Source organism: Phoenix dactylifera, chromosome 2 (assembly GCF_051530095.1).
Source record: "Phoenix dactylifera cultivar Ajwa chromosome 2, Ajwa_hap1_PhDact_Kaust_v1.1, whole genome shotgun sequence".
In the NCBI taxonomy this organism is placed as follows: domain Eukaryota; kingdom Viridiplantae; phylum Streptophyta; class Magnoliopsida; order Arecales; family Arecaceae; genus Phoenix; species Phoenix dactylifera.
This window is the reverse complement of record NC_143191.1, coordinates 11,004,762-11,109,217: the sequence shown is the minus strand read 5'-3', so window position 1 is coordinate 11,109,217 and position 104,456 is coordinate 11,004,762. Positions and strand designations below refer to the sequence as shown.

At 36.4% G+C, this 104,456-nt stretch overlaps 4 protein-coding genes across 15 annotated transcripts; 2 read left to right on the top strand and 2 right to left on the bottom strand.

Moving 5' to 3' along the window:
* The first annotated feature begins 1,281 nt into the window (after positions 1-1,281).
* Positions 1,282-6,406, top strand: LOC103706596 (amino acid transporter AVT6A). Its single transcript, XM_008790746.5, has 6 exons — positions 1,282-1,544; positions 2,268-2,726; positions 3,697-3,849; positions 3,980-4,183; positions 4,362-4,827; positions 5,932-6,406. Exons 2-6 carry the CDS (start codon positions 2,300-2,302, stop codon positions 6,071-6,073), a joined length of 1,392 nt encoding a protein of 463 aa, XP_008788968.3. The 5' UTR covers positions 1,282-1,544; positions 2,268-2,299; the 3' UTR covers positions 6,074-6,406.
* A 1,999-nt stretch (positions 6,407-8,405) lies between these two features.
* Positions 8,406-24,598, top strand: LOC103706595 (SMAD/FHA domain-containing protein). 6 transcript variants are annotated; one of them, XR_016399117.1, is made up of 14 exons: positions 8,406-8,941; positions 11,681-11,766; positions 14,090-14,161; positions 15,361-15,416; positions 16,199-16,247; positions 16,587-16,736; positions 16,999-17,094; positions 19,136-19,249; positions 19,345-19,475; positions 21,723-21,964; positions 22,956-23,735; positions 23,889-23,954; positions 24,030-24,438; positions 24,520-24,598. XR_016399117.1 is itself a non-coding variant. In XM_039132167.3 (13 exons), exons 1-12 carry the CDS (start codon positions 8,598-8,600, stop codon positions 23,936-23,938), a joined length of 2,178 nt encoding a protein of 725 aa, XP_038988095.2. In that variant the 5' UTR covers positions 8,410-8,597; the 3' UTR covers positions 23,939-23,954; positions 24,030-24,598. The 6 variants fall into 6 exon arrangements, 3 of the variants coding, with proteins under 3 accessions (XP_038988095.2, XP_038988097.2, XP_088571423.1); XR_016399115.1 differs by having other exon boundaries at positions 8,410-8,941; positions 14,082-14,161; XR_016399116.1 differs by having other exon boundaries at positions 8,414-8,941; positions 14,082-14,161; positions 23,889-23,944.
* A 685-nt stretch (positions 24,599-25,283) lies between these two features.
* On the bottom strand, positions 25,284-43,743 carry LOC103706594 (DNA-directed RNA polymerase 1B, mitochondrial). Of its 4 annotated transcripts, XR_015975070.2 has the most exons (20): positions 42,615-43,702; positions 41,476-41,688; positions 41,235-41,368; positions 41,082-41,148; positions 40,915-40,973; positions 40,296-40,413; positions 38,968-39,081; positions 38,678-38,809; positions 38,156-38,572; positions 36,376-36,426; positions 34,724-34,794; positions 31,487-31,571; positions 30,312-30,464; positions 30,100-30,174; positions 29,907-29,972; positions 28,878-28,967; positions 28,737-28,784; positions 28,475-28,589; positions 28,277-28,380; positions 25,284-26,139 (listed from the first exon to the last, which is right to left on the bottom strand). XR_015975070.2 is itself a non-coding variant. In XM_008790743.6 (19 exons), the coding sequence occupies exons 1-19, from the start codon at positions 43,566-43,568 to the stop codon at positions 26,029-26,031; spliced, it is 3,111 nt and encodes a 1,036-aa protein (XP_008788965.3). In that variant the 5' UTR covers positions 43,569-43,711; the 3' UTR covers positions 25,284-26,028. The 4 variants fall into 4 exon arrangements, 1 of the variants encoding a protein (XP_008788965.3); XR_015975072.2 differs by lacking the exon at positions 29,907-29,972 and having other exon boundaries at positions 30,278-30,464; positions 42,615-43,743; XM_008790743.6 differs by lacking the exon at positions 29,907-29,972 and having other exon boundaries at positions 42,615-43,711.
* Positions 43,744-44,642: 899 nt separating this feature from the next.
* Positions 44,643-94,419, bottom strand: LOC103706593 (DNA topoisomerase, type IA, core). Of its 4 annotated transcripts, none has more exons than XM_008790742.6 (22): positions 94,235-94,419; positions 94,005-94,131; positions 92,562-93,574; positions 90,024-90,672; positions 85,386-85,472; positions 81,370-81,416; positions 75,412-75,521; positions 73,933-74,033; positions 67,520-67,612; positions 64,040-64,123; positions 63,713-63,796; positions 62,822-62,890; positions 61,097-61,156; positions 59,923-59,994; positions 56,879-56,986; positions 56,685-56,761; positions 55,340-55,423; positions 50,160-50,271; positions 49,933-50,022; positions 47,900-47,965; positions 47,691-47,786; positions 44,643-45,413 (listed from the first exon to the last, which is right to left on the bottom strand). In XM_008790742.6, exons 2-22 carry the CDS (start codon positions 94,086-94,088, stop codon positions 45,294-45,296), a joined length of 3,306 nt encoding a protein of 1,101 aa, XP_008788964.3. In that variant the 5' UTR covers positions 94,089-94,131; positions 94,235-94,419; the 3' UTR covers positions 44,643-45,293. The 4 variants fall into 4 exon arrangements, with proteins under 4 accessions (XP_008788964.3, XP_017698131.3, XP_089784861.1 ...); XM_017842642.4 differs by having other exon boundaries at positions 92,576-93,574; XM_089928735.1 differs by lacking the exons at positions 92,562-93,574; positions 94,005-94,131; positions 94,235-94,419 and adding an exon at positions 90,914-91,178.
* Positions 94,420-104,456: the final 10,037 nt, after the last annotated feature.

Below are 104,456 nucleotides of genomic sequence, written 5' to 3'. Positions count from 1 at the left end.
AATATTATGTTATATTACCAAATATTAATTTACTCTAATAATTTAATATTAATGCTATATTAACATAATATTATTTTATATTACAATAATATTATACTATATCGTATATTTATGTATTAATTTATGTTATATTTTATTATGTTCTGTTGTATAATACTATGCAATGTCCTTTATGGTAATTTTGTCGTACAAAAATACTTTCTCAGTTTGTTTACCAAACACAAAACAAAGTACCACAGCACTTTACGAATGTAGTTACCAAATTGCAAATAGCTTTTTATAACAGCTCTACTTCAGACAGCTCTACTTCCAACAGCTCTACTGCCAACAGCTCCCCCAAACAGGGCCTAAGTATTATCAATTTATAATTAACGACGCTTTAGTGCCCATGCTTGCTAAAGCGTCAATCTATTGCTAAAACCTTATTATCGAATAAGGCGGATGTGCACCTTAACTGCTAGGCTTAACCGCACAAGATGTGCATTGATAGGTTGCGTTGCAACCGTCGCCCATTGAAAGACTTTTAAATGACCTTATGATGCATTTAGTGAAGGCCAAGGCCATACGAGGAGCTGCTATTAGTCGGTTGTATTATCCAACAATAGTTGAATCAAACGCCTATCAAATACCATAATTGGTTATTAATCTAACCATATTCAATTAATATCGAACCATATTCAATTAATAATATAGTAAACAAATTTAAAAAATAAGCAGCATAAAATTTTGCAAGCAATACAAATGTTGAATAAAAACTCATCACTACTACTTCCCATGTTGCTAATTCCGATGTCGGTCATAGCCAGATTGTTATTTATGCAATCTTACATGAATAATGCTATGATGCATCATTTATTAGGTAAAAATTTTCTAAATTTTCGACAGAACTTCATAAAATCAAGTAATGCCACAATAGTGCGACGTCCAGGTGAGTTTTTTTGGTGCAATCAATCGATATTTTTTTTTACTTTTCATTAGAAGCTAACCCATGGTTTTTTTTTTTTTTTTTTTTTTTTGTGGATGAGAAGCCAACCAATGTTTTTGCCGCAAGCATTTTCCCGCGACGGATTTGTATATTCGTGGGGATAATTTGTTATTTGCTTTAAATCCGACCCTACCGAAGAGTCCACTGTTTTTTTTTTGGCATTTTCTTTTTTTTGTTAATATTTGTCTTGCTTCCGTTTTTACTTAACGTTATCAATAATTATTGCTAACCAAAAAAAAAAAACCCTGTCAATTACCAGTTGTCTCCTTATGATTGGAGGAATCTAAAGCCAGACTGCCAGATTCTGACCCCTTTCTCCCTCTCTACCTCCCTCTCTACCTCCCTCTTCTTTCTAACTCCCGCCCAGAGTTGAAAGGGAGGAAGAAAAAAGCTTCCTTCTTTCCTACCTCCGACGATCAAAAACCCCATTTCAATCGAGCTTATCGATCGCCTCCTTCGAACAGAGCTCGATCCCGGCGTGAAAATCTTATCTTTCCCCTCCCGAGAGTGATAGAAGTACCGAAAATCAGCGTTCCAGGTCAAATCCAAGATAAGAACGGTAGGAAACTTGAACGATACGTTAGATAATCCCTAAGGTCTTTATAGATCGGAGAAGAGGAAGGAAGGCTCTTGTTATCTTCTTCTTCTTCTTCTCTCTTGTTTCTTTCTCAATTAAGATTTTTATTCTGTTGTTTAGCCACGGTGATCGATCCAAAGTTACTTCGGCTTCGGATATTTTAAGATTTGTGGATTTGGCAGAGCAAAGTGTTTGTTTTTTGGGCGATTTTTGTTTTTACGTGAGGTTTTATTCAGCTGATCTTCCCATAATAATCTTTGATATTGATACCCATATCTTAAATTAAGCTTGAGATTCGGCTATTGGGCTTCGATTTCAAGCCACACGCTTATGAAGCTCGGATTGCGACTCTTTGATAGGTCAAAATTCTCGAGCTTTCAGCTCAAAAATGTCTTGAACTCTTTTTTTGATTCTATCCTGGTAAAGATCTTGATGTTTGGATTAGATCTTAGTTCCAAAAAAGCCATTTTTCTTTGCGTTTTTGTTAATATTCCGTGGTTACAAGAATTAAACTTTTTAATAGTTCAAAATTCTCGAGCTTTTGGCTCAAGAATATATTGAAATCTTTTTGATCTTATCCTGATAAGGTTCTTTTATGTTTGGATTTAGATCTTAGTTCCAAAAAGTGATGTTTCTGTGCGTTTTTGATAATATTCCTTGGTCACTAGAATCTAACTAAAGTTTGATTCATATCCTCAAATTTAGAACTGCAAAATTGCAACTTGTGGTGAACAAAGATGACCATTGGAGGCCTTTCCCCGGTTGAGAATAAGGGGAGACGAAGTAACAAAGAGATTCTTGATGAGAATGCTCCCCTGCTACCAACCAAACGCGAGGAAGATGGAGGTTTTGATGAGTTTAACGGAGCTTCTTTTTCTGGGGCTGTGTTTAACCTATCGACGACCATTGTGGGAGCTGGAATCATGGCTCTCCCAGCCACCATGAAAGTCGTAGGGCTGGTGCCAGGAATTGCCATGATCATATTCTTTGCTTTCCTAACTGAGGCCTCAATTGAGATGTTGATCAGGTTCAGCCGGGCCAGGAAAACAGCATCCTATGCGGGAGTTATGGGGGATGCATTTGGAAAAGTTGGGAAGGTGCTGCTTCAGATCTGTGTGACCATAAATAATGTGGGTGTGTTGATCGTCTACATGATAATCATTGGTATGACATTCTATGAAAACATTCTCTCTTCCTGTTCTGTCCTGAATATAATTTTGTTGGTTGTTTTTTTTTTATTGCATTGTATAAATTCATGCTGAGATGCTCTATGTTAGTTTTTTTTTTTCTTTTCGGAAATACTTTGCATATTATCGTTTGATATATTCAGATCTTGAAGAAGCCTATGAAAAAAAACAATTTACTTATCCTGAATTGAGGTAGTGAAAGCAATGTTCATGATTTGGATAATGTTGTTGCTATGACGGATGAAAAAATGTCTATTTATTTCACAGTCTCATCAGAAAATTCAGAATTCTGTATACCTTTGATAACTTACTTACATTTTGTAAGTTTCCTTGCCGATGTAACCTGCCTGCAGTCCCATGACCAGTAGATGAATTCAAATATCACATTTTGTAAGTTTCCTTGCTAACATAGCTTGCCTGCAGTCCCATGACCCGTAGACGAATTCAAATATCACATTTTGTAAGTTTCCTTGCTAACATAGCTTGCCTGCAGTCCCATGACCAGTAGACGAATGAGTCATACATGGATATTATGTTATTGTGTGTTAGTACCTTTTTGTGTCATAGGAAATTTGGTTCTTGTTAAATCCCTTCAAGTCTCAATTATCTTTGAGAAGCTACATTATCTTCTCAAACAACATGCTGGCTATTTAGAATGATCATGATACTTCTCGGAATTAGCTGCTATTCTGATATTGTCTTGAAACACTTAAACATATCTTGCGCCAAGTGAAATAATCCTTTTACATAACTTGCTACAAGCAATGCTTAGTGCATTAAGCATGCAACTTCTTCCTTCACTGGTTGCATTGCTTAAGAGAGCAAGAGGATATATTTCTCGAATTGCATCATATTGTTGAATATGGCTTTTGCTTGATACAGCCAATTCAGTTTATAGCATTCAATGATTCTAACATGAAGGATCATATTTTCTTTTTTTCTCTAAGGTGACGTGCTTTCTGGAACATCTTCCAGTGGGGTTCACCATTATGGTGTTTTGGAAGGATGGTTTGGGGAGCACTGGTGGAATGGTCGGTTTTTTCTTCTTCTGGTCACTACTTTAGCAATTTTTGCTCCATTGGCATGTTTCAAGCATATAGGTGAGTGTGACTTGACTACTTAAATCATTGCATGCTATCTTTTGAATCAATTAATCTCTCCAAAGAAGTTAACTATTTGAAATCCCTGTTTGTTATACTGATATTAAGAATTCTGCTGCCTTTCCTGCAGATTCATTAAGACTCACATCTGCTTTATCAGTTGCACTAGCAGTAGTTTTTGTTGTAATTACTGCTGGGATAGCTATTGTAAAATTGCTGAGTGGAAGCATTTCAGTGCCCAAGTTGTTTCCAAGTATACCTAATTTGGCGTCTGTTTGGAACCTTTTCACAGTAGTCCCTGTTCTTGTAACTGCGTATATCTGCCATTACAATGGTATGATCACTCTAAGTATTATATTTGCTACTTTTTCATGACAGATTTGGTACAATGTCTATATTTTGTAAGAATAAGTTTGCCTGCTTAAAGAAAAGTTAGGTTGGTCCAAAGATGTTCCAGAAGTAATGGATACTATATCTGATCAGTTAAAGTGAAAATTTTTGTAATTCTGCAGTTCACACTATAAACAATGAACTTGATGACTCCTCCCAGATCAAGCCCATTGTGTGGACCTCGCTGGTGCTCTGCTCTACTGTCTACATCGCTACAAGCTTCTTTAGTTTCCTCCTCTTTGGTGAATCTATTCTTGATGATGTGCTTGCCAACTTTGACTCCAACCTTGGTATCCCATACAGCTCTCTGCTCAATGATGCTGTCCGCGTGAGCTACGCTGTCCACCTCATGCTTGTGTACCCTATCATCTTCCACGCACTGCGGCTCAACTTGGATGGCCTCCTCTTTCCTTCAGCAAGATCGTTTTCTTCTGACAATCGGAGGTTTGCGCTAATTACAGTGGGGCTTCTCTCAGTCATTTTCCTGGCTGCAAATTTTATTCCCAGCATCTGGGATGCCTTTCAATTCACTGGTGCAACAGCTGCTGTTTGCATTGGATTTATTTTCCCTGCTGCCATTACCCTTAGGTGAGTTCTCATATATAATCATGGCCATATTATTTTTCATGGCATGATCTGGTGATGTAAAACTAGCTATGATTCCATTGAAATAAATGTGATTCTAGCTCTTTTGCTTAAGTTAAAAAAATTAAACATACGAAGGACAGGGAAGTAATAAACTTCTGAAAATCAGTGTTTTAAATCCTAGCAGGATGAGGGCTGCCCCGGCTGTCCCATTAACAGGACCAGGATTCATAAACCCATACACGCTGGAAAGCGGAAGAAAGATGAAAGAAAGAAAGGATGGTAAGGAGAAGAAGAAAAGGCAAAAAAAAAGAAAGGAAGGAAAGAAAAAAGAAAGTAAAGAAAGAAGAAGAGAAATGAAAGGAAGTGAGAAGACAAAGAAAGTAAGGAAGGATGAAAATAAGGAAGAAAAGAAAGAAAGAAGAAGAAAGACAAAAGAATGAAGAAGAAAAGGAAAGAAATGGATGAAAGAAGGAGAAAAAAGGAAAGAAACAAAAAAAGGAAATGAAAGAAAAAAGCGAGAGAGATGCAGGGTACCTACCGAGATGCTCTACCAGGATGGCTGCCGGGATAGGGTAGGACAGTGTGGTCTCCCGAGCCCTGGAGAAACCAGGACACCCACTCTCATGGGATTCAAAAACTTGCTGAAAACTATATTGACACCATGTATTGCTATATATGAATTAATCACTGTTACTACTCATGATTATTTGGGTTAGGAGCTGATGGATAATTTTCAGAACATCTGTTTAGACTTAGGAGTTCTGGATTTATACTATTAACTAATAGTGGTTTATTTCTGGATCTCTACAAGTTCTGTGTTGCTTTATCGATCCATCTATAATCTTGTATCTTTCAAGTTTGATGTGTATACACCAACACCATAACCACAAAATGCACATATGTGTGCATTCATATGTGTTCACTTATAGACCTTTTAAGCATGTTCTGCACCTTATCTTGAGATGTTAAACATTCACAGTGCATGAACACATTCACTGTTTTGCACTCCGAGCCTCTGATGCTTGGGAGATTAGTTTCTTTCCATTGTTTAGCTACTAACTGGGCTCCCAAATTTTACTTGTGATATTTTTTGTCTTATTTCAGGGATCCTCATGGCATAGCAACCAAGTGGGATAAGATCTTATCTGTTTTCATGATCATCCTTGCTGTGCTGTCAAATGCGATAGCTGTATATAGTGATGCCTGCTCTCTTTTCAAGAAGGACAAATCCTTGACTCGATCTTAAGTTCTGTGATCCTTGGTACGTGGAAGTAATGTGCATATGTAGGTTGGTAACATTGGTTATTTGGGCACCAACATATGTGGGCATGGTCTAAGTTTGTTTAGTTCAATAATAGAGGGCATCTCAATATATAAGTTGAGCTACATGCTATGAATGGTATGCAAACGATGTATTGTAAGGCTTGTTACAAAGGGTGAAGTTGGAGTTGGAGAATTGTAAACTATTGGATAAATTGTAACTTGATCGACCTTTGTACTTGGTTATGTACTGGTTGACTGTGTAAACTCCTATTTGTATGCATTATAAAATATATGACTCAAATTATTTGTTCAATAATTAATTGAGATATGAGTTACTATTAGAAAGTCTTATATGTTCCATTTCATTGTTCTGTGCTTGACAGTGTTTTAATGTTAGGGACATGGAGGCAGATAATATGAAACCTAATATGAGCTTCCTACCATTTTACAGAGAAATGTTAATCTGTTGAGAAAATTCTCTACTGATCTGTTTGCTAATCTGTCATACAGCCATTACTTTCCATTTTGCTGGTAGTTGTAAAAGGTTTCATTTCACTAATTGGTGAAGCATTGATAAATAGGCTGGTTTGCCAACGCTTAGAGATGGACTAGTTTTGAAGCTTCTGTGTAGCATGTAATGTATTTCAGAAGGTTTGCCACTTTCTGGATTTTTTTTTTCATGCATTTATTTCTATCACTGTAATAGGAAATGCTTTTAGCCATATAAGAAGGGGGATGAGAAGAGATGAGCTAGTTGGAATTTGGGAAATGTGTGTTAACAAGATTGCTTGTGTCTATTGTGGGTCTTTACTGTTGTAACTGAAGTTGCTGAGAAATTGGAGCAATTGAGCTAGAACTACTGCAATTCAAGTTGCATCAACTCTAGTTTTATTCACCTTTTGGAGCTGAAGAACTTGTATTTTTGCGAGTGCAGCAAAACAAACGCCATGGAAGGGATCGTTGTCGTAAGTAGGAATGCATGCTGTCCAACTTGCAGAATCAAACATACCTTAAGCCCGCTCTCTAGTTTTCCAACCTCTTTCTTAATTTATGCTTCGACAACAATAATACCAGGACTGGATTGCCATGAAATAATAACAGCAAACAAAAGCTCTTTAAAGTTTGTTACCCTTTTAAGAAGTCAAAGAAGATGTTTTGAAGACAATGTTTAGGAGAATGACCCTGAGTTCCATTAGGTTTCAGTTAAGAAAGCTTGGAGAAAAGAAAAAAAAAAAACTAACTGTTTTCCCATCCTAGATGCATCACATAATGTGTTGTGTGATGCATCAAAGATGTAATATGGACAAGCAAATTGTCTTCCAAGATATAATATGGATAATCAAATTGTCTCAGGCTATATGTCCTGTTATAATTAAGATTGAAATTTCTTCAAAATGATAAAATTTATAATATAGATAAAATATTTATGCTCCCTCAAAATTTTTCACGGGTCAGAACTCAGAAGGGAGTTTGGTCTTAGTTGAAAATTTGGTTTTTCTTTCATAAATGAGATTATGCTAATTAGTCATGAGCGTTTGTTTATATATAGGATGAAATGGGGCTCCCTGCCACAGTGGATGGCTTCTTTTTGGAAGCCATTAGCAAAGTTTTTTCTCCCCTCCATAAACCACAACAACATCATTCTCATTATAATCCCAATTATTTGTCATGTATATAGTATACCCCTTACTTGTCACCGAGAGGAGTTGCATGCAATCTGGATAACAATTTATGATGCTGTCACTCTTTTTTAACTTGGCTAATCATATATCTATTGATTTTTACAATTGATAATTTAAAATTTAAGAAACTAATGTATTAAGGCAGTATTTGGTTGCTAGTTAAAGAACAGATAACTTAAAAGTTAAATCTAATTAACTATCCAAATGCCATAAAAAAAATGGTGGATACGTTTATTAGGACAACAGCTCAAAAAAGTGTGTAACTCAATGCAACTAAGCCTTAATCCCAAATTTGTTGGATTAGTTACCCGAATCCTTTTTGTTAGGAATGTATGTTTAGTTTAACATCGCTTATTCGCCGAAAATTTTTTAAGTATTTATATAAGACGAAGAAACCTAAAAAATGTTTTTCGATTAGCTATTTTGAATAAGATTTTGAATTATTATAAATAGTATCCGAGCGGGTTTAATCCATAATCCATCTAAACTATAGGACATCGTAATATTTGTAATTAAATTTAAATAAATTTGAATTTTTAATCGATGAGGATGCCGTAACTCAGTACGTGGGCACCAGAGTGCACGTATTGAGATGGTGATTAGCTATTGCTTATTCGGCTAATAGGGCACAACAAGAGGGCGTATTATCAGCTTTTACCGATCCCGAGTCTGATTTCTTGGTCCCAACTCAATCACACGACGTAGGGTTCCACCGACTCACAGGAGCTCGAGAAAACAAGAACATCGTCACGGAAAAAGGCCATCCGCTCCCTCGCCGCGCTACTTCTCCCCTCTCTCGCTCCTTCCTCCCGATTCTCCGAAACCATGAAGGTCCCCATGGGTCCTCCCCCTCCTCGAAACCCTAACCCTAACCCTAATCCTGCCCCTGAACCCCCGATTGCAGATCAAACCCTTGGCGACGACACGCAGACCAGTGCCCAGGATGGAGCTCGCGCGGAGGAGACCAGTGCGCCGGCCGCGGATTCAGTCCCGGAGGAACCCGAAAAACCTACCGTTAGCCCGGATGATAACCCCGAATCTAATTCCTCGGGATCCCAACCCGGGAAATTGGCAGTTCCTTACTCGATTCCTCCGTGGAGCGAGCCCCCCGGCTACCCTTTCTTCCTCGAGGTCCTCAAGGACGGCACCATCATCGAACAATTCGACGTGTAAGATTCTTTAAATCCATCAATCGATATTTCTTGAATTTTCTATTGTTTTATGTGTAGGAAGTGCTCCATAGGATTCTCCTTGCTTTCCTTCTCAGAGACAAAAAGAAATCTTTTTCTTTGTTACTGTTTCTTTTTTGCTTTCCTTTTCTGGTAATGAAAGTTTTCTATGAGTTTCGAGCAAGAATTCTCTCCCTTGTGAAGGACATTGTCATTATTTACATAAGATGATGATTACCGCTAAGATTAGGTCAAAACAGTGCAGTATATAGCACAATTACGTTTTTGTTAGTTTTGCACAGGACTCGTGACACTGGATTATGAACTTCGAGTTTGCCAACTAGTGAAATAGGAGGAAGTGGAAGCGGTTTTGTAAGGAAATTGGAAAAATAAATGGTTTATGATCCCTAGGTTCTTGCTATGGACTTGGATGTATATCTTTCAGATTATTGACTGCTTTGATCACGTCCCTCTTACTAAGCGAGCGAAGAAACTGTTGAGGGCTTTTCAACATGCTTTGGTGTTTCTAATGTACAAATCATTACCAAGCTATCAGAAGAGCAGTAGCTTCAGTTTTGATTTACTAGTTGAGATAAAATGGTGCATCTCTTTGTAAAGAGAAATGTAAATTAGTGCTTCTCTTCAAGGTTCTGTCTCACAATGCTTTGAGTTGCCATGTACACAAGCTTTTCTGTTTGATCCATTGCTATAACTGGTAGGAGACAAGCCACCCTCTATGTCATGCAGGATAAAGGTGGCCATGGAGTGGTATGATGAGAAAAAGATAAGGGTAAGAATTGTCAGACAAGTGGCTGCTGCTTGCCATATGCTTTGCTCAGTCTTGAAAAGGGGAATGCAATTCATATGACACAGATTATCTGATTACATTGAAATGAAGAACTAAGAACAACAAACTTGAAGAAAATGCCCCAGTTAACTCTATGCTGTAGTGTGTATATATATATGGATGTCTAAATAGTTGTCATAGTGAATGAAGCACAGAGAAGCCAAGAAACTACCAACCACATGAATAACAGAAACACTATTAGTTGCACAATTGTTGATGCATGTTGGACAACCCAAAAGTTGATATCAGGAAGAGAAATCCCATTTCATCAGTGGTACTAGACTTCACTTGAGCCCCTCTAGCTCATCTAAGCATGATTGGTGGTAAGGCAAGATTCAGAGGTAGATCCCTAATGTATGTTTGCGGGAAAATCAAAACCTTCATTGATTCTAGAGTCCTTGTACCGATATAAAGAGACCTCAAGTCTTTCTGAAAATAAAAATGCTGAGGGAGAATATGGCCTGAATTTGACCATGACTCAAAAATGACATATTCTTATACAATCTGAACATGCTATGAGGTGGCCTGTGAACGAACAAGAAAGAGCATGATTAATCTAACAAAATGTATCTACAGGAATTATTATCAAGGGGCCAAAATCAAAATTGAGAAATGCAATGTATGAGAGAAGCTTGGTTCTGCCTACGTATGGGCAGCCTTGGATATGACATCTTATGGAGTCATGTTCTCCATAGAAGGTAAAGTGGATACATTACTTTTTATTGGGGCAAAGGTATCTTAGTAGATCCTACTCTAGCCAATAAGGTATGAGTGAGAATATATGTTTAATTTTGGAAGGCGGCTATTAACTTGTAATATAGTTTCTAGCTAATTCAGACCTTCCCAAAAGGTAGCAAGAGCTGATACAAGGGATCATTTTGATGCTTATATAGCTGTATTCATTTGGAGAACAGATACCATGACATACTTTATAACTATGGCTGGTACAAGTAGGTGAAATGACCACAGCACAAGTGGTGGATTTCATTGATGATGACAATAGGGCTAGGAATTAAATCAGGTTAAGGAGTGTAGTGGAAGAGTGGTGGTGAAGAGGGATACTCTATTCAAAAGATCTTGAACTGCAGGAGCTATGAATGCTGGTGGGGATTAGAAAAGAAAAAGTAAGATATGAAGATGATGGTGGAGGAGAGGCTAGTGCAAATGAAGATGAAGGAACAAGCAATATGATGGAGGATAAAAATGGTAATGAAGATAAAATGAAATTTAAAATAAAAGTAGGATTCTAGGAACCAAAAGCAAAACAAGGCAGAAAATATATTGCTACATTTGCTATTTATGGAAAAGTACTGTAGATTATGTTTTTTAATTAGATAAAAGAGTAAGAAAATACGTTACTCCGTACCTATACCAGACCCCGAACCTTAGACCCCGTACTGGTGCCATACTAGCACTGTGTCGGTACGGTATGCCCTGGAACCATGCCGATAACAAATTACTTCAATAAGAGAATATCGAGAAATTTTTGACCCCCTAAAACTTCCTAATTTATGGACATCTTTTGATACAAGTTCTTTCAACATGCCTTTCCAAGTGCTGGTTTGTGGTGGCTGCTATTGATGTGAGTCCATGGATTTGCTGGACTTATTGTTTCAATGCTGCATACTACATGACATATTTATGTTGAAAAAAGAAATTGCAGATGTCTTGTATATACTTGCTAGTTGCTACTGATATCAGTCACTGTACCTGTTTCCGTTGTTGTTAAAAATGAGTTGAGGAGTTCTATGTGATAATATTGTCGACGTGCACTTTGGTGGAAAAATCTAATATTGATAATCTCCTGTGTTGTTAGTAGTTAAATGGAATGCACAGGCTGCTTCATTTGAAGTGCAATAGTTGATTTCTGTTGACAAATGATATTGGTGCAGGTCTTCCAAAGGGGCCTACATGTTTGGACGCGTAGATCTTTGTGATTTTGTGCTGGAACATCCAACTATTTCTCGATTCCATGCAGGTATATGATGTTTCTAGATCATCATGCTTTTATCAAACTTTCTGGCATTCTTATTTTCAGTTTTATTTCTGATGTTGAAATAGGGATGGTCTGGTTATTCTCATCATTTAGCAGGACATGTATCATTCTGAACCCATTTATTTGGGAACGGGCATGTCAGTCAATTGTCCTGGGAAATGGACTGTTGTTTACATTTTTTAATGAATCTTGCCTGGCTCTGGCTTATATTTTTTTTAAATATCCTGTCAGATTGAAAAACCTGTTGGTCAGTCATTAGAGCAGTTACATTTTGATATTATATATAAATAAATAATAGATGTACGTTAGTTATTTATAGAAGCTTATTGATGTAGAACAGTCCTGAGTATGATTAGTGAAGTGGACTTGAATTAGTTATAGTTTACAATGTATCGATAAAGAATTCGAGATGGCATGTCTTGTTGTCTCCATATTTGATCTTGATGATCTTATTCCAGATGTTTATGAAATTACATGTACCCAAGCTCAATGGTGTCATGTCCTTATTGGAAGTTATAGGTGTAGCTTTGGGAAGACTTATTTAGTTTCCTTTGTTTATCTTGGTGGGTTAGTTAATTAGTAGAACTCCAGCTATAGAATATCTTCTTTATGGTTCACCATGTGTTCAAGGTTTTAGTCTTAGAGATTATAAAATAAGTGTGATAGGCAGATTTCTGCTAGATGTGCATGTTATATAGTTTTGTTTCTATAGCACTATTCTCATCTTTTCTAGTTCTTCTTCAATCATTATTTAGAATGAAATTAGAATCCTTCTAAAAAAATATCAGGATCCCATTTTGTGTTGAACTTAATATTTAAGAAGGAAGGAAAAGAAAGGATTATGCATAATTTATCACAACAGATTTACCGACTTTCATAATATCAATTTTTTTTTAAAAGTCTGCATGAACTTTATATAAAATTTAACTACTAATCACTTACGAGAATCCTAAATATGAACTGTAGATATCTAGGAAAGACTCCTATAACTATTAAAACTTCGATAGATTAAAAATCAGCATAGAAAGTTACATAAGTTTTATGGGTTATGACCATTTTTTGACCACTAAAATAGTTGAATTTGATTATAAAAAAGGCAGACTTTGATATATTAAAACAATGTCTCTAGTACTGGATTGGATGTTCAGATGCAAAGGTTCATAGTTCTGTCCTTTTTGGTCTCAATTGCTAGTGAACTTGGTTGAAACCATGATTGTCAATTTTTAGTTACTGCTAAGATAACATTTCATATCTCTAATGGAAGAACTGATCTTCATATAGCTTCATTTTGGTGATTGTAGTGATGTTTAGCAATAATAAATCAACAAAGTGCTCAGTATAAGATCTTATAATTTGATAGTTGTCCCTTCTAATTGCCTTTGGTATTTTTTTCGGTAGATTAGCTAAAATACTCAGAAGGTAAGTCTGCTATGAGTTAATCAATAGTGCATGATTCTTAGAATCCTTAAAACTATACTTATAAATTCGGGAGAACATTTTGTAGAACTTGTCATTTCTGTTGCATATGTACATGCCTAATAGTCTAATTGGAAATACTATTCTATTTCCTCTTAGGTCATATTTGGTTGGGAATGTCTCATTTGGGTTCCTCTATTTTTGATCAGGGTTTGTAGCTTATATGAATGTTGGAGCCAACTCTTGTCATATTTTTCTCTCTTTTGACTTATCTATTCTACCATGCAATGTGGACTCTCTTGACGTGCACGTGCGTGAGGCATGTCTGTTCATCTGAGTTTCCCCACCCTGCCTTTTTCCATATCGCACATTTGTTCATGTTTCCCCACGTTTCCCCACGTGACATGCATTCATTCACTTGCTTAGAGCATGTGGCTGTCAATTACAAAGTTAAAGTTTCAAGTCCCTGCTCTAGCATGCATTGCATGTGCCACACTCGAGTAATTGATTATGAAAAAGTCTTAGTGCTAGTCCTCTCTCTCTCTCTCTCTCGCACTCGCTCCTCCCTCCCCCTTCCTCTCCCTCTCTATGGCTTAGGGCTCTTATGCGCACTATGTTCAAACTTAGGCATCATTCTTGATTGTAAGCCTTATGAGTATAGATTCTACTTAAAAATCAGAAATGCATTGATGAAGTTATTGTCGATCAATATTAGCTCAGCCCCTTGTAAGGGCATTCATTGAAGTCCTACCTCTGGTAAACATCACAACCTCCTGTTTGCTCTATTTCACAATAATGAATCTAATTCATGTGGTATAAGCATTCTATTTTATTTCTGTAGCTCTTATTACATGACTGATTTTGTCCTGATGACCTGACAGTTCTGCAGTTTAAAAAAGATGGTGAAGCTTTTCTTTATGATCTTGGTAGCACGCATGGCACCTTCATCAACAAAATGCAGGTACCAGTTCATTTGCATGAACAAAAGCTATTATCATAATGGAATGGCATGATTTATTTAAAGTATCACCACAAGAAGAATGTACATTTTACTAGAAAAGTTAATACTCCTGAAACTGTGGCATCACCCAAGTTATTGATTACCGGTGAGGCAACTATTTCATGGTGAAGACTTGCTTGTTTAGTCATCAATTATAAAAATTGACATGCTTCATTTTTCGGAAGAATTGGGAATAAGGCAAAATCTCATGGCTAGATTCTTGGCCAATATGATACTAAAACTTTTCATTGATGCTTTTAATCCCTAGTTGGCAATCAGAGTCCTTATAGATTACTGGTGTTCACATTCTTGAAGCAGGATTAGATTAATAACTTAAAGGCATGCCTTTTCTGGTTGATGTTCTGATACAGATTTAGGTGAAAGAAGAAATCTTATAAAAAATCAACAGGTGTAATTGGAGATGGAGGAAACTGAACAAATACCTCTTATAGGTCAGGTCTAGGAATCATAGAGCTTGGATCACTTTATGGCCTGCTTTCCAGTTTCATAAAACAAAAGAAAAAATGCATTCTGAGGATGATGCAGTTTAGATTTGAGTGAGTTTCAATTTGGTGTTTTCTTTCTTTTCTCTTTATTTTTTTTTTTTTTTGGGGGGGGGGGGGGGGTGGGGGGGTGCGGGGAGGCCATTTTTCTAGTGGGCTTTTGAATCATACTTGTGTAGGAATATCATTTGTAGATTCTCCTCTGGGTGTAGGTTGGTTTAGGAATATTATTAGGATTGCCATTTCTGCAAATTTTGATGGTCTTTGATGTGGTGTCCTATGGGATTATAAAATGTGCTATTTTACGGAAGTGTTTGATTGTTTCTTTTGGTCTTCTAGTTGATCAAGGAGTCCTATTTGATAGAGTCATATGGCATATTGAGCTATAAAACGAGAGGTGATGGTTCTTGCAAAAATAAAGTAATTGAAGACAAGAGACAGATCACATATAATGTCATGAAACAGACATGCATTAAGCTAAAAAGGAAAAATTTGGGTACTGTTAACTTGCACAAAAGGCAATCTACAGCACCGTCTGAGTCTACTGGTGATATGTTATGCCATTAATATTAGTTATATATAAGATACTTCTACTTGTACGGTTACTTGTCCAATCATTTTCACTCACTGTGCTTATTGGATTTCATTTTGTTTTAGGTAAAGAAGAACATATATAAAGCAGTCCATGTTGGTGATGTAATTCGATTTGGCCTGTAAGTAGACTTATTAATGACTGTTATAATGTTCTTTTGCTATGTTAATTGTTCCCCCATTAAATGTAATGTTTATATTTGATGTAGTCTTGCCATTTTAGAAATTTAAACGAACAGAATTAGGCTTTTTGGTTACTGTTGCTCTTTTGTTTCTGGATACCTATTTTCCTTTTTCTCTTGAATGTGTGCTACAATTCTTTTTTGTTTTTTAAAGTAACCATTGAATGGTTTAATGTTCATGATGGAGGTGGTGCGTATGCATTCTGTTAACTGGATAGGATTCGTCAGACATGAGTTATGACATCTCTATGATCAATTGTTCTCTGCTTTTCTAAGATTCTGCTCATAATCAATTTGGGTGTACTATCTAAAAAAGATTAACTAGGCTGATAACTGCACAAGGCTGTACTTTGACAGGATTGTGCATTAGCATTTATGGGGTCCTATAGATAGCTTCAGTTGATCCCAGATGATGTTTCTTTTTCCTAGTACTAGTTCAGTGTCTTTTGATAAGTTTGTTATGGTGTTAGTATACTGTGATTATATTGTGGATGTTGGTATTATTATGGGAAGTTCTATTGAGAAAGGAATTTTTTTTTTTTTTGACTTGCAGTCAGAAATTGAAGTTAGTCTTGCTCAACTTTTAAATTGTCTAGGATGGATTTAATTGATAGCCTGTTATCTTGATCTAAAATTCTTACATTTAATGCTTCAAATTGCTTGTTGTGAATGTTTTTATCTTCAAAGTTGTTATTGATATTCTTCTCTATTGTTTTCAACAGCTCCACACGGTTATATATCTTCCAAGGACCTTCTGAATTAATGCCAGCGGTAAGAGTGGGAAAACACTTCAGTTTGTTTGTAAAATTCATTAGGTGCAATTGGTGACCATAGTGCCTGCTTTGCTTTCTATAATTACAATTCCTATTGATGATGTCAATGATTAAAGCAGCTTATGTCAATTTTTTCCGTGAAAGATAATCTTTGGCTATATTTAGTTGCCTTGAGTGCTGTAATATTCTCAGCTGCCAAAACTCAATATTGTATTAATGCATTATGGCAAGCATATTTGGCACTTAATCCTGGGTGATTGAATTATCTTTTCTTTCAAACAGTTGGTGCTGATATAATACTGCTAAAGCTCATACATTGCTGGTTAACATGTAATAGGAAGGTGATTTGGATAAAATACGAAGTGCTAAGATTCAAGAAGAGATGCTTGATCGTGAAGCTTCGCTTTTACGTGCAAGGGTTGAAGCTTCTCTTGCAGATGGCATTTCATGGGGAATGGCTGAGGATGCAATCGAAGAAGCTGCGGAGGTGTGAGTTGTTCTATTTGCTTTCACTGTATTATTGCTATTGTTCATGTATAGTGCAGTAGTGTATACCATGAGTTGCTGATTGTCATTTTCCCTTGTTCTTTTTTGTCATGCCTTCTTTTAAAAAGTGGTGTTTTATATTTCTGAACTATTTACTACTATTTTAATCTCCATTTTTCATCACATCTGAAATACATCACTGGCTGGAGTATGTTATATTCTGAACAATGTTATGATCAACTGAATGTGTGGTCGTCTTCTAGAATGGTTCAGATGAAGTAACATGGCAAACATACAAAGGGCAGCTTACTGAGAGGCAAGAAAAGACTCGTGGAAAAATCATAAAAAGATTGGAAAAGGCAAGTACAAATTCTTTTGTCATCCAACACTATTCCTTGACTGTTTCTTTCATCTAGAGATTGCCTTGAGCTGCATTTATTTTTCTCTAATGCATACATATCTCTCCACTAAAGCTAACATTATCTGGATTCTTCACTCAATGTTGATATGATAAGATTGAATTTTAATATTTCTTTAGTGGGTAACACTTGAAATTTCTTTTGCTGGGCATCATTAGTTTAAAGGTTTTCTCTGTAGTCCCCTCCTCAGATGGGAAAAATACCAGGTTGTTTTTGTTGCTGTAGGATAAAACTGAGGTGATTTCTTCCCCGAAATATGTATATCACTCTTCATATGCACTATGATCATGCTGATTTGAGTTATTTTTCACATTGAATCCACATGCAATTTGTAATTATCAATGATTTAAGTACCATACTGTATTGGTCTGTACCAGCCATACCGTACTGGACTGATGGACTGGTACTTGGGACACCCTTTGTAGTGGTATGAAAGAAAATGATAAGGATAATGGTGCTGGCTTCTATGTCAGCACCAACTGCCATACAGTGTGGATATGATACAGTATGGCATGTACTGCTACCACATGGACTAGTACTCGATTGGTATGGGTACTGGTACCAAGATTCTAAACCTTGGATTCAATTCAGTAAGAGCCATTTGAGGGATCTGTTTGTTTTTTCATATCAAAATCCATATTTCCTGAATGATTTTCTGTTTATATAAATCAGCCAAAAAGCTCATGGATCATGGTTTCTCTTGAATTCTTTAGCAAATTCACTAGGTCATGCTTATGTCACTTATAGAGGTCGGTATTCCCCATATTTTCTTTGAAACTCAAAACACTTTAGAAGAGAAGAAAACATTATTTTAGCTAATTTAATTTGGACAGGATGAGTCTGCTCAAGTATAACCTACTTAAACTATCTTAGTTTGCTTGTTAAAGCTGGAAAACATTTATTGCTTTTTTAGGTTACCTCCATTACTTAAATATATAAAATATGAGTAAGGTAGATTTAAATTGAAAAATAAGTAATCATCAAATCCATTACCAATTAACAAATTAAGCTGATGACTATCAGTTTTGGGGGCTTATGAGAAACTGGGAAGCAGTTACATGATAGGACATGAGGGTCCCGAAGGTGATCCACCTTGTTGTAACTATGCAGGAACCACCACCACCACTACTTGCATTTACTACTGCTACTACTATTAACTAAGATTACTGCTGCTACTGCTGCCAGTAATAACGAATGAAGAATGTGGACTTTACCCAGAAGGTAACCTCTTCAGTGATTATTATGCAGATGTCTGATGTACGTTCCAGCTAGATCATATGGTCAACTATGAAGACTTTTTACATTTTCTTTTCTCAGTGGACATCCCTTTAATAGACTTGTTTTATCTGATGATCAAACCTTCATAATATTGTACATGATAAACATTGGCAAATGGCAATCCAATCCAACTTCTTGTTCCTTCTTCTTAGTTCTGGATATCAATTATAAGCACCTTCATCAAATCACGGGATAAGGTTTCTTTAATTTAGTCCTATTCTCTCATTTTTGCTCACCCCATTATTTTTTTAGCTGATTATAGTCCAGTGGCCCTTTCCAACCCATCTGCATATTTTTGCAAGACTTATCTTGGATGCTTATGCGATATACTTTCAATGACAATCAGTTCGAGACCTTAATGCAACCAAAGGGCTTAGTAAGCTTAAAATGAAGTTGAAATATAGATTGTTATGGAATGAAAAATGAAGTTGCAATATAGATTATGTTATTCTAAACAATATGTTTTCCAAAGTGAATAATAATTAACGATTCTCTTGAGCAATGTGTGTGCAATATTATTAGTTTCTTGAATTAGTTACTGTATTTGTTCTGTATTTTATTGTTTGCATCTGCACATATTTGATATTTCTTAGACATCATAAGCATACCTTTGGTTTCAACATTTGGAGTGACATTAAATCAACCATCTTGTTTTTTTTTTCATTGCTCAAATCCATTTTTTACAATCATTTTCGTGGTACAGGTTACAAACATGAGGAAAGAGATAGATGCTATTCGCGCAAAAGACATTGCTCAGGGAGGCCTAACTCAAGGTCAACAAACACAGATTGCTCGAAATGAACAGAGAATATCACAGGTCATTAATATCTTTGGAATGTCAAAACCATTTCTGTCACTTCACTAAAATAGGTTTTCTCAAATTATGAAGACGACTAACTGTTATATGTTCAGATTATGGAGGAGTTGGAGAGCTTGGAAGAGACTTTGAATGAGAGCATTCAAGAAAGTATTGGTGCACGTGCTGGAAAGGTAGTCCGTGACAGGAAGAAAGGAAATGTTGAGGATGAAGATGACAAGTTGAGGTAATTAATGATGATCTGTATCCTATTTCTATTATGGAACATTGATGGATTATCAATATATATGAGTTTATTCATGCCTTTCAATTAGTATCACACTCATATTTTCTTTATGTATATTTCTCTCATGAGTCGAATTGTTTGGAAAGATACGTGGAGAATGACATGAAATTTTTCATGTTGATGGGAAGTTCTCTTGGTAGAAAAGGTTATTTCATTAAATTGCAACCGGAGATTTAATGTGCTTTTGTTTCTAATTGATATGTGCAACACTTAATCGTGGAGGTTGACTTTTAGTATCATCTGATACATTTTTAATGAGAAACAATTTAGTGTGGTTATCCATATACCCATGCTATATGAATGGGGGTTCAGAAAATGGGTTCAACGTCCAATTATGAAACCCTTGGAAGAAGAGGATGATTCGAAATATAGCTGCTACGCCAAAACTGGGCGCAAAGAACCAACTAGATTGACCCAGTGGATAAATCAGGAATACAGAAACAAAAACAACAATTGGAGCAGAGAATGCGATTGTTCCTTCTATTTTAGTTTAGTATAGTTTTCATTTCCTCATTAGTACTTGTTTATAGACTGGCCGGTTGGTTGGTCCAAAAGTATTACCACATGTTCACAAGAAAGATGAAGACGACAACTTTTTTTGAGGCAGCCTTATGCAAGGGACCGTATATGGGCTTTATTTAGTTTTTTTTTTTTTTGGATTAAAAGTAGGCATAAACAAAGTTATAAAAGGCTTCTTGTTTTCTAATGCAGCTAAGAAGTTTTCTTGGGTAAAAACTCTCTTGTAAACTTTAGTGATATATCTAGGCAGATGGTAAAATTTACTGGTTATTTGAATGCATATTGGTAAATTTTCTCTCTTTCATATTTGGCAGGAGTCCTAATTGGACACTAATTTGCATAGTTATTATGTTGATTGGATAGAATAAAAGAGGGAAAAATGGTTACAAAGTTTAAGAGTGAAGAAAAAATTGTTAGAAGTTTATAAATGCTGGATCTGGTCCCTAAATTGATGCTTTAATCAGCGTTCAGTTGTCAGCCTTAGCTAATTAATGCTGAGGTAAAGATACTGGATGTCCAGTGATGGAGCCTGTAATTATTCTGCTGTTCTGGTTGCATTTTTTACTTTCTTCCTTCCTTTTTCTAAAGAATTTCACGATAAGCATTATATATGGTTTTTTTTTTTGATTAAATTTTCTTCATACTAAGCATGCAAAACACATGCACAGTTAACCAAAGCAACAGATAAGGATGATATCTGTGTTTTGCCCGTGTGTTTAAAATGTTTTATAAGAATTAAACTATTTTTCTCTTAATTTGAATGGTATTTTATTTCTTATCATATCACTAATTGAAGGTCTGTCTTTATCATATGTTTTAATTAGTTATAAACAAAGATGCCTCCTACTCAATTACTTGGCTGTTACATTTAATATAAATTGCTATGTACAAGTAATCTTAAAAACAAGGGCTTGTAAGATGCTTAGGTCATACCTGCACTAATTATCATAGCTCTACTCATGAAGTCCTTTCTGACTTTGTTTGGCTTTATAAATTCTGCCACTATACATTCCTATTGGAGATCATGGCCTTTGTTAACATAAGTATTTTGAATTTTCTATTATTGATGGCAACTGCACTTTGGTTCCCTCAAGTCCTTTTTGTATCTTCTGTGCAAACATATTCCCCTCAAACCGGTGCTCATCTTTAATGGAACCATATCATTGCAATGAGTTTGACATCATTTTCAGGCTCTTCTTGTTCATGCTTGCACATCTATAATGACGAACCCCTTATAGGCAAGCTGCAAGCTTGCTCGGAGCGCACATATGTGGAAAGACTCAGATCAGATTTCTTCATGCTTTTAAGCTCATAATCTCATGGCAAAAAAAGATTACTATGTTTTAATATAAGCAGAAAAGCTATAGATAAATATCTAATAGGATATAAAAAAAGGGTCTTGATGTTGAATCTGTCTAATTTATATAAACAAGCAGGAAGATGTTAGTTTGTGCTTTGGAATGCTATTTTTTTAGAGACCTTAGTAAAGCTATGCAAGGACCCACTGATGTCAGGTTCATAGACCAATGGTTTGAAAGAGCTCTGTAATTTCGTTGTTGTTTCAATCTAGTTAGATATTTGATTTTAATAATCATAACCTGCTGGAAAGGACTGGTCAAAGGCATGTTACACTGTATTTACTTATTAAAGCATCTTTGCATCATGCAGTGATGATGATGAGTTCTATGACCGGACAAAGAAGAAGCCTTCTGCTCGAAAATCTGGCGAAGAGAAGTCAGTTGAAACAGCCGATACTCTTCTCGACAAAAAGGAAGCCATTATTAATGAAATGGAGAAGATGAAAGAATTGCTTGCAAAAGAGAGAGAGAAACTGGAGCCAAACAATGAGAACAATACAGAAGCTGCAGATGACCTTGACACATACATGAGTGGGTTGTCATCTCAACTAGGTGAGGATCTTCACATGCATTTGTCAAAATTTTCTTTTTCAGTTGTAATTTAAGGGATGTATTGGTTTTTACTTCAAGCTATGCTGTTATTCCTATCTATTTTCGATTGTTGATTCTGTATTATGCTTGGTGGTTTATCGAGCTGTCATAATTTTTTCATGTTGTTATTACGGTAATTTTTTTTGTTTAAAAGTTATGTGCACCATTTGTAATGTGGTTATCAATCTGTCAAAAATTTTCATGTTATTACTATAGTTTTTGTTTGAAGTCATTTGCACAATTGATAATGTGATTATGGCATATTGAAATTCTTGATGACAAGTCACTTTAGGCAAATTCTACTGGTTATGTTTCTAGATTTTTGTCTATTATTCAAATATATATGCATAATTAAATGGTTTGTATAAGTATACATCTATAGACAGAAGCTTGCGTGACTTGAAATACATCCACAAATGTTTTATTTATTTGTGTGCAGAGTGAGGAAAGTTTGGAGGAATTGTTTTTTTCTTCTTGTTTTTGTGAGGGGGGTGTCTGTCAGTGTTGGAGCAGGCATGAATGCCCACATAGAATTTCTATGCAGGCTTCATGGTCTTCTATCTTTGGTAGCTTTTGATGAATCGCACCCACCTGCTTGTGTCATCTTTGGTTTCTCTTGATCAATTGCACCCACCTGTTGGCATTCTTGCATCCCAGAAATTTTGATGACATTCATGTGATATCTTCTTAGAGTTTTTTGGTAGAATTTGTTTTTCTACTTGCATTGCCATTTTCTAAATCTAACTGTTTTTCTTGCATGCAAGTGCTAGAGCGAAATATTGACTGTTTTAGTGTTTGCATGTTTGACTTGTCAATTTTGGTAGCATCTTTCTGCATAAATGCAAGTTTCAAGTGTGCAAGTACAATATTGAGGACTTCACTTGGTGATGGCACGTAGATCTGCATAAATGTATTTAACTGTTAACAATTTTTTTTTGTCCTTGTGTGCTAGTGCGTGACAAAGTCATACAAATGCAGAAGGAACTGTCTGATCTTCAAACCGAGTTGGACAAGATAATGTATTTGCTGAGAATTGCTGATCCAATGGGAGAAGCTGCTCGGAAAAGAGATGTGAAAGCACAAGTACCCGAGTCCAAACCAAGTACTAACATCCTGAAACAACCTTCGTCTGCACAAAAGCAGGTCATTGTGCCTAAAAAGCCTTCAACAGGTTCCCAGCCTGAGGAAACTTCCCATTCCACACAAGCTGTGCAGCATGCTGAAGAAGGTAAAGATGCTTGCAAAGAGGAAAGTAATGGAGCACCTGCATTCGCCTCCATGAAACCTCAGTGGCTTGGTGCCAAAAGGGACATGGAACCAGAGGAGAACAAGATAGTGGAAGCTCCTTTAGATGAGTCAGACAATTTTATTGATTACAAAGACAGGAAAAAGGCTCTTGCCTCAGTTGATGATGGTCAGGAGATTGAACGTGCAGCTCCTGGTCTTATTATAAGGAAACGCAAGCCCATTGATGAGCCTGGAGTCACCGTTGATAAAGCTCCTAAAGTGGATGGATTGCCGTCATCTGACACATCGGCTGCTGATGCTGTGGCTCTGCTGCTGAAGCACAAACGGGGGTACTTTGCTATAGATGATGGACATCAAAACCATCAATCGGAAAGTGAAGGTCAAGCGGGGAAGGAGGTGTCGCAGCCCAAACGGGTGCTTGGACCTTCAAGACCTACATTTCTTGACAGCAGTCCAGATTATGAATCATGGATGCCTCCGGAAGGTAATACAGAATATTTATGAACAAAGTTATTATAACGGGAAATGTACTGCACCCCCCCCCCCCCCCCCCCCCCCCCCCCCCCCCCCACCTTTTCTTTCCTCTGTGTGTGTGTGTGTGTGTGTGTCTCCTTCTGATGACATTGAATTTCTGCAGGACAAACTGGTGATGGACGCACCTCATTGAATGACCGCTTGGGTTATTGATGAATGGTATTTCAATGTAAGCGCAGCTTGAACTACTCCACTTTATTAAATTCTAATCCCCTGATAATTGCCCATGTTCCTTGTGATACAGGCAATGAAGATCTTTGCAATGTTTCCTCTTAACGTTGGAATTGTTATTGAAGAAACGAGCATCCCGATGAAAGCAGCTTTGGATAGCGGATCAGCTTTTGGATGATGCCATGAAAGTGAGCCTTGACTGCAAATATGGCCTTCAAAGATCTGGCCCGCTGATGCTATTATGTATAATATGGTGCAAGCTCTCCCTATACCCTATGGTTAGGGTCAATGCCTCATTAAATTTAGCATTAATCTGTTTGGCGGATGGATGACTCATAATCTCTGCCAGATTTTGGCTTAAAGATTATGTTCCTGCAGCAAGTACGAAATCAACGATCTGTCGGCAAAGTTAATGCTGATTGAGAGTGTACGTGAACCCGTAAATTGTAATTAGAATTGTAAATTGACCTTTTCTTGGCCCTGTGGGCTTTGAATGCGGGCCCAGGTTTACTTCATACTAGTGCTAACGATTGTGGATCAGTAGATGTTCAGGGCCCTTGTAGGGCTGAATATCCGCATTTGTTTCCACTTTAGTAGAGGAATATGGATGAGAATATTAATTGAGTGCTAAAATTTCTACTCTGTATGTGTTTAATCAGATGTGGATACAAATTAGATAGTGATATTAGGGATGTTAATATGGATATATCCTTGATAGCTAAACTGATCCCATCGTATGGAAGTTACGTTAAATTAAATATTATATTAGTATTGTCACTCATTATTTTAGAGTTCACAAGAGTAATATAAGACTAATAAAAATTGCAAACAAGATCCTGGATATATTTTTGGAAAGATGTGAATGCATATAAAATTTGCATCCGAAGTTGGATAGCTTCTGGCATGGAAGTAAGTCGGGACTTAAAGGTGGACTGAGAGGTTCAAGGAATGGACGCTACTATCTGGGTCATCTACAACGTTGGCTCTTTTAAGTGGGATAAACATTTTGTATATGATGCAGGAAAACAGAACGTCTTGTACCTTGGTTTATCACTCTGTTACCAACCTGCTGCCGTTGCCCGTCAACATTGAAGTACCCGTATGACTGATGCATGAGAGAGTCCTCTTTGTTTGCTTGAAAACTTGGCAACTTTGACTGATAAGATACTGATGGCCCCGTAAGCAATATCATTTTTTTAAAAAAATTTATTCTCTCTTTTGTTGAGTAATCACTACCTTCTGTTATTAATGTCAGGAGCATGCACCCACACATCCATTTTTTAGCCGCTTGATTTGGACAAAGAAAACCATCTTACAATCACCACCATTTGGATACTGAACCATCTTATAATCATTCTTTGGGATGGCAATCTTGCAATGATGGGAATAATCAATCATGTGAATACACAAAATATAGGAGGTATGAATCAACCTCATCCTACAAGAAAACCCTGTTAGTTCTCAAGTTTCTATCATTTCTATCCTAACCTCATCCTTCGTGATCATTACAAAACTTTTATGATAAGAGGTTTGATTTAGACCAGATATGTGAAAATCAGGGACTGTGCGCTAAGCTATGTGCACAAACTTGCATGTTGCCTTCACCTTATACTTCACCATCCTGCTATTCTGAAATTTTTGCTCCGATTTGCATTCCACAAAACTGGCAATGAAATGTGATCATTTCAGCCACTATGCTTCATATACTTTGTTCAACCACTGTGGATGAACAACGCGCTATTTTCCTCCCCTGAACTTTGCTCTGAACTACATAGCATAAAGCCAGCCTCCACCATCTGCTTGTGAAAACTAGCAATTCAAGCTAATGGCGAAAAGCTTGTCAGGGAAGATCTGTGGGGTCGGGTCCGACGAGTTCTGTAACACATTTTCCTGACATATTTACATTGGCAATCTGGTACTCTGATATGACACTTCAAGGAGCTCACGGAAATTCCACCTTTCATGTTGCCATGCCCAAGTCGAAGGAATGACTACCATGCTGCTGATACTGATATTGATACATAAATGCCGAATGATGAGAAACAAAATCCGGAGGTGGACTTTGTGCTGGGTTAATTGAAAAAATATGTTGATTCCAGAACATCTTTCAAATCAAAATCTCCCCGCTCTGGCAATGGTCGGAAACTTAGTGAAGGGAAAGATTGCTGAAAGCTCTCTAGCAACTGCACAACAGAAAGAGACACATCAGAGGTATGCAGGCATGTGCTTGGTAAGAACTGTTAAAACAATCATGTAAATAGGCAACTGAACCTCAGTAAATCCATTTTCTCTTGGTCATTTACATGTAAATATTTTTGAGAGAAAAGATTGGAAAATTATTCATTTAAAGGTTGTACTGCTAAAAAATTTTCTATAGGTAGCATCAGTCATGAGGAAATGTGAATAAATAAGGCAGTAGAGTATGAAAAACCTCTAGTCCAAGGGACATCGAGCTTGCACTTCAGCATCAAATGCAGTACAGCTCAATTTTGAGACATGCTAGGAGCATGACACATGTTCCAATTAACATACAAATGAACAAGTCCCAGGAACCATGCAGTCCAACTATATTGCATTCATATCAAGTGAAAGATTTTTTTCCCACTTAACATTGGACCAGCCACACTGTACCAGCTCTTAGAAGTTCACATTGTTATATGGAAATTTTCATTTTTGAAAGTTATGATGCAAAGAAATTGGGCTATTTCTTTCTCACTTTTTGAGGGGTGTATGTGTAGATTAGGCATGCTGGGTGGAGGGATTGGGATGGGAGGTGGGCGGAGGAGGGAGGGGTTGTAAATGTAATATAACACTTTAAATAAGACTGCAAGTGGGAATGGTTACTAGATCTAAATATGTAGGACGCTGGATTAGCTGATTATATTTGGATAGTACTTTTTAAATTTGAGAAAATCATCTGTTCGAGCTTGTTGACTTCTATTTAGTTCTTAATTCTTTGAGTCGCATGGGCTTAAAAGCAAACCTTAGATGTAGAGCTATCTTAGTACTTGTATGCATGAAGCCTTAAGAGTTGGTGCTGGTTTTTAAAGTTGCAAAGTAGAGGCACTTAATTCTAAGGCTCCATCTATAGTTGTTTCTAAGCTTGATAAACTAAAAAATAGATCTTTTTTAGGAAAAATAAATTAGGTACTAAAGTGAAAATGATATTATTTATTTATTTGATAGGGGTATGGAAGCATGAAGAGAAAATGATTGGTTTATTATAATATTAAGGGTTTGAGAGAGACAGGTAGGACTTCCCCATTCTCAGAGTTCTAGCTGTAATTTAGATGGATCACAAAAGAAGATGTTGAATGGTAAATATTACAGGGGTAAGAAGGGCTTGAACCAAAGCAAGGATAGGCTAGTCTATGAAATCCTGGAAAAAATTTGGACATTCAGTTGATAGTGTATGTGTTTGCTGTCGAGAGGAAATGGTGAAAGAAGGTTTTGCATAGATATATTATCTTCAAATTGTCAGATTTTTTTTTCCTTGATTGTTGCTTGCAATTAGGGACCATGGGTGAGAAATTTTGGTAGAGATGGACTATTCTGTGCTGTCTTTATGAGGAACCTTCTTAAGCAGCAGATTCAGGCAAAAGGAGTAGCATTGGTTCATCCTAGATAACTACAGTAGATGATGGAATCAGTAATCAGACATTTCACACATCAAAGGTCAAAGGTCTTCTTCCTCTCGTGTCCTAACTATCCTACCCAAATGTTTCCACTCCCAAAGCGAGAAACTCACTACAGAAGTTAGTGCTCTTTCTGTTGCACAGAGGATGTAACCATGGAAAATCTTCTACTTTGTTCAGCTTCATCAGATTTAAGGATGCATTTTCAAGATGTGGCTCAATTATAATTCCTCCTGAATGTCTTGTGACTTTAGGCTTGGACTTTCCCCTCTTGTATTTTGAAGGTGGTTTCTGATTGGAGTCCTGGGCTCGGTCATTATCATAGGTGGTGTGGAAGAACAAGATGGTCTCTAGAAATTTTACATGGATTCGGATTGTACTTGGGGCAGAAATGTTGCCTGTTTTGGTATTTGGACATGCAAGGATGTTCTTAATTTTTGCTAAAGAATTTTGTACTTTGTTTCTTGTCCCTGTATTAGGAGTTTCCTTTTATTAACTTTGCTTCATTGTTTTGTATTTTACCTACCTCATTCTTCTATTGAGAGGGTAAGTGTTGATTTACTCTCTTCAATATAATATAATTTGATGCTTCTTGTAGTAAACACATGAAAGGGAAAAAAGCAACTGCAAGTCTCCTAGATAGAAATAATATTGATCTTAAGTAAGTTCCTGAAAGATACTTTACATTTTCTAGTATTGGTATCTCATAGAGTTCCACAAACTTTTCTCGGAGTATTCTGTTCATCTCGTCAACATCACAAGCATGTGTCCAATATGAATCATGGACTCCTGCAATTGGGAGAAAAAAGTGGCTTGAGACAAAAATAACACTCATTTCGGTTAACACGACTCGAGAATATAATATCAGCAGAAAACAGGCTACCTGCAAAATTCAATCCTGCTCTTTTGCAGGCAACTGCGCTCATCATCATATGGGACCCATCAAGGGAGTGTACAAAGTTTGGAGGAAAAGCTGTCCTTTGCCTCTTTACCATGATCTACATATTAAACAGATAGGATGCAGGTTTTAAAAAATTTAAGCTGATGTCAGATTAACACTTCGGAATAAGGCATAGGTGCCAAAATAAGATCTCTACAAGTGGATTGGTAAGAAAAAGGAAGCTTCATAAAGAGCAGTGGCCTACCTTGTCAGTTTCCCGTTGTAAGCTTAAAACTTGAAGAGAAGTTTTAATCTTCACAGAAGAGAGAGAGAGAGAGATGTCAGTTTCTTGTTTATGCAAAATCTGACACATGAATTAAGGGCAATCGAAATAATTAGCGCTTACAATGTGCCTCCCTAATTTGCGATATGGTTGAACAACTGGCAGTCCAAGTGGTGTCGTCCATCTCACAGCATGATTTTCTGAAGCAATCACCTGTTAAACTCAGTTTTAGTTTTGTTATGGTTACAAAAGTCAAGCTAAACATTCAACAAGAAAGTTTGTCTGAGCAAAACACTTGGAAAAGAAGCGTAGCTTGATAGAAAACAATACAGTATGGGCTGATGTTCTTTGCATAGGTTACATAAAACTTTTTTCAAATGGAAAATATTACAGTCTAGATGTTATAAAAGAACAATGATTAGAAACATTCAGTTTTAAGCAAAAACATATAGAATTCGTAAGGATACATAGTTACACATACGAAAAATAGGCACAATGATGAGTACATGAATAAAGGCTGACATCTTTCACCAGGCATTGATGGAGACAAAGGAGACAGTAAGGGAAGGTCTGGCACTTCCTGGAGGATCAGAAATATGATGACGATGGGAATGGAGGAGAAACTATAGGTGGCTGGCAGTGGAAACAATTAGGGGGAGTTGAACTGGACAACAGGGTGAAGGAAAGAATTAGAGGGAGTTGAACTGGACAACAGGGTGGGTGGTGGGTGGAGGGACAGTGAGAGAATTACTTGGCTGTGATTATTCTAAGCCACTAGCTCTTGTGATTCCATCATTATTTGGTGGTAGGTTGCACCGAAACAATTTAGCCAAAATCATGTTGCTTGTTTTGTTGCAGTATGCCAAATGCCAAATATAGTCAATCAAACAATTGGAAATTGCACCCAATCCAGTTACATAATTAATAGGCCTGATGTGATTTTCAAAGGTGAGTGGTTTTTGAAAGTGACAATAGTGCATGGTGAACTATGGTCAACCATGGATTAACAGTCTTTAACTGCATGTGGTCAGTTACTCTAAAACTAAACATGGTCAATTTCAACTTCTAGTAAGCAACTTCCAAGCTTTTAACTGCAATTGCTCCTGAAAATGGGAGATGAGATAATTGTAAGTGAACTACAGAACCACTTACTTAGACCCAAACACCTAGAAATGGACTACTAGCATGACTGTAGCTTCACGGTCAATATTCCTGCAACTGAACTCATATCTACATTAGATCTCCATCTGGAAGTTCTCCACCCCCAACTATCAGGGTTGGCTTTATGGAAAATATACTCATATAATATCTATCTCATACAAATCAAGTCGACAAAAAGACAAACCTTTGCACAGTCCCCAAGCCAGCTCATGATACTACGCGCAGCTTGAAACATCTCTCCTAGAGCAGTCAAAGTAGTCTGCACATCAACAGAACAAGAAGATTATTTCCCAATAACATATGAAAAAACTGCCAGTGCCAGATATTCCATGCAATACTTATAATAATATAAGTTACTCAACAAGCACTCAGAGATAGCACTGTCCCATTCATTACTTTAGCTGCATAACAAGATGCTCTGAATAACTCCAAATCGTCTGTAATAGCACCCCGTTCTTTCAACCTTCTTTTTATTTGCTCACGAGCACCAACATAAGTAACACCATACACAGATGTCATTACAGTCTGCTTGACCAACTTCCTGTCCACCTAGAATTGATTGAAGACAAACAATTAGCAAAGAACATTGCCATTTACTTTTCATATACTTATCCAATAGAAAAGAGTAATCAAGGAAATGTTTTTAAAAATTTCTTATCAATCTTCTCTATATAAAAAAATATTTACTGTCACATAGTTCTATTTTAGGATCAGCAACTAAACTGTATCGACATGAGGAGAAACCGGCATGTACTAATTATCCTATAAAGTATACAACTAGGAAAAATTACCAAGAACTATCAAATTTGCAGCCATTGTTCGCCGTACCGGCCCAAACCGGACTATACAGGGCATACCGCACTGTACCGATTCGGTACCGATATCCGATACAAGAGGCATACCGACACTCGGTACGTTGAAAAGATCCCGTACCGTACCATACTGACACAGTGCTAGTGTAGCATAGGTACCAGGTCCGGTATCGAGACAACGAAAATTATTTGTAGCTAAACCATATCTAAAACAGCTAAGCCATGAATAACTGCATAATATAACATGATATGGTAGACATAGAAGACCATTACATGAGCTCATGGATATGTGTCCAACATGAGAACTTCCCAAATCAGGTCGCATCTATAGGGGGATTATATATGCAGACAAACACAGAGCTACAGATCATTTATCTTATGTCCTGGTTTCACTCTGACTCAAATATGTATTAGATGCACATGTCAGGCTCGGTGACATAGAGAATTCTTTCCACCAAGTCATACATAATATTGCAATGTAAGATGATGGGAAAAAAAAAGAGAGAAATTAAACACACCAATTTAACAAAAGCAAACCATAAAAAAGCTCTATGGTACCACCAAAAAATATTGTATGATGAAAAAAAAAATCCACTACATTCAATCTAGTACTAAACATACAATAGGAGTCTGGCTTATCTACGCATGGTTGCTTTGGCTTGCACTAAAACTTCAATCTACTTTGCAATATTTTTGAAATACTTTGAGACCTCAAAATTGTAAATCAAGGGGAAAAAGGAGGAAACACCAGATTCTGACCTGATCAATTAATAGTCTAGCATGCAATGCATTTGGCTCCGTAGCTGGATCTTTCTCAGCATCTTTCTGCATGATTTCACGTACTCTAAATGAAAAAAAAAATCAATATTCATTGTCTCAAATTCTGTTGAAAGAGTAAATATAGTAAAACTGCTATCAGATTCAAATTATTAGCAAATGCCGAATAGTCAATGTCTTATAGATTTAATTAACATCTAAAATGCATATATTTACCCATACATCAACAATTTTAGCCACATATGCAGTTATTATATAACTATCATTCTTAGTACAAATCCTGATATTATATAGTACATGTTCTGTAGCATAAATGCAAGCAAGTGTAAATTGATGTTCAGCACTTCAGTCTGTCAATGATTTGTTAATTTTATGTAAATAAACCTGGGAAAAGCATTAGCAATATGAAAGATTAGGGAAGCACCAAATGCATGTTTACACATCCTTCTATTAATGTGAAGTGGAACCATTTGCAAGGGGCTGTTGGATTTTAAGGCTTTGCAATACCGTTGAGTTCTTTCAGATACTAAGCGGGGGTCCTAAACCGCTAAATTCCAATTTTTTAAAGATTTCAGAAGTGAGATTATTGACCCTTAGTTCATAGACATAGAGGTCAACCATAAACAGAATACTGTACGAGGGCAGATCCTTACACATAATTAATAGTATTAGAAGGAAGAAATGAAAACAAAATATCCATCAATACAAATCTGCAAGAGCAACCTAAAATTTATCCCACGGAACAAGGTATAAGTTCCCATGACTCATCAAAGGCCTCTTCCAAAGTTGCAAACTGCAACCTAAATTTAAGGCTTAAGTTTTGCCTAAACTCCACAACTGAAACCTAAACATTTTGGTTTTGATAGGTCGATCGAAAACTTGGATAATTTTAGAAATTTGACAAAATATTTTTGTAAGCTTAGATTCATTGTACTTACTTTTGGTTCAATTCTTTGATTTTGTAATGTTCAGAAACGTTTTGTTTTCATTAGATTTTTTTTCTTTTTTTCTTTTTTTTGGTAAATTTTAAGAAGATCTGGGAGCACCATACAAGGTTTTAAAAAGTGAAATTTTTGGCGTACATTTGGCTACATAACTTAAACAGTACTTGCATTTAGATTGCCTCACATTAGATTGCCATCGAAAAAATAATATGATGTATTACATTTTAAACATGTTTTTTCAACATTATGTTTTAAATAATTGTTTAGAAGTCTTAGTAGAAAACTACTAAGACAATACATTTAAAGGTCCAAGCAGTATAATATACTTTCTTGATGCCAGTGGGCACTTTGGTGGCCAGGGCTATAGCATGGTGGAGAGAAATACATTTTCTTTATAGCCATCTATCTTATGTATGCCCATCCAAATAATAGTTCATGACATGAGAAGTGCACCTATTGTGTACCAAGTGTATCATGTGTATGTATATATAAATACATAATCAACTTCAGACTTCAAGTTAGGCCAACATCAACACACTGAAAAATCTGATTAAAGTGGAGGTTTGGCTTGGCCAGAAGCCTGAATTGCCTCCTATCTAGTAAGGCAAGGGCCAAGGCATATCTGACAGGCCTCAGGCTAGCCTGAAGCCATTACTCGAGCTTTCATGGATCTATAACCCTTACAGGTTTCAAAACAAAATCACTATAAATTTTTCAGGGCATATCATAGTGATCCCGAATGGTACTGGTATGATATAGGGGCTTGGTGTGCCTTAGTACCTACAAATTGTATAGCTGCTGTGCCAACTTCAATGTCGTACCATGCGCCAGTATGAGGCATACTTTACTGACCCTACCCATGGCGGTAAGCTATTGGAATGGGGTATGAGACTTAAAACACTGGTACCAACATACTAGGAGAAAGATTTCTTTTATGTCAGATCATGAGTAAATTTCTCATTCCATTAGCCAATGTGGTATATTTAGTTCTACTAGTTTCCAGTCAGCATATTTGTCATTGGTCTAATAGGCTAGTCAGGACAGTTATCTGAGTTACCATGATTTCATTCTTGTCCACAAAACCCTGAATACATAGAACTGAAGTTCCACAGCAAGGCAGCAGCTTAGAGATGTCCTAGGTTTTTTGCTTTGCACTACCACCTTGTTGATGGCACAATAGAGACTCATATGATCAAATAGCACAGAAAGTGATTAAAAGTGACCCTTCGAATTGCCACATTCACCTCTTGTAGATGATGTCTTTTCAAAGCATTGACCCTTTCTATTTCTTTTGTTAATTGCTTTCTCAGCCTTTGCTTTTTTCTCCTCTTTACCACCCTCAAACAAGTAAGCCTTTGCATTTTTCCCCTTTTCCACCCTCAAACAAGAACGCATACAAATAGAAATATTCGGATAATTAAGTTTTTGTCTAAAGATTCTTCAAGATGGACAATACCTAATGAGAGAAATCCAAGAGCATGTATCTGACACCAATACAATAAGCATATAAATTTCCCTTTGGTAAAATTTAGAAGCCTTTATGACATGATTATACCATGAACATCATGTCTGACAAAAAGCAAACCATTAGAGCTTCTAGTATATAATAAAATGAGATGGACTTTGCTCCTCTTGAGAGGAGATATTATCAACTGTGACTCCAAAATCAATAATGGGGAGGGCATCCAAATCGAAGATCTATATCACTAATTAATGATCGATTCCATCAAAAATGCCTAAAAACCAAAAATCACTTATTTTGGTGGTCTTCAACCTATGCATTATACAGACAGAAAAATAAATGGTTAAAGCATTTGAGACAGTTTTGCTATGATCTAAGCATTAAAAACTATTGACTTTCAATTTATACATGTTTTAACATGTCTAGGTCATGATCAATAAGATGGATTCTCAACTTAAAAGCTTTATCAAGTATTTTAGTTCAGTAACAAAATGAAAACCTGTCCCTTTTTTGAGTCCATATGATGCATAAATTAGAGAAGATCAAAAGTTATGATTTTTTGATTTCTAAGCACTCTTAGAAATATAGATCATGATCAATGATGTGGATCTTCAATTTGGGTTCCTTATTATTGATTTTGGAGTCAGGAGTAGATATCCTCTTCTCTTGCAAGAAGCAAAGTCCACCTCTAGTAAGAATTGCTCCAGAAATCTTGATAACTAAATAAGTTACCCAGATATTCCCACATCTACAAACTCATGAATTAAAGCAAGACTTGGTAAAGGAGTTGCATATTATAATAAAACAACATACCTAGCAGCTATTCCTGAGTAAACATCAGCAGGCTTCTCTCCAGCAACCAAGTTTACAGAGATAGCCCCTAACTAGACATAGACAAAGACAGAAAGAAAGTAAATTTAAAAATAGAACAATATAATCCTAACCAATGCATAGTAGTTAAGGCATAAGGAAAAAAAAAGAGAATACTATTTTCAAGTAAGATTATTCATCACATGGACCACTGCAAAACTAGTATGTTGAAAAGGCAATCTAAATATTTATTTATTAGATTTTTTTGGGGGGTAAATGCAATATAGATAAGGTTTCTTCATTATTTGAGAGGATACATCTACTTTACTATATTCAGAAAATACTTACAGTAAGCAAAATTAGGACATGGAGGACTTCCTCCTTACATGTGTGCTAAGGGCACAAGCATCATACAAAATGTAGTGGGAAGAAAACCTTTTTTCTGCCTCTTCATGAGTCGTTAGATCTCTCTCCCTCACCCTTAAGACACCATTTTTAGTCAAGTGGAGGAGAATAGTTCACAAAACACATGCACATCACCTTTCAATAATGCAAACTCTCAAACATATAATTATTATACTGAAGCAAGAAGACTAAAGAGTTAAAAGAAGTAATTATAGAACTTATCAATGCCAACGATCTTTTGTCTTAGTTCACCCTTATTGACTGGCAAAATTGGGTAAAAAGCAGTAAAAAAAATAACTATTCTTGTAGCCACCACTAATTTTTCCTAGTTACCATTCCTACAGCGCTTTGTTATTGCAAGCTGAAGAAGCGAATTATCAGGAAAAGGAGAGTGCCACTGTGAATTCCAAAAGCAAAAGCAAGTTGTATCCTAAACTGGCCTCCGTACCAAGCGTACTGACACTATAATAGGATGGTACCAGTACGGGGTCCAATACCGAGATGGTGAACCTTGATCACAATAATTATAATAAGCTAGTGGCAAATTATATAGTAAAAGGGAGAAAAAAATCACAAAGTTTACATATAATCGTCCATGAGTATTATGCATCCTAAGGCCCACGAATGGAAAGGATATATCAAGGCCTGTTGCTACTAGATTTGTGATTAATTTTATTTCTTTCCAAAGTATGCTTGAACAACAAGAAACACTTGGAAGAATGTTGATGTCTACTGACTAGGTAAAATGTCAATACTCAAAGCTAACAGAGGGTATACTAGTGGAAGATATCTTTGTAGATAACAAATTTTGACAAAAGGTATAACTTATAAAATTAAATAGACAACTTAAAAGTCAGTTGAGAGAAGTCCCTTCTGAGGTTGATAGTGACAACCCTACCAAGGGAGGTGTTTTGATGAACTGACTGAAGGAACGAAAGCAGTTAAAAAGGTTCCTGATAATGCAACATGCTTCTATTTTTTAAGTATTATAGATGATTGTTGGGATTCACAACTTCATCATCATCCTCATCATCTTTTATAGTCACATACTTCTGTGATCCAGATTATTAGAAAGTGTTCCATCTTTTCTTCGGGATGAATTAATATCTTATCTCTCTTTCTTTTCAATATCACCAGTCAAGAACTTAAAAAAATTCCTCTAACACAAGTCAAACTTCAACAGATTAATAATCAATACCAGAAAGAATTGCTGATTAATTATCGAGACTGTAACTAAGAAATATTGTCACCTTGTCTCTTCCAAGAGCTGCATAGTGCTGAAGACCATTACATGAACCATCCTGAATAAAATGAAATTTTAACAGTTAAATACCTCCATTTAATAACATTAAGATGGTAATAAAAGCTTCCACATGACCTGATATGCAACAAGAATGTTGGACTAATTTGTAAATACGACTGGCCAGGGTATGCAAGAAACCAGCATAGGTCTAATTTGTAAGTAAGGAAGACTGCCTAGGATAAGTGAGAAACCAACAAAGTGCTCCAAATCCAAGGCTGTCCCGTTTTTCAGACCTTTTAGTGGATTTTTTTAATCCTCTCCTTCTCTCTATCTCCAAAAATGGAATACAATATTTCCAGGTTAAAGGAAGTTTGGTCTGCCTTGTTGGGGATATTTGAAGTTTTCTTTGGGGGGTTGCACTATGAGAGCGCTGACATATAATTCTCTCACTACATTAGAGGAAGGGAACTTGTCAGTCATACAAGTGTCCTGATTATTCACAATTTTACTCAATATTTTATATTTTCAGAACTTGATGTTTAACATGTTTAATAATAATGATTTTCAAACTATTTATTAGAAAAAACTCAATAATAATGATTGTCAAACTAATTTTCTGCAAAATTTCTACTTCATACACATGTTCCTTTTTTTGTGCAATATCTGTCACAAATATTCAGCTGGAAGCAATAATTTTGAATTAAGGATCAACAGGACAAGAGCAGCAAAAGCAAAATAAACAATAAAAGGAAAAAGGACATCCTCAAAGGAAGGCTGAGAAGTAGACCAATTTCAATTTGGATTTGTGCATTATTCTCATTACTGTTGGTTGAGCAAAGACTGCTGGAACAAAATGATGAGTAGACCAAGAACCCTTTTGATGCACAAACATTGTTTTTATGCAAATTGAACATACCCTGGATAATAGCATCACTGTTTGATAATGTAACATTAATAGGGCTAAAATAGTCAGTTTTTGGTGCATCATAAATGATATCTCAGACACTAATCCACCCATGTATGCTCTAATTATCCTCAGCAATATTCATACATTTGAGCATGCACACAGAAAAACATGCAAACACGTCTCTCCTCTGAGATTCCCATAAAAATGGCCGAGTTTAGAAAACCCAGATGCTCACAATAACTGGGCCATACCCAAAACCTGTGAGCTAACAAGAGCATTAAGACAACCCAAAAGTTCATTAAAGAAGGTCATATTCATTAACAAGCTCTACATGATTGACTAATCTGAAAAGCAGACCTGAGAAGAGAGAAGCACTCGAGCATCTCTGGAAGTAAAAGAACAGTTGCCACAATTCTGTTTTGTTGAAAACACTCTCTCCCTTTGTTTGCTTATGAATGATACAGGGATAGCCCCATTCATGGGTATAATTATTAGGAGGAGGGAGATCAACTGCAGTTCAGCAGCTCACATGCTGGCAACTGACTTAGACCTAGGATTGGGTTTTGAAAACATGACTTCCCCTGCTTCATATAGGGGCTAATAAAAATCCTAATATTTTCTATTTGATAAAATATGACCAATTTATTTTCTTTTAAAATCACTTGGGGAGTCGATTACAATGTCACAGCCCACATGCTAGCAATGGACTTAGACCTAGGAATTGGGTTTTGAAGACATGACTTTCCCTGCTTCCTAAAAAGATCCAACTGAAAATCCTAAGCTTTTCTATTGATAAAATAGGCCCAATTTTGTTTCTTTTAAAAACACCCGCATTGATATCAAGCACCACTGAGAGCTATTTTTAAAACTTTCCAAGCACCTGATGCACAGGGATGTGTGAAATTGTAGACTCTGGTGATGAGCTCCTTAATGCTTCTGCAAGATTGATGCAAACAGCCAAGCACTGAAATGGATCTTCTGCACCTAACCACCACCTTCTTCCTTCCAATGGTCTATCTGCTGAGTCAAATATGTCATCCAAGTGGTTCTCAGTAAATGCTATCCGGCCATCATATGATAGCTTGTCCACACCGCCAGCATACAAATTTGCCAAATGTATCTTCAGCCAGCGCAAGCCTGATTTTCCCAACGGACGCCCCTCTGCAAACTCTAAGATTCCTCGGCATAAATCCGAACCAAGATGATTTAGATATGGGTGCATGGGGTATGCACGGCCTCTAAAGTCTAGGTTGTGTGGATAGTAGAAGCCCTCCTCATCTTTCATTTTTCTGGCTACCTGTTCTCAAATACAAACAGTTGGTGTAATATTTCACTTCAGGCCTCTATCATAATGAATAAATGAATTATGATTCTGCAATGGTATCAAGATGAAAATCCTTACAGCAAGTTTGATTTCCACATCACATCGCTGAGAATGCCTTTCACTATTTTCCTTCTTCACTGATTTTAGTTTCCATTTCCACTTCCTTATTTCAGCACCATCTTCAGTTTCTGGCTTCTCTGGGAGCGGAATCTACAATGCAGAAGGATTAGAGAAAAATGATTGGATGCCAAGAAAACAAGTACCAAGCTACAAAAATGGCCTAAATTCAAGTCAAAAGTATATTACAGTATAAAAGATTTTGATTAACTATAGAACATTACATTCAACAAAAAATAGATTCAACTCACATCATCACGATCAACCAAGTTGGCAAGACGACCGCCGCTAGACCACATTCTGTCTACAATACTAAGTACTCTTTTGTTGACCCTCCATTTGGTATTGCCAAGTGTATCCAGGGCCTAGAGAATATTAAATGATAATTCAGAAAACGAATTAACAGCCGGAAAATAATTAACTTTCAATCAGAAACATGTGCAAAGCCTGAATGGTGCTGAATTAGGTTACTGACTTGAAATACAGGCACCATGTAATTACAAGAAAGTCTCAAAATTCCAAAGTTTAGAAGGCATGGATTATATTACGCATATGCATGTGTAGATGGGAAAAAAAAGCAATAGAAATGTGAAAATGCAATACCTTTATGGCTGCATAATCAAATAAACTAAATACCATAAGGCATAAGTTATGCACCCAAAGCAGAAAAAAATCTATAAAGAGGATCTAACTGGCTTGAAAATGATTACACAGATGGAGAAAAACAAAGTATAAACATAAATTATAAATTTACATACCATTCAACCAGAAGAATGAAAATGCAAGATTTGCTAAAAAGAATCAGGAGGGGAAAATCAAGAGATGCAATACATACATACATACATACATACATACATACATACATACATATATATATATATATATATATATATATATATATATATATATATATATATATATATATATATATAGATATATAGATATATATATAGATATAGATATGCATGCATATATACACACATACACACATATACATACATATATATATATATGGATACATACATACATACATATATATGGATACATACATACATACATATATATATATATACATATATATACATATATATATATATATATATATATATATATATATATATATATATACATACATACATATATACATATATATACATATATACACACATATATACATATATATACATATATATATATATACACACATATATACATATATATACATATATATATATATACACACATATATACATATATATACATATATATATATATACACACATATATACATATATATACATATATATATATATCTACATATATACATATATATACATATATATATACATATATATATATATATATATATATATATATATATATATATATATATATATATATATATATATATATATATATATATATATATATATATATATATATATATATATATATGAGGAGAACACACTTGCTGATTAATGATTATATACTATCAGGAAATTGGGAATACAAAGTACCACTATAAATTTTACTGAGTAATAGTACTCAAAGATGATGCGATCAATGTAAGATGACAAACCTCAAAAACCAATTGCAATTGCTTCCTTGGAGCCCTTTTAACTGCCTCACGTTGCTGTCTTGATCCATGTGTACGCATGAGATATGATGGTAAAAACAAATGTGCTCCTTTGTCATATCTGTCAATGATTGAACGGTAATACTGAAAAAATATATGTGTGTATATATATATATATATATGATAATCATGCTCCTAGACTAAATTCATGAGAAGTTGCATGGTGTGGGATGGTATCAAATTGGTGTTGCTAATTTCTGGTGAATCCTAGTGAGATATCTTACTTATCATTTTGCCAACAACTGGAGCATAGTTGGTTGGCATCTTACTCCTAAGGGCTTCCCCTTCAAGAGGTCCAGGGTTCAAATACTAGGTGTTTCTCTAGAAAATCTTGCTTATCATTTTATTAAAGCACTAAATGATAAATTAGAACGATTTTTTTACACATGATAATTATTAACTCAAAATCAACATTAATTGGGGAAGAGGGATGCAATGACTTATTAGAACTTCAGTAGTTACTCTTGTGATCTAGAATAACATCTGTTAAAAAGCTTAGAAGCAACTAAGTTGTAACTGGAGTTAATAAAAAGGTAAGAACAAATTTCTTGGAATCTCATACCCTTTCCAACTTATAGGGGGAACTAACATTGGCATATATGGGATCACCATGTGTCTTGCCTGTCAAATAAACAGCATTATCTAAGACTCACTCCCAAGCAAGCATTGTCAAAGAGTACACAATGCATAAAATAATATACAGCTAGGTTGGAAAGAGTATGTACTTACAGTTCTATCTAGCCCCTGTCGGACTAATGGATCACACTCAATAAACCCATATCTTCGGCTGATCTTCCTGTTAAACAATGAAACATCAGCAAGTTATACAAAAAAACAGCCGACTACTTAGAACTACGAATTACAATTATGCCAATTTCATACTTTTGTTCATTTTGGACATTTCTGAGTAAGTGTCTAAATGCCGGGCGAATGTCAGGTGGACTATCAGCTAGTTGATTAACAGGAGGCTGTATATAAGCTGTTTCCACCAATAATTCTATCAATCGGCTCCCAACCTAATTAATAATCACAATAAAAAAAAAATAGCGGGCACATTAACGTGCAAGAACAAAAGAAAAAGCAGAAGAAAAAGTTGATAAGTAGTTGCAAAAGATGACACAACCTTAGCCCGACTATCCTGACCCCATGGCTTGGAATCATCTTGCCCCTTTACTATTTTTCTTACTTGTTGCAGCTTTTGCTTTTTCATCAAATTTGTAACCTTTTTCCTCAGAAGCTCTTGCTCTTTAGTTATATTATCAACTTCTGCAACTCCACTCTTCTTATTGATGTTGGTCTTTTGCTTTGATTTTTCCAAAAACCTGTGGATCTTAACCTGATTTACACCAACAGCACAGCTATAAAATGTATATATGCCTTGCAGCAGAACAATAAAGAAGAAAGCATAGTTATATTCCAAAAGGAGTCAATAAATGCGACATTTAATAAAAGTAGGGTCGTACCTACAACAAGAACAAAGCGAGAAATTTAACCTAGAAGAGTTCAGCAAAGCAATAAGTAGATATCTATGCTCAAAATATTCAAAAGCTATATAAACTTCAAAGATTAGATCCAACTACACAAAGGCTCACATACTCTGTGATCTTGCAAGCTTCTTTCAATCAATAACTTTCTGAAGGTTCTTAGAATAAGTTGATTAGTTTATGAACAATTGAATAACCATAAAGAAAACATCCTCCCTCCAGGACTAAGACAAGCACAATTCACAACAAGAATATTGAACACATCTTCATGTTCACAGTCTTGTATTGTTTTACCAACCTAAAGAAATTAATGATACATGTTTTGCCATTGGTCATTGATATATTCAATATGGAGAAGATATCCAAGTAGCCGTCACTTATCATGCATACATAATCGCAGATTTAGTAAAATGAAGACACCAATCTCCCCCAACTAAAAAGAAGAAGAGGAAGAGTGAACCATCTATTCAAATTTTCCAGCTAAAAACAAGTGGGAGATGGTAGGTAACATAATTTGGATTGCTGCTCTTACAATGTTAAACATGCAAAAAAAAAAAAAAGAGGCTAAGTTATTTATCTAGCCTCAAGAACAAGAGACATACATCTCAATCTTCCCCTCAAAATCTCTTATGCAAGAGTAAACCATCATGCCTGATAATGAAGAATACAGCAATTCCAGAAATTTCAGAGGTCCAATTTTAAGCAAATGAACAGTATAACTAAAACAACATAAGACAAGATTATTCAAAGAAAATTACATCAAGTAAATCTTACTTACCTCCTGCTCAATGGCTGAACCAACTTGGCATGCAGCCTGCACCACGAGAACACTCCCATTACTGCCCCCAGTCATCAGCAGGCTCATCAGCTTGTGCATAGTGATCACTGCCATCATGTCTGCCGGAAGCTGACCAATGTACGGCCCATACGCCGCACGATTCCTCACATCCCTGCATTTTTCCTGCTCGGCAGCAATTTTATCCCTAAATGGCTCGAACCAACCCAAAAACAAAGATTTCACGTATGGCAAGTTCGGCGCGAGCTTTTGCTCGCACATGTCCTGTAAAAGCTCTTTGTACTCCTTAGCTGCTTGCTCCCAAGCTTCAGTCTCTATCTTTATTTGCCTCTGCCGGAGCTTTGCATACTTTTTGGCACCCATTCCACTCACTTTCTTCGGCTCTTCTAGCTGCGCCTTCTGAGGAAACTCTTGAGAACGATCGCTTACTTTCCAATCTTCAGCTACCTCAACTCTGCTCATCTCTTCCAGCAGGCTTTGGATCTCTTCGATTGAGGAGGCTTCTTCATCCAAGTCGGTAGAAACGACAGCCTCGGCAACGTTAGCATAACCCTTGGAATTTGCCAAGAAACCAGAAAGCTTCCCAATTGAGCAGTTCGAGTACCCAACCGACGGCCAGAGTTCTCCATTGCGGTGAGAACCAATATCACAAAACCGAGAACTGAGAGGCGGTCTGAGGTCCCAGATCCGATTTTTCTCGCACAAGAACGAATCTTGGGAGAAACCCAGGAAGCTGGAGATAGGCCGGAGAGCCGAGAGCGAGCCACCTGCAAAAAAGCGCAGATTCTTCAAGGAATTTGATGCTGTTTGCGCGATAATTCTCCACATATTGCTGGATTTGGGTGAAAAGTGGTCTGTTTCTTTGCGAATTGGCGGAGAGGGGCGGGGTTTAGGGGAATCGACGGGTGGAAAAACGAGGGTTAGATTACAGTTCATTAAAGTTCGAATCTTGGAGGCTGATGAGGAGAGGCGTTGGGAGAGTCGAGCTCATGTGATGACTGATGAGAGAAGACGAAAGGAAAAGTTTGAGACGAAAAAATAAACAAAAAATAGAAATACAGAAAAGAGGGGAATGGATTGGTAATGCCCTTCCAAACCCCTTCTAAACCCCGCATCGTTTTTTTTTTTTTTTTTTTTTACGAACTTGGGCACGTGCGCACGTGATAGGAGGTATCGTGGACGTCCGTGATTCATGATCAGGTCGGAGATATTTTGTACTACTGCCGCACTTGGTAACCACGCTCCTGATTTTTTTCTTGTCAACGCCTTTTGTTTCTCTTCCCGAGAGCGAGAACGGGAAGGAGATGGACGCATTACTAAAGACGAGGGTATCCACATGATGACGGCAACCGGTGCCGACTTTAGGTTGTAACAATGGCGACCGTTTGATCACGTGATAGACGACGGCGAAGGCGGTGACCGTAGCATGATAATCACACCCCCGATGTTTTCTAGTTCCACTTGTTCTCTCTGAGGACACGCCAGCATCGTTGGCCGGTGAACACCACGAGGGGTTTATTTAGTAGTTTAGGCAGAAACGAACAAGTATTGTGCAATTCAAAATGAACGTAGCCGTACACTCGGCACCCCGCTTGCCGACTTTAGTTAAGGAAACCATGTACGGCACCCTCACCCTCAGATTGGAGAACCTGTCACTAAATCTCCGCCTTGCCATGCACGAAATATTATTAACGGCTGTGATTCCCTGTACGACTAAAACCCCACGGGGTTCATCCACCAGTCATCATTACACCTGAATGGATTTTAAAACGATACAAGTAGCTACTGAGATAAAAACTCAAGTCTATTCCCTGGCGAACCATGAAGCCAAATGTCGCAGTTCAATAATATAGTAGTAGCTGGATGATTCATAAGCAGACGAGCACCGTCAATAATAATAATAAAAAAAAACGTGGATAAAGAACACTATTTGCATGGAAATAAATATATATAATTGACCTAACAATTTTAACCAAAAGAAAATATAAAAAGGAAAGAACATTAAGAATCTTAGAGAGAAAAAGTATATTAATTTCCAGCATTAAGGTAATGAAACAACTCAGTATAACTCTTAAAACGAGTATGCAAAGAATGGACCCAAGATATCTTGTGGGAGACAGGAAAATGCGTCCATACCAAAGCAAAGCCCTATAAGGCTATAACTCATGATCAAGAAAAAAAACTCAAGAAATTGCTAGAATTACAACAAAACTTGATATGTCATATACATGACTTATTTTTATGGGAGAAAGACTTGCCAAATATAGGTGTGGCGGCAAGGTTACATGAACGCATGAATGCTTAGGAGTCCCCTGAACTCTAGAAGAGACGGCCAAGGTTACATGCTGGTAGAAGTCCACGAATAAATTTAGTATTCACCGAAAGTCCATGAATAAATTTAGTATTCACCAAGAAAAATATCCAGCGAGCTCTCTGCTTTTCCCCCTTTTTCAGGGAGAACTATGGGAGAAAGACTTGCCAAATATAGGTGTGGAGGCAAGATCAAACCAAAGTCTCTTGAATCAACACAAGAGACTTCACCAACTCAGCCAGTAGAGACTCTCCCGTGAGCTCTCTACTACAGCCAAAGGTTCTGCATGTTTTGTATGAGATCAGTGTCAAAACAGCTAGTGGCCTCTGCCTTTTATTTGCATTTCCACTTCACTCCCACAAGGCTTCTACAGGCTTGGGTTTGCCTTTAGGACGACCAAACTGTTTGGCTTTCTTACTTGATAAAAGCTTTAATGCAGCTTCCAGAGTGATCTTCTTAGGGTTTAGACTCTGCAAGAAGAACTTCCACAGTTAAGAAACAGGATCAAAGGTTTTAAACAGCAGTTTATGGTACAGCAGAAAACCTTCTGAAGTTATGTAATGAAAATATGAGACACCCATATTTTTTTGTGGACATGCAACAGAATACATGTCAAAGAACCCCAAAAATAATATAATTGGTTTAGAGAGAAGGGAATAGAAATAAACATAGATGACTTATGCCAGCTTTAAATGCAATGTTAAGATATGATGTATACAAGGATTTAACTGGACAGATACGCCAGATAAATTAATCTCACATGTTTATTGAAACTTAACAGAGGTAATGACAAGAAATTTCACCAAAGCTTGCAGAGCCATTTTATATTTAGCCATACAAGATCACTGTGATGAAACACCATATTTGAATATAAACGTTCAAGAATTCTAAATATCAACATGATGCCTTGACTATACCAACAACTACAAGGTTCAAATGAAAATCTGGGAAACATCAAGATAGGTAACATATCTTATATCTGTCCATATACTGAAAAAGGTTTTCAGATGCTCCTATTCATTCCAAAACCATTCCAAGTATTGGACTTCCACTTCTGCTCTTGCACTTGCATCTATAGCTTCTGCTCACCTATTTCAAAACCTTTCTAATATTGACATGATGCCTTGACCATACTGCCAACTATGAGCTTCAAATGAAAATCTGAGAACCATCAAGGTAAGTAACATAATTTATATCTGCCCATATAATGAAAAAGGTTTTCAGATGCTTCAATCCATTTCAAAACCATTCCAACTATTGCACTTTCACTTCTGCAGCTTTTGCTCATCTATTCCAAAACCTTTCCAAGATTAACATGATGCCTTGACTATACTGACAACCATGGTACGCCATACCATACCGAACCGGACGGTACAGAGTATGCCATATCGTACTAATTTGGTATCGGTATGCAGTACGGAATGCATACCAACGTTCGGTTCGCCACACCAACCTCCATACCAGGCATACCAGTATAATAATAAGATGGCACTAATATGGAGTCCAGTACCAAAACGGTGTACCTTGCTGACAACTATGAGCTTCAAATGAAAATTTGGGAAGCATCAAGATAAGTAACATAATTTATATTTGTCCATATAATGACAAAGGTTTTCATATGAAAAATTGGAAATCAACATTAATATTAATATGAAAATATTATAACGATACTAATATCATACAATGTTATAGTAAAAGATTAAGATGTTGTTACAAGATTATATTAATAATATCAATATTATTAATATATTTTACATATTAACCCCTGAAATCACTCATATTTGCATATCAATCATTATCTTTTTACTATTTATATTTTAATCTCTAAAATCTAGTAACTTATTTCTTACAGGTTCTTTAGGTTAAGTTAGCTATATGAGAATGGACTATTCTACTTTTATACTTCTAACATCGTTAATGTCATATCTTTTGGATATTTTTGCCCCTAACTCTCAAAGCTAACCAAACTCCTAACCATGCCCCTCCACCATTGGTCCTCTAGCAGCAAGTGCCGAGCAACAAGAGGGCGAAGTGAGCAAGAAGAGGCCAAGTTTTAAAGCTCATTCGCTATTAGGATAAAGGCTTTTGTCCTTTTGCCTGGTTAATCTCAACCAAGGTTCAATCAACAAAAACTAACAAAAGAATCAATTTGTATGAACAGAGAACTTTAGAAGGGTTTTTTTTTAAAAAAAATATAGATATTAACATGTCAATATAAAAGATTTCAAGGACTAATCTGCAAAAATGGCATTATTATATATTACATTATATTATATTGTTATAATTATATAGTTCAAAAATTATAATTGATATAATGCTGTGTATGATAATATTATATTACTTATGAATTACATTATCTTATTAATCATTATCATTCTATTTTATAATATAATAATATTATATTACTATCAGTATTAGTATTATCATTCCTATGAATCATAATACTATTATATTAACATTAATATTAGGAATATTAGCATTGATAATTTAGTATATTTTGCTACATGCTATCAGGTTTGCCTCATCCCCAAAGATTACTTGGACTTATCCAAACAAAGAAATCAAAATCAAATCATCCTAGAAGGTTATGGGAATTCCTAGGAATAGGCATGATTTCCATTCTAGACAACCAAATATGCTCTTAATGATCTGGTGCTTCTATCAAATTTATCAAGAGACGTGCAAAAATAGAGTACAACATCTGCTGTCAAGAGAAACCTCAATAGGCAATAAATAAGTTGCAATACCTTAGGTACCGGAGCAACAGTTCGACGATGCCTAATAGAAAATCCAAATTTTGAGTGTGTCAATAGAACAGGATATCCATCCTTGGCATGATTTCCCTATATTGCAAAGGTATGGAACAAAAGTTCAAATGTTGAAACATTATCATATGCATAAAGATAAAAAAGAAAAGAAATGGTAATTACGAAGTGTTTATCAAAATGAAGCATACCAATGTTATAGGATATTGCAATAGCTCAATAGCATCCTCCAATGTAATAGACTCAACATCTTTCACCTGAAACGGAGATTTGCATCAGCTTCAACTTTCTCAAAGTGAGTCCCCCCCCCCCCCCCCCCCCCCAATCATTGTAGTCAGAGGCTAAAAGTAAACGAGATCAAAAAGTAGGATAAATTTAAACCTGAACATCAAAAGTATAAAAAAGAATGCATAACAAACTTCCCTCAAATAACTTTTCTATTGACAATCTTTTGTGAAATTTCTACTTGCCTCAGCTTGAAAAAGCATCAAATCATGGATTGATGTATTGTATCATACAGGTCCATACTGGTGATATTACATTGTATCAAGAACAAACCTCCACCAAAATGCCCCTCAGTACCGCACTATACCAACACATGTTACTACATCTCACTTTTGTTGTGCCGGCACCAATAGGCATACTAAGTGTCTGGAGTCTGGACAGTACCATACCATATGAATATTTGCTATACTAGTAAGGTACAGGTAATGGATACTAGTATAAGACTTTAAACCTTGCATTGAATGTTTAATGTCATGTAAAAACATTCTAAAAAAATAATTTCCTCAATTGCTTCTGTTATTAGCTGCATTTCTGTTATTAGCTGTACTACAGGTGTATTTTTGCCATTACAAACTTTTGTTTTGTGGTCACTGTAATTTAATAATATAGGAACTGCCAGATGTATGACTGAATGACTCATCTCTATTCTCTTTTCCACAGCGCTTCTTATTTCCCCTGTTCTTTCTTGTATCTTCATTCTTTCTTTTACCTTCTTTCTTATTTCCCAATAAAAGATTATCTAGATTTCTACTTTGGAAGGTGATAACAGCAGATCCAAGGCCAAGACAGCAGGCTGTTCTCCCTAGAGATCGGATGTAAATCTAATAAAGTTCAAGAGATCTAGACCCAATAAATATAAAAAAAGGTAATCTGCACCATCTTTTAATATTCAATGATAAGAGATATAATAGGACAGTTTTTGCTCTTTGCACTGGTTTAGTTCCATTCCAGACGAGGCATTTCTGCAGAAAAAACAATCTTGCTTGGCAGACTGTATGAACATGAACAACCTTATTGCGATAGAGATAAGCAAAAGCTTTCAGATTAGAGTTCCTTTGAATGCAATTTTCCTCCTGACCATTTAGATGATGTTACTGAACTCAGAATTTGTAGTCTAATTATTCTTTAGGATTCTTGCAAGATGAAAAGAAGGAAAGGACAAAAGCTCGGAATAATCAGCACTAAGAGAGCCAAACATATGGACTGTCCTACATTGAAATGACTTATGCAAGATGAAAAGAAGGACAGAAGCTTGGAATAATCAGCACTAAGAGAGCCAAACATATGGACTGTCCTACATTGAAATGACTTAGATACGTTCTAAGGAAAACCATTTCGGAGAAATTATGAGCACATAATAAATCATCAAGATGGGTGATGTGAACAGGGCTGGCTAATTCACATGGGTCAGGACCAAGAATGCAACTCTGTAACTTCAACAGGGCTAAGGCTGATCCAAGGAGTCATATGCAGCTGTGTGCACCGCATTAAAACATTAAGCGGGATGAAATAGAAATTAGAAAAAAGAGGAACAAATTCAAGGAGCTATTTATAATCCTACACATGGTTCACAATCAAGAATGGGTGCATCATACATGCCTCTGTGCTTAGCAGCTTGTGTCAACTTGTGAAAATACGAACGTCTTGGTACAATTGCTTTAGTGCGCATATTCGCTCGTAAATCTTGTTTAACTCCCATACATGTTAGCATGCTTTATTGCATTTATCTACATTGATGCACATTCATGCCTGCAGACTAACAACCTTGTTTGTTTCCTGGTTTAATTGAATGCACTTTCCCCATTCTAACTGGTCAAAACATTTGCAAACCTTAATAACATTACTAAACATCTAGCTTGCAATTATTTCACACAAATCAACTTTCTCCAGAAAAACAAAACCTGCATATGCATAGATGCTAAAGTAATCGCTAACAAACCTCAGAAATAGAAGCCCTTTTTGGTGAGTATCCCTTTCTATCATCCCCCAGTTGGACATAGTACCCATATGGACCATTCTTTAAATAAATCTATATAAAAAACAAAATCAGTTATCAAAATACAGAATAAATAAGAAATGTATGTAAAGATTAAATACAAAAAAGATCTGATTGGATTTATATGACTGCAACTCTAAAGTCCAAGACTTGCAAAGATAATAACAAACCTTTTCATTAGATTCAGGACTATAGCCTAGCAACTTTGGAGGAAATGACTTCTCGGGTCTGTCAGGATCAACAGCATCATCATCCTCACTAAACAAGGTGCCTGCAATATACCTGTCACAAAATTATGAATATGTTTGTTTGTCAAATAGAAGAGAGGATATTGTTGGCAACTAGTTAGAATATTGACAACTTTTTGACATGCACAAAAATCTCTTGAAACACCTGAGTATGAATTACCAATAGGCTGGATACGGCAGACATAAAAAAATTTTATGCAACTATATTATTGCATACCATGCAGCAGCCAAAACTCTCTCCCTCTGCGTCTGTGGGCATCTTTGGTATTGCGCAATAAAGTACCTTTGTAAAGCAAAAAAATCACTTCCTAGAAACAAGGTTGCAATACCAGTTTCAGCACCGTATTGGTGCAGTGTTGATATGGGTCTGTTCGGTGAAGGACCAATCAGTACATCCCATACTGAGTATCGTCCGGTACTAGTACAGTACATCCAGTAGAGGGCACTATGCATCAATTGACGAAGCTGGCCTAGATTAAAAAATTTTGGGACAATATCGGCAAAGTGCTTCCACAACAGGAAAAACCTAATAAAAATGCTTTTAGGAGAAGCTAAAAAACCTAGCTTCCGACTGCCAGGAACTTCTTAAAATGTAGCAGCAGCACCAAGCATACCCTCCATCCCTCTCCCTTGTCATTTCTCATTGCCTGCCTACCATTTTCTCCCAGAATGCATACAATGCACAGATTTTTCTTTTCTTTTTTTTTGGGTTGGGGGGGCTGGGGAGGAGACATAAGTTAATACATATCAAGTACACACACTAACCATTAAATTTATACTTGTTCTAGTAAGACAGCATGAATCTAATAATTTAAGTACGAAAAATTTGTAACAACATTTTTGATCCAATGAATATAATTATGTTTTGTTGAAACCCCCAAGAGTCCCTATGAGTAAAGCAAAGCCTGATGTTACCTCCAGTCAGTAAGAATTTGCATAAGTGCTAATGGGTGCCCATACACTCATACTGGTTTCACTGAACAGAATTATCAAGTTGTCAGAAACTCTGCAATTATTGTACACAAATTTTTTAAGCGGATATAGATGTGAATCTTTTATATGAGTCTATGACTGTATAAAACTTTTCTATAGACACATTCTTCTCTCTCCAGCTATCATTTATGCTCATGTCCTGGCTTATAAAGCATGTCCTACTTCAACCACAAATTGTCCTTCCCTTACCGGAAAATTCATAGTATGGCCCATAGTTCAACCACAGACTTCCTATTATTAGTGTGAATACTTTGGAAGCTCAGTTGCACCCAAGTTAATTTTGTTAAATAAAAGGTAAATTTGGTCATATTTGGCTCCTTTGACTTATATTTTGTACTTAGAGGTGGATCTTGTTCTTTTGTTGATCCTTGCCTAGATGCCTTCCTCCCACACTGTCTGGACTTTTGATTGTGTTTTGAAAATACCTCCAAGTTTGTTTATGGTATAACCTTAACTACATAACTGACCAGTAGGTCTACCTTTTCAAGTTTCATGGCAGCTCTGGCTTATGCTGAAAGTCATGTTCACCATGAATCTCTCTCCATAGAAGGTCAATATCAGGTACGAGATGCCCATAGATTGTCTTCAAACTTAGTTGATTGTTCCTTGACCGACAAAGCCTACTCCACAAGGATTGATTCAGTCTTTCATTTTTTTTCTATTTTTCCCAATATAGGCACGACATATATAATCACTTCGCGAATTCACAAACTTTATGTGAAACCCACATCACACTAAAATTTACACCTATATTTCCATCGTATAACATGAGATCCATCTATAGATTAACTAAGTACTACTTCTGGAAAAATGGTATGCAGCAACGACCTATTATGCAAATCATGCATCCTTGGGTCAAACTGATCTTGCATGATGCAGCGGACCTTTCAATTTAACCATCATACACAAGGTTCGCAATGTTGGTACTGGAACCCGTATCGATGCCATCCTAGTATAGTGTCGGTACGGTACAGATTTTTTTCAGCATACCGAATGTCAGTATGCCATCCGTACCGGGTATCAATACCGAACCAGTATAGTACAGTACGCCTCATACCACCCGATTCGGGCCAGTACAACGAACCATAAACACTTTGATAAGGCGTGTAATGCCATCTAATATTCTGAGCAGCCTACCCTTGCGATTTTGCCTACCTAAGCTGGAAGACATCATTTCACCAAGACTTCATGGTACATAAAAAGTCCTCTCTTGACCACTTATTAACTTTAATTATCATATGTTTTGTGTATCTACATCTTCAGATGCATAATCATGCAAATCAGAGACCAAAAAGGGTCATCACTACAGTACATGAGTTATCAACATACAAATATGAATATTGAGGCTTGTGGTTTGGAAAATTCTTGAAGTAAACAAAAATGCTGCTCAAACCTTCCCCTTGATTGCCAGAAATGCTGTCTGATGGTGAGCCTCTAAGGAGTTCTGAACATCTTTCCACAATTCACATCTAGGAGGGCTAGTGGGTTAGGTAGACCCAAGGTTTATTGTACTAGTACTGGGTATTGGAAAGGTAGCTTACCATATGGTACGGGTAGGAATGGTACACCCCAGTGCCAACACATGGCACAACACTGGATGTGATGCAGCAACTGTACCATGTGTCTATAGAGCTCGGTATTGCAAACCCTGTACCTAACTAAGAACAAATTGCTAGTGGATGTTAAGAGCCATTCACTAAGCAATCAAAACTCAACCTCCACTGGGCTGGTTTGCAACAAATCTGAGTCAAGACCCAAAGACATCCAGATCTGATCCAGCTTTCTTGTAGCCCTTTCACACTGCTTTTTTTTTAATCCATGTTTGATGCATATGGAAACTATGCATATGATTTACTTTCTTCACATTCAGCTGTCAAGCACAATCACCCATCGTTCCTAATTTCATACATCATGAAGCACACATACTTGTTTCAACATCACTTAACTGTGAACCAAAAGAAGTAATAGCATGCATCACAAAGCACCAGGACTTGCGGAAATATCATTTAACTATGAACCCCACAGAAACAATCAACATCATCACATATATGTTTAATTGCCATGTTCCCATACCACCTACTTCTGACCATTGATTTCCAGAAACCAAACCTAGAGAAATATGAAAAAAACAATGAATAAACCCATAAAAACTACATCATGAATATAACCATAACCAACAAGCACTAAGCTAGTAGTTTAGGGTTACCTATTCAGTCCTACCTCATTCATTCTAGTTATGTCATTGGTCAACGTCAACATTTCCAACTGCTTTCCACCCATCTTACGCTAGGTTTTCCCCTCTTCTTTCTCGACCTTTGGATAGAAAAGCGAGTTGCTACCCTTATCTAGGGCTTGTTAAAAGTTGTTTGTGCATGTAAAAGTTAGTTCTCCACCACCCTTAAGGATCAACTCAAAATGCCTTTATAACATACTCATTTTGATTCTAACCTGATTTAACCACATAGCAATTGAGCTGGTGCAGTCGGATTTCTATGCAGCCCCAGCGCATCCTAAGGAAAAAAGTTTCAAGCTTCAGGCCAAGCCAGAGCCCAAATGTTTTTCCAAAGTCCAGCCCAAACCTGACCAAGAGCCTGATTAGACAGGCCCATATCTATTCTCAAGCCTCTCAGGTGCAAAATGTGTGTGTGTGTGTGTGTGTGAGAGAGAGAGAGAGAGAGAGCAAGGGAGAAGGAAGAGAGAGAGGAGAGAGATCGGGAGGGAGAGGAAATTAAGAGCGAGACTAGGAGGGAGAGAGGAGATTGAGAAAGAGAGAGAGAGAGAGAGAGAGAGAGAGAGAGAGAGAGAGAGAGAGGGAGGGAGAGGGAGAGAGAGATTTGGACAGGGAGAGAGGATGAGAGATCTGGAGGGAGACAGAGGGGCGAGGGGGGATAGAGATAAAGAGAGAGAAGAAAGGGTGGGGCAGGGCCTGCTATTAGGCTCGAGCTTTGGGCCAGGCCTGGGCTGGGCCAAGGCTAGACCCGAGCCAGTCCTGAAATTCTAGCCCAACATATCAACCTTGATGCTTCACCCATCGAGCTTACTTTATGTATTAAGATTAGATAACATTTTAATCTGAAGAATTTGTGGTGATCATGTTAATAGCTCAAAAGAAACATGCTGCTACAAATAATCACTCTAACTCTTTTCATGCATTTTCCTATATCTATCCCTACATTATTAAATGAGAATATTGGTACATTGGTTTAATCATATAAAAATTCTATGATGAGTGCGGTGGTTTGGAAAGGAATTCCCAAAATCATCCCTCTCCTTCCCCCGCCTCACCCCCCACCCCTCTGAGAGGGAGGGAAAAAAACTCAAGGTATCTACCGAATTTGGCTTGTATGAAACACTATGTGGTCTCAAATTGTAAGTCCAAATGCTTATGTCTCTCTATTCTAATTGGCTACAATTTTCATAAAATAATAGAGCTGTTGCATAATTCCAATGTGACATTCTGCAATAATAAATCTACAGAATTCCTATCTCAAATATCAAAAAAAGCCATATGTGATGATCTGTGATAGTAAATCCACTGAGGTCATAGCAATGAACTAGAATTAAGCCCTTATCAGGTAGTCCTATCCGTGCAAAGGCAAAGGGTCCAACAGCATATCACCTAGGCAAGGTAAGTCCTTTCATGGACCACAATCATTCATAAACATGCCGAAGCCAAGTGCATTACAAGTTCACAACATTCATGGGAACAGCTGCACTACTGCTCTTAAGACAGCTGAAAATAGACACCCCTTATGTCCCAACTTATCAGGCAGGAGTTTCAACAGGATATATGCTGTCGAATCTTCTCTTGCAATAATTAGCTTTTGCAGCAAGCAATGACCAAATTTTAATTGATTCTCAAATATAGATGATTCTACCAGAGAGCATATGATGCCAAATATTGGCAATCAAACTTGTCTTACAGTTACCCATTTAATATTCATAATTATGCTGGAGTAAACAGAAAAACAGGCCATATATTTCAAATTCTTGTCCAAGTAATGAGTGATAACAACAAGAAATCATTCCAATTATAAGTTATGCATAGATGGAGGCCCAGAGAAAGAAAGTACATTACTGAAAAAAGATAGTCCTTACTGATGACTCACTTGCATTTGGGATGTTGATCACAACCAATAAAATAGCCAGCACCGAACCTGCTGACTTTAAATTTCAAGGTTCCCTCTGAACAACTGCAGAATGGACAATATAGTCAATCATAAATGGTCGAAATTGAAGAAGTGGATAGCAATAAATTAGTTGAATTTGCATAGATACATTATGCCAATAAGTTACAATTCCAAAAAACATGGATGGGAGATTCCATCATTAGTTCTGCCAACTCAAAAATGTCAATTCAGCAAAATATTGATATCATGGCAGCTATGTATACGCTGGAAGAACACATAACTTAGGCATGAACGTGCATTGTATGCATGCAAATAGTTGCATTAATTCCTCTTATAAAGCAATAGGAAAATCTTATGTTATATCATAAGACGAGAGAGTAGTACATCCCAAAGGCCTGAAGTTAACCTGCCAGATGCCTCCCTCTCATTTATATACTGACACAATTAATAGAAGAGTGAACTGAATCCAACAACCATTGGAATACTTTCACCCATAAATTGGAAATTATATAGCTAGCATTTATCTACTTTTTAACTGAAATCTAGGAGGTTAGGCTAAAAGGTATTCCAATTTTACCAGTTCTAAACAGTAGAGAATGTTACATTTGATGCAAAGCCTACTGATTGCTTGTTTACATTCAGGAAACAACTAATAAGCAAATAGCTATGTGGAAAAGTATCCAGGCTAAGACAGGCGGCAACAAAAAAATTTGTCTGATGGCAAAAAAAAAAAAAGTACAGCAGTAACGAGAGTTTACTCTTTTATGATCATTCTCGTAGTATTACGATCGTGCCATTGTTATTTTCTATTATTTTTATGTCGACAATAGATCAACAGAAAAAAAATGAAAGTGACAACGCTTGGATGAACTATACTGAAGACAAGTTATCAAACATATGTTTTGGTTTTCCTTTAGTTTGTTGCGTCCATTTATTTTTTTAAAAATGAAACAGGGAGGTTGTTCCATTTTTCTGCTTAAAAACAAGCTTCATCTTTTTTAACAAAAAAAAGGGAGAAGACAGTTGCAGATCTAAATAAATATATTTCTGCAACCAAGTGGTCATCTACTTATCATGATCTCAGAAATGGGCAGAGTTGAAGACACTTAGATGATCATCCAGTGTCCAGTAAGGACTGCGAAGCGGCTAACATTATTATTACGTGTTTCTGAGAAATGAGACTCATTTCTCAGATGTGATATCACTGAAGAATACTAATGGAAAATCAACTGCTAAGGTGGCAACCCAAGTAGCACATGCAGTCATAGTTCTAGGATCAACTATTTTTATCATAACAAAACAATTATAATGTATAAAAAAACACCTTGGGCACACCCTGCAATTGTTAGGAAGGGAAGCGAACAATACGTGACCAAAAGTTTCCTCCAACATTTTCTCAACCTGCAACACATATAGACTTTTTTCATAAAACTAATTAAAATAAAAAATATAAAGAAATTAATAGAATTATTACTATAGAACTAAAATAAACATGCTGCCCACTAGTAAAATCATTACCTGTCGAATATTAGTATCACTTGCAAGATCACAATACTTGCTAAATCGTGACCAATAATCTCTCAAAAGGCCCTTCCATTCCGTCAAACCAGCAGAAACATTATCAAGCTGATCAAACAGCAAGCAAGCACATGATGCCAAAGATCACAGTAATTAATACAACACAAATAAGAACAACTATATTTACTGCAAACATGCAAAGGAACTAGCTTTAATAAATAAATACTAATAAGGCCACTTACTACAGTTTATACTATCATTCCATAGAGTTCCATCCACATACAAGTAAAAAATGTGGTTGGATGAAATATCTAGCAAGCAGTTGATAGATCTCATCTACTACTTAAATGCCAAAGCTTTTTGTGGCTGAACTGCAAATATGAAGTTGCTCATAACTGGACTCACCTTTGTAGCCAGTGTTTATGTTAAAGAGGGATGGTCATGCTTTGTTAGTCCCAGTGACTTGAACCCAGGAGTGAGAAAACATGAAGAACAACGCATCTAAAAATTTCAAAGCATATATTTGAGAAGTCTTTACTCGTCGAACATCCTATGAGGTGCGACTCCTCATGCATGCTGTGGGATCATAGTCATCCATTACACAATACCTTTAGAACAAGGAATAGGGTTAAGTCCAATACTCATTGGACCATTTGAAGATCTAAATCAGACAAGTTCTTGGGTCTGCATTGAGATGCATGTCAGGTGCATCTTCTCAGAGCTTGCTCATATGAATCACACATCATCTATACATATCTTGATGCCAATACAGGGGCCTGCTACATCAGACCGGCCCACTGTACATCAAACTCAGCCCATTTCTTTTGAATAGGCTGCAAGTTTTGCACATGCAAAATAACTAGTATCGCGTAACACTGTTGATTGAGATGCATAACAATATTCAACAAATCCAAGGGCCTGCTTTTTTTTTTACTTTTTCTGCCATAATAATAACAAAACACAACAGGCCACATTAATTACAGGGGCATAAATTGCACAGAAGGAACTACATAAGGGGTAATTAAGGAAATTTATGCTGAAGTTGTGAGCAAGAATTTGAAAAGACAAGCAATCACCACGGTAGCCAATTATAAGAAGAAACACTAAGACAAAATTCATTGACACAGACATGAATAGATTGAATCGATCTTCTAAATTAGTGTTAAAAAGTGATCTGAACTTATCTTGACAAAATCCAAAACCAAACCAAAATATTTCATCTTCAGTTGGAACAAATTCAAAATTAGGGATCACTTTGGAATTTCAGTAAGAAACTGACTTATGAGGTAGATTTTATTGTATATATGAGCCCAAACTGACGAAAATTTAGGCAAGAAGCTTCATATTGAAATGGCGCTTTACAGAGATAAATTAAGCTGTAGGGAGCACTTTTCACAGGATTAACCCCAAAATTTGAGTGCAGGAGTGGAATAACAACCGGGTAGCAAGTGGAGAACTTAGGGCCTTTTTCCCTTCTTTTGTGCAGAGAGGGAGAGGGAGGTGTAGCCAGCCTATAATACATACTACTTTATTCAAAAGATACAGATTAACTCAAGTGCTTCGGGGTTCTAAACATCTAATAAGGTGTTAAAAGAACAATTAGAGTAATCCTAATAATAAACCAGTTTTAAAATCACAAAATGAATTAGGCCATTTTTTTATGTATTGAATATGTAGATAATTTTTTTAAAAAAAATTGTACCCGTGCAATTTCTAATAAACTTGGCAGTGTATCTATACCAATTAACTTTAGATTCCAACCAAATAATGTAGCCTAATTTGATACCAATTAACTCCAGTAGTATAACACTTTTTCATCATCAAAAAGAAAAGAAAAAAAAATTTGAATCATTGTCTTCAGCAGCAGGTACAGTGGCAACAAGATTAGTCATCTTCCCTCTTTTAATACATCTGAACTACAAATCATAGTTATGCTTTCATGTTTTTCCAGGACTCATGAGGGCAGTGGATTAAATTTGATTTTCCCAAATACGGAAAGCCCACAAATGTAAACAGGAACAATAAAACATATTAGCAGGTAAATCTTGTGAACTAGTTCCCTAGTGATTTTCTTGTTTTCCTCTGTTTTTTTACATACGATCCCCCAAATCCAGACACAAAAAGGGAAAAAAATCTTTTCAAGCTCTCTATTTTTTTGGTGGGTAACTATCATAAATATCTCTAGCAGATAGTATACTTATATAAACCGAAAAAAAAGAACGGCTGAGAAGTTAACAATACCATCTAATCAAAAGATCAAACTAGAAAGTGAAGAGTATATTTTACATAAGTATTCCTCCATTACATATTACCTGAATAAACAGGAAGGACCACCTACTGCATAGGATAATATTATAATTTATACAGGAAAAAGGAAAGGAACACCATTTTTATTTCCTTTCCTTCAGTTTATGCGAAACCAAATAGAATATTGAAATTGCCTTTGCTGCCTTTTGGCAATCACCAATCAACAACAAATCCAGGTGACCCATAAAAGATATTAAATTTTCCACTTAGGAAAACATGAATCATATGTTTAACACCATACGTCATCACAAATTTATAACATACACAATGAAGTATGCAAATAAGTATCACCTAATACATGTTCCAATTAGTCTAATTAAAAACCTTAGTCAACAGTTACTGAGAATTAAATAAGCTATAATCGCATCAATGATCAAAGTTTAGCAGCACTAAAGAAGACAGAGTAAAGGAGATCTCCGACCAAATAATCACTTGAGGTTGATAATGAAAAACCAAAAAAAATGTGTCCACTGATTTAACCACCTCCTCTTTGCGAGCATTTATATTCTATATATACACATGCACAAAAATACAGAATGCTCATGCACATAAATGCACCTGCAAAGATACATACTTATGTATGTATTCTATAATGCACACATAAACTAGGCATCAGTTGTTAACATGTCAGCATATTAAGGTTTTCTCTCCTGTTTAACCAGACAAATGTCTCATCACCCGGACAAAGCTTCATGAGAACATAATATTGATACCATATGAAAGCATTAACAAATTACCTCATTTTCCATGTCAGCTGTGAAACTATAATCGGCAACCTCCGAGAAATGATGGCAAAGAAATGCTGACACCTAGAATCGCAGAAATTTAAAAAGAAAAGGTCAAAGGAAAAACTAGAACACCAAATATCATAAGATTAAGCTAGCAAATGGATGAAATTGCAGGAAACTGCCTTGATGTCAAAATAACAATAGAAGTAAAGGAAAATATTATGAAGAACAGTGTTTTATAATGCAGCTTATACTACTGCCTATAGGCTCGAATATGCTATGTGGTCCCTTGACCACACTGCATTGCTTATATGTAGTTATTATATGTGGTCACCAGTAAATGGAGAGAACAGATAGCCCACTTAGCATTACACAGCTGAATATACAGCCTGCTTACTATTGTACAGCTAATATATGAGCCTGCTTAGCATTCTAGAGCCACATAACCAACCCATTCTTACGTGGGTCCAAGCAAGGGAAGTAGGTTCAAGCTAATGGTTAGGCTTGATCTGGGTTTCAAGTGGGCCTAACACAGGCATTGACCATTTAAGATGTTTATTATCTTATAATTATTGTCACTGAGTATTAGCTACAAAAAAATAAGCATTAATTGTTAGTTAATATTGTTACCAGTATTATTATTATCCATCCAAAAAATATAAGTATCATTATTGTTCTTATTTGTGTTTAATTTATTATGCTTATTTTTAAATAGCTAAAGAATAGTAACCACTTATGCACCTGCATATGCAGTCTGCATGCTGCATACGCACAATACGGTCCCTTAACCGCCTGCATATCACAGCCGCCTTTTAAAACATTGACAGAGAAAAACAGCATACTTTTAAACTGGATATTAGAAGCTTTGCTAGGTATATAACAGAATAACATACGAGCAAGTGAAGGCATATTTTAAGAAAAAACCATGCCATCAAATGCAATTAGCTATCACTAAGCATTTCATTAGTTCATTTTCATGTAAAAAAGGGTTTCGACCGTTTGGTATGCTTAATGTAAGAAAAGAAAGAATCAACTGCATATGGTAACAGAATGCGGCTGAGGCTAGAATATCTATGAAACATATCCCAAATCAAATAGCAATCCAAATAGATTTTCTTGAAAATTTCTTTGGACCTTCAATAAAGTAAATCACTTGCCAAGGTTGCAGAAAATCATGACATACCATGCGACCACGAAATTCAGGATGGAGCACTCGATTTTTCATTGTTACGTAGTTTCTGTCCTGCATGCACAAACAATTCAGGTAATCAAGCATTGAACGTAACCAATAATCAATTTTAAATTTTCAATAGTGTTAGGAAGAAAAGGCATTTAATATTAACATTATGAAATGAACTAATGAAGTATAAACATATGACGTTTTTATTTAACATTTAATCACCATTTCTAAAGAGAAAAAGGAAATAACTCATAGCAAATAGATTGTACAATTTACCAGTATCTTATTCATAAAATTCAATAACTATCTTCAGTAGTTATACATGGCAACTTATAATAAATTACACACATCTTCCATAAGACAAACTTTTAATTTTAGTGTGCATTTCTCAATCTGTATTTACAGCTGCAGTTAAATCTAGCAAAACATCATCCTGGTCTATATGTCAAATAGATTGTATGTACTCATAAACCATTGTAAAGAACTTTAGTTAAGGAAATCTAGTTATTCATTTTTACAAGAATACAAGGTTAGGGAATGGTGCCATGTTGGTGCAAATACCAATTTCATAACTTTAAAATATTAATGACTAGATCTCATAAGACCATTTATTCTAGATAAATGTATTTTTTCTATTTTTCGAAAGTGTAAAAGGATCTTAATTGCTTGCTTTTTCCACATTCTTTCTGAAGGAGAAAGTCTAGAGATGTTAGATATAATTAAGGAGCTCTAAATGACAAAGAAACGTGAAAATCAGTTTGATGATGCAAAAAAGAAGACATCTTTTTTCAGTCTTTTCCTGTCTTTTCTTCGTCCTTCTTTGAGTCTGAGGGCTAGCAACTATTCAAGGAAGCAATCATCTACATGAGTTCAGATATGTTCCTATGCATTTTTGCTGCATAAATATCTGAAACTTTTCCAGAGTAATATTTATTTTCACAACAGAGTTTTATTTCAGGTACATGCCTACTATGGTTTCAATGTTCCGTATAGGAACAATACCAATAACCCATAGCTTTTGACATTCTCAAGAGCAAAAAAAGGAACTTTTAGCTCAAGAGCAAAAGGTAATAGAGAGTCTCTAGTTATAAAGTCCACGTCAAACTAGGTCTAAGCTATACTTTAATGAATTGAGCCACCTAAGTCATCTTCTACCTATAATTACACATCCAAAAACAAAGTCTTGGAACCAAGACACCAGTTTTATGGAATACCCAACAAAAAAGATGCATATCTTTCCCATTAATCACATGTATACAACTACAACTCCTGATTTGACAAGATCAAGAAGGATACTTCGGTACTAAAGCAACTCATTAGTATTTTTCTACCTTAGCAAATTGCAAACAGAGGTCATCATCCCAATGTTGCACTACTTCATCATTTTCTACTTCAGTAACAGGAGCTTGCAAGACACTAATTAATTGCAAAGTGCAATCTTGAAAGTTCTTGTAAAGAAGTGCTTACTAAATCAGAAACAGAAGTACTGCCAAACACGACCAAATTCTTGCTAACAAAATTAAAATCAATTACTTTTTGTAAAGGCAGCTACCATATGAGCATGTCTTTTGATAAGTTTGTGGTTTCCAACAGTAATTCGAAACAAAGAGTATGACTAACATATATATCTAGGATAAAAGGTAAGAACGCTAAGATAGCAAGCAAGTAATGACAACCATCCAAATGCACTTTCGTAGAAGAAGGCAACTATGCAAATCAAAAAAATACCTGCAACACTTTCATTATAGATGCATAAGTTGACGGTCTTCCAATTCCAAGTTCCTCTAGCTTCTTAACCTTGACATGTAAAGAGTATATATATTATTAAAAGAATGTAATGAAATAACAGATTACCAACTAACTAGAGTTCATTAATGAATAACAATGCAACTAGAGTCATAATCATAGTCCGATAAAAGATGCAACCGGAGTCACAATGAAGGAACGCCGAACTGACCCAAACTGGGCAGTTCGGCCTATACGGAACCGACCCAATACCAACCGAAAACAGTACGGCCATGCGGGTCGCTTCGCGTTAAAAAAACAACCTCACCACTCCTCCTGTTCGAATGAAAGCTTTGAGGGTCTTCGAGAGCTCTCTAGCCTGCTCTCTCCTCTAGTTCGAACGAAAGCTTCAAGAGCCTTAGCCTCCACTCTCTCTCCACACTGGATGTCGCTCAAGGTAAGCCTCCCCCTCCCTCTCTCTCTTAATCCCCATCGCTGCATCAGGACAGCTCGAAGCTACTTCGACCCTCGTGAATCCCTCCCCATCATCGGATGCCTTAGCCTCAATCATTCCCCATCATCGGATGCCTCGGCCTTGGTCTCTCTCTCTCTCTCTCTCTCATAGGTGAATCCGAAGGCCCTAACCTCCCTCTATCCCTCCAGCTCTCTCTCTCTCTCTCTCTCTCTCTCTCTCTCTCTCTCTCTCTCTTATTCCCTCTCGTTCTTCCTCTCCTCCTCTCTCAATTTCGGTACACTCCAGCATGGCACTGTATGGACCCTACCATTCTGGCAGATCATCGTCACAATCATAGTCCAATAAAAGATGAATGTCATGTGATAAAACAAAGAAAAAAAAACAGCAATTTTAATATGAAGATGATAGGGAGTACTCACCAATGATGCCTCAGAAAAACGTGGTGGGGGTTTGGTATAATGCTGTCTAGGATGCACTTTAACCAAAGATAACAAATCCTTAACCTATGAAAAAATAATAGATTAGGATTAGTCATAACAATTTAGAAGCCAAGTTTTCACATAGAAAGAGCAAATACAAAGGAATAACATGAAATATAAGTAGAATAAAAGATACATTAACATATGGATTATGGCCTAATATATATATATACTTACCTAGTCACATGAGAAACTTGTGTTCAGTGCATGCATCAACAATGATCCAGATAAGAATCAAATAACCCACTTATGTGCATTTTACCATACCTTCAATTTGTGCAGAACCTCAAAAGCTGCTTCGTGGACGTTCTCTTCCTTGTTATCATTTCCATTAACCCTTGCTTCTTTGTCCTAAAATTGCACAACAGTTTCAGAAATCTTCCAGTAAATATGCTGGAGCTCAAAGCAGTTGCATAATGCAGCTTAATTAAAGCCATTTTCTACCAGTAACAATCATACAAACTTCTGAATTCACTGGGATTTCAGAAGCAAATTTTTGAAATTTCGAAACCACCTTCTTCCTTTAAAGAAGTTATCATAGGAAAATGCCACATCTTTAATTTGAGCTTATTGAGACTGGATGGACAATAGTGTCTTAGAGTTGCACATTGAGGATGAGTTTTCTGATCAATTATAACATCTCACCAAGATCATAAGGATGCAGATAAGTCATCTCTAAATATAATACCCTTTCTCAAATATTAAGAAATAAAAGTACAAATATGCTTCATATTAACAACCAAAACTGTAAATTTGTCTTGATATGTTTCATAATATTAACAATAAACAAAAAAGTTTGTCATATCAATTTAGGGTCAGTTTCTTATATCTGGACCAACCAGCACACAATTATAAGCTCGCCATATTAAGACAGTTCCAATGTCAAGCACTACAATTCACAACAACACAATAACATATTAATTGTAAATATATATAATGAACTTGCAATTAGTGACTGAAACTATCCAAATTTTTAGCTGTCAATAACCAGAGCAAAAACCTTTAATCCCATAAAAAGTGATTCCGAGATCTATCTACTACTACCAAAGTCAATAACACCCTGTATGGCAATTACAACAAGGGTCTTTAACCATCCTCTGAATCAATATTGATGCAAGAAACAACTAACCAAAAAGATGTTTCAGAATATTCCAAACAATGAACTTAGAAGTTCTACATTATTCAAGGTAAAGTATTCATTAAGTTTTATCTGTACTGGTTATTGATTATTAAAATGAAGATTTCACTGGGAGAACCATAAACACTGATTTTACCTGTCCAATGATACAGTATTCAAGTCTTTGGGGCTACAAAGTGTCATTAATTGAGTCAGCCAGAATTCATGATTTATAGCTAATGCCTCTGCCCTTTAATGCCTCCACCTCTCATACCACAAGATGAGGTATCTCTTGATACTTTTCTTGATAGCACATCAAAGAGTCAGGACCTAACTTTACATCCCCAACAAATTTCCATCTTAATGGACACTTAGAAATCTTCAAGCAGGAAATATCCATTTCACATCAATCACAGAAGACTCGCATTCAAGACTTGTTTTCAAAGGAGCATGACAGTAAACATCTTTGTGTTTCTACTTTCTAGCATGCTTGTTATCCCAATTTTGCAGACTTTCGTCATCCCAAGCTGTTGGATTTCAAATATATTAACTGAACAATATGACACAAAAGGTAATGTCACTTACAACTAGCAGTACGTAGCTTTGCATCACCGAACAGAAATCAAACTTTGCTTTCCGAGGGTCAGGAGTTAATGGTTCACTAAGACCTAAAAAGCTTTTCTAACGTCAAGATGCAATGGTAAACTGCCATCTCAATTAGTTCAAGAGTCATAGGATCACTAAAAGTAATTAAGTTTGGGTTTAAGAGTCATGAGATCAGTTGCATGATCAATTATACTCTCACTCAAGGATTAAAAGTATACAGTGTTGTTATAATGTTGACCAAGGTTGACAGCACATACCACATGGCATGTTGCATGTTTGCACTATTTCTGCAACCGATTATATCAAGGAATGCTTTCCTCTCTCTTGCTCCTTTCTTGCTTGATCTTCTTTGTTATAATTTGATTGTTACTGACTCTTTTACCTTCATAGTCATCTTTTCCTTTTGTTATTCCTTCTTTCCTTTCTATTACTCCTTCAACTTGTCTTTTCCCTCTCACTTATTCATTTCTTCTTTCCATTCTTTATATTATACTCCTTTCCAAGGTCTGTTTTGCCGAAACCGAGGCCTAGACCGGTTGTCCGGCGGCACGAGTCGGTACTTTTCCGTACCATTCCATGCTGAGCCCATACCAACACAATAAAGGAGGCAGGAGAGGGGGAGAATGGGAGAGAGGAAAACAGAGAGAGAAGAGAGAGAGGAAAACAGAGAGAGAAGAGAGAGAGGAGGGAGAGAGAAGAAGGGTGGTGAAGGCCGGCGAAGGCTAGCGAGCTGCAAAAGAGGCGGAGGAGAGGCACTGCCTTCTCTGCGCGGCTCGCCGGCCTTCGTTGCCCTCTCTCTTCCTTCATCTCCCTCTTCCTTCCTCCCCCGCTCGCTCTCTCTTTTCCTCTCTTTCCTTCTCCTTCTCCCACTCCAATGGTTTTTTGTTTCGGTTGCCGGAACCGTCCCGGTTCGCTGCCGGTATGGCTCGATACTCTCCGAACCGCCCGATTCGGAATAGTTCCACCGACCATGCTCCTTTCAGACTTCCCTTTTCTCTTCATATTTTCATCTTTCACTTCTCCTCAACCACCTATTCTCTCTTACAATTTCTTCAAAAAAAATGCTATTTACCTTATCTCTTACGCTTCAAAGGAAAATATTATTATAAACTATTCTATCAACTTGTCAATATGAAATTTGTGACCTATTAGGATGCCAAGGTGCCTTTCTTTTCTTTTTCAATTGTCAACTCCTATGCCTTCGTGTCATCTTACCTTAACCAATTTATTTCTATTTTATATAAAAAAATGTCCCTTAATAAAGGAGTCTGACACATAACTATGGGTGAAAGGTAAGGGTTTCGCGAGGAATCTCGTACTTAGAGCACTTGTATCTTAAATTTTGCAGTAATAATAACATATTCTTGATATTATATCTATTAAAATAATGACACTATTAGCTGAGACATGTCAGTCAACTGTAAGATATGTTAAACTTGGAAAAGCTTCAAATCATTCAATATGTTGGTCACATAAGCATGTTAGGTCAACTCTGTTACATACAAAATTTGATAGGCTTCATCCAATTCCCCTAACTACAATTTTGATGAATAAATGATAATTGTGGAAAACTAATAAATCCTTGATATTAGATAAAAGAAGCACAAGATGATGTTAATCTACCTTAATCTCACAAAAATAAAGAACAGTTAAGAATATGAAGATTGACAGATGGCAGCCTCTTCCTACATTGTAGCACTTAGATTTTCAAGCTTGTCTGCACTATGTAAATTGCTATGCAGATTGAAATATAATAAAAAGATGACAACAAAAAAAAAGAAGTATATTAAAAAGCACCAATTGCACGAAAGTAACCTAATTTAAATAATAACATATCTAAATTTAAGTAGATTAATCAAACAATGGAACGTATAAAGCAAGAAATAATGAAAAATTGGAACCATAAAAAAGAGTCCATGAAGACCTTTGCATAAGTGAAGTGGATATTATTTCAGATGATATACATCAAAAGCATCCCAGTCTCTCATTTGTTGAAGATTTTAATGCAAGTGGATAAGACTGACCTCATAAACTGCTTGATATCCTGGAAACCCAACTCGTGAACCAACAGATCGGAAAATCGTGTTTCCTTCTGAATTCCCAATATCAACTTGAATCTAAAGCAGAACATGGTATTAGGAAATATAAAAATGATATGCTCACTGCATTGGCTATACATGGATGGTAAAAAATGCTAGAAAATGTCATGCGCAAAAGAGCAACATACAAACAAATATCATCAATAAAAAGGGCCAGAGATTTGAAATGATAAGACTGCTGCATTTCATATAAGAGAACTAAGAACAGGTAATTTGCCAAAGGAAAAAAAAGTGTTAGTACATTGCTGCAGTGGCTTAAGCCATAGTGGAAAGATTAGGGCCTGATTGGCACTGGTTTTTTTTTCCTGTTTCTTTTTTAAAAAAAACAGAAACACGGAATACAACACAAAAAAACATGTTTGATTACCCTTTTCTGTTTCTATTTTTTTTAAACAACTTCCATTATTTCTATAAAAAAAAAGAGATCAAGAAAAATTTTCATTTCCAATTTTTTTAAAAGTAGGTTTCCACCCTTCTCCTCTCAACCCCTCTTCTTCTGCCCAATCTCACCCTTAGCCCCATCACTACCTCCCAAGCACACCGGCTCCCCGGGCCTGACCGGCCATCTCTCCGCCCGATGCAAGCTATCCCCTATCTCGAGCCGCGTGGCCGGCCCCATCCCCACTTCCTTTTCCTCTGCCGCTCTCTTGACTGGCTTTCCACCCTATGTCAAGCTCTCCCTTATCATCAACCATGCCGCCGGCCTCATCCCCCCTCCCTCTCCCTCGTCGCCAGCCCTCATTGGAAAAATAAGAAAAGAGTGAAGCAAACATATTTTTTGTTCTTAGAAATCTGAAAAAAATAGAAATAGATTTTTTGTTTCCAAATTGATTTACAAAAAAAGTGATAAGTACAGGGTGTTTTTTTTTTTTTTTTTTTTTTTGGGGAGGGGGGGGGGGGGGGGGGGGGGGGAGAGATTTCTAATATGATGTAAGACAAAGTATAGTACATCGCTGATGCCATAGAATGGCATTGCTTTCGTACCACTTTGCTGATGAACTGGTCATTGTTAATTGTTTTCATACTACTTTGTTGATAAACCTATGTTTTGCATTCTTCTCTCTCTTAAAGTTAAGCCCAAAAATGATTATGTAGCATTGAGCAATTTCCAGCAATCTGATATAGAAAGCCACATAACTCTGTACTAAAGCAAAGTGTTAAGCTACAAGTCGACAACTGTTTGCTGCACAAAAGAGACTATTCCAGCATTTCTCCTTTTATCAACTTTTTTGTCTCTCAGCCCATCATTGTTTGTTGTAATGTCGCAATTTATAGTGTGCAACATGCGAAGTTTCTTCATAAGAAGACTAGGGATAGACAGATGTCATGTGTTGACAAACACCACAGCATGATCAATCCTGCGCATTCCTTCCATAACATCGGGCATCAAGGAATTTCATACCATACACAGTAAACATAGCACATCTAACTTGTTAAAGCTTGGGGGATACACAGGTGTGTACCATAAGTTTCTATAGAATTACTTCCTATCACTATCCTATAGTCTCAAGATAGATATTCTTATGCAATACAATTTTCATTATTTTAATTTTGATGTTCCTAACAAGGTTAAAATACTGGCCATTTATAACATTATATCAGCTGTTATAACAGCTTCCAGCCCCCTCCATGACATTATATATAATAACAGAAAGGATAACGGCAGTTTTAATGCAATATATAGCAAAGTCGGAGGAACTAGTACTGGGCACCATACCGATTTCCAGGCGGGACAACTCGGTACTGGCCGTGTCGGGCCTGTACCGAGAGAGGGCACCACACCGTAGGAGAGAGGAAAAGAGAAAGAGAGCGAGGGGGAGAGGGAGGGCCGGAGGAGGGTGGCGGCCTCCGCCGGCCCCCCGCGGCCTCCGCTGGCCCTTCCTCCCCCGCTCGCTCTCTCTCCTTCTCCTTCTCTGGCTCCGACAACGGATCTCGTTTCCGTTGCCGGAACCGTACCGGTGAGCCACTGGCAAGGTTCGCTGTACCGGTCGGTACCAGTCGGTACCGAGCGTACCGTACCCGTACCGATGGGTACCGGTATCGGTACACCAATGTCGGTACGGTTGGTACCGAGCGTACGGTACCGTACCGACACTCGGTACGCCTATACTAGTGCGGCACCGGTACGGAGTTCGGTACCGGTACGGCGAACCTTGGCCACTGGTATAACTCGAATCGGCTGGAACTGCCCGGTTCGGAACGTGTTCCACCAACCATGATATATAACATTATAATTATCCATTATAATGCAAATAATGGTCATTATTTTCATTAGTACCACTTCCCTAATAAAATACTATTTCTCTTGAAAATTCAAATATGCATCAATTTCCTTCAAACAAGATTGTACAGTCTAAAATATAATATTTTTATCAAGTGAATAGTGATTGGACAAAAAACGCCATTACTTTTCCATCATGACCACTTATTTCCCGTTATTTTCAATGATAATGCCATTATAACAGTGATTGTTTTAATACTAAAAAAATTAAATAGAAAATTTTGAGGCAAATAATGGCTGTTAATAACCATTCTAACGGTCAATAATGGTTGCAGTGAGGGCAAGCAACTCGAATGTTGCGTCCAAGCAAATGAATGCCCAAGGAATGTTACTTGCAGCATGGTGTGTTCATTGTACAAAATTTTTGATGTTGGTATACATTATAGTAAGGTACGCAGTACCGACTGTACCGACGTACCGGTGGGCATCGGTACTGGTACGGTACCGAACCAAACCGAGCCGAACCAGTACTGTACCGATGGGGCTAAAAGCCAAAAATAATTTGGAGCCGGTACGGTTCGGATCGGTACGGGCTGGTACCGGGCCGGTATGGGGCGGTACCGGTCGGTACGGTTTGGTACCGAAATATGTAGTTGTACCGTACTGGTAGGGTCCGGTACCGGTATGTACCAGCCGGTACCGACCCGGACCGACCGGTATGGCAGACCATGCATTATACAATAAGCAAATTGCATGTAAAATCAAACCAAATGTACTTCAGAAGGTAAGTGTCAAATTAATTAAGAAAACAAACAACAAGGTCAAAATGTTACGCATTCTAAGCCTGAAAGATGTTTATAATCCTAGTGCATGTAACTTTAGGTGGGAGCAGGATGATTAAATGAAAGTGTCATCTACTTATTATCAAGAATCATGAATTACTAAGTTACGAAATTGAGATCACTTCATCTATCAAAAGAATCTATTCTGCTTTAAAAAAACAAGAAAAAGAAAATCAGTATTAAATAGCTACGGAAGTGATCATATATCACCGGTAATCCTCATAACTGGTGTTTATCATAGGCACAAAAATTATCACCGTACATCCTGAAAAAATTTTGGTGAAAAGATTTCATGGTTTCTATAAAAGATGGTATTTTATCAATCTAAGAGTGAAAAATAACATAAATTGAACCCATCCAACAAATATTAAAGTGTCAATTTGGTCTTATGTGTCATTTAGTACCAGCAAGTTAAGGGCATATAATAGGGAGTGTACCATTGCAACCCTCATGCCAATCGTTATCCCATGCACATATCATTGTACAAGTTAGCATGTAGTCATACAGGCCAGCAACAATCTTCTCTTTCTCAATCCCAGGACCAACCATTTCTACAGCCTACTTTCTGTTTGAGATGGTCTATAACTCTTCCCTATGTCTTTTAGATTTTTAAGTGGGTTGAAAAGGCTTATTCTAAAGATCAGCTAAAATATTGCCACAGAATTCTTGTTCTAACTTGGGCCAAAGGTCATAAATCAAGTTATATAGTATTAGTTTTAGCGGTTTTTACCCAAGAATGCAAGGTTTTAAACATTGCCAGCTAAATACAGTAACACCGGTACTCTACTATTCCAATAAGAAAATGGAGGCAATAAGGGTGCTGAGTACTAGTTCTCACTTGAATAGGTCTGCACCAAACATAGTGGTCCATGAGGATTGTTGAACCATCTTTAACGGAGCATTTCAAAGCACATCATACCGAACTAGCCTAGAACCGAGATGGTTCATGCTTTCAGAATGAGATAAGAAGAGATCCGAACAAACCAGGTCAAACTATCCAGTTCCACTCCTTTTCAGCCAAGATTCGTCGTCTCGGTACCGGACCCCATACCAGTGTCACATTAACACAATGTCGGTATGCTATGTTACGAAATTTTTTTGGCATACCAAGTATCGATACGCCATCCGTACCGAATACTAGTATCGAACCAGTACGGTACAGTACGCCCCGTACCGTCCGGTTCGGGCCAATACGGCATACTATGACTTTCAACAATATTAACCCGGTTAGCTTGAGACAAACCAACATCTCTTATAAAAACATCCCCCTCCGGCCACCCTCAATCCAGACCCTAACCTCTTTATCTTCTCTCTTTACTTCTTTTGATCTTCTCGACAAGGTTTTAAATCCGGTAGGACGGGATTGTCTCAATTTGGATTGGGACATGCCGTTGTCCTGTCTTGTCCTGACACTTGGAACAAAGGATGGCCCAAAACGTGCCGATGGGGCCATCAGAATAATGGCAAAACGGTCTTGTCCCAATACTCTAGGCAGTACCCAATTTTGGTGTCCTGCAGGATTCCCCACAGAAATTTGAGACCATGCACCTCAATTGCCCCTATAAATCACCCTCGACCAAGCACCTGGCTCTTCCCCTCTCTCGACTGCTCGCTCCTCAAGTTTGATGTCTTTTCACTCCACACCCTCCAAGACCCCCAAGCCCCTCGTCGACATTGCTTGCTACCCTCTCAAGAACCTCCTCACACCACACCCTCACCACTGTAGTCATATTCCTTATCGCCCTCCCTGATGTTCCCCATCAAGTCGTTGCCTACATCCGTCCCTTTATTGGCATTATCTCCATGCCTCGATTTCCACCAGTATCCCCACATCCACCACCACCATCGTGACTTCCCCGTCACTAGATTTAGATGAAGCACTGGGGGGTACCAACATTAGACCATCATGGTGATGTATCATGGATTAGAATGGTATGGTATTGTACTGTATTGACCTGATAGTTGAATGGCACAAGTCACGATAATGGTACTGCTAGCATTGCTGCTTCATACCAATAATCGATATATACTGGGAGTTGGCACATATTAATTTCTTTTTTATTCTTATTGATACTAACTGTTTTGATCCATATCGTCTATAGTAGGACCAAACAATTCTAGTTCAAAACTAGTATGAGACCCAAAATTGGTATTTTAAACCTTCGACAAAAGTCTATTAAATCATCTTGTTTCCTAAGCACATAAAGGCTTCAAATGATTCAAGCGGAGATGAAGAATGATATCAATCATAGGACAATCCGACCTTTGTATTAATAAGGTAGCTTGTCCTCACTTTCAATCAAAAAAAAAAAAGAATTTTTATATCCCCGTGAACATAGTTTTTATAACAAAGTTTAATCTTTATTTCAAATACAGTTTGCCATTCTCTGTCTTCAATAAATAAGAGTTAGATGCAATCAAAAATTGGTGTGAAAGATCAAGCTTATCAACCAGTATCATGTAGTAGGTATCATGGCACCTATGCCAATGATGACGGTCCATGTCCATCATAATACTATGGAGTATATTGTACAAAGTTACCAGTGATAGTAACTTGTCTAAACTTCCAAAATTAAGCGTCACATGGTGCTACTTGTGGATATGGTTGTGTCCTTCACTTATCTAGTAACAAAGTTATGTGATATAAATTTGTATGATAAATTATTTAAAATCATGGAATGTCAATTAACCCATGAAGTAAGAGAATTAGTGATTCTAGATTTCTATAGGACATAGCAGTTCAAATTAGTCTAAGTTCATAAAAATACTAAAATGATGTAACATGGGATGTTAATTTAATCTTTTAACCAACTAGGATGTCTATCCATTTTGCACTTTGGTTACTAAGTACTAGTCTTGTGCCAGCCCCTGGCTGTTATGGGCATGATCCACCAAATCTTGATCCTTGGCTCCATTAGTTGGAGATAAGCATCCAATATCTCTAGACAATAAATGCAAGACAATGAGTAGGGTAGTGATCTTGAATGGTAAGACCACCACAGCATACAAGTCAATATAGAATCATAGATATTGAAAAAATATGTAATTAGGACATGAAAACTTGATGTAACCATAGTGAAAACCATGTCATTGAACATTAAATGGAAAGTGCATTTCTTTAAACTATTACTAAATCTTTGCAAAGATTATGTTATATATTTTTGTGAGCTAACGAAAAGCAATAAACATATAGCTGTGAGAACACAGCTGAGAGAATTATTTTACTGCCTTAAAGAAAAAAAATGATAACAGATAAAAGAAAGTAGCATACAGACCATATTAGTTGTGGCAGGTTCCATTTGGCATGCCATGGTACGTGTCCATATAAGAGTGTATAACTTTAAAGAATCATCATCCAGTATTCCTTCTAAAGTTGCTGTAAGATAGAAGAAATGTGAGAACAGTTTTATGTTCAACAAGCACACACCGAAAAGAATCACAACAAGAACACAATAGGATTGTTTCAAGGAAATGATGAATCTTGGACATTGAATTCAAAACTCTAAAGATAAATAGGAACTAACAATCTTTGAGCCAATTCTCAATGAGTCATAACCAAAAACTGCAAACCAACAGATAAGATTGATAATATCTTATAGCCTAAATGTATGAACATCAGTTGATTCTGCAAAGATATCTTATGCTTCCATGCACAACGCTTCCAACAACAGCAGGGCATAGTGTCTTCCATGTTCTAAGTATTGTGAAATTAAACAATGAATTCAGTCCCAATGCTTGCAGACAGAGACAGTAAAGATACAACCCAACGAGCAGGATGCAGACCAAATTCTACTGGCACAAAACACGTGGTGGGCCGGTTAAATTGTAGACATTTCTTCACTGTGCGTTCAGTTGAAATAAAACAGATTGTTTTTTATAACAAGATGGAGTACTTATTTTTCCTATGTGAACTCAGAAATTTATTGGAGACTATTATCTTATATACAATGGAAATAAGAAAGAGCTCCTATCAAGCATTGTGGTAGCTTTTCTTTCAAATAACATGGATAAATCTAGATATTAAACATTATAATCAGACCTTCAAATGGGTGTGAAAATAATGCTTCTTAATTTTACAGTTAACAACAGATTCATCACAATTTCAATTTGTAAAAAATATGCATCTTCTCTAAAAAAGATGATGCAAGCATAAACTACTTTATTATCGTTGGATGGTCTTTTAACTTACACAAAACTTAAACAATTATATAAAAGATCCACCATTTACAGAATAAAAGAGTTATCTGTAAGACTGTAACAAAGAAATTAAAGCTCTAACCATCAAAAATATTGTGAGAGAATAAAGAATGCAATAAAACTATCATTTTTGTTTTCCATGTTTGTTAACTGATCAAGACAAATTTGACATGCACAGACGCAACATGCAAGTGTCATCCAAGTGTGTTAACCAACAGATACAAATACCATCCAACATACACTGCAGGTTGATGAATAGTTAATTATGTGCCTTGCACACAAAAGCCAGCAGATTTAGGTATTCTGGAGAGATGTTTATAATTCAGTTTGAAACTTCATTACCAGCCCAACAGTGATCACTACATTGGACAGTTCATTACAGACACTCCGAAACTTTTTCAAGATCCATCTAATAGGATAATCGTATGATGCAAAGTGCCGACTATCATAGATTATACTTATGGATATATAATAATAGAATTCAGAATAAAAAGCTTCAATTTGCTGTAAAGATGAAGAGAAAACCACAACAGACTACATCAAAGATAGTTTGTTACATGGTAACCTCCTTATGTTGGTGGGTCTGATAGCTTCATGAGCTTCTTGGGCATTCTTCACCTTCCTAAAGTATTTGCGTATGTTCTTGGATGCAAATTCCTCACCATACCTACATAGTAGAACAAGAATTTTATATTAAAATGATAGAAATATTGAATAAATGAAAAATCTTATCAATGTTTAGATATGAATTAACTGAATATGAGCCAGTACTGATCAATAAACTTTATTGAGAAAAAGAATGAAAGGATGTTGATACATATCCTCTCATGACATCTTGGGCACTTAAGGGTCATTAGTTAACAACATGAAATTATATGTGGATGCTCGAGGTACAACAATACCATCTCGCATCCATGTACAATAAATATAATTTTCTTCTTTTCTCCAAAAGATAAGTTGGCAAAGTCTTGCGTCAATGTACTACCATATATGAATACTTAAAAACTTAAGGGGCATAGTGAAAAATAATTATAACACATTTGCAGGAAGGAAAATAATCTCCTACAGGTGGTTCATCTTCATTGGTTCATACTTCATACCATGCAGTCAGATTATAAAGTAAAAAATGAACAGAGAAGATAAATGTGATTGCAGGTCACATGAAAGTGGCCCATGATAAATTTCCTATGCTGTGTAAACAATCACTGAAGCAAAAGAAAAAAGCTGCAATCTATAATTTTGTACCATACCATATAATATACCGCCTATCAAGGTATGCCAAAGCGGACCACTCGGTTTGGCCTGTACCAAGCCGACCCGGAGAGAAACTAGGTGGATTCACCTATTAAAATCGGTTTTGGCTCTAAACTGACTGGAACGGGTTCCGAATTGGCCGAAAAAAGCTTGAACCGGACCGAACCGACTGAAACCAAACGGTTCGCACCAAGTCGACCCAGTTCGGAACCAGGCTCCCTTCCCCTTTGCTTCTTTTGTTAAAAAAAAAGTGTTGGAAAAACCAAAGGCCATCGCAACAGTTTTTTTATAAAGTTTGTTTAGTCGTCTTACGGCTAAATGACTCCCCCTTTCCCCCACCGATTCAGCGCGATTCAAGAAAGATCCAAGCCTAAATAAAGTGTGCCTTCTCTCCCCTATCTTATTTCCTTTATATTTTTTTTTGCTTGAAAAAATAGCTTGAAATTTGCAAAATAAGGGAAGATCATGCCAAAATTTTTGATTTGGCCTTGATTTTATTACATGTTGTAAATTCATGGATGATCTACACGATGACATAAAAAATTTTAATTTTTGAATTATATATAATTTTTAAAAACTAAAAATATATTTCGAATTAAAAAATAAAATATATATAATAAAATTCAAAAAAATATAAAATCAAAAGCGTATGTAGGAGCACGCAAGCTACCTCTAACAAAATTTGGGGTCCATTTATTCAAGTTTTGATGTGCTTACGCGCACAATAACCTGAGCCTAAATTTGATAAAAATAGAGAAATAAATAGCTTTTGACGCATGCTCACGGCCCTAAAAAATATATATAGCATCCATTGTTGGGTTCTACATTGATCTGACCTAAAATTAATTTTTTTAAAATATTTATATTTAAAAATTATTTTTAAAATTAAAAAAATAATTAAACATATATAATTAATACCAAAAATTATGAAAAATTAGTAGTACATATTACATAATTGGAAAGTATTTTCTAAAGTAGAAAATATATTTTTCTGAATTTATGATGTTTAAACATATTTTTAAATTTAAAAATTATTAAAATATATAAATAAATAAATAATAAAAAATTAATATTATGTCTTAGATAAACCAGATGTATTTTTTGAGATAAAAAAATAATCTTCATCATAACAAAATTTTGCAATTTTTAAATAATTGATAAACTGACATACTTGATAAACCTGTAGGAACGAAACCATCAAAGAAACAAAAAAGAGCCAGAGCGTGACATTGGTTGGAATAATGGGCAAATGCTCTTGGGTCAGCATTATTGAAAATGCAACTGGTGCAACATAGAGTTCAAGAAAAGAAGGATAATCAAGTTAAAGCAGTACTTAGCTGGTGGTAACTACGACATATCTATGTGCCAGAAATGCCCACAGGAGATTCGACAGCTGATGAAGAAGCACTTCACTAATTTTAGAGCAGCGAAGGAGAGTTGCCAAGAAGAAGGCGGAGGTGGACCGCCGAGCGACAGAGCCACCTTCCTATCACTTCAAGGAGTCAAAAGAGGCGTTTGCTCCAAATGACGAGGAGACATAGATCCAGGCTGCCATACAGGCGAGCCTGGATGATCAATAGCAGCAGCATCAGGTGGCCAGGCATAGAGCTCGATTTGGGCCCTCGTACTATGAGTCAGGCTCCGATTCTGCGAGCATCAGGATAGATCAAGAGTTCAAAAAGACCTCAATCAAGAAGGCCGTCAGCAGAAGCGGTGGCCGGAATGTATTTATGCTAGAGGCTTTTGGTAGCAAAAAGAAGTCATCTAGAGATATTTCACCAGGAGCAATCCATAATTTAAATCAATATGCCTTCTCCAATAGAGATTCGAAGCAACAAAGGATTGACAGTGAAAGTTCGCCGTACCAGTACCGAACCCCGTACCAGTGCCGCACTAATATAGGCGTACCGAGCGTCGGTATGGCATGGTACGCGGTACGCCAGGCGTACCGACATTGGCGTACCGATACCGGTACCCATCGGTACGGGTACGATACGTCCAGTACCGACCAATACAGCATACCATGGTCGACACTATTGAAAAAGGATAAGAAAAAGAATATGTGGCAAGCTATTGGATTCTAGCTCCACTTTAGCCACATCCTAGCGAATGTGGTAGACAATGCGTATCATAGATCTATCATTTCCTCCATATAGGTTACCGGTTCCGGTATAAATTCTCCGGGATCGAAGGATATTTATGGTGAGCTTCTTGACAATAATAAAGAAGAGATAGAAAAATGAATTGCCTCATACAAGAGCAAGTGACCCACATCATGGGATGCTAAACCGATCCATACCAGCTGGTTCAGCACGTACCATATCGGTCCGGGCCCTGACTAGTACGGTTCAGCTGTAGAAACTGGTACAAGGCCTGTAGATGCCGAAATTGCTTGCCGACATCACTTAAAAATCTCCAAATTTTTTTTGCAGTCATGTCCCCTATTTCGAAAGAAACAGAGGAAGCAGTCACGACCTCGGCCTCCGCCGCACCCCCCTCGGCCTCCGCCGCGTCCCGCGGCCCTCCGCAGGTGGCGAAGGCCTCTCCTCCCTTTCTCCCCCTCCTGCTCTCTCCTTCTCTTCTTCTTCCCTAGCTCCGGCTAAGCACACCTGCTTCCACGGGGAAGAGCTGGCTCCGGTTTAAACCGGTCTGAACCAAAAGCGTACCAGTCCATTAGGCAACTGCTACGCCTATCGGTATCGGTACGGCGTGCCTTGGCCCATATATAGAATGTCGATGATGTGTGATGGTTGGACCGATCCTACCAGGCGAAGCATTATCAATTTCTTGACATATTGTGATAAGAAGACTTTCTTCCACAAGTCAGTTGATACTTCTGATCGGATACACGACGCCACATACATCCACAAATTCATAAAGATGATTGATCAGATAGGAGAAAAGATTGCCGTACAGGTCATCGCTAATAATGAGCCACAATATAAAGCCGTCGAGATTTGGATGGAACGGCGACCACATATTTTCTGGACCTCATGTGCTGCACATTGTATCGATCTCATATTGATGAACATTGTGAAGATTCATAGGGTGCAGCAGACGGTGGAGATCGCCCAAACCATCACCATATATATTTATAATCATACATGGATTTTTTTCACCGATGAGGTATGCAGGAAGAGAGATCTTGAGACCAGAAGTCACACGGTTTACTACCAACTACGTTGCACTTGATAGCATTCTTGAAAAGTAGCCCTATGTCAGATGTTTGTCAGTCTCGAGTGGCAAAAAAATAAATATGCGAGGGCCGGCACTGAAGGGAGCATTATCGAGGACTTGATGACGAGGCAGATATTCTGACAGCGGGCCTCTACGATAGTGAAGGCTATTAGACTATTGTATGAAATGCTTCGGATCATGGACAGCGAGAGGCACCCTAGATGGGCTTATTATATCACACAATAAAGAGGGCAAAAATTCAGATCAAGGAGGCAGATCCGACGTATGCCCAGGACTACATCGACATCATTGAACGGCGGTGAGATTACCAGATGGGTAGAGGCTTGCATCTAGTAAGTAAATAAGAACGTTGAAAATTAGACTACTCCTATACTTAAACAATTTTACTAAAAACAATAATGAACACTATTTGCAGCATACTGCCTGAACCCTCAGTTTTAGTATACCGTAGCTGGAATCAATATGGACGACGAACTTTTGGCCGCTCTGCGTAATCTAATTGACAAAATGGAGCCTAATCCAAAAGTCACAGCCCTATGTCTAAAAGAGGTAAGTTAACTTAAGTGACATGTATAAGTTAACTGGTATCTTCAATTATTAACATATTATAATATGGTTCTTTTTCACAGACCAAAATATTTAGAGAGAGCACTAACAGCTTTGAATTCTCAGCAACTGTCGTAAGTAAGAAAAGTATGAATCCAGATATATTACACATCAGAAGAACATTTACCTAGTATTAGATGGTTACTAATATCATACTATCTTATATGTAATTTTTTTCAATATTTTAATGCTGAATAGTGGATTTATTTTGGTTTATCCGCAAAAATTCTTAAGCGGCTGGCTATCCGGATCCTCTATCTGATGGTATATATGTTGTACTTTACATATACGTAATTGATTATATTATTTTATATTTTTCATCTCACTACTTGATTTGAGGATATTTCATGTTGCTTCTTGTAGCATGCAATATCTAACTAATTATTTTATATTTTATATTATTTTAAAACAACAGGATGCATCATCTAGGTTAAACCGAAATCATAGAAACATCGAAAAAACATTAAAAAAATAAAATAAAATTAGACTTAAAACTATTAAAAAAGTTCAAAAACCTTGATTACCAATTAAATCAACTTGAAAAACTCTAAAAAAAGGTACGCCGGTACCGTACCGGCATGCCCAAGCGTACCATGTGTCGGTACAGTATTGTACCGACCTATCTACCGACCGATATGGGTCCCAGTACTGGTTTAGCGGACCTTGCCACCTATCATCTTGTCATGCTATCAAGTCAACAGTACAATGCATATTTCTACACCATCCATTAGAGGGCATATGATAACATATCAATGTGCATCAATGCATATAACCTCAATATATATGGTACACACTCCCATTTTAAACCCATGTTCAAGCATCCAAAATGGCCTTGTTTTTGTATCACAATAATGCCTCGGTGAACTCCTAAAATTCGAAACATCATGCTGCAGTTATTGACCATTGCCAATTTCACCATGATCCCTCAGTGTGTTTCAGTTTCAAATGGCCTCATGCAGGTACATTTTAGAGAGAGTTAAACATTTTAGTCCACATCCTTAAATATTTTCCCACATTTAGCATATAAAATGCATAGATTATGTTACAGTTTGGTAAAAAATTGATTTAAACGCTGACTGAGCGGTAGATATATAATCTTTTCTATGCCCCTGAACTATAAGAGAAAGTGTGGGTGAGCCTCATCCTACTGAAAACCAAAATAAGAACTTCAATATATTCATTTAGGCCTATGCCAACCAACACTAGTTTTATTCAAGTGATGGCTGGAACTTGACAAGACATTTGGCATAAGGTTAAATCTGAGCAAACAAATTACGTGAAGTTTTCAGGATTATCAGGACTTAGCACTTACATCTTAGAGTTAGGCAAAATGAACCCCAAACTCATCCATGTCTACAGGACATGCAAAATGAATATGAAAAGAAGACCAGATAAGTCATTCTACATGAAATATCTACAGGCCTAAGCCTGCCAAATACAAGTGGCAAGTTACTCACCTTTCTTTAACCAAGGAATGAACATCCTCTGCAGCTTCATTAGAAACCTTCAAAAACAAAATATATCAGAACAAAAATAAGGGTGTCATAAACTACATAGCAAAGTGCATTCCAGCCAGACCAAAAGGCACAAGATGTCTAAGACTTATAGTCGCAGTTTCACAGAACCAGCATGATGTTTAGGAGGTCCAAAATAACCTAAAAAGGAGGGAAAAAGAAAAATAATCCTTGTAAAGTAAAAATACATGAATGTTTAGCGCAATATTAAAATCATGAACGAGAATCCAATCCATTAGACTCAAAATTCGTAACATGAAAAGTTGGACTCATCACATATTGGTTTAAGTTCACTTTATTCAAGAACGATGAACTCATCCAATAAAGAAAACACACAATAACTACTTATTCAATGTGATTAAAGCAAACAACATCATTGGTCCACGTTATTAAAAAGATGTAAAATTTTAGGCTGCATAATGGTCTGAAAATCAAGAAATATGCATCTTCTTTTAAATATGTATCAGATTCACCAACATTTTTCTTTCTTCATTTTTTTGTTGGGGGGAAGGGGGTTCTCTGTGTGTGTGGTAAAAAATTAGTATATAATTCCTGATATGCATCTTTAATAATTAAGAGAGTTACTAGCAGGACTAGTCCTTGCCAGGTCTAATGTGATTAAGACATGGTATAGACTCTCATCATAACAACAAAGATGACATTTGATCTAGATATGCTCCAGATTGGAACACCTTGAAGCCATTGGCTCGTTGAATCAGATAGATAAACATATTAGCGCTTTTAATTCTTAGTGAAACGTGAAATGAAAAACTGTAATGAACTTTGAAATAACTAACCATTTCGCAAAATTGGCAGTAACTCATCAATTCAATATCCATTAATACATGCATACACATATCATACACACATACATGCAAACATGCATACATGCTATATTACAACTTTCAGAATAAGTCACATAAGACACCCATATCCAAATCAACATCCTGGGAGATTAATATAAGCTCTATCATATAATAAATGAAGGGAAAAAAATATTTCTAATCAGAAATTTAGCATACATACTACAATTATATCCTGTGGCTGTACAGCTGTGCCAAAACTAGTTAATAAGGAAAATGAATCCCACCTTACCAATCCACTGGCACAAACCAAAAAAAATGAGCATTTTTTAAACTAATTTGATGATCTTAGAGAAGTATTTTAGTTTCAACCTTCAACCTCCCAAAATGCATTCCTTATATCAAAATGCTTATTCTTTTGTTTTAATCAAGGGACCAATAAAAAGCACTTCAATATGCACCAGACTGGGTTGGGATGCATATAGGTTGAATATGCGGCCCATTTAGTACTATGGGGCCACATATGCAGAACACTCTTATGCAAGATCATGAGGATAGTGTGAATTGAATCAGATGGGGGCTACACACAGGTTATAGATCAGCCAAATGCACTTATTGATAATAATGTCAATTTGTTAAATTATTTTAATTATTTCTATTAGATACTAAATTCGAGGTAACAAGTAGCAGGTGATCATTACCAAGGTTTTAAATATGGTGGGACAAGGCCATCCCGATTTTTCTATGGAATGAGATGCACCATGTCTCGACACTCGGAATGATGGGTGTCCCATCCCAGCCTGATTTATTTCCTAACTCATCCCTTCCAATCACTCGAGACAGTAGGATACCCTACTGGTATTTTAAAATCTTCATAAAATATTTAATAAATATCAACTGCATTTGCACTGCATAAGCATCAACATACAACATATGCACTATGCAGTCCTATGATTGCTTGCATACTGCAGCCACTTTTAAAACATTGAAAATAGGAGTGTCAAATTAATGACTCAAACTTTATTTCAAATATAAAAAATTATATATAAGAATATATATTTGAGTAAATTATATATTACAAGCTTCATTTACGGAGAAGATTTTAGCCATCAGATATTAATCCAATAGCTAAATATTTGCTCATTTTAGCCATTGGATTGAGATCCAATGATTGATCTTGAGTTCCACTTAAATCATCAGAATTATGATGTTGGAATCCCTAAGGCCCCACTTCCACCACCTCCATTTCAAATCTCCCTTTCTCTTTCTCCCCTGCCTCCACTTCCCATGCCCGTGCCTCTCCTCGCAGTCTTCCTCAAACCTTCATCTTGAACTCTCCTTCACTATTGCCTTGCTGACCCATCACCATGTCACTATCCCTCTGCTAGCACCAAGACTCCCTCACCATCCTTCATCATCATCATGACTCCCATTGTTCATTGTTGTCGCCTTGACTCCCTTGCCATCATCATCACCCACTCGGAACCCATTTCGGATTGTTTTTGGAGGGGCAAAATGCACTCCTTGGAGAACCAAAAGCTCTTTTGGATCGTTTTGAAGTGTTTGGCAAAAATTTTGTACTAGCTTCCTACTTCCTCTAAAAACTGGAAAAAGCCTACTAGGAAAAGCTCCAATCTGGAAATTTTCAGCAAAAGCTCTACTTGAGACATGCTTAGAAAGTTGTTTTCATTTTAATATAAATTCCATAGAGATGAAAATACCCATAGTAATATCATAATAATATAACCATATGATAATATAAAATAATATAGTACAATACAATATAACATTATTATTTTATAATAATAATAGAGTATAATAGTATTATAATATAATATAAAAATACCACTAAATATATTAATTATAATATAATAAATTAGATAATAATACTATTATATTATAATATAATAGTATTACAATATTGTAGTAATATTATTATAATATAACAATATTATACAAATATTACTATGTTTTTTTATTTTATACATATAATACATTATATTACTTAGATTGGAATAACAAAATAAATAATTTATAAATTCAAAATACTTTATAATAATATTTTTTGATAGGACAAATAGTTAGATAATCGAAAGTACTATGCAATGTCCTTTATTTGTCATTTCTGATACTAAAGAACTTTCCTAGTTTAGTTACCACACCAATATTAAAGTTCGATAGGCCTCCATAAATGTAGTTACCAAAAGCAAACAACTTTTTAGAGCTCTACCACCAGAAGTTCTACATGCAAAAGCTCTATTACCTACAGCAATACCAAAAAGAGACCTCAATGATCTCGACCTAAAGATCCTCCACTAGCCACATCTCCCATTCCTTCCTCTTCCCTCCTCTCTCTCCCTCACCTTCCACCCAATATTGGATGCCCTAACATATTGATTTGAGCCTAATGAGCCGAGATCAAGCTAGCTAGAGACTTGAATGAGCCAAACTTGAGTTGGGAGTTCCTAGCTCATCTTAAGCTCGAGCTGAGCTCGAGCTAGCCTAAAAAAAATTGAGACAAGCTCAAGCTAGCCCAATATAATTTCAACCAAACTCGAAAAGGCCTTAGCTTGCTCATCTTCAGCTCATTAACACCCCTAATTGTCAATAGAATAATAAAGCTTGAAATATATCAGCAAATGCACATAGAGATGTAAACAAGCTAAGCTCAAGCCAATGCCTCGCTTGAGCTTTTAAGCCAGCTCATTTAATTTTGAGCAAAACTCAATCTATTCAAAGACAGCTCATTTAAGAAATCTGGTGACCACTCAAAGTCTCCTGAGTTCAATTATATATTTTAAGCTAATTATGCTGGTTATATCGTGACCCTATTACTGAAATACATTTTATTCTATAGTTTACATGATTTTAACATAGAAAATAATAATGGAGCAATGTATAACATAAAAATTATTTTATATTCTTAATTTGAGCTTAACCTGTCCTAGCTATAGCTCAATTATTTACTAATCGAGCAAGTTGAGCCCACCCTGAATTTCAAAGCAAAAGCTGGCTCATGAAAACAGCTCGCTGACTTAACAGCCCCAGATGCAGATCAGCAGTAAAGAAAATGGGAAGAAAACCATTTCTGGTTAATATGGTTCAATAGAAATTTATCAAAAAGAAATTAGATCATGTAGCAAAACTGGTACTTACATGTAGTCCATCAGTTCGCATGTACGTTATTAACCCTGTTGCCTCTTCATCTGAAAGTTTAATCCCCTCATACAGCTTCTGAGCCACCTGCACTTAAATAATAAAAGCAATGAATGTAGGTGTCAGGATAAAAAAAGAAATCAGCATGAGATTGTGAATTTGCGATACAGAGGAAAGATTAAAAAGAAAGACAGGAATAGAAAAACCATGCATTCAGTTAAGGTTCAACATAGGAGAACTCAAACAACACGAAAACCTCCAGAAATAATCCTACAGTAATGAGCAAGCATGAACCACGAGATACCAGCATATATACTGTCCACCACAGACAATAAACTCTAATTATGTAAAACAAGATTCAAAGAACAAAGAACTGATAAGCAAAGGGAAGACATGCAAGTTTGAATCACGATAGCACGCAAAACTTCCATCACAAAATCAGATATGCCAAATTACATCATCAGTTCTCCATAGTCTACACTAAACTGGTTTGAACCAAGTCAACACTAGAAACATAACAAAGAAGATAGCTCAAAATAATTGAATAGGGATTCAAACATCGAACGTGGGTGTATCAATGACCAGTTGATATGGTACGGACCATATTGCACAACATCTCGACAAAGGATAAACACATACCATCAAAAGAAAAAAGAAATAAGTTTAAAAGGCTTTCCTTGATATCAAGTGGTTCCCGTTGATCTAGGACCGATCCGCCCCAACAAAATGCAATTTGGGCATGATTCACCCGGATCCAAGTAGTTTGAGCCACGTCAACCAAACCTAGGCCCACAAGCCCAAATATGAAGGGCACTCATCTGGTAATTGTATATACCGGTCGACTGAGATTTGAATCATAGAATGGCATGATGTGTGAGTGGTAAAATAAAACAACCTCTTGTTCAAAATAGCAATGTGAAAGAACATTGGCAACCAATTATAATTCAATAAGAAACGTACAACGGATCCAACTATTTTCATGTTGATTGTTTTTCACAGATTGCTTCTAGGACAAATTCATGAAGATAGCTGATATAAGAATTAGAAAGTCAAAATAAGAGAGGAAAAATATACCTATATTTTCTTATGATTCTTAAAACTACTGTGGCCATTTCTGACACAAACCTGGACATATAAAATTATTATTATGCATATTTCAACAATCTTGCGTATCTTTTTGTGTCTGCATACCCATAATCCAATTATATGGTACCAGCATCATACCAAGCTAGCCATGACTAATGTTGCCACGATAGGAATAATATTTCTCCTAATCACTTTCAAGTGTAAAGGCACCACCAAATGACTCTGCTCTCGTCTAATTTGTAGCCAAAGCACTAGAAAACTTGCCTTCTAGTCCATGGCGTCACTCCAAATTCAAAAATACAGAATCCATCACGATACAGCTATCTTTCCCCAAGCCAAAGATGACCAAAAATTATAACTCTGTCATCATTCATTGAATGAGAAGCATACCATCTAACTCTCATAATAAAACTGGAATTTTCGCAAAATATGCCACATTATTAGATAGGCTTTTCGAGATTCTTCACTTTTACTTTTGCCTTAGGTGTTCTATATGGTGCACCTACTTGATGCAGCCTCTTAATGTGCAAGCTGCAAAATACAATGTTTGTGCGATGAAATAATTATCAGATTTCAACTTATCTTGGATATATTAAAGATAAAAAATAGTGATGAATTTGGTAATAGGAGTGGTGAAAGAGACTGAAGGATGTCTAAGAGAGCAAGGAATAGACATTTGAGAGGAAGAGAAGAGCAAATGTTGGACATAATTTAATGTCCTCCCAATCTTTCATAACATCTTTCATACATGGCCCAAGGACTTAAACAAGAAAAACTTACATAACAACATTTTAAAATACCCAAACTACCCTTAGAGTGGCCTGGCCTCGAGATAATGGTCAGAGATGAAAAGGATGGCAGAAGAAGCATCAATAAAACAATTGTTTGCTTGTTCCCACAACTTCTATATTGGATGGGATGGAGGAGATAGGTGCCCTTGGAGTGTCAGCCCCCTCATAGAGGATGCCATGGACACCCAAATAAATCAGATGGGCATCCAACCCCTCCTATTCAAACAACCTCCCTATCGACTGCCTGTTCCAGCGGAAAACACAATTTATTACAGGTAATGTGGCACATGTAACTTTACTTCCCATATCATGCATCATTTTGAGCCCACCAATCTATAGATTAGGCTATCGTATTTCAACGACAAAAACAAAACAAGTGGTAAAACTGAAAATAAAGCTATGTTTTTTTTAAAAAAAAGGGTGAAAGCAGTGATTTGAAGTTACAATAATCCACATGCAACCCTACTTCATTGTATGAGAAATAAAGAGCTATCAAATGACTAATTATCCAAACTTCCTGCAAGCAAAGCAGGAAATGGGTTCCTATTTGCCACTTTATACCTGATAATCCGTCTTTCCATCTCATAAAAGTTTATCTAAACAACTAGTTGACTTCTTAAGAAAGAAACATCCAATCATGAGCTCCAATTATCAGGCAGGCAAACATGTAGTTTATGATACACCAAAAGCTTTGAGAGAGAAGGATGTTAGTATAGATACAGTATACTCATATGGGGATTATTGCATACTTGTATACATGGATTATATACTCATATATAAGGATGTTGACCTGTTAACTAAATGTGTAAGTACACAGACTATTTCCATTACAGTGAATAATAGCAATATTACTGTAGTTCAATACTTGTTTGTAATCTAATTTCATTATGACAAATGTAAAGCTCTAAATCAATTCACAAAATGAGTGAAGCGCAAAACAATCTAAGAGTATACATAATAAGTGTTCAGGTTAGTGGATATGTACGTGTAAATATTTTCAGATACAAACACACCCTATGAACCAGGACCTCACCCAAAAAGGCTAGCCAAATGTTATTATTCAGATTCCATGGCCCTATATAAATATTCAAGATCTCCCCAACGCACACCAATGTGAGGGTAAACAAGCGCCCATGACCCAAGCAGGTGTCTCTGGTCCCACATCCATTATGCATTGGAAAAATCTTGGGTACTTATACACAAGGAATGCTGAACCATCCCGTACCGGCCGGTTCAGCTTGTACCATACCGGCCGGTTCAGACACAGAAAGCAGTTTCGGGTTGGAACCGCCCGGTACAAAGCCGAACCGGACGGAACCATGTTGTCCGCTTCGACCAGGACTCGGTGCGAACCGGCACCGAGTCCGATTCAATCTGCGGCACTTAATGCCACTGCCACAACTGTGGCTATAGCATTGCCACAGCGCCGCGCGCGCGCTGTTTTTTGCCGGTTCGGACCGATTCGAACGGGTCTGAACCGATACCAGCATCGATTGATACCGATTCGGCGATCCTTGCTTATACAAGGCCAAGAATCCCTAATAATAATTTATGCTAGCCTTTTTAGGTGAGGTCTTGGTTCATTAACATGCATATTAAGAGACCAAACAATAGGATTGCAAGGAACTGAATGGATATGTACCTATTCTATCCAATCCATCACCCAATCCAGGCAACTGAATGGATAATTGCATCACCATAGGTCTGACTAAACATTTATCCACTCCAAAGACCAATCAAGCATTCAAACTTCACACTATAAGTGCCATGGCTTTCATAATATTTTTTCATAATCAAAACTAGTCCTAGAAACCAAGGTATGCCATACCGATCCGAACCGAACGGTACAGGGCATACCGTACTGTACCAACTTGGCACTAGTATCCGGTACAGATGACGTACCGATACTCGGTACACATAAAATTTCGTACCGTACTATATCGACACTATGCTAGTGTAACACCGGTATAGGGTCTGCTACCGAGACATGAATCTTGTCACATACTTGTGCATCTTTCCATGTTGCCATATACCAACAACCAAGTGTCAGGCTAATATGTAATACATGCACATCTTCCCTGATTCACAAGCAAAACCTGTGATACTCAAGTATAACTTTTCCATCAAAAGAAAGCTAGTAATCACCATTAAACAGAGCTCAAACAGAGGTCCAATAAAATGCTTCAATAAGTTTTCTAGTTGTAACCTTTTATCTTACCATAACAAAGAACTGAGAAAGATAATGTATTGTAGCACCAAAGCTCAGAGCCATCTCATCTACTTAGCTTCCAGACATAAGATGTCAATCTTATCCAACAAATATTATGAAGCTAGTACAACAAAACTACTGGATGCAAAGCAAAACTACCTGTTATCATATTGGATTTCATCACAAAAAATGACATAGAAAACAAAGTTACAGCAATTTATCAAAGTGCAGTAAAGAACTACAAAAGCCTAGAGGTTGAACTTATGCAGAATTCAGGAAAGAAAACAAATATATAGCACTGTGTCTGAACATGCCCTCCTTATCAAAACTTCCAAGTAGTAACTCCAAAATCTAGAATTGCTCAAAAAAAACTCCAAATTTTAGTAAGAAGACAATCTGGGATGCATGTAAATAATGTAGTGCTTGAGGTAAAATCTAATCATTATTCATCATGCCTTTCACTTATTAAAAAGGAATCACATATTCACATATGTAAATAAGTGAAAGATTTGGCAACATGAATAGATTCCAGAGATTAAAGAATAAGCTAACCTTCATTGTATAGGCAGCAGTAAAATTCAATTTGTTGGCAGCATCTTGTTGAAGAGTTGATGTTATATAAGGCATGGGAGGATTCCTTTGAACGTTGCTTGTTTTTCTACCTATTACTTGATATTTTGATGAAGAAATCTGTCTTTCAATAGCCAATGCCTCTGCTTGACAGCATATAGAGAGCTGATTTAACTTCTTAGAATCAACATGAGTCAACTGTGAAGTGACAGAATTCTTCAGAGAATCTGAACTTGCATATTGAAACTCAACCCCAATAGTCCAATACTCTTGTTCATGAAATTGGTCTATCTCTGTCTCCCTATCACATATGAGAGCCAGAGCTGCAGATTGGACTCGTCCAGCTGACTGGCAACCAGGTAACTTCCTCCATAACAGCGGTGATATGCTGAATCCAATTAAATAATCAAGGGCACGCCTTGCAAGATAAGCATTGACCAAGTTTATGTCTATCTCTCTAGGAGCCTGCAAAGCATTTTTAATAGAAGACTCGGTTATCTCATGAAACACAACCCTTGCCACGGTAACATTATCATTTAAGGCATCTTGCTGTTGCAACATCTCAGTGATATGCCAGGCAATTGCTTCTCCTTCACGATCAGGATCAGATGCAAGTATTAAGTTTTCTGCTCTGAGAAACAGCAAAGATCAAAGGAAAAAAAAAAGGATCAAGATGTGACCTTTTCATAAAATAAATAAACAAATGCAACAGAGATCTTACACAAGAGTAAAAACATACGGATTTAAAACACGTATCATTTTCCCCCACAAACTCAAGAAGTTTGTGAAATGAACTTGATAGGTAGAGCTTAAAACTCATTAAATACACAGCAGATTAAGGTGGATATGATGATTGCAGGTAAGCAACTTACAACCAAAGATACATGACAACTAGAGGATGATAAAAACAAAGGAGATAAGCTAGGTGAGAAGCCCCTCGGGCTGACTTCTCTGACATTCCGTATAGTCTGATCCATTGGCAAGTACCCATCTGTAGGAGTACATCCTTAAAAGAGGGGCACAATCAAAAATCAATATTAGTAATGATACAAAAGGTTCTTAAATTTGGATGCTACAAGCTAGCACTTTCTTGGTTTTGGATCTTACTGGAGTTTTCAGAAGTGATGAGGCATGCAGACATTGGAGAAGTTTGAAAGACACTAATACCTCATGGAGATTTTCTAAAGGAAAATCCTCACAAACGAGATATTAGATCAAGAGGGACCAAGTTTGATAACAATGAACCTCGTGCAGCATGAGGAATGAAAAATTGCCAAATTTCCTTCTTAACAGTATTTTCTCTTGGAAATTTTTTTCAGAGTAGGTCTCTTGACAACGTCTGCTTCCCATTGCGTACAGCTGGAGATGTGAAAATTAGCTATTTAACATGGTGCCTTGCCTCTAATCATAAACAAATACCAAAATTTGGAGCTTGGGTAATTGAGAAAAAAGAGAATGGAAAATCATAGGTTGTAACTACATGAAGGGGTTTGGAAAATCATAATGCCTGTTTTATACACATGTATGGAGGTATTCTTTGTATGGAGACAACCATGCTTGGATCTATTTTAGATAATGTTTCTTGAAAACTTGTTTCTTTTGCATTTTTCTATTTGGTTATAGGCCCCTTACCCTTAACCATCTTGGTGAAAAGAGTAACTTTTACCTTCTGCAACCTTTTCCTTTCCTCCATCTATTTAATTAATGATGTTGACACCACTTCCTGGAGTGAGGATTCAATCAAGTGCCATGTAATTAGAAATGTAAAACCAAAAAATTTGGGACATAGCTATCATGCATTAGATAGCTGCACTTTAAATATCCCATTATTTACAATAAACTTTCAGGGTTATACAACATACCTCAAGGTTTCGTTGGTGTTAGATGAAGGCTAAAATCTAACATTTTAAGTCATGAGATCAGTCAAAACTGAGGTTTTTCGGTTGTAAGCTTATACATACGAAAAAATTTAGAAGATTATAGAAAAATGTTTTGTTTATTGCTAGTGCTGGTTTAACCTCTTCCTACTATTATCAATGTTGTATTTCAATCATGTTTCATTCTTCTCTCTTCATTCTCCAAGTTAAAACCTAAGTTTTATTCCAATCATGACCAAGTTTTGAGATTAGAAGCGAGAGGTGATGGTGATTCACAAGCTCATAGAAGAAGATAACTATCAGTTTGATCTAATTGAAACATCTCATTCTTGCTGGCCTTGTGATCCGGTTGATGAATTGACATATCAGGCAAATCAATCACGCCCCCTCCACCCCCCAAAGAAAAAAAGGAAGGGAAAAAAACACCAGCCAGACTTGCGAAATGTGGCAATTCTCTAACCCATTAGGTGTTCGACATCCTATCCTCGAATACCAATAGCCTCTATGGGATAGTATTGAGTTGATTATCATGTTGTGTACCAGTTCATAAGTTGCTTTTTTTTAAACAGAAGAAGAAGAAGAAATCTACAGAAGCATTTTTCAGTATTATATTGCATCTGGAAAAATATACAAAGAATCATACCCGCTTAGTGCTACCTTAATGCTCTTGAGATGAGTCCAGGCAGCAGCAGGCACCTCCCAGACCATGCTGAAGTCATCATCAGGCCGTACAGATCTTGACCTCCCAGCCAAGTCCCTCACATGACCATAGCTAGGCAGCACTTCAAACATGTCCCCAAGATAATTCTGGATGACTTTGGCTTTAGTGACTGACTCCACCACCACAACTGACTTACCACAAGGAGGATAAAGAGGCCTCAACTGCCTTCTTCCATTTTCCGCTCTTCCAACTGGAGAATTCTCTCTGCTAATTTTGGCTTCATGTAATGCACCAGTAGCACCTGCTTTCCTTGCCTCGGATGTTTTTCTTACACCTTTTGGCTCTGCAGCAGTACTACTTGCAGAAAGTTCTGCATCTTGGTTCTTACTAGTACGCTTCCGATTCTTTTTAACTAGAGCTTTAGCAGTTTGTGTCTTGCTATTTTTCTTGGTTGCTCCTTTCTTTTCCTTAACATCTTGAATTGCCTGCTCTTCACTCTTAGCAGCATCTGCAGCACTATTAGCTGCCTTGGTAGTCTTTGCAGCACCCTTTCTAGAGGGGCTGTCAACTGCAGCATTTATTTCTCCATTATTGTTATTACAAGCTCCAAATGATTTTTCTCGCTTCTTTGATCCACGATGCACTTTAACTGCAGAACTACCATCTCCACTCTTATTATCTTCCACTACTGTGTGATCACCACCCTCCTTGGACTTTACCCTTTTACTCCTAGATGAAAATAACCTTCTACTAATAAGCTCATGAGCTAAAGAATTCAATCTAGAACTACTGCTAACTTCAAAACTTCCTGAAGTTAGATTGCCGCCGTGTCTTGCAGAACAAAGGGTTCTAAATTTAAAGTGTGGACATTGTCTAATGGTAACCTTCGCATCTTTCAGGTTCAACGAATAGTTCTTGACATATCTCCCCCCAGAGCCAAGTGATGAGTGCGGCAGGCAGCTGCATGGAAAATTCTGCACTGCCCTATATTGAAGCTGCACAAAAAACCAAGAAAACGAAAAACTTCAGAAATAGCGGAATGGAGATGGTCATATTTGCTTGTCTGGAACTATAATCACAGTTAACAATCAAGACTGCACATCAAAAGTAGGTGAGGCGATACATCAAACAGAGCATGGGCGGAAACACCAACCATCATATTCCAAAATGATGCACCAACTGGAACACCCCAGTAACTAAGAAACAATGAAATACTGCTGGCATGCACCAATGCCTCCACTCAGCACCCAAGAAACCCCACGACGGAAGGGTTTCATTGAGTCCATATTATAACCAAGAACAGAACTTTACCCCGCCATTCACTTTCTAAACCAAAACTATCCAATAAAAAACATATTCTTGATGGTTTTGACTATAAAAAGAAGAGGACAGACAAAAGAAAGAGCGTGGGGAAGTGAAATTTACCATGGCTGGAGAAAGCCGGGACAAACTACAGAAGTTTCTTCGCAAGAAGCTAGACAATACGAGCTTACGGAACTGAAGCGCCATGAGAGATCTCTGCAACTCGACCCGAAGGCGAAAGTCGCGGAAACTACAACCAAAAAGAAATTAAAAAAAAAAAAAAAACATACAGAGTATTAGCTGTAGTTTCGAGTGGAAGAGGAGCGTGAGTGCGAGGTGGTGTTTCTCGGTACCTGGAGATTTCTAGGGTTAGGGTTCGGGTTTTGGGGCGGCATCAGTTGCAGAGCATGACTGCGGGAGGAGGGCGAAATGGTCGGAGTTTGGGACAGGATAAGAAGAGGGGAGGAAGAGAGGGAGAGAGAGAGTTTATTGACCTTCAGGAGGCGCTGTTTCGAATGAAAGAAAAATGAAATAAATCAGCCGTTAGGGATTCTTGGAGCGACCCTTCTACAGCCGTCGAGACGAATGGACCCCGTGCAGTCCTCAGATTCGGCCCGTTGGACATATCCGAGATGTCCACGATCCACCTCCGCCGGACCCAAATGGGTTTTGTCCGGCCCACGGCGGATTTGGAGCAGATGCAGCCATAACATACCCCAAATCCAATCCAGATATATATAATTTGTTATAAATCATCTCTTGGCTCTTTGCACTAGTCACTCCACTCATAAAAAAGTTGAACATATAAAAGATTGCATGCTATGATACGAGTTAACATTTTTTTTTTTTTTCAGTTGATAACTTTTCTTAGTTTAAAAATATTCGGCTTATTAAAGAATAATATTTCTATTTATTATGTTTCTATTATTATTATTGGAAATTTGGTTTATTATGTTTTACATCTTTGACTCGTATTTTGTTTAATATCATATGAAATACTATGACTTATTTTTTTATATTTTATTATTTATTTGATTCATATGCAAAAATTGATTTTTGCAGCTTTATTTGTTTCAATCCGCCCAGCTCGTCTCGTCTAACTTTACTGCCTTGCTCCGCTCCAAAGTGAATACATAATGGGTACAAATAATAGCCTACCTGATCTATACCCAATCTATTACCATTCCTACTGCTGCAACGTCTATTTTAGTGTTTTGATTTTTGAAAGTGAAATGTTTGTATATAAAGTATCCACTTAATTATTGATTTTGCAATAAAATATCAAGCTAATTTAGTTTTTACAAAATGATGTGCATTTAATAGTTCTTGGATATTTATACCCCTAAAATTAGGTATAATATGGATGAGACACAATTCATGATATTCAATTCATGTTAATTGAAAATTTGATATACATATCTTGAATATCTCGTAGATATTTGTTTGGATTATAGTTGGGCTTGTACTTGGATTCAAAGAAAACATTGTTGGTGAGAAAAATGAATTAGAGCTTTTCTTGCAAAATCAATAATTGAATGAATTTTTAATATAAAAATTATTTTTTGAAAAGCAATCTATTCTGTTATGTAAATATATGCATGTATATACAAACAGCAGAACTACAAAATAACATTCAACTATAAATATAATGGCTATTTTATAATAATTAAAAAAAAACTATTTTGTTCTTTCAGTGATGTTGTTTGTCTATATTACACGAGAATATAAGCAATCAAGAGCACCAGTAATTGAAGAGGAAAGCTTTTCCTTGAAACAACTACCTACTAGTTTGGCGCTCCTTATTTGGTCACCTAGTTTTGGTTGGCCTTGGAGAATAAAAAGCAACCGGAAGCTTTAGCTTGAGTGCAAAATTGCCATATATGAATTACTTTGGTTGATACTTAGGTATTAACTTGTTATAGTAATCAGTATGTAAAAGAAATAGTGGCTGTTATAGAATTAGGGGTGGCAATCGGGTCGGATCAGGTTGGATGAGGGTCGGCTCAAAAATTTATCACCCAAACTCGACTTGTTTATTAAATAAGTCAAAATTTTAAATCTGAATCCAACCTATTTATCAAACAGGTAATCCGACCCAACCCACATAATCCATTTATTAAACATGTTGAACGGGTAAGACGAGTTAAATAGATTTAAACAGGTTAAATGGATCGGATTAAACAAATTAGAAACATGTTAAGAGGGTTTCAAATAAGTTATAGATAGTTGAAACGGGTCATGTCATAAACGATTAGATAGGTAAAAATGGGTCAAAAGTTTAAGCTTGAACCTAACACATTTAATAAACAGATTTAAATAGGTTGACGTATTTACGAACCAAATCCGTTTATGTCAAACTCAGATCTTCTTAAAGTGGGTCGTTCACATATCGGGTCGACGGGTCAGATCATAAAATACCACCCTTATATAGAATAAGTTGGTTAGATGCATGTAATAAAAAATAATACTTTATAGCATAAAATAATGCACCAGTTTTCTTGAAACATAATAATATTTTGTTAGCCATTAGATTTAAATAATTTATTTACATGTCATAAAAAAACCTAATACTCAAAAGGAACTGGCTGATTAAACTAAAAACAATTTAAATAATTGTATTGTGATCTAAGCTTAAATACCACCATGACTATCATTTTGAGAGGTATTTTTTGGGAAGAGTAACCCATTACACTGTCTGCTGCCTTAGGCACAAAATATGGTAATCCGGTAAACATTAAGCAATACCCAAAAGTGTAATTTTAAACATTATATAAATCAGGCTATAAAAGAATATTTACAAACAACAATCTCTATGGGATAGGAAATGGGTAGGATTGCATCCAACTCTTGGCAAGATATGCATATTTGGTCCCCTATTTTTGGTAAAAGATATTGACTTGTCGTTGAAGTGCATGTATTCACTATTAAGTATTCCTCTTAGGTCCACTACAAGAATAATGGTCATTAGTGACGCATTTTTTTGGCCTTTAACGACGCTTTTAAGCGTCGCTAAAAACCATCCCGACGCTTTCGTAAGCGTCGGCAAAGCGTCGCCTATGCTACAGTGGATAAAATGTTTTCCGACGCATCGAAAAGCGTCGAAGACTTTCCCGACGCTTTTTAGCGTCGGCAATTTCAAACTTAGCGACGCTTTAAAGCGTCGCTAGCTGTAATGTAACGACGCTTTAAAGCGTCGGTAGATAACGACGCTTTAAAGCGTCGCTAATTGATTTCTGGTCGACATTTTAGCGACGCCTTAAAGCGTCGCTAATTGATTTCTGGTCGACAATTTAGCGACGCTTTAAAGCGTCGCTAATTGATTTCTGGTCGAAATTTTAGCGACGCTTTAAAGCGTCGCTAGAATATTAATTTTTTTTAAAAATAATTTTTGAAATTTCTGAACCCTGTTTAAAAATACTACACATTACAGTTTTTTTAACCAAATGAAAAAAAAAGCCGGTCTTTCAAAGGGTACAAACTAAGCCAATCTACTGGTTCAGCGCGTAGCATCAATGTTTCAATTGCAGTTCTATTCTGGTTAGCTAGGGAGAAACAGAAAGCAGTAAACATCCATATCCTGAGTGTCTTCATTTGTAGTAGGTTCTTGTCAGTGACTAGTAACTGATACAACAACAGAAGCAACAAATGCCTGCATTTCTCACCCTGGAACGAACCAAATACCTGAATTTATCGCTGCAGAATCTAGCAGACAGCCATGATAAAGCTTTGGAACACGATTTGTGATTCTTTCTTCTGATAATGATCTAATCAGGCTGATAATTTATGTCAATGCTCTTATAATCAGGTAATCTGATAAAGTTATTTGCAGTATTTGCAGATCTGAAAGCTTCTATATAGATGTACCTTAAAAAAAAAGCTTCTATAGAAGCAGGTTTATAAGTTTGAGCATATGACCATCAAGTTATTCATCAGCCAACTTCTTGAGATGTTGGAATTTTTATCACTATTTGGTTGAATAGTGAAAGTTCATCTTCCTTTATTCTCCTTCGTCGTAAGGAAAGTAGCCATTAGTTTCCAAGTTTCATAACGAGTAAAACGAAGTGGACATAAACCAAACCTCCAAAGAACGTGAGCTGGTTTGTTTCTGTTTAACATATATCAGAAAATCAAAGCGTCATATGGACAGCAGCCTGGGTTCCTGACACATGAAGAACTTTTAATATACCATGAGTTTAGTTTGAAGGTGGGAGCCAACAGTAATCCATTTCCCACTAAGTTTCATTTACAGATTATAGTGACAGAATGTTAAGAGGAAATTTTACCTGTCATAGAATTAAAAAAACAGTATCATCATTTACACTTGAAAAAACAAATTTTATCAGCAAAATAATTTCTTAAAGATTCAAGACAGCACAACCCTTTAGATCCAATCTACTATTTAACAGATTAAATAGTAAAGAAATCCACAAAAACATGGGAGACTGTCTTTTGATTTCAGACAGCCATCACAAAGATCATTTCAAAGATGAAAAACATCATGCACGCACGTAAGATTTGGTTTCAAGCAGTCCTAAACATGTCTAAAGAAATTAACTGTTCCAGAATGTTCAAAGCATAAGAAGATTAAAAAAAAAGAAAAAGGCGTACCCTCAATTTTTGTTTCTCAAACTCTGATACAATAAAGCTTGAAATATCAGAAGACACAACATAGCCAGGACCATTTGCATATGGTGGATAATCTTCTTCAGGCCATTCCTGAAAAGGGAGGCACCAAATTTCTAAACCCTGTTTACAAAATCAAAGCCACACAACTAAGCGAGATATACACAAAATCAAACATATTTATCTAAACATTCATATTGTCAAATTACATTCATACTATCAATTTACGTTTACAATGTACTTCAAAAAGCATTGTTTAATTCAACTAAAATGGAGCAGACAATTAGAACATTTTGGACTGGACATAAACCTATCAATTCAATGCCTATCCCAGATTGACAACATTGGGCACGTGTTCAAGCCAAAATATTGCACAAGCATGGGGATGCTTGCAGATGTGTTAGGCTGTGAGCTCCTAACACCTATGTTAGGACTCAAGATCTACAAGGGAAAAAGAAAAATGAACAAAGAAACCCTAGATCTACGATAGGCGATCATTACCTTCTTTCTGAGGCCCGAAGTCCCGGGCTTCTGCCCCTCAAAAGGAGACGTCTCCTTCCGAGTCACCGTAAACATCACCATTTTCTCCTTCTTTCTGTCGAGATTGCGATCAAGATCGACAGAGCGGGCGAGAGGTGGGGAAAGAAAGGAAAGATAGACACGGGAGCAACGACGGAGGACGTGTGGTGACGAGAAGCGAGCACGGATTTAAAGATCCAGAACATCTAGAATTTAAAGATTGAAGCAAGAGAAGAAGATCCCAAACCTGGCCTTGTCCCTGTCCTTGCCGGCTCCAAACTTCAAACGCCGCGGAGGAGAGATGCGAGAGGCGGGAGATATCCACAGAGAGGAGGCCAACGGAGAGGGGGAGGAGGGGAAGGAGATGCGGCGGAGGAACGCGATTTGGGGTCGCTCGAAGGAGGGGAATGGCTGAGATCGGCGGAGGGAGGGGGGAGTCGGTCGGCGTGAGCTAGCTAGGGATAAGGGATTTAAGGCGGCGGAGGGAGAGGGTCGATCGAGTTTTGTCGTGGGAGATATGAAGTCCGACGACGCTTATAAGCGTCGTCGCATTTCTCCCTTATGCCGACGCTTATAAGCGTCGGTGATTCCATAAAAAGCGTCGGCGGAAGATTTTTTACCGACGCTTTCTCAAAGCGTCGGCATTTACTGTTGCAAGAAAAAAAATTGCCGACGCTTTTATCTAGCGTCGGCAATTTAAAGTCGGCAAACGGCTTTTTTGTTGTAGTGGTCTTGACTCAATTGTATAACATGGTGAGACTATGATATAAATATGCTCTTAATCTACATCTCGTCTTTATATATAATGCAAATAAGACAGATTGGATTCTACAACAAGCATTCATCTCTTTTCTTTTTTATTTCCAAAAAATTCTCGGTGTATCACTTGAAGAGAGCACGCCCAACCACGTCTCAAATTGCAGTCTCTCATGTGCTTTGCATGTACAATTGATGGTCATTTGTTAGTGAAAATGTCAATTTGTCCAAAAACATTGAAACGAAACAATTTGGTGGCTCTATTTTTTATGTTCAATATATGATATTTTCGTAATTCACTTGGGTTGAAAGGCTTGCACATTTAAAGTTGATCCATCCAACCTTAAAAGTTTAGGCCAAAGGAAACTTGTGAGCTCCTAATATTATGCTCGGACCTAACTAGACTACACCTAATTGATTCATAGCTCCCAAGTTTTGACGAATAATGTGTTTTCTATACTATTTCAGTAATTTATTTTACCTTATGTACTTATCTTAAGAAATGCTGAGATATTAGTTCAATGCAATTATGACATGAAATTTTGCTTCTTTATATGCGTTTTCTGCTTAAGCCTAAATGCTTTTATAATCACTTTAGACATTTGCAGATATTCTTGAGATTTACATATTTAACAAGCATATCCAATAAGATATAGTAGATTCAAGGGATTAACAATTGCACGCATTAATGAAAAAATTCTAAAACCGACGATACTAGGATAACATGAAAATCTTTTATGAAGATACAAAATCACCGATATCCAAGTGTATCTAAAATTTCCTTCTTTTGCATACAAGTATTTAATGTTTCAAAAATACGATATCTTGTTAAGATATACTGCAAAATATGCATTAATCCATAATTTGATAGATAGATCGTAAGCGCCTATAAATACATAACATTCGAAGGATTTTGCAATAAACAAAAGACGCATGATTAGAACGAAAATCTAAATCAACTATTCTCTTAACACTCTTAAGGATAGGTTCAATATCACCCTACCTAATAACCGAGTTGTGCTTTGTGATGTTAGTGTCACCATCTGTTTTTGATCGGCAACTACTCAATAGCCATCAACTTGGCAGATTCTTTTGTTAGGTATGGGTGGTATTGAACATATCTTAAAAGTGTCATACACAATCATAAGTTTGAAGATGCTCATACTTCGTTCGTAATTAGGTATTCTATTTACCTACTCATTTTTTTTAATCATAAATGACTATTATTAACTTTGCATATATATATATATATATATATATATATATATATATATATATATATATATATATATATATATATATATATATATATATATATATATATATATCTTTTATCTTTATAAAATTTATCTAATTTTAGACTAATATTTTTTGGAACTTAGCATGTTTGCCACACGAGAAGGGGAATGTGCAAATGAAAGAACCCAAAACCAAATCACTCAAATTAGTAGTTCAACTTTTTGTGTTATATTTTTTCTTTATTGTTGTCTTTGGGTTTTTGTATGCATTGATAATCCAGTTGGTGATCCCTTTTTTTTCTTAAAGCCATACTCCATTTATAAGCTCCTTAGGAATTGCTTACGTAAATCTTATATTGTATGTGTTTCTATAGAATGCCAATATGATGGCACATGCATTGTATTTACAGTTTTCAATTTATGTAAACTAAAAAAGTTACAGTGATAAAAATTCAGGCCACAAATTTCTATTGTATAATTATACAAACTTTTATAACTTATACTCTCGATGTAAGATATTTTATTATTCTATGTTTTGGCTGCCAATAAGAGATGCTTGACTTTGTTGGAAATGATTTACACCGCAATAAATGACAAAGACTAATGCCATAATCCTTAATCTTCAAAAAAAAGTGTGTAAACCCAATTTTTTGTACATTAATCATAATCTTAGGGTGTTAATTGTAAAAGATAATACCAAATTTAACCCTGATAATTTTCTGAAACAATAAGATGTGCAATTGTTTCAAGAAGCTTTACCAAGTTCATATTCCATGCATATCTTGAACATTTACTTCAATATTTTGTTTCAACTTTTTTTTAATATTGCATTCCTTTTATTTCCCTTGCTTAAATTCTACTATATTCTCTAAACTAAGCAAACTATATAAACAATAGTTTCATTTCTTTGTATAGATGGTATCTAAATATGTTCAATGATGCGTCTAAATAGCCTATTTATAACTTTTGTGCTCGTGCAAAGTGCAGGGTACATGCTAGTTCTTATACATGGCAAGTGGCTGGTTCTTGGTTAGGTGAGACATGATGAATAAGAAATTCTCCTTAGTCAACATGCTTGGTACCAAACCCAGGCCTACTTTGGAAACAAGGGAGGTATTTTTGAGATAAGACTTTGTTGTTACAATATATATATTTAATTTCAGGATAAGATGAAACAATATGGGATGGATATTTTTCTTATTCCATCTCTTGATGATATTATACTGATAGCATAGTATCCATCTTCCATCAAAAGCAAGAATACCCTAATTCTTGCATTTGATATCTTCTAGTAAAAGTACTTAAATGTTTTCACTAATTAATAGAGGATAAAAAATGGCGATAGTAAATTCTGTGGACTCAACGAAACTATCCCCCCCGAGAAAAAAAATCATAAAAGGTTGTATAGCCCACTTAATATATAAATTTGAATGAATATCCTCACAAAGTCACTTTTTGTATACATACGCTCATAAAATATGTTTGTGTTTATACACTCAATGTCACAATTTTCTTGATGACAATAGTTAAACTAGCATTTATTTAATTAAAAATAAATTATAAGAGTAAGTTGACTTTTTTCCCCTCTAAGTAAGTTGACTTTTCGCCCTCTAAGGTATACATGCAAAAAAAAAGTATTTATTAGGCAACTTTGTGACTGTGTTCATGCAATTTTACATATTTAGAAAGGTATACATGTAAAAAACACTATTAATTTAGGGATATGTAGATTGTGAAGCTAGTATATCAAGGCATCTGAAATTTGACATCATATAAGAGATAATAAATAATTTTATCTAAAGTACATAGCAACTAACTCAATTCTAATCAATAAGCATAATGTTTAGTCTATGCTGATAATACTTTTATTTTCATGGCACATCAACTCGTGAGTACCAATAATGTTATTTAACCTTTTTTGTCAATTATAGTCGTCTTTGTACATTTTTCTCATGAAATTTTGTCATTCAATCTAGTAGGTAGTCAACAACATTTGGTTTGTGCCTTCTTCGTGTGATTTACAATCCAATCTAATTTGTTAGTTGATATAGAGTTAATTCTCAGTCTCAATATTTTTTTTTGCTAATTATAGGTTTGGTTACATGTTCTACTGGAGTGGTGGAGATTTTATCATTCTCAATATGCTCATGTTTTTCATTTGGGGTTGTAATCATGTATCTCTGTCAGCCAGGATCATATGAAAGATGACTTGTAATTGTGACAATGTATTTTGAATTCATCCTTTGGATACTAAAGACTTTATATGTTGATCAACATTAACAAGTTTTTATGAACCTCTCTTAGCTCTATATCTAGATTTAGAATTCTTGGTTTTGTTTATATGGAGTTCTAGATAAGTTTCTTTGTATGCAAGTTATGAATCAATCCTATTCTTGATGAGTTATAACATGCTTTGCTTTACATAAAGTGTTATTGATAGATTTATATAATATATGTCAAGGAAAGTTATTGATATAATTGCAGCTATATGTGTTTCTTCATAACCAAATGTTAAAATTAGGATTCTGTTTTGGATGAGTTTCTCTATATGCAGGCGGATGCGTTTGTTTATATCCAAGTTATGAATGGGATTGTATCCAAGTTCATGATTAGACCTGTTCTAGTTGAGGTCAACTCTTTTTTGCATATAGTCCGGTCTGAACATGCAGTTGTTACCTAAAAGAACCAAAAATTCTGAAAATTAAACAGAGCGAGCATACATCACGCCAAGGCTAATTAAGTAAGTTTGTATGATTATAAGGTTAACATCAAGATTAAATGCTGAATAAAAAATAAAATAATATTTATCAAGAAAACTTTCAGAGTATAGGACCTAAAACTGAGAAGAATAAGACTAGAGCACAACATCAGGGAATTCAACCATAATTGCCTTTGCTTTGAGGGGTTCTATCACAATGCATTATTTGGGCCATAACAATTCAGAGGTTATTGGTTATCTGGTTGCAATCATCTTAGGGCTTTGGTGCATACCCAGGTTTCACTGTATCCTTTAGGTATCAGATCTGCTCCTTATCTCAGCCTTACCATGGCAGTGAACTTAATGGATTTTCTTATGCTCAAGGTTATTAATTGGGTGGTTTGCTTTCAGTATCATATTGCTTGCTTTACTTCTTATTTTACTGAAATCTTCTCAGACATGTATATCCCTATATCCATTCCAAATTGTATACATATCCTCAAAAATTATGTGTCATTCCAAATTATTTCTATTTGTACACTTAAAAGGTTGCTATTCATATGTAAACATTTAGAATTCATTCTTTTTGTACGCCTACCATAAAGGATATTCCAATCATTACCATTCCAAATAGCTCCCTTCGATAGCATGGATAGACATGTAAAGAAAAGAATTCATAAAGACATACATGCAGAAAAAACCCATTTTATAAGCAAATATATGCAATAACAACTTATATTT

Bases quoted from the DNA above. Each gene is read 5' to 3' on its own strand.
- LOC103706595 (XM_039132167.3), top strand. From the start codon at position 8,598: ATGAAGGTCCCCATGGGTCCTCCCCCTCCTCGAAACCCTAACCCTAAC. The intron at 16,737-16,998 runs GTGTGAGTTGTT...GTCGTCTTCTAG, and splicing joins CAATCGAAGAAGCTGCGGAG to AATGGTTCAGATGAAGTAAC. The intron at 17,095-19,135 runs GCAAGTACAAAT...TTCGTGGTACAG, and splicing joins TCATAAAAAGATTGGAAAAG to GTTACAAACATGAGGAAAGA.
- LOC103706596 (XM_008790746.5), top strand. From the start codon at position 2,300: ATGACCATTGGAGGCCTTTCCCCGGTTGAGAATAAGGGGAGACGAAGT. The intron at 4,184-4,361 runs GTATGATCACTC...GTAATTCTGCAG, and splicing joins GTATATCTGCCATTACAATG to TTCACACTATAAACAATGAA. The intron at 4,828-5,931 runs GTGAGTTCTCAT...GTCTTATTTCAG, and splicing joins CCTGCTGCCATTACCCTTAG to GGATCCTCATGGCATAGCAA.
- LOC103706593 (XM_008790742.6), bottom strand. From the start codon at position 94,088: ATGGCGCTTCAGTTCCGTAAGCTCGTATTGTCTAGCTTCTTGCGAAGA. The intron at 61,157-62,821 runs GTATTTTTTTGA...TTGTGCATGCAG, and splicing joins CTATAATGAAAGTGTTGCAG to GACAGAAACTACGTAACAAT. The intron at 50,023-50,159 runs GTTTGTTATTAT...TTTTTTATATAG, and splicing joins GTCCTGAATCTAATGAAAAG to ATTTATTTAAAGAATGGTCC.
- LOC103706594 (XM_008790743.6), bottom strand. From the start codon at position 43,568: ATGAACTGTAATCTAACCCTCGTTTTTCCACCCGTCGATTCCCCTAAA. The intron at 31,572-34,723 runs GTATGTTGTTTT...TTTTTCATTTAG, and splicing joins TACTCAGGAATAGCTGCTAG to AGTACGTGAAATCATGCAGA. The intron at 28,590-28,736 runs GTAGGCCACTGC...TTTAATATGTAG, and splicing joins TACAACGGGAAACTGACAAG to ATCATGGTAAAGAGGCAAAG.